Genomic DNA, 131886 nt, shown 5'->3' with positions numbered 1-131886 from the left:
TACAGGGTTGCGCAGGGTTCTCTAACCCGAGCATCTGTGCCAATTAGGGCCAACATGGTTCGGCTTAACAAGTAGGTCAAAAGTCTCATAATCTCTGAATAGAGTATAATTACTATTAGAAACAGTACAGTTCCTAATTGGCATAATAATAATTACCAAAGAGAGTGTAATAGTTTTTAGGGTCTCCTAGTATTCACACTTTTGGAGAATACCTAACATTGTAAGTTATAGTTAAAGAGGTACATAATTCATATGAAAGATAAATGTAGTCTGTGAACACTGAAACGTGAAATATAAATGTTGAAGTACCTCTAAAGCTTATAGACATCATGAAGTAATGGAGAAGAGACCTTAACATTATAGTATTGTCTTTATAATTCAATTCTACTTTATCATAGTCATAGTCATAAATGAAACAAGTAACCTTCTCAGACTTCCTAGATAAATCTCCATCTACAAAATGAATCTCGATTGGCCTAGATGATTCTATGTTTATACAGATTGTCTTCACCTAAGACAGTGTCTCAAGGATAACTGTTTTCAATTTTCATGTTAATCGATCAATGCTAGATCTATTATAACTGGATTTATTGACTTTATATTTGTATATTAAACATTGTAATAGGGGCTCCCTGTGGGAAGATGGATCCCAAGGTTACGACAGTACTGAAATCAATTCTTCTACAAAAGTAAACAAATATAATAAATGTCAAAAGTCTCAACAGTAGAGTTTGAAGAAACAAAGCGGTAAAGCTTAATATCGTTAAGCCACAGCTTTACTCAATTAAGTCATAATCTCGAGAGGTAGTTGATTGCCAGAGTAGTGGAGAACTCACATATACTTAAGTAGATTTCATATACTACCAGTTACTCTCCATCACTACTCTGTATTCATAAGCACCCAACTTCCTTAGGCTGCCTAGCTAACCTCTACAGGTCAGACCAAAGATCCCCCATAGCGAACTAGACTACTCTTGTGGTTTGCTAATATCTACCCAATAGAAGTATTTTAACTGCTGCATTTGCAATGCAACCGCAGGAGTAAAAATCTTTCATACCATGGACATGTCAGTGGCGAACTGCCATGCTCGAGTAGATGCAATACCAACTATGGAACTCTCTACCCCTATACACTTAGTTTTCTACAAGCATCCGCAGCTCTTAAACATCTATCCGGTTCTACTCTATTCTATATCATTCCAGATAATGGCTACATAGCTTCCCCGATAGACCCCTTCGAATATTGACTTCCAATAGGCACTACCCACGGTCAATCCTCCTAGAAACAGGTCTTATCATGATCTTAGACTAGTGTCTCAGAGTCCCTAAAGATTCTTAAATACTATTACACTTTCGAGGCAACGGACTTTGGCTACCTCGCCTACCAGCCTTCAATAAATTCACATACTATCTTAGACTTCAAAGTAGTATTATTCTGTCAGTTCTAGTCTGTTTTACACAAAACTACCTGGAGACCATTCTCCAGGTTCAACTCTACCCCCTCATATATCCTGTAGACAGCCTCTGGGTGGACGGACGGTGGGAACGTATACGGTGTTACAGGAGTATCTCCATATCAAGACATTTACTAGGCTTACAGCAACTCTCCAGGCTGTAGCCCATAATGCTAGAGACTTATAATGGGGCCGGAGGGGGGCGTTAGCCATCCCACCTCCATGTTACAGCTTGTTCGTAGCTCAACAGGTTGTGTGGGAGTAATCCGTACAACCTGAGATTTGAATACCCTATATAGTTTTGTATGACAAATAATCTAGTTACTTCCCCTGAAGTCCTGCATAACAAGTTACTTTCAAGATAGGGTAACTTGGCTGCATAGCAGGGTAACTCATAGCTCAGGGCAGGGGAACTTTAGTCCGAAGGTAGGGTAACTCTACCCGGACTCACCGTCAAGCAATTCAGGGTAACTCCTAAATCGACTCCTTAGGTTATCCTACTGAGTAGGGTAACTACAGCTCCTTGCTTGTACCAGTATACTCCTTAGTATAGTCTAGCATGCCCAACCGAGGTACCTAACCAACAGTACCTCTAGCCAGTAGACTCTAGTCTACCACCATTCCTACCACGATAGTCTCTTGATACCGGTATGGGTATAGGTTTGGTTAACTGTAAGAATACTCCATGAAGTCTCATTACATCACTTCCTTCTTCTATAAGGCTCAACCCAAGCCAGTCTAATGATATTTCTTATTTCCACTACTGAGTATATCTACAACCCTATGGTCTCTAGGTTTTGATAGATACCTTTTATGAAAATCACTTAAGGCCTGTATGCCAGTTCCTTTTAACATCTTAATCAGCTCCCAGGAGTTTTCTTCAGGTCTATAGCCTTGCCACAATATAAGATACTGGACAAACTGCTATGGAAATCTCTGCTTGTTTCCACCATCCCACCAGCTGTCCAACACTTCCGAGATAACATAGCTGTACTGATCCTCCACGATGTCAGGGATAGGGACATTCTTTACTCTTCTCCTGATCTGATCCTCATGGTATGGCTCTAACAGTCCTACATTGAATACTGGGTGGATTGACCAATGGGCAGGAAGCTGGAGTTCATATACCCTTGTACCCACACATTTCTTGACCACAAACAGGCTAAATATTTGGTGGTCTAGTTTTTCCATAGGCTTTTTAGTACAGATATTTTTGCGATTTAGCATCACCTGATCTGCCTTAATAGCTCTGTCTTGTTCAACATCTTCTAGGGTAGCATACTCCAGAGATAGTAGTCTTTTCTTATCATGCCATTTCCATTGCCTTTCCTGCGTCCTCTGTAATGTTTCTCGTATATTTTGCCATGTATTTTCACAATCCTTGACTAACAGTTCAGTACTCGGATATATCCCTTTGTTATCAGGAACAATTCCAGACCAGTTTGTCCTCGGAGTAAATCCATAGTTAATCTCAAACAGTGATACTCTAGTAGACTCGGAGGTGGATGTATTATAGGCATACTCCGCTAAGGATAGTAATGATTTCTAATCATCCTGCTGATAGGTACAATAGCTTCTCAGATATTGTTCTAAGGTCTGATTGACCCTCTCCCTCTGACCATCAGTTTCTGGATGGAATGCAGTTGAGATATTGAGTTTTACCTCAAGCAGTCCCATTAAGCTAACCTAAAACTTTGATGTCAACCGACTATCTCGGTCGGAGATAATTGATTCTGGGAGTCCATGCAATCTCCAGATCTCTTTGAGAAATATGAGAGCAAGTTTCTTAATTGGAATCTCTGTAGTGAGGGGGACAAAATGTGCCATTTTTGAAAATCTATTGACAATGACCTAAATCTTCGTAAAGCCCTCGGATTCTGGTAATGCCACAATGAGGTCCATTGATATTGGGTTTCATGGTCTCATAGAAACGTTTATTAGTTGTAGGAGCCTAAACCTCTTATGTCTGATGGTTTTTACCCTTTAACAGATATAGCAAGACTGAACATAGTCTTCAATATAGGTCTCTATCCTTGGCTAATAGAAGTTGGCTTTAACCTTGCCAATAGTCTTATAAGCCCTGAAGTGTCCAGCTTGGCGGGAGTCATGTTCCACTTATATGATCCATTTCTTTAGCTCTTGATCCTCTGATATATATCAATGCTTCTTGTACAAGAGGAAGTTCTTCTCTATTGAGATATTAGAGTCCACCTTTTTGTCTCCTTGAGTAACAGATTCGTAAAGATTTTGATAAGTATTGTCTTTAGCACTAGCAAGCTTCAACTCATCCAGTATTCCCAATCTTAACTGGAAGCCTTGGCACAGTTGCAACAACTGTAGTCACTAGATGTCTTACTCCAGACTATCCAAATACTATCCAGGATAGAAAAATGTCTGTTCTTGACCCAATTTCGCAGAATCACTCCCCCCTTCAGGGCCGTACTCCGAATACCTTAATAATGCATCAGCCTTCTCATTCAGGCATCCTTCACAGTAGACAACCTTGAAATTGAATGGTTGAAGGAATTCTGCCCATCGATGCTGCCTGCGATTCAGTATCTTAGTACTATTAAAGTACTCTAAATTCGCATGATCAGTATAAATAGTTATCTGATCAGATACTGAATGTAAAAGATAGTCTCATTCTTTGAATGCTGCAACGATTGTAGACATCTCTTTAACAAGCACATCAAAATTTATCTCTACTGGGGAGCATTTCTGGATGTGATAGGCTATTGGATACTATCTATTATCTTCACACAACTGTGACAGTATGGCTCCCAATGCAAAATTGCTACCGTCAGTTTCCAATTTGGTTAACCGATCAGGATCAAAATGGGCTAGAATGGCGCTTGCCATAAACGTTACTTTAAGGTGACTAAAAGCTTTATCCTGTCTTGGACCTCATTCCCATTTGGCATTTTTCTTTATTAAGTTGGTCAATGGCTTTGTTATCTTGCTAAAGCCTTCAATGAACCGACAATAGAAGTTTGCAAAACCCAGAAAGCTTTGTACATCAACAACTGTTTTTGGAGGAGTCCAAACTTCAATGGACTTTACCTTCTCCACGGTCATCATGATACTACGGTCAGATATACGATATCCTAGAAATTCTACTTCCCTTTGATAGAATGCAGACTCCCCAATACTCACGTAATGCCTAGCTTTTTGTAGTCTTTCCATAACCCTTTGAACAAAAGAGACATATTTTGCTATTGTCTCTGAGTATATTAGAATATCATCTATATAGGCGATAACTCCTTCAACTAGCAAGTCTCGAAAGACATTGTTTATCATATTCTAGAATGTAGATGGAGTATTACATAAGCTAAATGGCATTACGGTATACTCATACAGTCTATATCGACTACAAAATGCTATCTTCTACTCTTCTCCTTCTGCCATCCAAAGAAGATAGTAGCCATTCTTCAAATCCAACTTGGTAAACACAGTAGCCTTTCCAAGTCAATTGCGTAGCACATTCATCAATGGTAAAGAATATTCACTCTTTACCGTAATCTTATTCAGCATCCTATAATCATATATAACCCCAATAAACAATCAGGTTTGTGTACAAAGAGGATTGGGACTGTGGCAGGAGAATTAGATCTTCTTATCTTTCCTGTTGCATGCATCTCATTGAGATACTCTCTGAAGACCTTGAGCTCATTCTCAGATAAGAGGTATATAGGGCCAAAAGGAGAAGATGTTCCAGGCATCAAATCAATCTTGTGATTGTACTCTGAGTACTCGGGTAATGCATCGATCCTTTACTGGCTAAAGATATCGCCATAGACCTTATACTCTGGAAGAAGACTAGGAGCGATATCTTTACCGTCCTCTCTGATGAACTGAGCGTATCTAAGAAGAAATACGTGAGCTTGGCCCTCTGCCATTAGCTCTTCTTTGGTTATGAATTCTAATTGTTTCTATCCCACTAGGCACTTGGCCTTACACAGAATCGATCTCCAAGTAAAGCTCCTAGACTCGCAGTCTATATCAGGATTATATTCATGGAGTCTTGACATAAGAAGATAGCCATCAATCTTCTTATCGGACATATCTGCTATATCAAATCGCATGTCATTGACATGATCAGCAATATGGATCTTCAGGGTCTTAGTATAGTGAAGCTCTGAGTTGGGAATATCATTCCTGCTAGCATCCTTAATAGGAGCCATAACCTTCCTCCAGACACAAGGGACTTGTGTCTCCTTTGCCCATTGAGTGCTTAGCACAGCACCCATAGCACTACTATCTAATAACAACACAGCCTCCACTGTACTATCCTTTACACCACAGTGCCATTCTAATCTAACATGAACTCAGATAGACTTAATATGTTTCAGAGGGCCTGAAAGCCTCGTCTTCTTCTTTAAATTTTCTTTTGTAAACATAGTAATGGGAGTCTCTTACTTTTCGACACAAGAGTGGCCACAACAGGTCAAAGATGTTTAGAGTTTCAAATTACTGTATATCAATAGCTAGGGTACTTACTATCATACGAGCATGATTTCAGGTACTTAACTCTCCTCAGGTAAACTTGATAACAAAATTCCATTGCTCTAATCAAGACCAGCCTGATGTGAAAATAAACTAAATTAAGAAAACAATCCGCTTCCACTACTAAGGAAATTTTCTATCCAAGTAAGGAACCAGATATTCCCACATCAATAATCAAGAAGACAAAGGAGAAATAAACCAAGACAATGCCAAATGAGAATTACCACTTCTTCCTTAAATCCTCCACTTGCCCTTGTTCCTTCGCGGACTGCTGCAGCCCAGAACATCTAAAAGGCCTTGTCAGTCGATATTGACTGCAGGATTTCTTGGGTTATCCTTACTCTTGGAGTCTTCCAAATAACTTCCTAAAGTTATATCAGTGTCTTGTTATTTCACTTACAGGAAAGAGACTTACCTATTCCTCAGTATCCATATCGACTTCCATAATCTCGAGAGATGATTTGCAGACTTCTAACAACTTGTTTGAAGGTGGTACTTTGATATGACACATTTTGTTGTTTGATGCTTCGTTAACTTCCGCATCTTCAGCCTTTCGCTTCTTGGTTATTGACTTAACTGCTTTGGCTGAACTAACAACTGCATTGGCAGAGAAATATTTCCACCAAAAATGACCCAGCTTTCCATATCATGTGCATCACGACTACCTCTTTCGCTTATTGATAAGTGTAGATGGGATATTCTTATGAGCAGTAGCTTGCTCAGAATTCCCTTGCTTCTGTGGTATACCAGCAGAAGATAAGGAGCACTTAGGATTGGTCTTACCAGAACCCTTTTCTTTCTTCTTTGGTTGTTTCCTTGAGATTGACAACTTCTCCTCACTCTTGCCCTGATTTTCACTTCGGTTCTTGAAAACTGTCTCCCCAAAAGTGATATTATCTTGTAGGTTATAGACTGTTTGGCATAAAAGGTCCATATATTCGGACACATAGGTACAATGGAGTGTCTTCTGGGCTCAGACATTACACAATTAGGATATCATTGTCATCCGGATCTTGTTCTTGATCATCGTTGGGTCCGTATAACCCAGTTGCACGATGAGATCCATTACCAAGTCTAAGTACAGGTCTACTTGCCCAGCCTTCATCTGCAGTTTAGTCCATTTACTTAGAGCGCGGTCCCGATCGACATGAGTACTGAAACTTGCCATTAACCGTTTCTTAAATCCTTACCATGTGTGAAACTCATAGTTGTAATCAAAAGGCATACCCACTCAGTGAGTACCATCTTCACAGATATACCAGTAGAGGCCCATGTACCAGGTTTTGGTAGTGCTTTGTAGAAGAGGGATAACCAAGCTAATTTTGTCTATATCTTTGATGACTGATTCCCGGAAGTACTCAAACTTGATTTCCACATCACTAATGAACCACTGAGTGTTGGTTGTATCTCCCTTGAAAGGAGTTACATTACCTAATTTCTCGGGCTTTTTAGGCTTATTCTTTAGAGAGCCTCTATCACTACTAGACCTAACAGCTCCAGGTGCCCCACTCAGTGATAGTAAAGCCCACAGTAACCTGTGGACCTGTCGGTCATAGCTTCTCTTCTTCTTTTCAGACTAGGTTGTCTTTCGCCTTCCTAGGAATTCTGAAAAATCACGTATGGAGTCGGCATCTCCATCATCACTGCTACTGGAGGAACTGGAATTACCCAGGTCTCCACCAGCACCAATGTTTCTGCCCAGTGGGAGTTGATTTCTACCACTACCAGTGTTTCCACTGTGGCCTCCAAAGGGTCTGTCATACCCATTAAAGGAATGCTCTCTTTCCTGTTGTCCTTCCCCTTAGAGAACCACCCCTGGGCGAGACAAAGGTATTGGAGGTGGATCAGGTAAAGGAGCAGCTGCCAAAGAACTCAGAGTTACTCCATACCGACCCTAAACAAACTGCTAGAATTCCTGACAGCTTTCCAGCAATGCCAGAGGTCCCACTTACAACCGTAAACTCTAATAAGAACATTTGGGCTTTTTCATCTTCGAACCTTCTTCCTCAGTCTTTCGGTACACCTGACTCAAATGACAGTTAGGACAGTTGAGTGCATGTGTAGCCCTTGGGAAGTGAGGCCCCCCCACAACTGTACAACCAGTGTAACGGAAGGCCGTAACCCCTGGCGACAATGGTCTTCGGACCTATTCTTCCCCCAGTGGGTTTACTTCCCTTTCCTGCTGTGTCAGCTGTTCAAAGAATGTATTTGCATCTGTGTATTTCCTGGGTGCACCAGGTATAGTAGGCATAGAAGGAAGAGGGGCAGGTTCAACAATAACAGGGTGATGCCCCGGCCTTGGCAGGGGTGTGTTTACTGCCACTTGGTAAGGGCGGTCAGACACGGGAACATTTGCAGACGGTGTTAGTATATCAGTAACATCTGGCAAGTCTACCTAATTCTTCACTGGTCGTAGAGGTAGAGGAGGAACTTTGGACTTATCCATCCTATGACCACGATCGCCCAGACGAGACCCTGTTACTAGGCTAGGGGTTCGTCTGTTTCTCTGTTGAGATATTAGAGTAAGTGCTTCTTCAAGCTGGGTATGAAAGGGGGAATGATGGGGTAAAACTAGTACATATAGCTGTTGACCCACAATCTGTACACCTAATTCAGTCAAGTATGCCTGATATTGAGTGTTGGTCAACATAGTAGTTAAGGTTTCCACAAAGTTGACTTGGGGGTTCTTCTCCATCAGAGGTACTACAGTCATGGTCGTATCATTGTCTTGATTGATCTGATGTCCAGTATGGGTAGCCTCTTCCAACACCGATATCCTCTTGGCTAGGGTACGCGTATTACTGATCTGCCATATAAACATTCCCTGTTGTATACACATCTACTCCGTAGCTGCTGATGCCATTTCTACCTTAAACTTAGCCTGCACTTGCTCATTCCAGTATTGCATCTGTTTTAGGGCCTCCTTCATCTGTTGTGTAACTTCAAGAAGAATATAGGGTTCCATGACTTCTCTAGCAAAATCCAGAAGAGTGAAACGTTGCCCTTGCCCTTCGGGCGTTACCGGAAGCTCCAGCTTTTGCTGGGTAAATGATTGGAATAAGACGGCAGGGTCTTGGACTATGATTGCCTCATAATCATCGGATAGGTCGATATTGGTAGTGTTCAGAACAAGTCTAAGAGTTCCCAACCAAGGCCATAGGTATCTGCAAATGCTTCACATCGTAGTCGCTATTGATGGGCTACCCCTGCAGTGGGTTCAAAGTGACAGGCTTGGTTCAACATAGTAATTTGCACCCGATGCTTCTGATGCCAGACCAGTGACTCGTACTCAAACTATGTCAATTCAAGGAGGTTAATACCAACAATTCTCAAGAGTAGGGAGAGTTAAGTGAGGTTTTCGCTTAACAATATACTGTAATAGAGGCTCCCTCTGGGAAGATGGATCCCAAGATTACAACCATACCGAAATCAATTCTTCTGCAAAAGTGAACCAACAGAATAAATGTCAAAAGTCTCAACAGTAGTGTTTGAAGAAATAAAACGGTAAAGCTTAATATCATTAAGCCACAGCTTTTACTCAATTAAGTCCTAATCTCAAGAGGTAGTTGATTGCCAGAGTAGAGGAGAACTCGCATATACTTAAGTAGATTTCATATACTACTAGTTACTCCCTATCACTACTCCGTATTCACGTACACCCAACTCCCTTAGGCTGCCTAGTAAATCTCCACGAGTCAGACCAAAGATCCCCCTAGCAAACTAAGCTACTCTTGTGATTTGCTAACCTCCACCCAATAGAAGTATTTTAGCTGCTTTCTTTGGAATGCAACCATAGGAGTAAAAACCTTTCATATTGTAGACATGTCAGTAGCGAGCTGCCATGTTCAAGTAGATGCAATACTAACAATGGAACTCTCCACCCATATACACTTAGTCTTCTACAAGCATCCACAGCTCCTAAACATCTATCGGGTTCTACTCTATTCCATATCATTCTAAATGATAGCCACGTAGCTCCTCTGATAGACCCCTTGGGATGTTGACTACCAATAGGCGCTTCCCACAGTCAATCCTCCTAGAAACAGGTCTTATCATGACCTTAGACTAGTGTGTCAGAGTTCCTAACAATTCTCAAATACTATTACGCTTTCGAGGCAACGGACTTCAGTTACCTCGCCTACTAGCCTTCGGTAACCTCACATACTACCTTAGACTTCAAAGTAGTATTATTCTGTCAGTTCTAGTCCGTTTTACACAAAACCACCTGGAGACCATTCTCCAGGTTCACCTCTACCCCCTCATATATCTTGGGGACAGCTTCCTGTCAGACAGACAACAGGAGCACATACAGTATTACAGAAGCATCTCTACCGGAAGATATTTACTAGGCTTACATCAACTCTCCAGGCTGTAGCCCATGACACCAGGGACTTATAATGGGATCAGAGGGGAGTTTTAGCCACTATACCTCCAAGTTACAGCTTGTTCAGAGCTCAACTGATTATGCGGGAGTGATTTGCACAACCTGACATTCGAATATCCTAAGTAGCTTCATGTGACAAACAATCTAGTAACTTCCCTGAAGTCCTGTGTAACAATTTACTTTCAAGGTAGGATAACTTGGCTTCAAAACAGTGTAACCCCTAGCTCAAGGCAGGGTAACTTTAGTCTGAAGGTAGGGTAACTCTACCCAGACTCACAATCAAGTAATTCAGAGTAACTCCCAAATTGACTACTTTGGTTATCCTACTGAGTAGGGTAACTACAGCTCCTTACTAGTACCCGTATACTTTTTAGTATGGTAGAGCATGCCCCACTGAGGTACCTAACCAACAGTACCTCTAGCTGGTAGACTCTAGTCTACCACCATTCCTACCACAGCAGTCTCTTGATACTGGTATGGGTATAGATTTGGTTAACTATTGTAGTACTCCATGGAGTCTCGTTACAAACATGTTGATAGAATTATTTATTATAATTCATTAAACAGACAAACATCAATTTTGTGATTAACAATTTATTATGTCTCCTTTACTGGAACCACATGTGTCCAGCCAATTACAGTTCCTATATCAACTGTTGACATAGCTCAATAGGTAGGCTACTAGCACACTTCTATATATCTACTTCTGATATGAAATTTTACCTTGTTTGGTGGATCATGTGATAGAACTAACATTAGCTGACTAACTTTGCTGGCTTTGCTCTAAACATTTCTTATTTTACAAAGTTCCAATCACCACACTACTGATCTTCTATACAAATCTCTATAAGTGTTAGCTCTTCCAACCTTGATTCATACCTAATCATTTCTAAGAGCAGCATTTCAGAAGATTTTTACTTAGGTACAGTAAGCCTCATAAATCTGAAATACATGTGACTCTTGAGAGTTTGGGACCAAGATTTTGATCTGTATAAAGTACTCAAGCAGAAGCAATCCCAGATTTTTAGAGTCAGGAGGTGGCTACCCTTGATCTGCTATAGTATGTCAGATATATTCTAGCATCTTCTTCCTATATCAGAGTACTGAATTTCAAGAATTGTGCAACGTTCAACCAGTGTGTTTGTATCCTTCAAGTAGCTTCTAAAACCTATAGATGTATACTGTGGCTTAAAAAAGTGCACAACTCTGATACAATATTTCTTATTCTCACTATATTATCAGCTTCCAAAAGTGCCTCTAGTATCAGCAGCCTCATCTTTCGGGCATACTGGTAGCCCTATTGTTACAAGATTGGTTGACATATAGTTTCACTTTTGTTTGACCTCTAGTAGTCTTCTTTAACTTGTCTTTTATATACCAGCTTGCAAATCTTAAAATACATTAAAATAAACTTAAAACATTGGACATAGGACTTAAAATGAGTCAGGTAGTATATCTTGATAAAGTTGAAGTAGTTCTTCTGCTGCATAAAATCTGTCCACTAATAAATTCTTTAGAACCCCTCTTTAGTTGCAAGCTGACGACTTTAAGCAGAGGAGATAGTATAAAATTTCCATAATGTGCTCACTTTATAGGAAGATGGATTCTAAAGTTGTAACTGTACTGAAGCATTTTTTCTAAAAGTAATGGTAAAGATAATCAACTCCAGTGTTGAAAAAACAAAATAGCAAAACTTAATATTATTAAACTACAGCTTTACTAAATTAAGTCCTGATCTTAAGAGGTTGTTAAGTGTCATAGTGGAGGAAAACTTGTATATACTTAAGTAGATTTCATATACTGCCAGTTACTCCCTATTACCTTTCATTGACTGTCTCTACTACACTTCTCGTAATTGAAATTTATTTCCTCTTTGGGAAGACCTCAATACTATAGCTTTTCTCATAACCATTTGTGCTTGGTCTCCCTCTTGGAGGGGAATTAAGTAATTACTTTATATTCTCCTATTACTTTGAAACACTTCTTCATTCTTCTCTCTTAAGGTTTGTCCTCTTAAGATCCTCTTTACCTCCTCCCAACATCTCATGATATTGGTTTTTGTTTCTTCCCTGCTTTTACTCTAGCCTCGCTTAGTATCTGTGCTATTGGGTTTTTACTTTTTCCCTTTAATAGACAACTGGGAATACAGTTTACAGTATGCAATTATGATGGATTCCTCCTGTATGTTCCTACTTAGGTCCGAAATGATCCTAATGCTGGTCAAGTGTGAAATGACCCCATCAGGAGTTGTCTTCGTCTCCTCCACAGGCCGCAGTTGATTTCACAACTCTCCTTTTCTTTATCCTCTACAGGTGGTGGTATGTCATCCACTAAGTTATTCTATCACTTCCAAAATAAGAGACTATATAAAAGAGGATGGAATATACCAGAGGGAATTTGGAATTCAAGAAGGCCACTTAATCAGAACATAAATATTTTTCTGATAGTTGTTTCAGCATCTGGGTTTTCTTCTAATCTCTTTTCTCTTCAGTTTAATTAGCTAATACTCTACTACCTCTCTGTTCTCATGTAGCAAGCACCTACTCCCTCATGGTTTAGCTGGTATCATACTACCACCATTTTCCTATTAGAGCGTTCTGGCCCTGCTTTCTTGTCTCCCCTATTCCTGCTTCTGGGTGCTCCAGCCCTAGTCTCCTCCAACAGTCGATATTATACTACTTTAAGCCATTCAGAATCATGCTCTACCTCCTTATGTCTTAGCAGGAGGTCTATAAAATCTGATGCACATGCTTCTTCATGGGCCCGATAATGGGTTAGCTTTTGAGAGTAAAGGTTTTCTCTATTCTTACCTAGCGTTATGATTTTTGGTCTTTCTTTCTTGCCTTCGGGCCGAGATTTCTCATTGATCCTTTCTTGTGACTGCCTGATTGTCTTCAGTTGGGTTTCTCTTGGAACTGAGTTCGCTTATAATGTAAGAATAGGTTTGATTTAGGGCAAAATATGCAGTTGGCTCCATATAGGAGGGGCTTGGGGATCTCTGTTTTTGCTTAGCAGGAGGGATGCGAGTATTTACAATTTTGTTTACGCTAAAGCTCACACTGCATGTGAGTTCTTGTACATTAACAATGAATACATGATATAAAAAAAGAAGAAGAAAACCTCCTTAGTATTACTCTGCATTTGCAAGCATCCAACTCCTGTTGGCTATCTAGCCAACCTCTATATATTAGACTAAAGATCCTCTGTAGTGAATTAGACCACTCTGTTGTTTTCTAATATCTGTTTAATAGAAGTATTTTAGCTAATACATTTTCAATCTAACTGCAGGAGTAAAATCTCTTCATATTGTGGAGATATCAGTAGTGAGCTGTCATGTCTGGCTGGATGCTTTACCAACTATAGAACTTTCTACCTATATATACTTAGCCTTCTAGAAGTATCTGCTGTCCTGGAATATCTATCCAGTTTTACTTTAATTTATATCATTTTGGATGATAGTCATGTAGCTCCCCTGTTAGATTTCTTCAGAGGTTGACTACCCATATGTGCTACCCATAGTCATTCTCCTAGAAGTAAACCTTATTGTGACTTCAGACTAGTATTTTACAGTTCTTAACAATTCTCCTGTACCATGTAATAACCTTTGAGAATTGCAGCTATTACAGAAAGCCAAACTTATATCCATACTAGAGTCAAGAAACTATTGAGATAGGAATGGTAGTAGACTAGTGTCTATTAAAAAATCGTACTAGTAGTTAGTTATCTTAAGCAGACAAGGTTTCAACTTACTGGAAGTACTTAGGTACGTATAAGAGAACGATAATTATCATACTAGGTAGGGTAATCAAAGCAGCTGACCTAGGAGTTACCCTACTCTGTATAGTAACTCAAGATGCTGTTATCCTACTTTAGCACTATAGTTACCCTGCTATGTAGCCAAGTTACTCTACATTAAAAGTAACTAGTTATGTGTCACAAACGTGACTTGGTACAGAAAGGGTTTTCACGTGACTCATGATTATGAGTCATAGGTATATTATTGTTTCACACATATGACTCATTTGGGTGATATGACTTATTATGTTATAATTTGTTATATTTCGCACATGACTCGATTATGAGTCATGGGATGTACACCTGGCGAGTATGCCTTGCGAGTGTGCCTTACGGATATGCCTTGCGCATATGATTTATCTTGTACACATGACCTTATTATGAGGTCATGGGTTTCATGCATATGACTCAGTCGAGTCATATGACTTGTTTATTGTATTATGATTGGTTTATAAGTTTTCACACATGACCTTGCTATGAGGTCATGGGTTTTGAACGTATGACCACTTTGGTCACATGACTTGTTTGTTATGATTTGATTTTATACATGGGACTGCTTTGGGTCACATGATTATAGGTAGGAAGAACACTATATAAGGAGGCTGATGCAGCCAAAGAGGATAGGTTCTTCACACTATGTTCTAAGTATTTTTCCTACTTATTACTTTAACAAATATAAAACACCTTTATGATTTTTATCTTCATTGCAATATTTATCGTCATGCAGAGGAAAGCTCTTTACGGAGAGGAGTTAGAGAAAGCTTACAATAGGTATTCCCGATAGAAGACAGAGGTCTTGTACTATTGGTAACATAGGCAGTGGCCTAGTGCTATTGTAAGACGAAGAAAGATGAAGAAGAAGAGAAGTATCGTTCTCCATCGCCAAGAACTAACCATCCGAGGAGGAATCATTACATTACAAAGCATCACCTAGTGCGATGCTAAACAATATAAGACGGCATCCTTCAATCCAGATAGGGAAGGAGATATTGATATCGACGATCAAAACCTTAACTTAGGAGGATTTAGCGATGACCTAGATCACATTTCAGCAGAGCCCGCAAGGGCAGCAAGCTGAGTAAACCCAGAGAAGGGATAACCGGTCGATAGCTCTCCTGCAGGAAACCCACGACCCAAGAGAATGTCGGGATTAGCAGTACCTGGGCCACTGGCCCCAGCCGCCCTGGCATCAGGCACTTGCATACTTGGAATGACTGAGAATCAGTTTCAGGCATTTCTGGCAGCAACAGGAAACACAGGACAAGGAAATATCCAACAACCGAAAGCAAAAGAACCCGACACATACAAGGAGCTGAGGATAAGCTACGAATATTCCTGGCACAATGTGAAGGGTATTTTGCCATCAAGGGATATGGAGAACACCACAATGAAATCAAGATTTCCTATGGGGAATCTCTACTCAAAGGACTTGTGGGTCAATGGATCAAGCCCTTCCAAGATGGAAGGAAGCAGAGGGAATGGGTCACATACGAGGAATTCAAGGCGACACTCCTTGAACAATTCAGAGATCGCAATGCTAAGGAGACAGCAAGATGGAAGCTGGAGAAACTCTAATAAAAAAAACAGACCTTTTCAGTATATTGGAACGAATGCCGACTAATGGAATACAAGGCAGAGTTTGATGATGCTACCCTCTACATCATTCTTGTAAGGAACTCTAGTGAGAGACTCTGAGAAGCATGGAGAATCTCTGACTTGCACTACACAACAGCTGAAGGATTTGCAAGATGGGCGATTTATAAGAAAAGCAAACTAAACATGATTCAAAATAACTCAGAAAGCACTATAGTACACATGGTGGCCCAATCATCCAGAAACGCGAATGGAACCTTCCAACCACAAGCAACGCAAAGCGAGAGCAGAACCTTACTACAAGGCGAACCAATGGAATTGGTCAGAACAAGATCAGGACTAGCCTTGAACCGATCCAAGGAAGAATAGGCTAGGAGGATGAATAGAAAACTCTGCCTGAGATGCAGGAAAGTAGGACATCAGATAACGGAATGCTAAAGCTGACCAGACAACGGATACCAAAAAACTAAGGCAGCTCGAAACAATCATTTGCAATTCCAGAAGAAAACCAACATCCACGAGATGATGACTGAGGACCTATCGGCGGAAAAAGACGAGGATCCCCAGTAAATAGTAGTCAGAAAGACCCAAGATGTGGACCTGGAAAGCCCATCAAGTTAGCGAACTGCTATACGGCATTAAATACACAAAGAGGAGAAGAAGACGGAGATCATGTGATGATCAAGACGAAGATACACAACAGAAAATACGATGAAACAATGATATATGGAATGCTCAACTCAGGAGCGACCGAAGATTTCATCAACAAAGAAATTTACGACAAATATGGACTCCATGCCTAAAAAGCAAAGAAAGAGAGGCAAGTCTACCTAGCAGATGGAAAGCTAAGTGCAATAGGTCCTATAACCTATATGGCGACAGTATCTGTTGACATTGACAGCCATAGAGAAACTGCAACTTTGCAAGTAACAGATCTCAAGAACCATGAGATAGTTCTAGGGATGCCATGTTTACGAAAACATAACCCAACAATCGATGGAATGAGAACAAGATAACATTCACCAGCGAAATGTGTACGACACAATGTCTCAACAGTTCACTGGTGGTCTACTCAACATCAATACGAGAAGCGGAAGAAGAAGCTTTGCATGCAAGGTTTGCCGAGATGTGACAAGATAAGAGAGTCTGGATACAAAAGCTAGACCAAGGGGTAAAAGTGCCTACCAAGAGTTCCAAAAGAGCAGCAGGACACGACCTGTATGTTAACAAAGAAACCAAGATACCTGCCAACAGGCAGGCAAAGATAGCAACAGGAATAGCCATTAGACTACCAGAAGGCATCTATGGGTGGATAGCACCCTGCAGTGGTCTAACAGTTAAACATCGACTCATGACCATAGCAGGGGTGATTGATACCACCTATACAGGTGAAATCAAAGTGGTCTTGGCCAACCTGGCTCAAGAGGACTAGGAAGTCCAGAAAGGCGATCGAATCGCACAGTTGATGATTGAAACAATCAATAAAGAGGATCTACACGAAGTAGATCAACAGGAAGAAACCACAAGGTAAGACAAGGGATTTAGAAGTAAGGACCAAAACTAGCCTGATACAATGAAAAGAATTGAGATTAAGGAGATCACAGCACAAGCCTTTGGACGGCACTATTGAAGAGGAGATACAACAGGAATTCTCAAATGGACATACAAAGATAAAAAAGCAGTCCTAGGGAAAATCAATATCAGCACGGAACTAGCAATCTAAGACAAGAAATACCAAAGCAAAAAAGGATGAAAAGAATTGATTCTAAAGGAATATCATCAATTCACGAACCTATTCCAAGAAGAAGAAGCTGTGGGGCTACCACCCCAAAGACCAGGAATCGACCACAAAATTCAGCTGGATAAAGACGAGAAAACAGAAAAAACAAAAGAGATTCCCTACAAGCAGTTATACCCACTAGGAGAAGCGGAGCTCAAAGAACTTAGAAAGTACATCAAGTAAAACCTAAAGCAAGGATGAATCAAAGACTCCTTTAGATCAAGAGGATCTCCAATACTATTCATCAAAAAGAAAGATGGAAAAATAAGACTCTGTATAGACTACAGAGTCCTCAATTCGGTTACCAAAAAAGATTGATATCCACTACCCTTAATTGGAGAGGCACTGGATAGACCACGGTCAGCAAAATACTTCACCAAACTCGACATCAAAGATACATACCATAATATATGCATCAAAGTAGGAGATGAATGGAAGACCACATTTGCCTGAAGATACGGGATGTTCGAATACTTGGTTATGCCTTTCGGGCTAACCAATGCACCAGCTTCATTCCAAAGATGGATCAACAAGGTACTCAATAACTACCTCGACATATGTTGCATCGTATACTTACATGATGTACTCATCTACTGGGAAAACATGCAACAACATCAGAAGAATGTCAACAACATTATGGCCACAATACAAGGATCAGGAATGAAGATCAAATCAACAAAATGCGAATTCTATAAAGAGGAAACCGAATACCTTAGATTTATCATCAATCGGAGCGGGATCAAGATCGACCCAGTCAAAACAGCAGTAATATGGGATTGGGCCAAACCAAACACTAAAACAGATGTTCAATGATTTATGGGATTCTGCAACTTTTATCGAAGATTCATAGAAGGATTTACCAGGCTTGCAAAACTACTCTATAACCTGACCAAAAAAGACAAGAAATGGGAATCGAGAGAAACAGAACAAAAAGCATATAATGCCATCCAGACACATCTGATATCAGCACCAATACTGGTACACTTCGACCCAAACCGACGGACAATGATTGAAACGGATGCCTTAAAATATGTGTGTTCAGGCATACTATCGCAACAATAAGAAGAGGGAAAATGGAGGCCAGTGTCTTATCGATCCAAGACAATGACCCCGGCAGAGTGCATCTACGACGTTGCAAATAAAGAACTATTAGCAATAATTCCAGCATTAAAGGAATGGAGGAGATACATTCTGAACAACGACCATCTAGTCCAAGTTCTAACTGACCACAAGAACCTAGTCCAGTTTATGACTTCGAAGGAATTGAACGACCACCAGATAACGTGGACGGAATATCTCAACAAATACAACTTGTAAATTGAATACTGACCAGGCAAAGAGAGCGAGAAGTCAGATACTCTCACAAGGATTGCAAACGACAAACCACAAACAAAAGAAGATGAAAGGATCAAACAAAAAACATGAACGCTATTACCAAAAGCCTACTTCGGGGCAATTGAGGTTATTCAATTCAAATCAAGAATGAAGAAAAGGAAATCGAGAAGGCAAAGGAAGGAGAGAAAACAATTCAAGCAATAAGAGAAGCATTGGAGGAAGGAAAAAAGGAGATGAAAAAGATCACGCTAGGTTTATGCCAATGGGAGAATGGAAACATGGGGTATGACGAAAAACAAAGAATTCCGGAAGAAGAAAAGATAAGAACAGACAGCATACGACAACATCATGATATACAAATGGCAGAATACGGAGGAACAGCAAAAACCACAGAATTCATCACAGGGTCATTCTAATGGCCACGACTGCGTGAAGACGTCAAAGAATATGTTAAGAATTGCGACATATGCCAAAGGACAAAAACAGCTAAACACGCACTATACGGATTACTCAAATCGAACATAGTTCCTGAATGACCATGGGAAACAATTACTATGGATTTCATCATGGACCTACTGTTATCGGAAAAATGTGATAGCATCCTGGTTGTGGTGAATCGTCTGACCAAAATGAGTCATTTCATTCCAGTCAGAAAAGATATGGACATGAGAGAATTTAGACAAACATTCTTCTAAGAAGTCTTACGACTTCACAGCCTCCCGAAGAATATCATTACTGACTAAGGAACATTGTTCACATCAGGACTTTGGAAAAAAGTAACCAGTGAAATGGGGATACAAGACAGGCTGAGCACAGCATTTCACCCACAAACGGATGGACAAATGGAACGGGTAAATGCAATACTCGAAAAATATTTACAATCCTACATCAATTACCAACAAGATAATTGGTACAAACTGCTATCAATGGCCGAATTCACATACAACAATGGTAAACAAGAAACAATTAGCACGACACCCTTCTTGGAGAATTACAGACAACATCCACAAAATCAGGCCACAAATCATATGATTAACAGTATAATACCAGATAAAACAGACATGAGAAAGCTACACAAGACATTACAATACAAGATGAGTCAAGCACAACAATGGCAAAAAGAACAATACGATAAACACTGAAAACCGGATCCAAACATACAACCGGGAGATATAGTATGGCTAATACTATACAATATCCATACAACGTGACTATTAAAGAAATTGGACTACAAGAAAATCGGACCATTCAAAGTACTGAAAAGAGTGGGCAACTGAGCTTCTAAACTCAACCTTCCTCCCTCAATGTGAATCCATAACACATTCCACATCTCACTCCTCGAATTACATAACGACAATAAGTTTCCCTCACAAACAATTATTCCTCCTCCTCCCATTGAACTCCAAGGAGAACCAGAACACAAACTCGACGAGATAGTCGATTCTCGCTTCACCTATGGAAATCTACAATACCGAGCTAAGTGGACCAGTTATTCACCAGAATACAATAAAACTTGGTACTTCATACACAACTTCGAACACGCATAAGATGCCATCTCAACCTTCCACCAGCGATACCCAGGCAAGCCCGACCCAGGTAACGATTACATTCTATCAAGACAATGGCGAGGGAAAGGCTCCCGTGCCTTTGCAACCACATGAGAGCTGGGACAATAGCCCCCGTCAAATCACACCAACCAGCCCCGAATACTCATTCATGGGGCCAACCTATGAAGAACTCAGGGAATGGAAAAAACAAGCACAGCTTAACGCCATGTCATGGACAGTATACTACGATGATAGATGTCCCACATACTATGGGGATAAGAAAGGCTCGGGGTAGCTCCCGAGAGAATACAAAAAGTATGGTCTGCGCCCGCACCGTGCCCTAAAGCACTAGAAACAGTGCTTCCACACCACATACAAGATGTACAGGATGAAGAAAATCACTGTGGGATACTACCTGCAGAAAGATGGAACAAAGAAAGAGTTGGATGAAAAGGATGCCATGATATGGTAGAGGGCTAGGGCCTGATAGGTTGAGGCCTAGGGAAGGGGGAGCCTAAAATTCATCTACAGAAATGGAACCGGATACCAGAAGCCTGCACAGGCAAATCTGAGGACTCCGAGAACAACTGGGCCAAGCCGAGGCCACAATTTTAGCAAACCATAAAACAATCACGGAGCTGAGACAGCTGAACGATACCTAGCAGTGCACAATCAAGATGGCAAACCTCACTTTGGAAATAGTGAGAATAAAATGGCGGGAAGCAGACAACAAACTCAATAGGTTCAGGAGGTCTACGCGTTTGGCGGGATGGGAACTATTGAAACTTGGGGATAAAGCCTAATGGGACTCAGGCTTAGGAAGAGAGGAGCTAATATCACAAACGTGACTTAGTATGGAAAAGGTTTTCACATGACTTATCATTATAAGTCATAGGTATGTTATTGTTTCACGCATATGACTCATTTGAGTCATATGACTTATTACATTATAATTTATTATGTTTCGCACATAACTCAATTATGAGTCATGAGACGTGTGCCTGGCGAGTATGCCTTGCGAGTGTGCCTTGCCGGTATGCCTTGCACATATGATTTATCTTGTGCACATGACCTCATTATGAGGTCATAGGTTTCACCTATATGACTCAGTCGAGTCATATGACTTGTTTATTGCGTTATGATTGGTTTATGAGTTTTCGCATATGACCTTGCTATGAGGTCATGGGTTTTGAGCATATGACCACTTTGGTCATAAGACCAGTTTGTTATGATTTGGTTTTGCACATGTGACCACTTTGGGTCATATGATTATGGGCAGGAAGAACACTATATAAGGTGGCCAATGCGGCCGAGGAGGATAGGTTCTTCACACTTTGTTCTAAGTACTTTTCCTACTTATTAATTTAACAAATATAAAACACCCTTACGATCTTTATCTTTATTGCAATATTTATCATTACGCAGAGGAAAGCTCTTCATGGAGAAGAGTTAGAGAAAGCTTATGATAGGTGTTCCTGATAGAAGACAGAGGTCTTGTACTATTGGTAATGTAGGCAGAGGCCTGGTAGTATCATAAGATGAAAAAAGACGAAGAAGGAGAAGAGAAGTATCATTCCCCATCACCAAGAACTAACCATCTGAGGAGGGATTATTACATTATGTAGAACCTCTGAGGAGATTACTAGATTGTTTGTCTTACCAAACTAGATAGGTTAATCAAATCTCAAGTTGTATGGATTACATTCTTATAAGTAGTTCAGCTCCAAATAAGCTATAACTTAGAAGCGTGGTAGCAAGCACCACTCTATAGTCCTCTTACAAGTTCTGAGTCATGTGCTACATCCTAGGGAGTTGTTATACTTCTAGTTAAAGTCTATAAGTAGAGACACTCCTGTAATACCATATAGGCTCTGGCAATCCAATCGATTAGAAGCTATCCATATAATATTTATAATAAGTATTAGAGTAGTCCAAGCATATGGTCCTCATATCACATCATATATATTAGATTGAAACCACTAGAGCAGTGAATAAAGTCCACTGGAAGTGGTCTGAGGTCTATCAAAGGTGGTTGGATTGACAGAGAAATACCCCCTTGAGATATAGACGGAGGAATGACTCAGGCTTGCATTTATGTAAAGGTATTCTTCATGGCTTACCATCTAACTTCTATTAAGGTAACTGACAATCCATGTCACCATTCTGTTATTATCATTGGAGAGTTATTAAGAACTTAAATTGTATGCACATCTGAATACAGGTGATAGATAATTGTTACGGTTGTCTATAAGCATTGCTTATTGGGACAAACTTACAAGAGAGTTTACTGCAGAAGCTATGTGGATCACTTTTGGAATATAATAGAATTGAGTAGACCTGGATAGATGGTAAATGAGCAGTTTTAAGTGAATAGTAATGAAATACACATGGGCGGGTAAGTTCACTAATTGGTTAGACTTCCTACTGGCATTATAGTTTGCCACTATCAGGCCTACAATCTGAAGAGCTTTTACTTACACTGGGTATATTAGAAATGCAGTGGCTAAAGCAATTCAGCCTGAGGGGGGTGTTAAGACAACATGAGGCAATTTGGTCTGCTATGGATAGTTTTTAAACTGATCATAGAGAAGGCTGGACAAACCTATAGAGATTGGGTACTTGCAAATGAAGGGAAGTGATCAGGACCCTTTTTGTAATTGTAATTTCATATTATGTGTTCATTATTAAGATACAAGCACTCACATGCAGTATGAGCTATAGTGTAAACAAAATCTCAATCTCAAACAAATAAGTAGATAAAATCATTGACTTTAATCCTCTAATCAATATCTGTCAGAGTATCACAAATGGTGACCACTGTAGCAAATAACAAAACAACAACATTCTTAACTAACCAAGGAAAATCATCAAAATGTTAAAGCATGGAAAGACAAAAGGAAGCCTAGTGTTAGGAATACCAAGATCCGATACCCAGGAGTCACCCTAAGTAGGGTAACCACACCCAGAATTGGAATCTCTAGTCTCCAACACCCCCCTTTGGCCCCCTTATGGGGCCCACACATCATCATACATATCAATCTCAGTTGCATCCTGTGACTATAATACTACAGAATTAAAGGTATCAGAATAACACCATATACGTTACCGCCATCCATCCAACAGGATCCTGTTTACAGGATATATGAGAGGGGACTTTCGGCTAGGTCTGAGAAGTGGAACAGAGTAAATCTGTCAGCTACTCAGGACATTACTAGGCTTCAAAGATGTAATACCTTTGGCATGGGCCATAGGTAACAAGACGTTTCCTCATAAAGAGATGATATTGAATGGTAAAGGATCTCAGCAAGAGACCAATATATTCACACCTACTCTACAATGTCTAGAAGAGTCTAGAACTCCGAGAAACACTATTATAGAAGTTATTAGACTTCACAAAGTGTTGCAACTAGGTTTTAGAATACATTGTAGTTACAACGACAACTTCCCATACTACATCATTGATTGAAATCCTGTTACCCAGAGCAACCAAGGGTTGCCCACCGAGGGAATAATTGTGATTCCAGTAGAATAGCTTTCTGCAAATTAGTAGGAAGCCTTCTGGAAGACATTTATCAGTTGGGTAAGGAGTTATAGAGGTTTAAAGTCACGTGACCAAAAAAGAGTTGTGATTACGACTACCTTCGCAGATACAACCCACAGAGGAAACTGATCATTTCATCAATAATGAAGACAATTGGAGCCGACTCAGTTCTACTTGAGAACTAGGCCACAAGTCTAAAGACTCTAAAGATCAGATAACTACTATTGAGAATAGTATAGTTCAGAGTTAGCTATATCATAATTAGCAAAGAGGGTGTGGTGATTTTCAGGGTCTCCAGGTGTTCGCACCTTTCAAGAATACCCAACATTACAAGTTATAATCAGAAAGGTACATAGTAGCAGGATAAATAGATGTAGTCTGCGAATACTCAGATGCGGAATATAAATATCGAAGTACCTCCCAAGCTGTAGACATTATCAAGCAATGGAGAAGAGACTTTAATAATATAATATTGTTTTTACGATTCTATTTTACTTTACTGAATTTACTTCACTCCTAGTAGTCATAAGCGAAAGGAGTGAATCCGAGCCTTCCTACACAATCATCATCTATAGAAACAAATTTCGATTGGCCTAGACAATTCTGAAGTCTATCAGATTATCTCCACCTAACAGATATGTAGTTGACTCCATACCAGAAGGGCTTGGAGCTCTTGGTTTTCACTCAAGATAGAGGAGGGATACATGTTTTATGATTTTGTTTATGCCATAGCTCATGCTATATGCATGTTCTTGTATCTTAATAATGAATACATGATATAAGAAATAAAAAATAAAAAAAAAGCATACACACTATGTAACTTCGTGTTATGCTTAAAACTGTCTTCTGTCTTACATCAGAATATTAATAAGAATTAAGGTTGACCAGACCAAATCAGAAGGTGAAAATTACCACATTCTCACTTAGGAGTAACTCTAAGCATACAGGAGGTAACCTGATAATCAGGATACCCTAAATGTACAGTCGTATCTGAAAAGTCCTCGTACGGTCCATAGCAACCACACTACAGCCAGACACCCTCCTTGATTTTGAGTTTCCCACCCCATAAATTAATAAAAGACAATAATTGCTTGGTTCAAAATTAACCTATAGCTTCTAATGAATAAGTCTATGGAGTTCTTAAACTAAAAATTAACTTGTATATCTTTAATTAGAACTGGTAATATATATATAGGTTTTTAGACTAATAGTAGACTAAAAATATTAAATAATCTTTTAGTTCTAGCAATATTAGTTTTAATTACTAGTGCCTATATATTGAATATATGTTAGATGACATATAGAAGTATTTATTTAATTATAAACTAATTGTAAAGGATATTATACTGTAGTATAACATACTATACTGTATACAGTAAGTAAACAAAAATATAATATATATTACTGAGTACAAACCATATCAATGTATAATTAGAATTGAATCTATAGGTATAATGTCTTGTAGTGAATCGGATCAGACATACAAATATATAGCTTCTAGTTCTCTTGAACCATGATAATCTAATAAGTTCAGCAGGAATTTTGTATCTAAAATACAACTAAGTAAACAAGAAGTTCAAGGTTAAAGAAAAATCCTAAAAATAATATAATATATAGAATAGGAGATAAAGATACATTAAAACATGCTATGAGAGTAAAACATTTTTATAATTCTTCTAACAAATACTAAGTTAAATATCATGAGATTGATTAATTACTTATGATTTTACTATAATTTGAAGTAGAAAACTTGTTTATTTTTTATATGTAGGTTTCTAAAATATTGTAACTATAGTAGTATCTTACTTTTAAAATCAGATTTGAACTCAGGTGCTGTTATAGTTAGGAATAAAATATTTTAATAGTACAAATTTTGTACCAAACTCTCTCTCCCAGAAGTATTAATATAGAAAATCGGCAAATAGAACTACTGGAATGCAGACTTCAGCATATGCTTTACTATCTCTTTAAGCATTTTAAATAGTATATTAAATATGATTTGCATGATCAATTAAAAACAAAAAAATTGTTATAATTAATGTCTAAATCTGATATAGTTATTTCATATTAACTCTTTGTGATTTTCTCCTAACCTTCCTACTTTACAAAGATTTCCAAAAATTGGGTAATAGGGAAATTTCAGAATATTCAACCACCTGCTTTATTATGGTATTATTATCTATAAATTTGTGTTGTCAATTACTTTGAATTGTGGGGTGGTATGGTTGCCAGCAACCGTACGATGACTTATTAGACACGACTGTACAAGATATGGGCAACCGAACATTTATGTCACAATGTACAGTTGATACATCTGAAATAGAGTTGTTGTTTTTTTTGCTGATGTAGTTAGTTATATTCTATTGCTTTAAACCCATCATAAGCCACAAAGTCATGTTGAATTGTAGTCATATTGAACGTCAGGCACTTTGGAGGAGTGCCCAAGGTTGCCAGACAGCGAGTAACCAGGGGTTGTGGCTGCTAGCCACAACCTTGGCGCGAGTATACCACTGCCATCGAGCCTCTGATTACTCCTGCCCACCATCAATAATCTACCTTTGAACTTAAAACAAAGACAGTCCCTACTATGATACCACCAGCGTACCAGAATCGGCAGCATACTGGAATGTTTCTGTTGTGAGCGTCTCCACAACATCAAACCTAACCTCACCCCAAAATCATCGGGTAAAATGGTTGTTGTAGGTCCTGCGGCGCTTTTGCCATGCCCACAAATACGCCGGAAAAGCCAACCCCATCTCTTCCCATACTGGTATCTGGAAAAGTAGTGGGAAGTAAAGTGGCTTGGGAAAGAAAAAAAAAGTCTCCGTCCAAACATTTCCTCCCCCACTTCTCGTTACCCCAACCCAACTAAAAATTCCAGTCCATTCCTTTCCCCTCCTTCCTTCCGATTTTCCTTCCTTTTGGGGGGCTCTTTATCTGATGCCTTGTTACAATTGCACATCCCGTGTGCTGCGAATTTTCCTGCAGGGCTCGATAGCGGCACCCATACCATGCCTACGGCCACGACTTCAGCACTATTACTTCCGGCAACAGCAGCAGAGATTCAGTCCATGCACCCGAGTGCCATTCCACATAAGTCAGAGGTTACAATCCACGCTTGCCAGCGGGTCCGCACTACCCCTGCCCAGCGACGATGACTACATCCCGTTTGGCCCGCCCATCACAACAATGAACGAGCTCGTATTGGCTAGTGATGATGGCAGATTATCTGGACTCCTGCCCCCACCGCCTCCTGTGCCCCTTTCCACCCCTCTACAAGCCTCGCATGGCTACGAGCCCGAGGTTGAGATATTAAAACTGCCCGAACTCGAACCCGAGTCACAGGCGCGGGAGGCCGAGTCAAAGCGCACGATTGAGTTTATTCGCAGGAAGATTGAGGCTTCGTGGGCGCAGAGGAGTTCTCTGCATAGCTCTATGGTAGAGACGGGGTTGCCGGTTGTGGGCTGGGGTGCGGACTTGCTGGAGGATGCGAGGTCGGCGGTGTTGCAGAGGAGAGCGGCGAGAGTAGTGGAGAGTGGTAATGGTGAGGGGGTTGGAGAGGGCTCGCATGAAGTTAAGGGTAGGGGTGATCGGAAACTCCCGACCATGAAGAAGGAGGCCAAGAAGAGGGTAGGAGAGATGAGGCAGTCAAAAGAGACCAGGAAGAAGTTGAAGAAATTGGAAAGGAAAGAGATGGGGAGGTGGGGAGCATTGAAAGTAGCTCTAGGGCACCCGATGGAACACCGATTAGAGCCCGGAGGAGACCGGTTCCCGGAGGCTAAAGAGGGCAAAGATGAGGCCTTGGAGGTTAAAGAGAGGCAGGATAGGGGTGAAGCGAAGGTTCAGGAGACCGTTTTCATCGGGCACTGCCAGATCCCGGTGCCCGTTGTCAAGCAATCACTACCAAAGCCAACAAAGGCCATCGTACCCTCCATTCAAGAATTCATTCGTGACGAGAGGGACCCCTTCGATAGGAAAGCATTTTCTCGGGAAAGAGCCAAAACTAGAAAATCCGCTGGAAAAAAGGAAGAGGTAAAGCAGAGGCAGCAATCCATCCTATACACCCAAGTGAGGGAAGATTCTGTGCGGGAACCGAAGCGCAGGAAAAAAAACTGGGAGCTCCCACCTATCGAGGAAGTCAAGAAGGAATCAAACACCGACAAGTGGGGCGCTAGACAGAAGCTCCAACATTACGTCGCCACTACGCCGAGATCCGAGCTCGAGGATTGGAAGGTCCAGAAGGCTGCGCTTCAAAAGAAGTTTGGCACGGGGTGGGCCCCGCGCAAGAAGCTCTCCCCAAAGGCGCGTGATTGGGTGAAAGAGCTTCACAGCAGCGTCCCCGAGCTCACGACGGAAAAACTAGCGGAAATTTTCAGAATATCGCCCGAGGTTATCCGGAGAATCCTGAAATCGAACTGGACGCCCTCTCCGAAGGAAGCGCGAGAACGGGATCAGAGGTGGCAAAGGCGACGGGAAAGCATCTGGGAACGGTGGATAGACATTGGACGTGTGCAGACGAAGGGCATGAAGGCGGAAGTTCAAAAGCTCAAGCAGGAAAATAGGGAGAAGTGGCACAAGAAAAATGACGAGGCCCTCAAGCAGTATTCTGAGAAAAAGATGAAGGCCCGGAAGGAGAGGAGCGCTGCGCTAAACAGTTTGAGGGGACGAATTTGGAAGCCGTCTGATGAGAAATTATTCCAAGACGAACCAGAGCCCAGTGATGCGGGAGACATGATGGCGAATGAGAAGTATGCCCGAGATCTACGGAAGAAAATGAAAGAGCGGAGCAAGCAAGCCAGAAAGTATAGAGAGGGACTTGAGAAAGCAAAATCGTCGGAGGCCTCAACCACTCCTGAAAGATTTCCCGCGGAAAGTCTTGCTAAACTGTCTTCGAGATTTTTATAATGTGATGCCTCGTATGGGGTTTTGATTTTCCTTTCCTCCCTTCTTTTGTATCAGAGCATCGGGTCCTCCTTTCGCTCTTATTTCTCGTGTCTCTTGGTTGCTCATAAAGGCATGTTTATGAGATGGATCATTTGGAGTTGCGATTAGATAGTTGGTATGATTCTAAAGTGAAGAAAGTCTTTGGATTTGCGCTTAGGCTGAGCGCGATTCCTCTCTGTGTGGTATTGCGCTAGTGTGCAGGTGAAGGATGGAGGGGTAGAATGTGCAAATACCGGTACCAGAGTACGGAGTCCACTCTACTCAAGAATACCGGTGCTCATTCTGAGACTTCATCCCACACACGACCAAACGCTATTGTAGTACGGGTAAACATCTGTAGTGCTAGTAGAACATCGGAAGTACCGCATAAGTTAAGGTTACGTGAGCAGGCAGCTTAAGTTAACTCCCAAATTACGATACTGGTACGGCATACACACACTGCACTGTATAGTGCCTGCAATCTGGTAAGCTTGCGGCCATGAGCTATGATAATCTCACTCACTCAAGCAGAGTGGTTATCGCCCCAATAGCGGCCTTCGTTTCGTAGATTAGAGCCTCACAAGACAGGTGCCTGATCAACGAGAAACCTCTCGAGGACTGGACAAATGAACAAAAGCCCCCTATTGCTAACGCTATCCCATAACACCACCTGTTGCCTGGGCACTCGCATACCATAATTACTTATTCACATCGCTCCGTTCATCGCGTTTCTTCCCCTCCCCTCCCCTCATTTATTGCCCGACCTTGCCTCTCACTTCCTTTCTTAGCAACAACCTTCCTTCATCCCTCCCTGCCCTCTTGCTGCCTTCCTTCATCTTCCTCTCATAACCTCGACCGTGTTTCCCGTCAAACCACTGTTGCCACAACTTACTGTATCTTACCCTACTTTACCCCAGCTTCTTCACCTTGCTCTCATCCCCTAGATTAAAATGAAGCTCTCAACACCTCTCTTATTACTAGCAGGTGCATCAACATGTGTATCGGCCCAATGGACAGACTACCTCAACAAGATACTGAACACCGGGGGGGAGAAGCAAGTCCCTCTGAAAAATATGGAACCGGAGGACCACGTGGAAGATCGTGAGGTACTCATCGCGCGCCGAGTAAGGAGCGTCACTTCGGAGAACTGGTTGAGTCTCGTGCAGCCGAGCAGTGCAATAACGGAGCAGGAGCAGAAAGAAAGTGCCGCTGCTGCTGAGGCTGTGGCCACAACCGCCACCCCGACCGAGTGGTATTATTACTTCACGTCTTCAGTTGTGAATGGGACTAAGAACGTTACGTATTGGGATGGCGTTTTTAATGTGAGTATTCATTTTTCCTATCTGCCTCCTCTCTTGATACTTTCGCGATGCTAACCGTGGCGATTTCTCTCTTTGTCCCAAGGATACTGTCTACACGTTTGCAAAGGATCTGGATGTGAACTTTGGAAAGGTGGATTGCGCGACCGAGGCTTCTAAAGACCTCTGTAGGGATTTTTACATTACATCGCAGATCAAAATCCCACAGTTCTATCACCTCGTTGCATACCCGGACAGGTCTGTTGAGATTCGCGAGCTTCCATGGAACATAACCACTATCGGGGTTAAGGATCAGGTCAACCATTACACGCAGTTCCACTACAACGAGGAGTGGAAGAAGGTTGATGCGTGGACTGGAGTTTTCAACCCCGTCAATGGTACTTTTAAGGATGTCAGGCCCTACGCTGGTATAGCCTTGACATACTACGAATCTATGCCGTAAGCTTGAGCTTGGGTGATTTATCCGGTAATCAAGATACTAACCCTCATGTTTAGACAATGGGTCCCCATGCTTCTTATTAGCGTAGTCGGAAGGACCATTATGTACGATTTCCCTTTCTGCGTATTTTTATTTTATTTTCACCGTTTGTTTTCACTTGCTAACTGTTGAAACAGGACAAGGGTCTCAAGGCGTACCACTGAGCCGACTCGTGCTGGCACACAGCCAATCCCTCAAGCAACTTCATAGACCCTTTTTTCTCTACAATTGTTTATTCGGGAGGTAGAGGATTGGACGAAGAAGAGTTGTTTTCATTCTAGATGTATGATGGATTTCAGAGAGAGATGCTATTGCTATTGCTATTTAATGTACGCTCGTGACGGAAAAGCAGTGTTACGTGGTATCCTTTTTTTGTATTACGGGGCACAGGGGTATTCACTTGGTGGAAAAGTATGTACTTTTCTTTTTCTTTTTCTTTTTTCTTTTTTCTTTTTTATTCTTGATCTTTGATCTCTTCAATTTCAATTTTTTTTTTTTCTCGCCTAATTGTTTTTCCGACAAGTTACTACGGAGAATTCAAGACTCTTTCGCAAGTATCATACAAGCTCTCTAAATCGTGAACAATCCTCGTATCTGTGTCGGAGGCTGCAAACTTCCCGTAGCGAAGGTCACTGAGATCCCCAATAGTGGACCTGAGCTCCTCGAGCATCTTATCACACTCACCATCAAGAGTATTAAACTCAGCATCCAAATCCTCCACGGCAGAATTCATCTGGCTCAGCAATTCCTTCAACGGGAGTTTCGGTTCCATTGGTGCAGCACCGAATAACTATAGCGTTGTGGTTAGAGAAAAGGTCTCTTTCGCAGTGACCAAAAAAAAACAAAGGGCCCGGCTCCAAAAAAAAAAAAAAAAAAAAAGAACGAAGCGAAAAGCCCACCTCAATAGCAGTCATAGTCTCATCGTCCACGCGTTTCAACGCCCTCCGTTCCTTCTCCAGCTCGCTACGCTGCTTGACTCCCAGCGCAGCCTCATGCTTAATGTTCTTCTTAACGCGCTCACACGTTTTGTTCCGGAGAAGCTGGAGTTCTCTATAGAGAAGCTTGACCTGGGGATTCGAACGCTGGTCTTTGGGGAACAACTCGGTGAACTGTCGAAGGGAGATTATGTCCTGGAGCGAAGCCCTAGACAGGAGGAAAGAGGAGAGGATTTGAGTTTCGAGGTCTTTTGTTGTGGACGACATGGGTTGGTTGATCGATTCGGTGGGAGAGAGGAGGGTTTTCTTTTCTCTCGCCCCGTTTCGTGATTTCCTGAAGACCGGTCAAATATAATAAATGCGTCCTAGTACAGTACCGGTACTGGAGCACAAGCTTTTTTTTCTTTTTCGGTCCCAGAGCTTTGAACAAGCGACCCGCGGCATAACAACGAGGACGCCCTTCCCACCTTCCCACCTTCGTATCATACTATCCAACCAATCAAGGCCAACGAGTGATTAACCATGATGGCCGGGTAAATATCTCCATGAGTACATTTTCTCGTGATTTATTGCGGCTTTGCTTTCACTTAAACGCGTCCTCCGTGTTCTGGCCTTTCCCTCGCTTTCGCTTTTTAGGATTTCTCGAAACCACTTTTTTTCACCCCCCCGATCCTAGCAAATATCCTTCTATCTCACACCCCACCCACACCCACCCTGCACATAACACTAACTGGACACTATACCTATCTGTCTACCTCACTTAACTGACTTGCCTACAATTACCTCCTGCTTTCCTACATTACCGATATCTTCCACTTACCCATATCTTTCCGTCCGCCTCCTCCCCTCCCTACTCCACCTTCCCCGCCTCTTACTTTTCCTTTAACCCCCCCCCCTTCCCGAGTACCCCCAACATCTTCTTTCCTTCTACGGCTTTTTTCTTTTTTTTTCTTCTTTTCTCCCTCCTTTCATTTTTTCATTTCCTTTCATTTCCTTTTTTTTTTTTTCCATTTTTCTTTCTTTTTCTTTCCAAGCTCTCTTTCCCCCCCTTCCTACCTTATCTACCTCTTTATATATAAGTTTGAAGTTCCCCCCCTCTTAAGTCGACCCACTTATCAGCCCACCCACTATGCCCCCGGCTGCCTCTCAAAAGGTGCTTACTTACGAAGTCCAGGAGAGGGTACTGTGCTTTCACGGGCCAATGCTTTATGAAGCAAAGGTTTTGGAGGTCAAGAAATCTGAAGATAAGAAGGAATTGCCAGAGTACAAGGTGCATTACAAGGGGTGGAAAAACACGTTCGTCGTCTCCCTTTCCCTTTCTGGTCTTGACGGATTCTGTACCCTTTTCTCTCCCTCCCCCTTCTCACCATATTTAGGGTTTGCGCGGTGCTTTGCGCAATGCGTTCTTGGGGCGTGGCCTTCTTACACATTCCCTCTGCGTCCTATACCCTATCTTTCCCTTCTGTTTCACGTTTCCCCCACCTTGTTATGTGTGTGCGTGCTGTGGTCCACTAGCCCTCCCTCAAAGTCAATTAACACTAACGATTGCCGAAATAAACAGTTGGGACGAATTTGTTCCCGCGGACCGTTTGAGGAAGATGAACGAGGAGAACTTGCGCCTTCAGAAAGAGCTAAACGATAATACTAAGCCTTCTTCCAAGAGAACCAATCCTACCCCGAACGCAAAGGCTGGCATGAAGATGTCGAAAGCTGGGTCTGAAGATCTCCCGGGAGCTTCCGGTACCCTCCCACCCAGGGGACAGAAGCGTGGAAGGGAGCTTGAAATTGAGAAGGTTTGTCTGTAGTGATTCCCTGTGTGGTCTACCCTTGAGGTTTTTTCTTTTTTCTTTCCTTCCCCTTTTGTTTTATTTTTTTCTGGCCGATAATGAGGAGGATGCTTGCTAACACTCGGGTCTGAAGGAAGAGGACTTTATGAAGAGACATGACATCAAAATTACCATTCCGGATAACCTCAAGGCATTACTTGTCGACGATTGGGAGAACGTTACCAAGAATCAGCAGCTCGTCCCTCTCCCCCGTAACCCGTCCGTTACACAGATCTTGCAAAAGTATAGAGAATCCATGCCCAAGAAGCGCGAGGGGTCGGCGGATATGGATATCTTTGAAGAGGTCCTTGCCGGGTTGAAGCTTTACTTTGATAAGAGTCTCGGGACTATCTTGCTGTACAGATTCGAGAGACAGCAGTATATGGAGATTCGCAAAGAGCATCCTGGGAAGGAGCCTAGTGAACTCTATGGAGCGGAGCATCTATTGAGGCTCTTTGGTAATTGCGCTCCTTTCTTTGCATGTTTGTAGAGGGAAGCTGACTAATTGGGGTATTTATAGTTTCTATGCCCGAACTTCTAGCTCACACCAATATGGACCCCCAATCCGTTTCTAAGCTCCGTGAGCACATCGAAGACTTCATCCGCTTTCTGGGGAAGAACCCTGAGCAATACGTCGCAGAGCACTACGAGAGTGGTTAGTTGTCCCCAGTCTTACTCGATACTTTCTGTTACGGATCCTCCCCCATCCCCGCACGAAAAAGAAACGAAGAGTATATCTTGTCCGCCCTTTTTCCACCTGCCCTAAAGACAGACCAAACATACAGGAACTCCCGTCTCCAGTTAGTTGGCTATGGTTGCTTCCCCCTGTACGAAACCCGGCGGGATCGGGGGAGTTGGGATAAAAGAAGATGGGAAGAAAAAAAAGATGAAGGCGACGAACTCACAATTTTTCTTTTCTTCTAGCTTCCCCGCGGTATATCGATCTTTCTAGAGGCCTCTGAGTGAATGCACGGGCACAGAAATGGTTGGGGTGAAGTATAGGGGAGATAGAATTGGCGGAACAGGTGATGGTGGAGCCAGTTGCGATTTTTCTGTCTTTTCTTTTTTCAAACAGACGTGGTTTATCGTGATTAGTTTGATTCTGATTCTGGATCCCTTTTCTACACTAAAATTTTTACTATTATCCTTGAACTATTTTTTTCTAAATAAAAAAAACAGGTAGGTTTGGGGTGCACGGACTGCTTTGTACGATAGGCGATGGATCGATTGGATGGATGGGATTGCCTTTTTCTTCTCTATATCAGGGGCATTGCTATGGTTGTGGGCGTAATACGTTAATTTACGATATTATTACCAAAACTCTGTCGGGCTACACAACTCGTACATTGTGCTGTACAGTACCCGGGCCTGCGGGAGGGGTCATTGGGGATCACTCGGTCGCATTCGTAGTTGCCATGGAACAGACTACATCGTTCAATTGCTGGGTTGTGTACCAGGGCAAGAATGAGAAGGAAAGGAAAGGAGAGAACTCTATTACACTATGGCGCGAAAACAAGGATATAACTATTAGCGTAAATTTGGCAAAATTGATATCCCATCCACTCATCCAGATTCGACACAACCTGGCGCTCATACCACTACTGCACACCACGACCCATCACCTCGACGCCGGGAAATTCTTCCTGCAAACAACAAAAATCAGCACTAAGAGACGAAGCCCCCAAAATGCGGGATAGGAAGACAAACGTATTCAACAAAACCCCCTTAACACTCCTAATTTCCGCCTTAACCTTCGACACAGCGTCATCCTTGCCCTTCGCCCCACCGTAATCGTAGGGCGAGGTAAAAATGCTGGAACTGCTCCAGTCGTAGGTGAGGCTCTCGAGGTAGCTCCTTAGGTCCTCGAGCGCGAATGTGAGCTCGTTGTCCATGCCGTCTGAGTGGCTCTCGACGAGGGCGTGGAGTTGCGTTGATAGGTGTTCCAGTTTCCCGTCCGGGGTTAGGTCCTCGGCTTCATCGGAGGTGTTGAGGTTGTAGTCCGGTAATGGGCTTGTTTGTGTCGTGGCATCGACGTGGAATAGTTCGCTAGGGTCTGAGGTACTGCTGCTATCGTCTTCGTCATCGGAGGAGGAAGAAGAGTGGGGGGAGGAGGGGTAGTAGTGTTTTTTGTTACTGTTGGCGGTGGGGTGCTGGACTCGTGTTGAGGGGACGAGCTCGCGTAGTCGGGTGTTTAGCTCCGTGAGGTTCTTCAGTGCCGCTGAGGAGAGGTCTAGGCGTGCGTCTGTGAGTGCGGAGTACATGGGTGTGAAGATAAATTTGTGCGCGCCGTAGATTGTGCTGCCTATGGCTGAGGCGAAGTATGCGGATTTGAGGATGTTGGAGGTGCTAACTAGGGGCTGTGGGGGTGGAGGTGGTGCAGGGGTTAGGAATTCTGGGTAGGTTATTAGCGGGGGAGAGGCAGCGGCCGTAGTAGCAGTGGTCTCCTTATTCTCCCGGCCGGAGTCTTCGGGGGGGTGTTTCGTTTCATCGTTAGCGTTGGGCTTTGTTACCTCCGTAGAAGGTTGTTCCTGGGGTTATTATCATCACCGTTAACATCGCCACGACAGGCTACTTCCGAAGGAAAAGAAAGAGGTACAAACCCTCTTCTTCCCCTTCCCCCTCTCCAAAACCACCCTAACCTCCTCCTTCGTGACAACCGCCTCCTTCATCTTCTCCTTCTGCACCCTCTCCATCTCTTCCATTAGAGCCTCAATCTCATTCCCCGTCAGCCCCTTCTCCAACAAGAACTCCTTCTTCTGCTCCCATGGCGCATTCTTGACGCTGCTAGTTTCGAGGAATTTAGCGGCTTGCTCGCGGAGCTCCTTGCGTGTCCGGGCCCCGGGAAGCGGCAGCTGCTTTGATGGGTTTGGGGAGGATTCGTGTATGGTCTTCAGGTCCGTCGGGATGTCGGCTGTGGTGGTGGTAGCGGAAGTAGGGGGCTTAGGGGTTTCGGCCGGCATTTTAGTAACGATTGTGGTGATTCCGTAGTAGTTGTTGATGAATGGTGGTGGTGAGCAGGGGATCGGTGAGATCAGAGTTCGTTTTCCAGGAACCCGTGTTGTGGTTTGGTTAGTTGTTGCCTCTAGCAGCCTCGGTAATTCAGCGTTGCTGGGATATTTATTTGGTGTGGCGCAACGAACGTGTCATGCGTTTCCGCATCATAGTTCCTCACTCGCCTAGTTTGTCTTGGCGGCTCTGCTCACCACATTTCTCGTCGTTCCAAGCGCTGCGTCCGTAAATTGGGCCTATCATAAGGGAGTATGATATGTACAGAAAAAGGAAAAACAATACAATACGAGCACAATTCTCCCGTTCCGGGTTAACCCGTTCAGCATTCCCACTCGAGCCCGTGAACGGAAACCAGGGAGTATTCCCCCGTGGGAATTGGCTCGCTGTGGTGTTCTGCACACTTGGGTGTTTTGCACAAACACTTTCCCTTTTATCACACTTGCTCGCCTTCATCCCAACTTTCTAGGGGCGTAGTGTTTTTTTGAGGGCGGTGCGGGTCAGCTCCCGGCGAGCGAGGAAGGAAGGGCAATCGTGGCCTGCTGGCGTTGGGTGTCGTGAAAATCCTTTAGTGGTGTTTCCCACTTCGCTTCCCTCTCCCTTTGGGTTAGGGTGCGAGTGAGGTATGATAGCAGCTATTAGACGATCGGATCGTGCATTAGGGGTAGTATCATATGGTGTGGGTGGAGGCGGCAGAACAACCGGATCCCTCTAGATAACCGCTTTGTGATGCACCTCTAGGGGCCCTGTAGGTTTTTATCATAATTCGTTTCATAATAATATTATTATCATAATGAATGGCGGAAAGGGGGTCTGGCAGAGCATTTACAAGGGTTTGTAGTACAGTACAGTACTTGGAAGGGCATGAGAACTTTACGAACGCTGGTGTGCTATGATAATATTTATAATAGTAATATTATTATTATCATAGTACACCTGGCCATGGGACCCTTGTCCGGTTCCCTGGGAGATTTAATTATGATAACATGAAGTTGCGGGATATATGGCCGGTGTCAATGTTTGGGTGTGTAGCTTTTCGCTCGATTGGGAACGGGTTTGGATGTAGGGTTTTGCGTGATTGAGGAGCGTTGAGGGGAGAGGGATGGGGGGTGGGGAAGTGTATATAAGGGGGCTCGCACCCCTCTTGGGGGAGACCTGCGGGCTGAATATGATACTCTTTTACCGTTACATACTGCTACTTTTATCATACCTCTATTGCGGCTCGATCGGCTCTGCAGAATAAATAATCAGCCTTCTCCACTTTCCTCCATTTCACTCCTCTTGGGACTCCTAAACCACCAGTCAACCAATGTCTGCCTCTGCCACCACCGCTTCTTCCGCCACTCCCAAGACTTGGTTCATTACGGGGTGCTCTAGCGGTTTCGGCTCCGCCCTTGCTCTCACGGTCCTCGCGTCGGGCGATAAAGTTATCTGTACCGCTCGTAACCCCTCAGCCCTCAAACACCTCACCGAGCTCGGGGCGATCCCCTTATCCCTCGACTTGACATCCCCCCCGGCCACCATCCAGGCCACCATAACCAGCAGCATCAGTGACCACGGCCCGATAGACTATCTCGTGAACAACGCGGGAGTTTTCACGATAGGAACCGTGGAAGCCTACACAGCAGCTGAACTCCAGGAACACTTCACGATAAACGTCTTCAGCCACATCACCATCGCTCAGGCCGTCCTCCCGCACATGCGCTCCCGGCGCAGCGGCGTCATCGCCAACGTCGGCTCGATCGCTGGCTGGGGCGGGGGTCCCTGCCTTGGCGCCTACAGCGCCGGAAAGCACGCGCTCGCCGCTTTCAGTCTCAGTCTTCGGCGGGAGGTGGCGAGTTTCGGCATCACCGTTACCTGCGTCGAGTTGGGCTATTTTCGCACGGCGATTTTGGAGGATGGGAGGGCGTTCGAGGCTAAGAGGGCCATTCCTGAATACGAGGATTTGATGCACGCTGCTCGCGGGAGATTGAGAGGGATTAGCTTGAAGCAGCCTGGCGATCCGAAGAAAGGGGCTGAGTTGGTGGTTGAGATGCTTAGCGGGAGGGGGAGGGGTGCTGGGAGGGTTCTACCGGAGAGGTGGGTTGTTGGCAGGGACGCTGTTGCTTTCGTTGAGGCGGCTTTGAAGAGGGGGGAAGACATGCTTGAAGGGTGGAGGGAGGTCGTTAGCACTACTGATTGCGATGATGTCGATCCTAATAAGGATATGTTCACGTAGGTCCTTCTCCGGACTCTTTTGTTCATTAGCCATATAGCTAGCTGTTCGCTCGGTTGGTCGGGTATCATAGATACACCTCACCGAAGCTGCAGAAGTTCAAAAAAGATGCCAAGAATTCCTTTCAATCCTCCCTTCACAGCCCCTCACTCGCTCGCTACTAGATATCCCTTTTTCCCGGACGGGGGAAAACAAGAAGAAAAAACTCAACCACCCTTCCCCCACACACCGAAGCGCCCAGGCCCAAACACGAATACCCCGTGACTATTATCAACCCACTCATGACAATACCATTATGATGACAGTTAAAATTTTCTCCAGTCCTCCTACCCAAGAATCGGTATGATATGACACCCCCGTTTTTTCCCTTCTACAGTACGAGCATATGACAGCCGGGCGCCAGTCATTACACCATGGACACGAAGCGCAATCGCCCTATCTTCCGCAACGCGGGGGGGTTTCGCACACCCTCACTCTTGAGCGAAACAAAGACAAAAAGAAAACAAAAGTGGATAGATATATATAAGTCTAGTAAGCTATGTTTGTGGAAATAAATTGCAATCCTGAATCCGAAAAGGAAAGGAAAGGAATGGAAAGAAAGAAAGAAAGGTAGATTTTCCGGCGCTTGCGGCGTCGTTGGTATTCTCATCTCTTGGGGCTTATTTCGGGAGGGGTGGGAAGGAGTAGGGGGCTCAGTGGTCATGTCGTATCACTCGGTAGAATACTGGAATTCGGTAGCCCTAGGAGATAAGGCATTGATAGCGGCTCGGATGCGTTCGATCAGGTTGTTAGGACTCTCGACAACCCCCGTGGCGCGAAATCAGGACGCTCAATTAAACCGCCTCTAATGGTGAAATTTGAAATGGCTAATCTTGTCAGTGGTCTAGAATTCACCTTCTATGGCTTGGGTCTCGCCGTGGAAGCGCCTTAAGTCTGCTATCGGATTTTGCAACAGTGGGAATCACTGTTCCAAGCTGCAATAGGCTTAGCAAAGGAGGTTATAGATCCCCCGGCATGAACTCGAACATTTGGGTCTGAATTTAGTATGGGCGCTCAGATATGTATAGAAACAATCCTTTTGCCTCTCCCTGCATTTAGGTCCTATACGCTTGGGACTCGTAGCAAAGCGACGAATGCCGGTTGATGAGAAGTGACAAGCTCAGCTTGCCCGAGCTGTACCGCGTCAGGGGAACTCTATTCCTCGCCGGGACGTTCCGTCTCCGGGGACATTCAGGAGGCAATGGATTTAACGAGCTTTCGGTGTAGGCTGCTCGGGCGTTGAGTGCATGTGCATGTGGACGTGCATCAAGAGCGGAATGTAAGTAGTCCCATTACTAGCGAAAAAAAGGCTACAGAGGGGGGAGAGGGGGAGCTTAGACCTGACCCGCACGTCAAGCACTCGCTAGGAGGTTGAAATCCCCCCCTCTTGGCTACGGGAGAGGGAAACATCGCAAACCCCGGCGGCATTAGTTAGAACGAAACAAAGGAATATTCGCGGCGCCTTACTACTCGAGCAGGAGAGGAAACTGCAACGCCCTAATACATTTATCTTCTATTCGAGTTTTTGCGGTACAGTAGATCTATAAACATACCTCTAGCCCTTGTGTCTCCGTCCCATACTTCAGGCCCTGGGCAAAAGTGTGCGCATTAAATACTCGAAACTTCGACCCTCCACCACGATAGACTAGAACAGGGATACCGAGCTCGAGGATCTGATTGCAATTAACTTTTGTGCTGCCACTCTCTTATAGTGTCCATACTTTTTAACGCGAGTCTACACCGGTCGTTGAGGGGAGGGGAAAAAAAAGAAAGGAAGGGATAGGAGACATAAAAAGTGCGCGAGAAGGGGAAGCGAAAACTACAAACAACGATGTTAAATACAAAGGATAGGAGCCTAAGCTATAAACAGGGCCATCCCAATACAATAACACTCTACTCCTTCCCCCGCGAAATCTAGGAATAAATGCTTATAAATACTAACTCGACTGCACTCACAAATACCAGAGGGACTTCAAACAAGCACCTCCTACAATCTCGTAGAGTGTGAAACATTCCGGATAAAAGCAGGTGAATGATGGAAGTTGTTTGAGAGTTGGAGTGTGACGGGGGTGTTTGTACAGGAGAGTAGAGTCTCATGAGGGATTACGGGAGTGTGTGGGAGAATGCGGAAGGGCAGAGGGCATGATCGGATGACTGATGTTTTCCTTCGTTGTGTGATGTTTCTGGTGGGAGCGAAAATAGTAAGGGTGCCGAGGAAGTGCTCGGAGGTGTTGCCCATCCGGGTATATAACCCTCCTATTGTCCTGTTAGCTAGTAGAAGTTAACACATATCATACGTTTACTTGCATACCCAATATTGTTCTCCTACTTATTTTGTTTCCCCCGGCGGTTCAATAAATTAATATAGGACCTCCCCCGACCGATCATAGCAGAAGAAGATTTCCAACGCCAGGCTTGTGAAATGGCCTAGAGGGAGGGACACCGATGTCCACAGGAAAGCTTCGTCGCTCTCAGAGGTGGAAAAAGTCATAAAGGAGGGAGAGAGTGGTGATGACCAGAGTAGTGAGGATACCCATAGGGGCATCGCTGCGGGAACAGATGCCCATGTCCGAAGCGGCAAGAGGGCTTATGTCTCTTCGAATCTAGGTCGTCCGTAGCCGTTTTGGGGCGCCGGATTCTGGAAGTAGTTGTTCATCCACCCTTTCGCGCTTGAGGCTAGTGGCGTGGGGTGGTGGTGTATGGCTGGGCCTGCGTGGTGTATCGGGGGTGGCATCCTGCAGAAGCTTTACTATTCCCTCATGACCACCCCGGAAAGCCCATTCGAGGGGTGTATTACCCACACAATCTACTTGGTGAACATCACAACCATTCCTCTCCATCAACGGAACCACAACGTCAACAATTCCAAAGAAGGATGCACAGTGCAATCCAGTGAATGAGGAAAAGCTCCTGATATCACTAAAGCGATTGGGGCCCAATACCTGCCTCAAGAGAGATTTAGCGGATATGTGGTCACTGTAATCGTCCAATAGCTCCAGCGCGAGCGATTTAGCGCAGTCCGAGAGCTCTCTTTTTGCGTGGGTTCCCCAGTATCTAGAAGAGTATTCGAGGAAGGTTTCCAGCTCGGGGTCAGAGAGGTCACTGGTCGAGAGACCCTTGAACCGTTGGAAATTTAGATAGGTCAAGCAGGTTTCCGCGATTTTCGAGTGAGCTTTATCGAAAAGGCCGGGGCAAGTAGAAAGGTACTCTTGGAGAGTTGAAAAGGCCAAGCGGACAGCAGCCTCCTTATCCACCATAAGAAGTCCTTGGCAGCACTCTAGCAGTGTCTTTATTGAAGGGGCGTTGTCGAGTTTGAGGTCCGTTGATCCCATTTTGACGGCGAGGGCGTGGCAGAGTTCGTCCACACTCAGCGGCCGCTCCGAATGCGAAACCCACATGAGAGCGGCCATCCCAATCTCCTCCTTACTCTTGTCCTGTTCCTTTACCCGGCGCAGCATTCTAGCGTGGACGCCCCCCAAGCTACTCGTCATTTCCTGTAGCCTATCTCGCCTGGTTGAGATCTTCTGTTCCTCTAAAATCGCCTCCACCGTCAGAGACACCAGGAGTCTGGACATATATCGTCAGTGAATTGCTACGGTTGGTTCCCAATGTCTCTACTCTTACGTACATTTCCGAAAACATTGCTGGGATCTCAGCTAGGACCTCTGCCCTTAGACAGTCATTCATCGCGTCTTTATTGGCGTCCTTCTCAAGTTTAGCAAGGATATATCTGACGTTATCTCCTCTGTTGGCCCCTATGTCGATGAAGGTCACCGCTTCAGCAAAACGACACTGAATATCACTCCGGATATTCGATCTTCCAGTCAGGAATAATCGGGTACTCGGCGATCTCTCTAGGATTTCTTGTAACGATTCGAGAACTGTATATCGATCTCTCGCCACACATTCATCCAGGGCGTCGACACAGATGAATATGTGCTGTGAGGTGGGGACGGTTTGGAACATCTCGATAATTTCAGGAAGCAGTGGTCGGGGGCCACCCGAGACCCGTTTACTGTCGAAATATGCCTTGGCTATCTCTCTTGGAATCTCTGCTAATCCAAAAACTATCTGTCTAAGCAGAGCACCTAGCATGTCTCTTGGAGACTGCTTCTTCTGGGAGGCGAAGTAGAAGGAGGCGACAATAGTGTTTTGATCGTTGGCCGGCTCGCCCAACTTGTCGATCACTAAGGAACTAAAATCGCGACCTGTCAGTAATACCAATCTTTGCTTTTCCTCTCAGAAGTCGTCTCTCTTACGTGATATAGGTCTTTCCAGATCCGGGATGGCCATAGTAAAATAGAGTCGCATTGCCGTGTTGATGATCCTGGCGAGAAACATCGGACCAGGTTCGAAATGCCTCCGTTTGTAGGAGCCGGTCACCTACATTGGAGACCCGATCTGCTTGTATAACCTCGTGCTGTATCCGAGGTTCGAGCGGAGATAGCCATGCAAGGATCGGATTCTCCCCTGAGAGGTGAACGCTCAAGTGGTTAAAAGAGCCCACATTGTTGTTCTAGAAAGACATCTTTCCGTTCTTGCTGAGGAATGCTGCAGAGGTCAACTCATCAGTGCCGGAAAGATGGGCCGATGAAGCCATTAACTAGTACCGTACATGTGGGAAAGAAAGTAGAGATGCGGGGCATCTCTCAGCCTCGAGGCTTGTGAAACCAATGCTTGCAGCCACCGTGCCCATCCTTCTTTGAAAGTTGAAGATGTTAGAATATGTGTCTACCGATACCCGACTCAAAAACCGACGACGACCTGCTCAAAATTGCTGGTTCTCATGCTGGCGTTAATTCTCCTTCTCAGGAACGACCCAACTCCAGGAAAAACCATCACGATATTTCCCAGCACCCTAAATCTCCAGAGACCAAACCTACGGGAATCAAGCACTACACATACCCTTCTATGCTTAAACTTGGTCGAGACATCACAGCGGGATATCGAGAAATACACAAGGCCATTGACTAGCTCCTTACTACCCTCCTACAAATGCGCCGCATCATTCCATTCAAGTGCCCACCATCCTGAAGCTAGCTTCAGCGTTCGTCAGATCGCTTGGCTAACCTGGGTAAATAAAATGTTTTGGCGATTGCGCCTATTTACACCAAAACCCGTCATTTTGGATGGTTTTAAACTAGACTCCTATAATTTAATGAATCTGGGTAGAAAGCTTTCCAAAAGTTGACCACTGGCAAGTGGTTATATGTATGCATGTAAAGATATCCTCTAACCTTTGCAGAGTCCTCAGACCCTTCCCATCACGTTATCATACAACTACCCGTTTAAAAACTCCTGTGAATCCACCCACTATCCCAGCCAGGCAGTCACCCCATGATGGGTTTAGCTTGACAAGTTAACAGAATTGCGAATTCCAGTTAAGATATCCAACAACCCGTCGAGGGCTGATCCTATACTATATCAGGAAAACCAAAAGCCTTCTTGGGGGCTTTTTTTTTTTCGCTCAGAATCCGGAGATTAACCCACAAGGCTGAAGGAGATAGTGGACTCCACGAGATTTTGCGGTACCGGTACTGGAACTGTACCGGTATGATACTTATACAAGTTCTCTTTCGATTCACAGCCAAGTTGAGCATAGCGAAACACATATGGGAAAAACGCTGGACCCACACAAAATTGGTAAGGAAGTATACTACTCCAGTGTGCTGTACTGTATATACCTTAAATTATAGACCAAACCACGGAATTGGTCGAAAGGGGATGCCGTTTGTTAACTGCGATACGAGTTTCGCTACCCCCAACTTGGCCCTGAAGTGAACCGGGGCTTGAGTACTAGTACTTGTAGGTACAGTACTCGTACCGGTACTTGTACCAGAATTAGTATGATTCCAGACATAGTGTGCACCAAATATTTCGTAACGGGGGACCGCTTGGCATAAAAACTTCCTGCCAAAAAACCAAGTCTGTGCTCAAATCGGGATTCCAGCAGTTATTGCTTTCATACTTGTTTTTTTCTTGCTAGGTTTAAAGGCTACATGAGAGAAGCCTAAACGAAAAGGTAAAGAAAAGAAAGTATGATATGCAAGGCTCTCTGTAACTCATAATAATTAAAAAAAAAAGTGACATGAATGCCACTTTTCTAGCCCGGGGTTCTGTGCCAGGTGGTCGTCACTCGTCACAAAATATTTGGTGCACAATATAGACGTCTGAAGCCATATTGGAATTTCGGTACTCTATACTCGAGTATATACGCTCGACCCAACTGTGAACTCGGCGATAACTCGTGCCGTGCTGAACCGGTCAGGGGCAAGAGAAGCCTCTGCCCTCCCCACCCCTTCCGACCAGATAATGCTGGTATCATACTATACAGTAAGTTGCTCGAGTAAATTATTCCAATGGTAACCTGCCCACCGTATCGCCAAAGAATACAATACAGCCGATGTCGTCGGTAGCCACCTGAAGGAATCAGAGTGCCGCCAATGCCCAGTCGCCGTTGAGCAAGAATACCGGTATGGTTTAAACATGCGGGGTTTGAAGAGAAAGAAACTCGGAATGCCCCCCCCCCAATCATAAGGCATTGACCTCAGGGTTTATAGATGGACTGATTACGTAAGCAGTAAAAATGTAGGGTTTTCCAACGTTAGCCAATTGGTCAGGTGCATTTGAGGTGTTTGGACAGATATGATAGTATCTTTTTGCGGGTGCAGATACCAGAAATAGGATAGGGTGCCGAGAATTACTCGTTACTCGTACTCGAGTAGAGAGCATTGATGGGTTTAGTTTGATACGGTAGGGTAGGTTAATACTTGTAGAATCGCAAATGCATAGTTAATGAGATCCAACACAGCCCGCATGCCCCAACCTTTAACCGTGTAGAGGAAAACACAAATACTTCATGAGGGTTTTTTTGTTTCTGAACACGGAGATTCAAGGGGAGCAGGCCGAGATAATTTGGTGGATAACACGAGTTCTCTTACCGTGGTAGGTTCTTGTATCGTGCGAAATGCTAGTGAAGCGCCAACATCGATGCTGGCAGCCTAATTTACTCATCTGAGTGAGCCCTTTCACTTCAGGGCGAAGTTGAGTACAGCCAAGTTCACGTTCTGCAAACACTTGGAATCATATGTATTAATAATAATCACCGATCGCGTTCAAAGATCGCTGCCGGTAGAAAGCGCTTTTCCTCGGATCACATCCACAGCATCGTATCGGGGTAACCGACCCCCTACCGTATGTATTGGCCCCAGCACCAGTTATATCGGGGATTTCTACCCTCGCATTCTTATCCAAAATATTTAACGTACAATATACCCATCATCAAGAAGATAGGAGAATCGGCCCTGAGCAACAACCTTGTATAATGAAAACTAAAAAACGGCGATGGCACCGTGTCGCATGACCTCAGAGGGAAAGCAAAACTTACTGGATTTGTGTGAGATGAGATTGTTGCAGCAATGGCAGGTACTCATGTTCTAAAACGACAACGGAGCCTGTCTCTTGAGCCCTAGGTGGCGGTGGGGGTGAGGCTCTGTATCGTATGATATGATAGAAATAATATCACAGCGCCAACCTTGCGCGCTTGCGGCTCGTGGCGTAGGGTGGCGGTGGCGTACGGCTGGATCTGTCAGGTATGTCGGGGGAGACATCTTTTCGCTTCAGTGGTAGATTAGGTACCCGCTCATCCCCTGTCTTGGCAGTGCCCGGTGATGGTGTCTGGCCCTCCGTGTCTGGCCTGTCAGAGTCGACATTTTCCTGGGCCATTAACAGCTTCACTACTCCCTCGTAGCCATTCCGAGCGGCCCATGATAGTGGCGTCCGGCCCTCAGTGTCTGACTTGTTGGGGTCGACATCGCCCCGGCCCAGTAGCAACTTCACTGCTCCCTCGTGGCCGTTCCGAGCAGCCCCTAAAAGCGGTGTTCGGCCATCATAGGCCTGCCGGTCAGGGTTAACACCTTTCCGCTCTAGCAGGAGCTTCACCACCTCCTCATGCCCCTTCTCAGCAGCCCGCAAGAGGGGTGTATGGCCAAGTACTGCGTCTGGCCGGTCGGGCTCGACATCGCTTCTTTCCAGCAGTAGCTTTACAACTCCCTCATGCCCATTCTCAGCTGCCGAGGAGAGTGGCGTTTGGCCAAATATTGTGTCCGGCCGGTCGGGGTTGACATCACTCCTTTCCAGAAGTAGCTTTACTACCCCCTCCTGTCCATTCTTTACAGCCCACGAGAGTGGCGCCAAGCCCTCGTAGTCCGGCAGGTCGGGATTAACATCGCACTGTTCTAGAAGCAGCCTCACCACACCCTCACGTCCCCACCCAGCGGCCCACGAAAGTGGTGCCCGACCGTCAAAACCCGGTCGGTCAGGGTCGACGTCTTTCCGTATCAATAGAAGCCTCACCAACCCGTCATGCCCATTCTTAGCAGCCCACAAGAGGGGCGTTTGGCCCCAGTCGTCTGGCCTGTTAGGGTCGACATTACCCTGTCTTAAGAGAAGGTTCGCCGCTTCCTCATGCCCACTCTCAGCAGCCCGCGATAGCGGTGTTCGTCCATACTCGTCCGGCCTATCAGGTTTGGTATCTTCCCGTTTTAGCAGTAGTTCTACTACTCCCTCATGTCCGCCAGCAGCAGCCCATATAAGTGGCGTATTGCCCACACAATCTATTCGGTTGATATCACAACCATTCTCCCTCACCAATGCAGCCACAACGTCGACAATTCCAAAGAAGGATGCGCAGTGCAGCCCAGTGAACGAGGAAAAGCTCCTGATATCACTAAAGTGATTGGGACCCAATACCTTCCTCAAGAGCAACTTAACAGATATATGGTCAGCGTAATCGTCATACAGCTTTAGCGCAAGCGATTTAGCGCAGTCCGAGAGCTCTCTTTTTGCGTGGGTTCCCCAGTATATAGAAGAGTATCCGAGGAAGGCTGTCCGCACGGGGTCAGAGAGGTCACTGATCGGGAGGCCCTTGAACCGCTGAAAATTTAGATAGGTCAAGCAGGTTTCCGCGATTGTCGAGTGAGCTCTATAGAAAAAGTCGGGGTGGGAGGCAAGATACTCTTGGAGGGTTAGATGGATTAAGCGGACAGTCGATGCCGCCCCATCTACTGCGAGAAGTCCCAGACAGCAATGTGACAATGTGCCTATTGAAGGGACATTTTTGGGATCGAGATCCCCTGATCCTATTTCGACCGCTACGGCGTGGCAGAGTTCATCCACTCCGAGCAGCCGCTCTGAATGAGAGATCCACATCAGAGCAGCCATCCCGAGTTTCGCTTTCACCCCACCCTGCGCCCTTACCCGCTCTACCGTTGCACCGTATACATCTCTTAAACCTAATCCATCTGTCATCGCGTTGAGCTTTTGCCGCCTGCGATGAATTGTTGATTCTTGTAAGATTGCCCCAATATTTAGGGAAACCAGTAAAAACCTAGATACATGTTAGTAGATGATTTAAAGGGGGGTTCGTAGCTTGGTTGCTTCCACGTACATTTCGGGAGCACTTTTGGGAATGAACTTTATAATTTCTGCCTCCAAGCAACTATCCATCGCATCTGGGGTTGCGTCCTTGCCAAGTCTAGCGCGTAGATACTCGGCGATGTCCAACCCGCTAGGACCTATGCATGCAATTGCTACTCTCCCATAAAAACACCTCTCAACCGTATCCCTGATGTGCGCTCTCCCAGTTAGGAATAATCGAGTACTTGGAGACCCCTCAAGAACCCTCCGCAGTGAATTGAGAACATCCGGCTGATACTCCTCAGTACATTCATCCAGGGCGTCAACACATATGAATGTGCATTGGGAGGAGGAGACTGTTTGGAGCATCTTTACAAGTTCAGGAAGCCGTGGTCCCCGGCCACCAACGAGCCCTTTCTGGCGGTGATATACCTTAACTACCTCTTCTGGAACCACTTTTAACCCACCAACTACCTGCTTAAGTAGGGCACCCAGCACATTTGCCGGAGATTGCTCCTCCCGAGCAAAAAAGTCGAAGTAGAAGCAGGCAGCAGCAATATTTCCCTCGCTAGCCTGGTCGCCCAAGGTGTCTATTACCAGGGAACTAGCATCGCGACCTGTCAGCAACACTTCTTTGTTTCGCCTCTCAGATGTCTCTCTCACGTGACGTAGGTCTTTCCCACTCCCGGATCACCGTAGTAAAATAAAGCGGATTTGTCCGGGCGAGAAGCACCGGACCAGGTCTGAAATACCTCCGTTTGCAGGAGCCAGTCCCCGACATTGGGGACCCGGTTTGTTCGAATGGCCTGGTGCCGTAGCCGCGGCTCGAGTGGAGATAACCATGCCAGGATTCCAGATCTCTCATCGGCCACGGTGAAGGGATTCCACACTTTGGCAAAAGAGTTGGTACTATCAAAACAAGCAGACATTTCCTCTTACCTCCCAACGTGAATGGTTTGTAGAGAATGGTTTATTGAGTTGGATTTCAAGTGTTGGGGGGGCGAGAGGAGTGGAGGCATACCACATCAAGCAATACCCCCATAGTACTCTTATAAGGCAGAAAGTGAAAGTGTCACACCACAGATACCCCAAAAGTTAACCGTACTCGCGCCCGAAGGAAGGAAGCGCCCCGACCAGAAACAGGGGGGTATGTTTTGTATGGGGGGGTTCAGGCAAGTTCTCCATACAGCCAGCTTTCTAAAGCATAACCTACGAGTACAACCAGCCCACCTTAACAGGGATAATAAATTATCGGAACCTTCCCAAGAACATTATGATATGCATACCGACATTCCACCACCATCCAACCCCCGGCCTGCGTTTCCAATTATGCATTATTGAAGCCTACCGATACTCTACTTAAGGGCGATAGGAACAGAAGCTCTCCCCGTGGTGTGATAGATAGGTATGGGATCATTTGTCAAGTTTTCCGATCTCCAAGCCAGGGCGAAAGCATCACAACCGTTCACCACCAGCGCTCGAGTATCATACTGCATTTTCATCCCTGCTCAAGCTGTCGTCGGCATCGTGTTAGGTTAACGATGCGGCTGAGGGTATATTCCTTGAGACCAAACCCTGTGTCTAAAGAATCCCGGATACCATGTGGTTTCCCTCGAACCTCTCGCAAATGATGCCCCCGAGTGACCAGTCATAAGCTGGTTGTATTCCGGGGGCATGCAGGCAAAATGTCGGGTACGTTCCCAAAAAGCGTACCAAAAATACCCCTTAACCACGAAAACTCTCGTGGGGGCCTGGTAGCGCATCCCGGGGGTCGATGGTGAAGCAGCCGCAAATACCGTAACCCAGGCAGGAGGGTTAACAATCGCAAGGAACAAGGCGTCAGACTGCTGTAAAGTACGATACAGTATCGCAGTGAGTCGTGAGACATGCAGATTCACCGCCTTCCTAATCTGTATGTGGCCAAGTGACATGCAAGAAACCACCGGTACTCCCCGAACCCCAAAGTCCGCGTCCACCCGAAATATCGAAAACCCCCGGGACAAGCACCCATCTTACTGAATATCATTTTTTTCCCTCTCACCTTCCCCATCACACGCTCATGACCCCATGGTAGGTTGGAATGCATGTTTTTGCGGTGTTCCAAAACTTCCCCATAAAGGAAGATGACTGCCCCTGTTCTGTAGTCTACCGCCGTCGCCTGTGCCCTCCGAGGCGGCTTGACCACGTACTAGTACGAGTACGAAGTAATCGGATAATGCGGGGCCTCCACCAGTGAGCCTGAATGGAGTTGTTGCGTGCCTTGCAGGTGCTCAGTACGAGCATGTTACGGTACTCGCGCTGCCAAGTCGAACTTAGACAACTCATAACTTTGCGGTTCAGTGGTACAAGTATCACATCATACCGTACTCGAGTACTGATCGCCTGACTAATACAGTAACGAGCGCATGCAATGCAACACAATTAATAATGACACACGACCTGACAAGCCTTGCGTAGATATCCATATTCTGGAGTACCGGTATCGGTAAATTGACCAATCTGGCCATTGAAGTTCCTCATGGAATCCTCGAGACCTTTGATGAATCCCAACCCGAGCAAGAACTTGGCAAGTCCTTGCAATTGTCTTTTTGGCAATATATGACGGCATATTTTCTAGGGCATCATATATAGAATTACATCACTCGGCTTGGCGCTTTGGAGACGTGGATTTACCGGTATTGGCCTAGCGATCACTACTCACGACTATGGTATGAGGATGTCCGGCTTCAACTTGGCCGCGCAGTGTATGGACAGCACAAATCAAACAGGTCTACGAGTACTCCACAACCAAACCTTCCAAGCCCTTCGACAAACATCACCGCACACCACCCTTTTTACTTATTCCTCCTGGATAGTGATCCTGAATCATATAGGGGACGTGTCCAAGAGCAGATTTCATTCTAGAGGGAGTGGTTCCCGCTGCGCTCGAGATAACAGCTCTTAAATTTGAGGAAAAATCTGGGTGGAGTCGTGGGTTGGCACTTAGCTGAGTAATACACAAACATATTGCCTAAAGCGGTAAGATAACATACCACATTACTTGTAATAGGACTAGCGTACGAGTAGTGACCCTGGGAGATGAAGCAAGGCGCCAACAGCACATTTTTTTTTTGTTTCAATTCCCTTTTTACAGGTACGGGATGGCGGGGGTACCTGCCAAGGGAAATGTCACTTTTCCCATGGAACCGTACTGTACTCGTACTCGTACATTTCCCGCGCAATGGCACTCGCGTTGTCGCCAAGAACATGAACCCAGGTGATAGGCGTTAGTTAGTAAATTTAATGAGACGGACAAAGGGGGCACGGACGGCCCTGTGAGCATATCTGTGCGTGGCACTGATTTACAGCTTCCCAAGGCCGTGCACAGATACTCGAGTACTGTACTAGGGGGTAGGCAAAAGTCGCGCCCACCACCACTGTATCTGTATGTGGGCTAAACCAGATCTGGAAGTTCGAGTGATAGCTGGTGAGTTTTTTTGGTGACAGCAAAAGTCGTGTGCACCTCTTAATATAGGTGCAGGAATTAAATATATACTAAGACAATTTAGTTATAGCGAGTGATATCTAGTGATTACCATTATGAATAAGAGAAATTGAATCTGGTATCATACTATATACAGAACGCTGATCTAGTATTTTGTAGCCCCCCCCCTCCACGTCAAGAACAGCTTGCAGTCGTTCCGGCATACTCCTAATAAGGCTTTCAAGTCTTTCCTTTAGGATAGCATTCCAGACAGCCGTTAAAGCAGCTTCAAGAGTTGCAATATCACCTATCCTTCCCCATGTTTCTCTAAGCTCATTTTCCATATCTAACCATAAGTTTTCAATAATGTTTAGGTCTGGTGATTGAGCAGGCCAACGAGTTGTTTCCATCTCGTTAAGGTTACGATATTGGATAGAGTAACCTTTATGTCCAGGTGCTCCATCCTCAACTACTGTAATCCAACCGTATTCTTCACAGCAGCGGTACCAAAAAGGGACCAGGTAGGGATGCATTATTTTTGTTACATAAAAGGCAGAGTCTGCCTTTGCCTTACATGGAACAAAAACAAGCTTAGACTTTAAAGTCCCACAGAACCTCCCCCAAACCATCTTGGTTTGGCGTCCGGACTCGAAGGTTTCGTCAACACAGTCGACATGGTATTCTTCTGTGGCCTTTCTTGTTATCCATGGCCGATTACCAAACCCTGCAGTTGAAAATGTGGACTCATCGGTCCACAGAATGCGGGACCAATCCTCATATATCCAGTCGAGACGTTCACGACACCAAGCAATACGGAGTGGTTTGTTTGCTAGCCGGATTGCAAATTTGTGCCGAAGCACACGACGGTGATAGCCTAAGGACTCCATAACACACTTTACAGTATCGGGACTGCAAGCGTAATCCATCTCCTCACATATCCCCTCCCAGCTAATGCGTCGTGTTCTAGCATTTTGTGTCACAAATACCACTAATCGCTACTTCTTAGCATCATTGAAAATGGGAGTCCGGCCAGAACGTCGACGGTTCGAAGGTGTGTTATCCTCCTTAGCACGTTTATATATCTTTATATCTAATATTAACAAACTTGAACTACTGGTGCCTTTAATTAAAAATAGAAATCTCACTTACTCGATAGCAGGTTCTTCGGTCAATGTTTAATTCTCGCCCAATTCTCGACCAATTCCACCCTGCATGATCACGGAGAGTAATGACCTTGTTGCACTCATCACGTGTTGTTTCATGGTGTCGAACTCCTTGTGGATTTTGCTCATGAGTGCCGGTTTGCTTCATGGTGTTGCAGGATACCTTATTGGAGTTGTGGAACTTCAGTGGAATGGGACGTGTTGTTTATCACAGTTTACTTTTCACTGACCAAGCATAGCAATAGGGGTATTGTGACCGGGGGGGGGGAGGGGGGTTGCCGAACATGGCATAGTATTAGAATTGAGAGCTTGTATTACTGCACCCGAAATACCCCTGTACCCGTGTACAGTACTCGGGGGTAGGCATTAGTCGGACACGCTTCCTAAATAAGCATGGCACATATATATGAACTAAAACAGAACTGGAAGGGCAAGTGATATCTAGTGATAAAAATATATGAGCTGCAAAAGTCAGGCGCACTTTTATAACTTCTATTCTATATACAAACTAATAGGGTGTAGGTGCTCCCTCTGCATCAATGACCACCCGTAATCATTGCAGCATACTATGAATCAAGTTCTCTAACGGTTCCACAGGAATTGCATGCCATACCCTATTTAATACAATTTCTAGGGTAGGAATATCATCAATTATCTCCCACGTTTGGCCCAGTTCTACTTCCTGTAACGATTCCTCCTTTGATAGTTAGTTCTTGGCGATGGAAAACGATACTTCTCTTCTTCTTCTGTTTCTTTCCTTCGTCTTACGATAGCACTAGGCCTCTGCCTACATTACTGATAGTATAAGACCTTTGTCTTCTATCGGGAACGTCTATTGTAAGCTTTCTCTAACTCTTCTTCATGAAGAACTTTCCTTGGCGTAACAATAAGGTTGCAATAAAGATAAAGATCGTAAAGGTGTTTTATATTTGTTAAAGTAATAAGTAGGAAAAGTACTTAGAACAAAGTATGAAGAACCTATCCTCTTCGGCTGTATCAGCCTCCTTATATAGTATCCTTCTCACCCATAGTCATGTGACCCAAAGTAGTCACATGTGCAAAACCAAATCATAACAAACTAGTCATGTGACCAAAGTGGTCACATGCTCAAAACCTATGACCTCATAGCAAGGTCATGTGTGAAAACTCATAGACCAATCATAATACAATAAACAAGTCATATGACTAGACTGAGTCATATGCGTGAAACCCATGACCTCATAGTGAGGTCATGTGCAAAATATAAATCATATACACAAGGCATACCTACGAGGTACACTCGCAAGGCATACTTGCCAGGCACACATTCTATGACTCATAATCGATCATGTACGAAATAAAATAAATCATAATATAATAAATCATATGACCCAAATGAGTCATATGTGTGAAACAATAACATACCTATGACTCATAATCATGAGTCACGTGAAAACCTTTTCTGTGCCAAGCCACGTTCATGACATTAGCTCCTCTTTCCCTAAGACTGAGTCCCATCAGGCTGTATCCCCAAGATTCAATAGTTCCCGTCCCGCTGAATGCATGGATCTCTGGAACCTATTGAGCTTGTCGTCTGCTTCCTGCCATCTTACCCTCACTATTTCAAGGTGAGGTTTAACATCTCGATCGTGTACCGCTGGGCATTGTTCAGCTGTCTTAGCTCCACGATCGTTTTATCGTGTGCCGAAATTGTGGCCTTGGCTTTGTCCTGTTATTCTTGGAGTTTTCGGATTTGCCTTTGCAGGCTTCTGGTATCTGGTTCCATTTCTTTAGATGAATTTTGGGCTCCTCCCTCCCTGGGCCTCATCCTCGAGGCCCTAGCCCTCTGCCACATCGTGGTATCCTTTCCATCCAACTCTTTCTTTGTTCCATCCTTCTGCATGTAGTATTCTTCAGTGATTTTCTTCATCCTGTGCATCTTGTACGTGATGTTGAAATAGTCTTTCCAGTGCTTTAGGACATAGTCTGGGCGCGAACCATACGTTTTTTATTCTCTCGAGAACCATCCCGAGCCATCCTAGTCCCCATAGTGTGCGGGACATCCATCGTTGTAGCATACCGTCCATGACATGGCATTATACTGTGCTTGTTTTTCCCTTTCCTTCAGTTCTTTGTTGGTTGGCTCCATGAATGAGGATTTGGGGCTGGTTGGTGTGGTTTAGCATGGGCTATCGCCCCAGCCCTCATGTGGTTGCAGTGTTGCGGGAGCCTTTCCTTTGCCTTTGTCTTGGTTGAATGTGATTGTCACTTGGGTCGGGCTTGCCTGGGTATCGCTGGTAGAAGGTTGAGAGGGCATGTAACCGGTACGGGTACTCGGTTATTGGTTTTGTTTTATGTTTTGTTTTAAGTATTGTTTGATACTTGGTTTGTTTTAAGTATCGTTTGATACTTGGTTTTCTTTTATGTTTTGTTTTAAGTATCGTTTGATACTTGGTTTGTTTTAAGTATCGTTTGATACTTGGTTTTGTTTTATGTTTTGTTTTAAGTATCGTTTGATACTTAGTTTGTTTTAAGTATCGTTTGATACTTGGTTTTGTTTTATGTTTTGTTTTAAGTATCGTTTGATACTTGGTTTGTTTTAAGTATCGTTTGATACATGGTTTTGTTTTATGTTTTGTTTTAAGTATCGTTTGATACTTGGTTTGTTTTAAGTATCGTTTGATACATGGTTTTGTTTTATGTTTTGTTTTAAGTATTGTTTGATACTTGGTTTGTTTTAAGTATCGTTTGATACTTGGTTTTGTTTTATGTTTTGTTTTAAGTATTGTTTGATACTTGGTTTGTTTTAAGTATCGTAAGATACTTGGTTTTGTTTTATGTTTTGTTTTAAGTATCGCTTTGATACTTAAAGAGTTTTACCAAAGTGTATCGATTGATACCTTTGATTAGTTTCGTTCATGCTAGACATGAACAGATTTGTGTATTTAAAAGACCACCTGTTTCTACGATGTAAAAGGCAGACTTCGACAGACAGTATTTCAATATACTTGGTTGAACGGTTACTTCTTTGTTCCCCAGTACACCCTCGAATCCTCCCTTAGTTCTCAGCTCTCGCCTCCTCTCTGGAAGAGCAGGCCACCTGCCAACTATCGTATCTATTACCGATAACGTGATTAGCACCTTGCGAACACGTTACATTTTTTTAACCTCAGCAAGTGGTTAAGAACCTGTCCGCGGATTTAGGCCTGATCAACCTATCGATATCCACCTCAGAACGCTAGCGGAGAGAAGCGGCAGAATTTCAGTACATTCGGCTTCATCTCAAACCCAAGATAGAGTCTTTGACGACCAGGAGTGGGAAGCAAATCCCACGGCAAGACCTTACAAGGAAGAAACAACCCCGGCGCTCTGCTAAAGAGCCCGGTGATCCTGCAAACACGGAAGATACACAACCTCCAGGAGAATGCCCTTCTACTCCAGCAAAGAAGCCTTCCTTTGAACCTCCAAACGACCCCGAATCTAGTAGTGAATCAGATATGGCTAGCACAGGAGGAGGGCCTTCTGGAGGAGGGAAATCTCGGGCAAGGCCTGAAGAAGAGGAGGTACCCGCAGCATTTGAACCCCCTAAGTTTAAACTTCACCTCCCAGCGAAGTTCACAGGCGAAGGGAAAGACCTCAAACCTGAAGCCTTTGAACAATGGGCCACAGAACTCTCACACTTCCTACTCTTACAAGGAAAAGATGTGGAAGACCCTACAACCGGACTTATCATTGGATCATTCTGTGAAGGAAAGGCAACCGACGCATACCACCAATGCTATAAGGACTTCGGCGGGAATGTAAGATTAAGAGGATCTACAGTTCTCGATTACTTGAAAGGACGATTCCAATCCTCTATAACCAACGACCTCTTATACAACAAATTCAACCAGCTCCAGCAAGTTAACGGAACACATGTCAAGCGAATCACCGATGTGGCTATGAACCTAATAATGTATAAGGACCGAATGGAGAGAGGAAGTATCTCCAAATACATCCTGAAGCGACGATTCTACGACACTATGCACCCTACCCTCCGGCGAGAAGTAGAACCACTCGAGGAAGACGGCGATGATATTGCAATAATAATTGCTAGAGCAGAACGAAAGGACGCCATTCTCCATGAGACCAAGGCCTACAAAGCACAGACATCCTCTAATAGGAACAGCCAGCCACGACACAAAGCCTCCAGCATCTCTGAAGATGATACCTCACGGGTTTTCAAGAAGAAAACAAAATTCTCCAAAGAATCGAGATGGCAAAAGGGAGAATACTTTGAATGTGGAAAAACAGGGCACATGGCAAAGAACTGTCCTACGAAGAAAGGAAAAGGAAAGACTATAAAAAAAGAGGCGTCGGCCAACAATATTGAAAGCGATTACGCTCCATCCAGTGAATATGAAGAGATCCACATTAGATACATCAATGTGGAATGCAACAGTGTTCGACCTCCAGCTACATTCAAAAAACACACTGCTCTAGAAGGCACTATCCTGATCAATGGCAAAAGGGCTCGAGTCCTATTCGACACTGGTGCAATCGGAAGAGATATGATCAGTAATACCTTTGTCTCTGTCCATGGACTCCCTACCCGAGACCTTAACCAACCCATACCAGTCAATATGGCGGCAAAAGGATCACGATCCACAAGCCAGAAAACCTGTAGTACGACCATTCGACTTGGTTCTGCAATCCTACCCCCCCAGGAAATGCTGGTTGGAAATCTAGCCAAATACAATGCCCTAATAGGCATGCCATTCCTGAATCGCCACAAAGCTATAATCAGGTGTGGGGAATCAACTATCGATTTCCCAGATCAGAAGGTCAGAGTCTCATGCAAGCCAACAAGCGGAGAATACCGAGCCGCAGTCTGTGAAACAACTGCCATACGACTATTGGATGAGTATTCTGATGTTTTCCCTGATCAAATACCCGAAGAACTACCATCTATGAGAGAGGTGAATCACCACATCCACCTCCGAGACCCCTCTAACCTCAAGAACCAACCCACCTACTCTATTCCTGACGCTTACAAAAGCCCACTTTGTGATTGGATCAACCAACAACAAAGAAGAGGAGTCATCTACCGGGCAGAAGCCCCTGGTTCCGCTCCTATGTTTGTTCAACCCAAAGCAGATGGGAAAAGAATCCGCCCCTTGGTTGATCTCAAACTACGGAATGAAAACACGGTTATGGACAGCTCCGCTATCCCAAACCAAACCCAGATCCTAAATGCAGTTGAACAGGCTAGATTCCCAAGTAAGATTGACCTAAGTGATGCCTACTTCCAAACAAGGTTAGACCCAGAAAGCGAATACTACAACAGTTTCAAAACACCCTTCGGAAGTTTCATTAGCCGAGTTATGTGACAAGGTGATATGAATGCGCCCGCCACCTTTATGCGAATTATGGAAAACCTGCTAAGTGAATACCTCCACCATTTTGTTTGGGTCTACATTGATGATATTCTCATCTTCTCGAACACTGTAACAGAACACGCCTACCATATAGGTTTGGTTTGTACCAAACTTAGGGAAGCTAAATTTTACGCTAGCAGAAACAAATCAATCCTGTTTGCCGATAAACTCGATATCCTAGGACATGTTATAGATGATGAAGGAATACATGCAGCCCCAGGAAAAATAGCCTGTTTAACGGAACGGTCAACACCCCAGAATCAAAAGGAACTCATGCGATTCCTAGGACTAGTCAACTACATTTCCCAGTTCCGCCCACACCACGCCACTGTGACAGCACCGCTCACAGACCTTACCGGCAATGCAGAATTTGCCTCGACCCTCACTCATGACCAAGCCTTTACCAAAATCAAGGATTTGATTAAAAACGCCAATGTTATTCAACCTATCGACTATAGTAAACCAGAACCGATATGGTTGATTACTGATGCATCGGATGTTGGAGTTGGAGCATGGGTTGGACAAGGGGCCTCCCATGAAATGGCAAGGCCGGCGGCATTACACAGCAGGAAGTTCAATAACTCACAGATGAACTATGGAACAACAGACAAGGAAGCCCTTGCTGTGATTGATGCTCTCACCGCTTTCAATCACATCCTTATGGGCAATACCTTCACTATTGTTACCGACCACCAACCCCTCACTAATCTTAAAACAGAAAAAATACCGGGAAGAAGAAGAACAAGATGGATAGGTGAGATCAGCAAATACGATGCAAAAATCATCTATACCCCTGGAAGAACGAACTATTTAGCTGATGCTCTCTCCCGCCTATATGAGAATCAAGACTTCGCAAACCCTCCCCTTGTTCACGACCATACAAGACAAGGCGAGGACAGCCCTGACGACACCGCTTATGAACAAGAACCATCAATGGCTACCGCCAGCTCTGCCACTCCCTCCAATCCTTTTTCTTACACCATGTACAGTGCTGCCGGAACAGAACGAGGAAAGGACATTAATGAAGAATGGAAAGACAATTGCTCGCTCCGCAGCACACCTCCTCACCAACTTGAACAAAGCAGACTCCACTGGTCTCACAGTTATCATGACACCTGCCCTTTTCACCAGACTGAGATCAAGTTCGGCAACAGATACCAGCGATCGTACTATATGCCTACTGACGATTCCAAAGACACCAGTTTCGACACCATAGAAGGAGCAGAAGGGATGATCAATGAAGATGAATCAACCCAACCTCCTCATACCCTTAATCCTGTTCCAACACGATACCAAGGTCTTGAAGAACTCGAACAAGCAGCAGCCTATGTGGAAGCAATATCCTATTTACACCCCCCACAGTCAGCCCCGCCATCCTCTCCTCCCATAACCGATTCACGACCACTTTATAGTGGACCCTTACGAATATACAACAATGAAACCATTGTCTTGGTCATACCCCCTACTATTCCCGAGCATCGGCGTCAACTCTACGAAACCTTTGAGGAAGAGGAAGCCCCTATCGAACCAACAAGAGGATCCCTAATTGAGGATGAACGAGATGTTAGATCAATCACGGAAGAATTAACCTCCTCTTTCCGAAGCCAAATGATAGCAGGATATCGCCATGACCCAATTTACTTCAAAGCCATGGATAGCTCCAGGCATGGAGATCTTGCTCCCTACAACATATCAAACAGAATGGTATATACCAGCACCCGTTATGGTGAACACTGCCTATACATACCAAAGGGCCACATGTTCAATGGAATGACTATTAGAGAATATGTCATATCCGAGATTCACAACAAAGGACACCACAGTGCGGATCGCAACCTCCAATACGCCTCAGAATATGTTTATTGGCCTGAAATGCGAAAGGACTTCCGCGATTTTGTCAGGCAGTGCAAACTCTGTCAGGCAAATAAGGAGCGAACTCAACTTATTGAAGGGAAAGCTCAGACACCTTGAAAGGCGAACAGCCGGAGTCCTTTCAGGCACTCCAGATACCGAGTGAAATATTCGAATCCTATGCCATCGATTTCGCAGGACCATTCAACAAGTCCGCTGGATATGACACCATCCTGGTAGCTGTGGATCGATTCTCTGGATACACCTGGTTAATACCAATCAAGATTACCGACTTCTCCAAAGACACCTGGAATAACCTACAACGATACTTGTTTACCCCCCACGGGTACCCCTTATCTTTTGTCAGTGATGCTGATCCCCGCTTTACCGCCAGATTCTGGAAGCAAACCTTGACCTCTCTCAGAATAAACCACCTCATGGCTGCCCCTGGACATCATGAGACGAATGGCCAAGCAGAGAGAAAGATTCGCGAAGTTAAGACCGGAATTAGGAATATGATCAATGAACGACAAACTAATTGGGAACCAGCCCTTGTTGAGCTCGCTGCATATATCAACGCCGGATTTTCAGATACCTTGGGGATGTCACCATACAAGGCTGTTTTTGGCCGCCAATATCCTCTCTTACCTACAACTCTATTCAAGAACTCCTCAGTCCCTGCCTCTGATGACCATCTAAACCGCCACCAAGCAATTCGGAACGATGCCTTCCAAGCTGTTAAGGCTGCCCAATTCCGAAGCACCACTACTGCCCAGAAACGACGACACAAACATGTTCCCATCTCACCAGGAGACATGCTCATGGTACATGGTAACATGTTCATTACCAATGTCGGACACAGCAAGAAACTACAACCCCGATGGTGCGGACCCTTCAAAGTCATATCCTTTGATGAGCATACGGAGATTTACACTGTCCAGATGGATGGACGCATGTACCGCCGCAATACTGCAGTCTTCCATGCCTCAGCCGTGAAGCGATTCCATCCAAATGACGACTCCAAGTTTCCTGGAAGGACCCACTCTCGGCCTGTACCTATCATCATCGATAAGAAGGATGAATGGGAAGTTGAAGAAATCCGAGACCACCGCCTTTGGCATGGAAATGATCAGTTCCTAGTCAAATGGAAAGGATATCCGACAAGCGAAAAGAGTTGGGAACCACGGGAAGGACTTGAGCACGCTATGGATATGGTGAACGAATGGTGGAAAGACAACATGCCAAAAGAATCCCTCCCCCCAACAATCAATTATATCACCATGTGTTGGACACCTACAATGCCAGAAACTGAGCGATGGCACGCAGAACTCGAAGCTAGAGATGGGTTTTGGGCACCATACTGTGAGTCGGAGTTCGAAAGTAGCGATGAGGAAAACCAAGCTATGGAGCAGGCCCTCGACAACCTTATCTAGTCACCAATCACCATCCGAATACCATAACGATGTCAAACTATGTGGAGCTCAATGTGAGGCAGCGACAACAGGTTGTTGGACTGTTGTTGAACTGCGATGCTATCCAACTTGAAGACTACTTCGAAATCCTCTGGATTGACTACTGTCCTGATTGTGATCATGCTTGGGTTGATGTACAGCACGAATCTGGTATTCGTGACTACTGTGATTTAGATTTCTTCGAGTTTAAGTGTTTTCTTAGGATTTCAACTTGTCCCTGGTGTGACACTTATGATGAAGAGTTTTTAGCGGAAACTGAAGCCTTTAGTTTCTCAGAATCCGCTTTTGATGACTATTAGGTTTTGTTGGTTTGAACAGTTGTTTTGTTTTGGGGAATGTAACCGGTGCAGGTACTCGGTTATTGGTTTTGTTTTATGTTTTGTTTTAAGTATTGTTTGATACTTGGTTTGTTTTAAGTATCGTTTGATACTTGGTTTTGTTTTATGTTTTGTTTTAAGTATCGTTTGATACTTGGTTTGTTTTAAGTATCATTTGATACTTGGTTTTGTTTTATGTTTTGTTTTTAAGTATCGTTTGATACTTGGTTTGTTTTAAGTATCGTTTGATACTTGGTTTTGTTTTATGTTTTGTTTTAAGTATCGTTTGATACTTGGTTTGTTTTAAGTATCGTTTGATACTTGGTTTTGTTTTATGTTTTGTTTTAAGTATCGTGTGATACTTGGTTTGTTTTAAGTATCGTTTGATACTTGGTTTTGTTTTATGTTTTGTTTTAAGTATCGTTTGATACTTGGTTTGTTTTAAGTATCGTTTGATACTTGGTTTTGTTTTATGTTTTATTTTAAGTATCGTTTGATACTTGGTTTGTTTTAAGTATCGTTTGATACTTGGTTTTGTTTTATGTTTTGTTTTAAGTATTGTTTGATACTTGGTTTTGTTTTATGTTTTGTTTTAAGTATTGTTTGATACTTGGTTTGTTTTAAGTATCGTAAGATACTTGGTTTTGTTTTATGTTTTGTTTTAAGTATCGCTTTGATACTTAAAGAGTTTTACCAAAGTGTATCGATTGATCCCTTTGATTAGTTTCGTTCATGCTAGACATGAACAGATTTGTGTATTTAAAAGACCGCCTGTTTCTACGATGGAAAAGGCAGACTTCGACAGACAGTATTTCAATATACTTGGTTGAACTGTTACTTCTTTGTTCCCCAGTACACCCTCGAAGCCTCCTTTAGTTCTCAGCTCTCGCCTTCTCTCTAGAAGAGCAGGCCACCTGCCAACTATCGTATCTATTACCGATAACGTGATTAGCACCTTGCGAACACGTTACAGGGCATCTTGTACATGTTTCATGTTTTGTACGTAGTACTAAGTTTTATCGTATTCGGGTGAAGATCCTGTCCACTTGGCTCGGTATTGGAGGTGACCGTAGAAGAACTACCAATTGACTATTTCGTCGAGTCCGTATTGTAATTCTCTGTCTAGTTCGATCAGAGGAGGAGGAATAATTGTTTGTAAGGGAAACTTGTTATCATTGTGTATTTCGAGGAGTGAGATGTGGAATGTGTTTTGTATTCACATTGAGGGGGGAAGGTCAAGTTTACAAGCTCGGTTGTCCACTCTTTCTAGTATCTTGAATGGCCCAATTTTCTTGTAGTCCAATTTCTTTGATGGTGGTGTTGTATGGATATTGCGTGGTATTAGCGATACCATATCTCCTGCTTGTATGTTTGGATCTGGCCTTCGGTGTTTATCGTATTGTTCTTTTTGATGTTGCTGTGCTGGACTCATTTCGTATTGTAATGTCTCGTATAATTATCCCATATTTGTTTGATCTGGTATCACACCCTTAATTGTATCATATATAGCCAGACTTTGTGGATGTTATCCGTAATGTGCGAAGAAGGGTGTCGTCCCAATTGTCTCTTGTTTTCCATTATTGTATGTGAATTCGGCTATTGATAGCAGTTTGTACTAATCATCTTGTTGGTAGTTAACATAGGCCCATAAACATTGTTTGAGTGTTGCGTTTATCTGTTCTGTCTGTCCATCCATTTGTGGGTAAAATGCTGTGCTTAGTCTGTTTTGTATTCCCATTGCTCCTATTACTTTTTTCCACAGTCCTGATCTGAATAACGTGGCTTAATCGGTGATAATATTCTGGAAGGCTGTGAAGCCGGAAGACTTCTCTGAAGAATATTTGTATAAAATCCTTCGTGTCCATATATTTTGTGACTGGAATGAAATGACTCATTTTGGTCAGACAATCCACCATGACCAGGATATTATCGCATTTTTCTGATAACGGTAGGTCCGTGATGAAATCCATAGTAATTGTTTCCTATAGTTGTTCGGGAACTTCATTCGATTTCTGTAATCCATATAGTACGTGTTTAGCTGTTTTTGTCCTTTGGCATATTTTGCAATTCTTGGTATATCTTTTGACATCTTCGCATAGTCCTGGTGAATCGAATGACCTCGTGATGAATTCTGTAGTTTTCGCAGTTCCTCCGGGTCCTGCTATTCAGATATCCTGGTGTTGTTGTATGATGTCAGTTCTTATCTTCTCTTCTTCCGGAATCTATTATTTTCCTTCATACAATATGTTTCCATTCTTCCATTGGCATAAATCCCGAGTGATTCCTTTCATCTCCTTTTTTCCTTCCTCCAATACTTTTCCTATTGCCTGAATTGTCTTGTCTCCTTCATTTGACTTCTCAATTTCCTTTTCTTCTGTTGATATGAATTGGATTGCCATTGCCTCGGAGTAGGTTCTTGGTAATAACGTTCGTGTTTTTTGTTTGATCCTTTCATCTTCTTTTGTTTGTAGCTTGTCGCTTGCAATCCTTGTGAGAGCATCTGGCTTCCCACTTTCGTTGCTTGGTGGGTATTCAATTTTGAAGTTGTATTTGCTGAGATGTTCCATGCACCTTATCTGGCGGTCGTTCATTTCCTTCGTAGTGATGAATGGGACCAGATTCTTGTGGTGGGTTAGAACTCGGACTGGATGGTCATTGTTTAGAATGTATTTTCTCCATTCCTTTAATGCTGGAACTATTGCCAATAGTTCTTTGTAATGTCATAGTTGCACTCTGCAGGGGTTATTATCTTGGATCGATAAGACACTGACCTCCATTTTCCATCTTTGAATTATTGCGATAATATGCCTAAACACACATATTTTGAGGCATCCATTTCAATCATTGTCCTTCAGTTTGGGTCGCAGTGTACCAGTATTGGTGCTGATGTCAGATGTGTCCAGATGGCCTCGTATCCTTTTTGTTCTGTTTTTCTCTTTTCCCATTTCTTGTCATTCTTGGTTAGGTTATAGAGTGGTTTTGCAAGTCTGCTAAACCCTTCTATGAACCTTCGATAAAAGTTACAGAATCCTATAAAGCATTGAACATCTGTTTTATTGTTTGGTTTGGCCCAATCCCATATTGCTGCTGTTTTGACTCAGTTGACCTTGACCCCACTTCGATTGATGATAAATCCGAGGTCTTTGGTTTCTTCTTTATGGAATTCGCATTTTGTTGGTTTGATCTTCATTTGTAACGTGTTCGCAAGGTGCTAATCACATTATTGGTAAAGGATACGATAGTTTGGCAGGTGGCCTACTCTTCTGGAGAGGAGGTGAGAGCTGAAAACTAAAGGAAACTTTGAGGGTGTACTGAGGAACAAAGAAGTAACTGTTCAACCAAGTATATTAAAATATTATCTGTCAAAGTCTGCCTTTTCTGTCGTAGAAACAGGCGGTCTTTAAATACACAAATCTGTTCATGTTTAGCATGAACGAAACTAATCAAAGGTATCAATCGATACACTTTGGTGCAACTAATTAAGTATCAAAGCGATACTTATAACAAAACATAAAACAAAACCAAGTATCAAAGCGATACTTAAAACAAAACATAAAACAAAACCAAGTATCAAATGATAATTAAAACAAACCAAGTATCAAAGCGATACTTAAAACAAAACATAAAACAAAACCAATAACCAAGTACCCATACCGGTTACATCATTCCTGATCCTTGTATTGCGGACATAATATTGCTGACATTCTTCTGATGTGGTTACAGGTTTTCCGAGTAGATGAGAACATCATCTAAGTATACGATACAACATATGTTGAGGTACTTATTGAGTACTATGTTAATCCATCTTTGAATGAAGCTGGTGGATTGGTTAGCCTGAAAGGTATAACCAAGTATTCGAACATCCCTTATCTTGAGGTGAATGTAGTCTTCCATTCGTCTACTGCTTTGATGCGTTTATTGTGGTATGCATCCTTGATGTCGAGTATGGTGAAGTATTTTGCTGACTGTAGTCTATCCAGTGACTCTCTGATTATGGGTAGTGGATATCAATCTTTTGTGGTAACCGAATTGAGGGCTCTGTAGTCTACACAGAGTCTCATTTTTCCATCATTCTTTTTGACGAATAGTATTGGAGATCCTCCTGATACAAAGGAGTCTCTGATCCATCCTCGCTTTAGGTTTTACTCGATGTACTTTCTAAGTTCTATGAGCTCCGCTTCTCCTAGTGGGTATAACATCTGGTAGGAAATCTCTTTTGTTTTTCCCGATTTCTCATCTTTCTCCAGCTGAATTTTGTGGTCGATTCCGGGTCTTCAGGGTGGTAGCCCCGTAGCTTCCTCTTTATGGAATAGATTCGTGAACTGATGATATTCTTTTGAAATCAATTCTTTCCATTCTTTTTTGCTTTGGTATTTCTTGCCTTGGATTGCTATTTCCATGCTGATGTTAAGTTTTGCTAGGACCGCTTTTTCGTCTTCATATCTCCATTTTAGAATTCCGGTTGTATCTCCTCTTCCATTGTACCCTCTGAAGGCTTGTGCCGTGATCTCCTTGATCTCAATTCCTTTTGTTGTGTCACTCTGGTTTTCGTCTTTGCATCCAAATCCCTCGTCTCCCCTGGTGGTTTCTTCCAGTTGATCTATTTTTTATGGATCCTCTTTGTTGATTTTTTTGATAATCAACTGTGCGATTCGATCGCCTTTCTGGACTTAGTAGTCCTCTTGAGCCAGGTTGGCTAAAACCACTTTGATTTCACCTGTATAGTCGGCGTAGATTACACCCGCCATGGTCATTAGTTGATGTTTGACTGTTAGACCACTTCGGTATACAATCCGACCATAGGTGCCTTCTGGTAGTCCGATGGCTATTCCTGTTACTATCATTACCTGTCCGTTAGCAGGTATCTTGACTCCTTCATTGGCATACAAGTCACGTCCTGCTGCTCCTTTGGAACCCTTGGTAGGCACTTTTGCCCCTTGGTCCAGTTTTTATATCCGGACTCTCTTATCTTGCCGCATCTCTGCGAACTTTGCATACAAAGTTTTATCTTCCACTTCTCATACCAGTGTCGAATAGACCACAGGCGAACTATTGAGACATTGTGTCGTACATAGTTCGCTGTGAAGGTTATCTTATTCTCATTCTAGTCCATTGTTGGGTTTTGTCTTCATAATCATGGCATCCCTAGAACTATCTCATAGTTTTTGAGATTTACTTCCAGGAAGGTTGCCATTTCTCTATGGTTGTCAATGTCTGTAGGTACTTCTACCGTATGGGTTATAGGGAATAGGGTACTTGGCTTTCCATCTGCTAGGTAGACTAGTCTCACTTTCTTCGCTTTCTTGGTGTGGAGGCCGTATTTGTTGCAGATTTCCTTGCCGATGAAATCTTCAGTCGCTCCTGAGTTGAGCATTGCATATATCATTGCTTCTTCGCATTTTTTGTTGTATATCTTCATTTTGATCATCACATAATCTCCGTCTTCTTCACCTCTTTGCATGTGTAGTGCTGCATAGTAGTTCACTAATTTAATGGGTTTTCCAGGTCCACATCTTGTGTCTTCCAGACTAGCGTTTACTGGGGACCCTTATTGTCTTTTACCTGTTCATCTTTGGTGATCATTTCGCAAATATTGCTCCTCTTTTAGGTTCTGAAGTGATTGTTTCCAACAGCCCTTGTCTCTTGGTATCCAATGTCAGGTTGGCTTCTGCATTCTCGTATTAGATGTTCTGCTTTTCCGTACCTGAAGTAGAGTTTCCGATTCATTCTTCTAGTGTATTCTTCCTTCGACAGGTTCAGAGCAGGTCCTGCCCTTGATTTGTCCAACTCCATTGGCTCTCCTGATGGTAATGCTCTGCTTTCACCTCGAGCTGCCTGTGGTTTGACTGTTCCATTCACGTTTCTGGATGATTGGGCCACCCTGTGTGCTATGGTATTTTCTCAGTTGTTTCGAATCTGATTTAGTTTGCTCTCCTTATTGGTCACACATCTTACAAATCATTCTGCTGTGATGTAGTGTGTGACTGAGATTCCCGATGCTTCTCAGAATCTCTCACTGCAGTTTCTTAGGCAGATGATGTAGAGAGTAGCATCATCAAACACTGCCTTGTATTCCAATCGTCTGCATTCGTTCCAGTTTGCCAAGATGGTCAGTTTTCCTTGTTGGAGTTTCTCCAGCTTTCGTCGTGCTGTCTCCTTAGTGTTGGGATCCCTGAATTGTTCGAAGAGTGTCACCTTGAATTCCTCGTATGTGACCTACTTCCTCTGCTTTTTTCCATCATGGAAGGGCATGATCCATTATCCCGTGAGTCCCCTTTGTAGAGATTCCGGTTAGGGAATCTTGATCTCATCTTGGTGTTCTCCATATCCCTTGATGGCAAAATACCCTTCACATTGTGCCGGGAATATTCGTAGCTTATCTTCGGCTCCTTGGTATGTGTTCAGTTCTTTTGATTTCGGTCAGTAGATATTTCCTTGTCCTGTGTTTCGTGTTGCTGGCAGAAATGCCTGAAACTGATTCTCAGTCTTTCCAAGTATACTAGTGCCTAGTTCTGGAGTGGCCGGGGCCTGTGGCCCAGGTACTGCTGATCTCAACATTCTCTCGGGTCGTAGGTTTCGTGCAGGAGAGCTATCGACTGGTGATCCCTTCTCTGGGGTTACTGGGCTTGTTGCCCTTGAGCGTACTGCTGAAACATGATCTAGGGTGTTGCTAAATCCTCCTAAGTTAAGGTTTTGATCGTCGATGTCGATATCTCCTTCCCTATTTAGGTTGAAGCATGCTGTCTTGAATCGTTTAGTATCATACTAGGTGACGCTTTGTAATGTAACGATCCCACCTAGGATAGTTAGTTCTTGGCAATGGGAAATGATACTTCTCTTCTTCTTCTGTTTCTTTCCTTCATCTTACGATAGCACTAGGCCTCTGCCTACATTACTGATAGTACATGACCTTTGTGTTCTATTGGTAACACCTATTGTAAGCTTTCTCTAACTCTTCTTCATGAAGAACTTTCCTTGGCGTAACAATAACGTTGCAATAAAGATAATGATTGTAAAGTTGTTTTATATTTGTTAAAGAAATAAGTAGAAAAAGTGCTTAGAATTCAATCTAATTTTATTTTAAACTCATACTGCTAATACTGGCATCTGACGAGCCCCAGGGCCGGGCTCCCATATTGTCGCGTCCTGGATACCACTAACTACAAACTAACTAAACCTCCAACCCTGTACCTCAAACATGCCCACACTATGCCCCAACATAAACACTAAATACAAAGCCATGATTGGTAAAGAAAAGTTCACCTCAGCCTAGCCTACCTGCCTGCCAAGCTACCTGTAGAAAACACAAAAATTCCACTACCATCACCTGAATGTGACCCCATAAAAAACCTTCTCCACAGTAGAAGCTGACCCGAGCGTCCCCACTTAATGATCCCGGGACACCCCGCCGACTGTCCCAGCACCCGTCCCCATTCCCAAATAAAAGAAACACCCAAAAGTCCAAGTATGTAGACCCCTGGGAAAGCCAACTTACAGGACAAATGCTTCCTAGCCAAGCAGGTACGAACGGGTATAGAGAATCTGGAGTGTACTACACTAGCAGTGCAGCCTAAAAACCTCAATGGAAGCTGCCAGATCGAGACAGTCCCCAAGCAGCCGGCACTTGACTGAACATACCCAAGTATTCAGCTCATCCTCCAACTCCTCAGCTCGCTCCGCAGGTGGCGAACCAGCAAAGGCAATGACCCTTCCGAGTTGGGGACAAGTGGCACAGGTGAGGTCTGGTCTTGTTTGACTTGGCGCTTCTTGTTTTTCTTCCCCTTCCCACCCCCATGTGTAGGTCTAGTAACAGGAGTGACTGGTCTACTCTCATCACTACACACTGCTACAGGAGGGATGCCACTAGAGGTATTACTCTGACCAGCCACAAGCTTAGCCACAGAGGACTCAGGCACCTGCCCCGCCAAAGGGGGTAATACCACCACAGCTGGTGGTACCATACTAGGACCCACCCTATTCAAACCATGAGCAAGCATCTCAACCAGCCCTAATGAATTAGGAACAAGTCTACCTACACCACCATCTACAATCAAAGCTGCAGGAGGGGCAGGGATAACTGGCAGTGCAACATTCCCCCAAGGGAGCTCCTCTGCTAGACCCTGAGATGTCTTAGGGTCTAACCCACTCCCACTCAACTGAGACCACTGTAGTAACCGAAGTGGCCGAGGGGACAGGCGAAGAGAGGATAACCATAGGAGTTTCAGCCGCCAACATTGTGAGATAATTGTGATTAATAGGATGTTCATTCTCGAGGGCAGCCAATAAGGCAGATATCTCCTTCCCAGTGTGATGAAGTCGCCTTGAAAGGAGGCAGATGTGATGCCGAAGGTGAGAGACTTCGGCCTCTGGGGTGAAGTTCTTCTCAACGGTATGAGACAGAACCAGTGATGAATGGAGAGCGGACGTGGCAGACGGGTCGGAGGCTCGCTTAGCTACTGTGACAGTAAGGTAGTGACTATAGTGAACAACCGAAAGGATAGGTAGAAGGAAGAAAAGACTTTCAGCAAACGTAGTAGGAGGTATAACAACGAAGCCCTCGAAAGGTGTTCAAAGTTAAAGACTTGAAGCCTATCGTGAGATAGAAATCAAGGACTCTGATTGGATTGACACCGAACCTTCACATCCGACATGGGGTGAAAGAAGGAGGAAAAGTACTTAAAATTCAATCTAATTTTATTTATACTAGTACTACCAACACTGGCATACGACTAGTCTCCCCCACGCCCCATGAAACAAACTATCTAAAATACACTACCGCAGACTATTCCACCTCGCAGCCACTCCTCCCAAACAAAAATCCACAAATCACTACCTAAGTGGGCTCATGGGGGCTCGTAGCGACTAGTGCTGTCCCGGATTAACGTGTCTTCCCACCTTGCCACCCAACCACTGTTACATACCCTTACCCCTATCCGCCCCCATCACAATTTGATCCACATACTCAACAAAGGAAACCTACAGTCTGTCCCAACATCCCTCCATCCTCTTGTAATGCAACCCAAGGTCCAAATATCCTTCCACCAACACCAAACCACAAAAGAGGCAGCAGGGTTCCTTCAGCATCCCGTTCACCTTAGCCTACCTCAAAACCACCGACGTCCACATCACCAGGTTCAGCTCGTCCCACTGCAGATGCTGAGAATGCCAAAATGGATCATGACATATCTGCTAGCACCGGGGCTGCGAAGGTGGCGTGTTTCTTGGTAGTTGTAGTGGAAATAGTAGTACCATAACAGGGACACTCGCATTGTCATTGGTCAGGTAAAAAGAACCACTTCTTTGGCAGTGTCACTTCGCCTGGCAAAATGCAGCCACTACCGTTGTGTCTCTTCTCGCACCGGGTACAGGTTGTAGGATCTCCTACCAACACTGTCCCCCCATTTCTCTCCACCATTAATGTGCTGTCAAAGGGATTACCTGCTACCACCAATTTTCCATCTACTAATCCAACATGGTGAGGGATTCCCAGACCCAGCCACTAATGACCTGTCCACCAACGCTTCCACCTCAGGACTGTCGAATCCTGATACAAGTCTTCATTAGCAGGACATCCCTGAGCATAGCGGGGGCACTCAGTCCAGTGGTGTCTGCCTTCCTTCCCTTCACAATTGTCATGGCCAACCATGCCCGTCCCACTGCGGATCCTTAACAAAACATGGGAATCCATTGGGGTCAGGCCTCGAAGGTGCCGGGGTGCTTTCAGTTCCTGGACATAGTACTCGTGCCCTTCCCTAACGTGCCAGATCCCCCATTCTTCCTTACGCAGTTCCCTAGCCAGGGCCACATGACCAATCCCAAAGCTAACCCCTTCCCAAAGCAGGAGGCTCAAGGGGTGTCTGACACAGGCTTTAGCTTTCACGTCAACTATCTTATTGCCATTAATGCCCATGTGACCGGGGACCCAACCAAAGCTGACTTGTGAGAATGCATTCAATAGGGGTATAATTACCTCCTACAGCTCAGCCAAGTCACCATCCGAAAACATATTGTCAACTATGATGAGGGCCGGCACACAATATAAGAACACATGTACTAGTCGTCTCTTGGCTACATCCTGTGCTTGCCACAGGGCACATACAACAGCAAACAACTTACATTCCACAATGCTCCAGGATGGAGGAACCGAGCACCCATCAACATGGGTCAAGGCCCCTCTCTCAAACACCGCCCAGGCTACACCAGCCTCTTTAGAGCACTTGGATCCATCCGTGTATATAAACACATCTGAAGATGTACAGAGGGCCGAGTTCAACACTTGGTAGTGTGCAGCCATTACCGCCTTGCCTTTCCCAATTGAGACTGTCAGACGACAGGTGGGCTTCTTGTTCGAAGTCTGCCGATGCGCCACCATGCCCTCCTCCTTCCATTGTAGTTGTATTTCCCCATACCATGGATGCTGGTCACAGTACCGGTAATTGATGAACCGACTATAACACCTTCGTTGCAGGTATCTTCCTTGAACAGCAATAGGCGGCGTTCCGAACTCGGCTAGCAGTATGTTGTTTGCCAACCTGATAGGTGTTTGAAATACTGATTGGAGGCAGTCGTTAATGTGGACCTGAATCTGCTTTACATACGATACGTGGTCGGTTCCAAACTCAAGTCCGTAGTAGACAGTCAGATGGTAGGCTGCCTGCACTAAGCGGTAAGTCTCCCACGCCCCTAGCCCACCAACACTCCCAAACCTTCTCTCCAACGCCAAAATCCTTCTCCTAACACCCAACCCCCTTTCCAACCAATACTTTACATGAGAGGAAAAATTAAGAAATACATTAAACCTATACCCAAGAACCTGTAAGTCCTCCGAAGGCAACTCCATTTCTCCTAACAATTCCATTCCTTTCCATGTCTTATCTCCAAACCCAATCCATTGAGTATTGAGGGCACTGAACTCCATTCTCCTGGCTCTGACTATGCAGTCACCGTCTGCAAATATCTCTCCCGCATGGTATCGGGTGGCCTTACTTGACTCCGCCGCTACCATAATGACTCCGTCATCGAAGTACGAAACTACCAACTGACTTATAGCGGGAGAGTATCACATGTGTGGCCTGAATATATCTGCCACATATCCTCTGAAAAGGAATAGGGAAAGGGGTGAGCCCTGAGGTACGCCTTTACTGATATGGTAAGGGCAAGAGATGCATCCGTTGAAGTGAAAGCGTACTGACGGACACGAGGCCCACTGCCGGATCCATTGGCAAAGGTATACAGGTCACCCCCTAGCTACCAGAAAGTCTGACAAGAGATCGATATCAATATTATCAAATTCCCCTTCCACGTCCATTGACAAGATCAGTCTTTTGTACCCCTCGTTATGGCGTAGGAACTCAAAGACTACTGCCACGGTATCATGAATGCCTCGCTTCTGTCGAGATCCGAACTGTGTTTCCCCCAGATCAAGGCAGGCGGCCAGTCTTAACAGGACATCCTGTTCTGCAACTTTCGCCAGTGTCAGCAGGAGGTGTATCATTCTCTAGGATTTCACGACGTCGTACCTGGGTTTGTCCAGTTTAGGTATAAGTACTACTTCAGCCTTGTGCCAGTCTGGAATATTGTGCCGCAGCCCGTAGTCCACTAGGCGCCTCAATGTTGTCATATCTCATTGTTTCCAAAACTATACAAAGGGATAGCCAATATCATCCTCACCTGGGCCTGTATTTGTAGGGGACCTGGAAAGGGCAACTTTCATCTCTTGAGTACTGTCCATATCGATCTTGGAATCCTCCCAAGAGGTGGGGTTGACAGGGGACAACTGCTGTGCAATCAGGTTACGAATTTCTGAATGTGTAGTAGCATAGGCCCCATTTGGTCATGCTATGGAGGGAAGGGTTCGCTTAGCTTCCACCTTCCGTGCAAACCTAAAAATATCTGGGTCTTGGCTCTCAGCTATCTTTTCCCCGATATGTTCGAATCTAGCCCTTAGCAGGCATGCTCGGTATACACATCGGGCCAATTTGTAGTCCTCCGTCCGCTCCGCCTTGAGTTTGGAGTATCAACGTAGCCTGGCCATATCAAGCCTCATCCTGTCCACCTTGGGTGTCTACCACTCGCACTGACCTCTGCCAATGGAGGCCCGTGGGAGTGTATCCACCACTTGTCTCACCCCTTCTCACCCCTTCCCATCTTCCACCTCTTGCAGGATGTCCAACTGTTTCCCAACTTTTTCTCAGACTGCCTTCTTCAAGGCTGGCCTCCTATGCATGATATTATCAGGGGGGTCGATTGCCAATTTCAGGGCTTGAGCACTATGCTCACAGCCAGCAGTATCGAGGTATCGATGTCTGACGTCTGGTGCCTGGTGTAGACAAAGGTCAATTCTGGAAACATCCCTAAATGTTTGTACTGTTGGGGGAACCATGTTCATATTGTGCATTGAGGCCATGAACCACTGTTTTAGCTACCATCCACCCGTATTGTTGTGGTCCACGTTGGGGTCCCAATCCTGGTGTCTGGCATTGAAGTCACCAAACACGATGTCTGATTCCCCGAGTTCGTCCAACCAGCCAACAAATTGGTCCTTGGAATAACTGGGCAGCAAGTAAACTCCTGTAAGTACCTTCTTCAACCTCTTCTCCCAATAGCCAACACTGGCACTACTCTCTCCATACCTCACCATCTCAAACATCCCATAAATATGGGATCTAACAAACACCTCAACACCCGACTTCTAACAAAGGAAAACAAATCCCACCCATTAACATCTATGGGTACATGTATCCCCTCCAGGTCCACCGGTAGTTCAATAATAAAAAACAAATCAACAAAGGAAAACAAATCAAGTGCCAGTACCTGATTATGACTACTCCTCCCTACGTTTAATGCCATTGTCGTAATAAGCATTAAGAGAGGGCTTCAACTGATCCACTCGGGCCACAAGGGCCAGAGGCATAAGAAGCACCACTATCCTGGTCCCAGGCAGTCCAAAAAGTATCTTCCCGGTAGGGTTTGAATGTGGCTGTAGTTATCAAAATCCCACACGCTGGTAAGGGTGAGGGGCATTCAGGTTCCTTACCCTTAGTCTTATCTGACCTTGGACAGGGCTCTTCATCTTCCTCATTGCTACTGATCTCGACCAGTCGTGGTATTGGGAACTTTCCACGACTGCGGCGTCATCTCTTGGCCCTCCTCGTCTGACTTCCCTGTTGTTCTGATACCTTAGCAGTTTCCATTTGTAGGGCCACTCCTTGATTAGGACTCCAGGACGATAGAGCAGGGGGCGACGACCTGACTCCTGGGCACTGCCCGTATCCAGTAAAATGGTCCATCCAGTCACAAAGCCAACATTGTCTTCTAGTATGTCCACAGGCCTGACCCACACCTCCAGGACATCCAAGCTCGCTGCACATATATTCCCAGAAGAAATGTACTCCAAAACAGAACCGACAACGGGGTGGGTGACCACATGTGGCTTCGAAGTGGCCAGTTTCCAGGCACTTACCACAAACCTTTAAGGGTCTATGTTCTTCAAACACCCAAACATTGCGGGCTCCTCCTCTCAACCATATTTTTCCTTCGGCCTGCCTTTCCCTAAAGGCCTCATTCTTTTCAACCACAAAGCAGATGCCACACTTTATAGCATTGGCCTGTCTCATGGCGTGGATGGACCCTATAATATCTGGTATGGACACCATCACTACACCAGTGTTGGATTGTTCCAGGTCAGTGTAGAGGCCATCGAAAGCTGTGCTTCTAGTTTATCCCTCAACTCTCCATATTGACCCCTGCCTTGTGTCAGCAAGCGGGATTCCAGAAACAAAAATCTTCACCTTCTCCAAATTCCTCTGAAACTTGAACTCCGAGAGCGACAATTCTCTAAGTAGGTTGAGCCTTGCCTTGTTGAGCTGGTTGCCTAATTCCATAACAGGATGCCCTGCCAGGGTCAAAAAGATACAACCAATCTCAGGCTGGATATGCCCGGCACGGATGTGTGGGACACTGCCTCCAATCTTTCATTTGTTTGAGAATGTCATGTTGATCCGATTCTTAATAGCCTCAATGCTCACACCCTCTAGTAGGGCTACCTGCTTGCGAGTGGTAAAGCGCATAGTAATATGCCTCCCGCGGGCATCCAGAGTCAGTGACGACTGTGGCAGCCCTGGTACCGAGTTGAGCGGGTGGGGAGGTCCTTGTGGGACTTGTCTATACTCTTGTCGCATTGGAGCTGCGGTTACCTTGATGCTGGCCATGGCCGCAGGCCCTGATTGAGCTGGCATAGTAGCAGGTATACCAGTAATGGGAGCTGGTTCCTGTCTGTCAGTGTTCCTCATCTGAGTCTTAGCCAGGGTTGCTGTTTCCTTCTCGCTACCAGATCCACTGGCAGGTTTTCTCCTCCTTCTGGCAGTACCGATCAGGCACCTACCACATCTTCTACCCCTTCTTTTTTCTTCTTCCTCCCTATCCTCTTTTTCCCAGTGCACGGACTTGCCTTCTCCCCCATGAGCCATACATAGAGTCACCACTCCCTCACTGGAGGAGCTCCCACTGCTAGACTGGTGCAGGGAGGCTGCTGATTTGGGGCGGGCAGAGGGTGTCTGCTCTTTCCGAGCAGCAGGAGGCTTGGGCACATATGTCATTCTCTTCACTACCTCTGTGAAGGAGGTCTTAGCTGTAGGAGCTGCCGTCGCAGCTTCCTTTCCCTTAACGGTGGCAGGGGGTGGTGTAGCTCCCAATAACGTAGACTGGGTATTGTCGGATATCACTGAAGAGGATTGGCGTCAGGGGGGTAACTTATCTCATAGTATCTCTATCTCTTCCCCTTGCTTGCCAACAATATCCGTCGCTGCCTTTACTGCCCGTTCCAGTAGGTGTACCCAGCTCCAGTAGTTCACCCCGCCCTCTGGTCCTTCATTGCCAAATACAGCGCCATTGTTCATCTAGGTCTGGACATTGTGCACAGCATCATCCTCTATTAACTCAGATTCCGAGGAGAGGAGGGGCTGAGTGTTGCCAGAGCGGATGTCCTCTAGCCCTTCTAACATGGATTCAATTATACTATCCGAGTAGGGCCCCAGAGAGGGAGTCCTACCTGCATCAAGCATCTTGCATACTCCTGCCATAATTAGATCCGCCTGGGCCACAGCAGGATCAGCTTCCTCAGGCTGGGTATCCGGAAGGTGAACCTCTAACGGTGCCTGGACATCGTGTGAGACCTCCGGGGAGATCGAGAGCCATCCTTCCTGCAAACACCACTCTTTATCAGAGACCGGTGGTGAGGACACCATTGCTAGAGAGGGGGTATGGATGCTGTTGCCCAATCCAGTTGCTTCGGAGTTGCGACCCTCTTCCAAATCCATGGAAGTGTCCCTTGACAACACCTCAGAGGTAGGCAGGATGTCTTCGGTTACCAGGGGAGATGGGAAATGCGCTGTAGCCTCAATGGTCGATGGGAGACTCACAGGTAGGGGAATGGCCAGGCGCCCATGATTTACGTTCAGGAGCTGGCTGAGAAGAGCGGGGACAATCTGTTTTCTCCGGCCTTCATTGACATTGATGGCTGGAAAATACTGTGGTCCAAGAGCTGGCACAGCGGATCGTTAGGCGGGAGATGCTGACTGCATACGGCGTCTCATCCCAGCGGTAGGGGAGTTGTAATCCTCATCCTCGAGGTCATCTAATCTGAACTTTGGGGTCTCATAGAGAGCCCTTTCTCCAGATAACATCCTGGCCAGAAAGGAAGGAATGGATGAGCCAGCCTTGCATGCAGGGGTCTGATGGAGGAAGCAGGACATCTTGCTTTGGACGGCTCTAGCGAGGGGAGGGGTAGCGGACCATGAACTTGACTCAACCGTAGTCGCAGTCGAGTCACTTTTGGTTCATAATATAGGGAATTCAGGAACGATGGCCTGAGAGTCTTTGGGGGGGGAGGATGCGGGAGCTGGAGAGTATTCTGAGCTGTGATCGGAGTTGAACAGAATGAAGAGTCCTTTGGTGGTGTCCCTGTTCAAGCCACATGTGGCTGAGCAGCCCCTCCCAATTAGAAAACCTTTCATTAAAACCTCCACTTCTTTCATTGTGGGAACGGTCGCGTCAGCGACCGTTTGCCAAACCAAGTCATCAAACTCCGGGTTCACTGCGTTCTGATACCCATAACAGTGGTAAAACTGTAGGAAATTAAAGTTTCCCTTAGGTGCAATATATGACAGTGTAGTTGTGGGGATAAGGCCACGGGCGGCCTCAGTAGCAGGCACAAGAGACAAGGCTGTACAGGCCGTCTCAAGCAAGGAGGAAGGGTTGGAGTGAAACTGAACAGGGGACGATATCCTCAAAGAAGGGGGAGAATCCGTGGATGAGGAGGCTGTTGAAGATGCCATCCTCGCCTAAACTATACTCAGTGGTTACCGTGACCAGGCCAAAGATATCTCACACCGAAGTATCTTCTAAGTGAGAACAACTACTACTAACCGACTGCCCAAAACGAAAAACACAAACAGGCAAAAGTGGATGAAGTATTTATCGCGAGCGAAATAAGGTAAAGTATTGGTTATGCTCACTTCCAACACGGAGTGCAAGAAGGAGGAAAAGTACTTAGAAGTCAATCTAATTTTATTTAAACTTGTATCGCCAACACTGTCATACGACGAGCCACCGCCAGCACAGGGATACTGCTAACCTGTATACCACTGATCCTAAGCTAACTAAGTCTACGGCCCCGCACCTGCCATCCCTGAGTCATGCCCGCACGAGAACTAATTATAAGACCATCAAACAACCTAGCACCCACTCTGGTCCAAGTCCGTAGCCCCTCTGGTATGAAGCCAACTAGCACTAAGCATGGCTGAAGCTGAGCAAGAGACCGACCTAACCAGATTTCTCATCCAACAAAATATAAAACCAATACCGCCCGGTCTGAACACCGTCCCACAAAACCTCCACCACAATAAAACACCATCAAAAAAAAACCACCAAATAAATACCAAACTACAGGCGACACAATAGCAAAGAGGAGGTGACCAACATGTCCACCTCTCGCATCCACATGCATGGCTGTCGACCCTATGAACCCACTTTGCCAAGTGCCTCTGAAGAGTGTAATGGTGAGGAGGACCTGAACCTGCTGCCTGTCCCCCAAAACAAACACATAAACAAAAGAAATACATAGAGGTGGTGACAGACATAAACAGTCAGTGGGGCCTATCTCCCACCCGTGGTGCCTTGCCCCCGCCAGCTATGCCCATTACCAAACCAAAGAAACCAAAGAAACCCCACAAAAGCCCAGCAAGTAAGACCCAAACAAGTCCAACCAGGTGGTCCCAACCCACTATCCACACAGGTGGCCATCGACCCTCTGAATCATCGAGGAGCTTTGCAGCACTCAGCAGCTTCACCCAACAGTCCCATCAGACCGGAAACACTTAATTAGACATCGCCCAACCTGACGCATGCCCGATCGGTGCTTACAGGCACCTCTCCCCCCCCCAATGAGCCCCCCCCAAGCCCTAGGCACCAGGTGCCATGGAGCCCATCCAGTCCCCTCAGCCCCTCAGACAGATCAACCATCCGCTTGCCACAGGACAGAGTATACCCAGCCCTACCAGGCAGCCATTGGTCTTGGCCACACGAACAGAGCCCCAACCCTCAGCACCGTATAGCCAAGGGGGGCCCACCAGCCACAGCCAGGAGCCATAAAGGAGGCAGCACCAATACCCGAAGGCATCGGCACCAGTCACGCCATCCAACACAGCCGAACCGAAGTCCAACCGAGTCAGGAAAGAGTAAGCAGAGCCAGCCAAAGCTAGCACTACAGGTCCGGCAACAGGCTCGGACCGAATGACGGGCAAGAGGCATCACCAACTGACGCGACAAGAAGGGGGAGGGTGAACGAACAGAAGCAAACAAACAGAAGGTAGGCTCTACTTGGAATGGGTGAAGCTGCCAACTACAAACCACAACCGAACCACCCAGACGCACAGACAACACGAGTGCCTGGCTGCCAATTGTCCCACACTACCCCAGGCAGCAACAATAACCACACCAGGGGGTAAGAGTTTGCAGGGTCAAAGCCATCCCCACAGGTGAGAGGAGGAGACGCCTGACTTAAGCACCATAAATGCCGCAAGGACAAAACCTCCAAGGGAAGGACGATAAACAACATCGTAGGAATCCGACAGTAGAAACGAGAACGTAACGAGGAGGGGCTGGGCGGGTACCACCCTGCCACCAGAGGAGTGATGTGGCCGGTACGATGAGTTCATACTTGGGAAGGTCATCAGTCTAACCCAAGGGCGTTTTGTATCGCGAGAACTAAGGACTCCGTTAAAACCTAACAAAAGACATGAGCTGGTCCAAAGAATGACATCGGTGATCCCCCCAAACATAAGGTTCAATCCCCCCAATTGAACGCGAAACCTGCAAGTAGACAATAGACAGGAAGCCGTAGACGTTTTACCGAAAGGGGCTCATATGCGACCGTGATGAAGAGCTCGAAGTGACAGTATCGTGAGAAACTATCAGGCGACGAAACGAGAAGCAAATAAGTAGTCCGCCACGTAACATCTAACAGACCTCAATACCAAAGACCGCAGGAACTACTGAGCGGACTCAGATATCTCCCTCAGAATCCAAGGCATCAAGGCCCATCATGATGGCGAAAGAAATGCTCGGGGCGAAGCGATGGCAAGGACAAGGAAAAGTACTTAGAACAAAGCGTGAAGAATCTATCCTCCTCGGCTGTATCAGCCTTCTTATATAGTGTCCTTCCTGTTCATAGTCATGTGACCCAAAGTGGTCACATGTGCAAAACCAAATAATAACAAACTAGTCATGTGACTAAAGTGGTCACATGCTCAAAACCTATGACCTCATAGCAAGGTCATGTGCAAAAACTCATAAAGCAATCATAATACAATAAACAAGTCATATGACTCGACTGAGTCATATGCATGAAACCCATGACCTCATAATGAGGTCATGAGCAAAACATAAATCATATGTGCAAGGCATACCCACAAGGTATACTCGCAAGGCATAATTGCCAGGCGCACATTCCATGACTCATAATTGAGTCAGGTGTGAAACATAATAAATCATATGACCCAAATGAGTCATATGCATGAAACAATAACATACCTTTGACTTATAATCATGAGTCATGCGAAAACCTTTTCCATGCCAAGCCATGTTCGTGACACTTTCATATCTATCCAAAGAGCCTCTATAAGATTCAAATGAGGTGACTACTCTGGCCACCTGATTTACTCCACGTCATGAAGTTACCAGTACCAATTAGAGTGATCTTTATAGCCTGGAGCTCCATCCTCTACTACCCTAACCCAGCTGTATTCCTCACAGCACTCTTGCCAAAAACTAACTAAATGTGATTCCATAACTGTCTCCATATAGAGTTCTGAATCCATCATTGCCTTTCCTGAGATAAAGCAGAGATTGGATTTAAGCCTGCCACAAAAAGCCCTCTATATCATTTTTATCTCACGCCCAGATTTGAATGTTGTGTCAATACAATCTTCACGGTACTCTTCCGAGGCATTGCATGTTATCCAAGGCCGAGCACTAAAGCCAGAGGTTGAAAAGGACAACTCATCAGTCCATAAAACTCTTATCCAATGATCAATTATCCGGTTCAAACTCTCTTGATACCAAGTAAGTTAGATTGAGTGATTAACTGGTCAAATCGTAAATTTTCTCTGTGGGACTCGTTACTTATATCTCAAAGAATGCATAACCCGCTTAATAGTATCCAAATTGCATGCATAATTCATCTTGACCCAAATAGCATCCCAGCTAAGACGCCGTGTTTTTGTGTCACATGTTACGAAGGCTTCCAGTGGCCGTTTTTTAGCCTTGTCAAATATTGGGGGCCTGTGTCATGAATGTGGCTTGGTAAGGAAAATGTTTTTACGTGACACATAGTTATGAGTCACAGGTATGTTATTGTTTCACACATATGACTCATTTGAGTCATATGATTTGTTATGTGTGGGATTTGTGATGCTTTTACACATGGCTCAAATATGAGTCATGAGACGTGCGCCTGATGAGTATGCCTTGTGAGTATGCCTTGCGGGTATGCCTTACGCATATGATTTATGTTTCACACATGACATCATTATGAGGTCATGGGTTTCATGCATATGACTCAGTCGAGTCATAAGACTCGTTTATAGTGTTATGATTGGTTTATGAGTTTTTGCACATGACTTCGCTATAAGGTCTTGAGTTTTGAGCATGTAACTACTTTGGTCATATGACTAGTTTATTATGATTTGGTTTCGCACATGTGACCACTTTGGGTCACATGACTATGGGCAGGAAGAATACTATATAAGGAGGCCGATGCGGTAGAGGAGGATAGGTTCTTCACACTTTGTTCTAAGTACTTTTCCTCCTCCTTGCTGTCACTTTACCCCGAGTGATTCTTTCGCACCCATGGTGGGCCTTGATGCCTTGGATTGTGGGACAGAAATCTAAGTTTGCTCAGTAGTTCCAGGGGTCCTTGGTGTTGAGGTCTGTTGGCGTTGCATGGGGGATTACTTGTTTGCCTCTCATTTTATTGCTTGCTGGTTATCTCATGATGCTGGCACTGTGAGCACTTCATCATGGTCGCTTACAAGCCCCTTTTTGTAAAATGTCTTCGGCTTTCTGTCTATCGTCTACTCACAGGTTTTGCGTTGAATTGAGGGGAATGGACCCTTGTATTTGGGGGAATCATCCATGTAGTTCTTTGGGCCAGCTTGTGTTCTTGTTGGGTTTTAATGGAGTCCTTAGTTTTCATGATATAAAATGCCCACAGCTTCGCTTGATGATGGTCCTATGTCATCAACCCGTCGTACCGGCTGCATCACTCCTCAGGTGGCCGGGCAATGCCTGCCCAGCCCCTCCTCATTATATTTTTGTTTCTGCAGTCGGAATCTTACGATGTGGTTTATCACTGTTCCCTTGGAGTTTTTCTCCTTGCGGCATTTACTGTGGTTCAGTCGAGTGTCCCCTTCTCGCCTCAGTGGGGATGTCTTTGACCCTGACAAATCTTACCCTCTGGTGTAGTTTTTATTACGGCCTAGAGTGGTGTGGGACGATTGGCTGTCGGGCATCCGCGTTGTCTGGGTGTTTCAGTTGTTCAGTTGTGGATTGTAGTTGGCGGCTTCACCCATTGCAAGTGGGGCCTACCTTCTCTTTGTCTACTTCTGTTTGTTCGCCCTGCCCCTTCAAGTCACATCGGTTGGAGATGCCTCTTACCTGTCATTGGTCTGGCCTGTTGCCGGACCTAGGGGGCTGGCTTTGGCTGGCTCTACCTACTCTTTCCCAGCTAGGCTGGGCTTCAGTTCCACTGAGTTCGATGGTGTGGCTGGTGCTGGTGCCTTCGGATGTTGGTGCTGCCTCCTTTGTGGCTCCTGGCTCTGGCTGGTGGGCCCCCCTAGGCTATGTGTTGTCAGGGGATGGAGCTCTGTTGGGTGGCCAAGACCAGTGGCTGCCTGATGGGACTACGTACGGGCTGTCCTAGAGCAATCAGACGGTTGATCTGTCTGAGGGGCTGGGGGGCTGGATGGGCTCTGTAGTGACTGAAGTGTGGGGCTTGGAGGGGCTGATTGGGGGGGGGTGAGGTACCTGCGAGCACCGGTCGGGCCTGTATTAGGTTAGGCAAGGTCTAATTCAGTGTTTCCAGTCTGGCTGGGGCTGTTGGACGAAGCTGCTGAGTGCTGTAAAGCTCCCCGACAGACCAGTTGGCTGATGGTCACCTGTGCGGATAGTGGGTTGCTACCACCAGGTTGGACTTATTTGGGCTCCGCAAGCTGGGCTTTGTAGGGTTTGTTTAGTTTCTTTGGTTTGGTTCTGGGTACAGTGGGAGGGGACCAGGCACCACGGGTAGGATATAGGCCCCACTGACCTTCTTGGTCTGTCACCATCTCTATGTATTTCCTTTGTTTATGTTGTTTTGTTTGGGAGACTGGCAGCAGGTACAGGTCCAATTCACTGGTACCCTCTTCGGAGGCAACCGGCAAAGTGAGTTCATAAGGTCGACAGCCTGGCATGTGGGTGCGAGAGGTGGACATCTGGTTGCTTTCTCCCTGCTACTGTGCTGCCTTTAGGTTTAGTTTGTATGTTTGTTGGTTTACTACTGTGGTGGGGGTTTTGTGGGAGGGTGTTTAGACTGAGTGGTAGAGCGTTTATGATTGTTGGACTAGGAACCTGGTCGGGTCAGTCTTTTGCTCAGCTTTGGCTACACTTAGAGCTGGCTGGCTTCATACCAGAGGGGCTATGGACTTGAATTGGGGCAGGCGGTGGGTTGTTTGATGGGCATGTAATTAGTTCTCGTATGGGCATGACACAGGGATAGTAGATGCGGGGCCGTAGACTTAGTTAGCTTGGAATTAGTAGAATACCAGTTAGCAGTATCCCTGTACTGGTGGGAGCTCGGCATATACTAGTATTGGTGGTACGAGTTTAAATAAAATTAGATTGAATTCAAAGTACTTTTCCTACTTATTACTTTAATGAATAAAACACCTTTATGACCATTATTTTTATTACAATATTATCGTTAAGCCAGGGAGAGCTCTTCACAAAGAAGAGTTAGAGAAAGCTTGCAATAGGCATTCCCGATAGAAGACAAAGATCATGTACTATCAGTAACATAGGCAGAGGCCTAGTGCTATTGTAAGACTAAGAAAAGAAACAGAAGAAGAAGAAAAGTATCGTTCTCCGTAGCCAAGAACTAACTATCCAGGAAAGGATTGTTACATTACAAAGCATCACCTAGTGTGATGCCAAATAATACATGATCGCATCCTTCAACCCAGACAGGGAAGGAGATATTGACATCGACTATCAAAACCTTAACTTAGGGGGATTCACCAATGCCTTAGATCATGTTTCAGCAGAACCTGCAAGGGTAGCAAGTCCAGCAACCCCAGAGAAGAGATCCTCAATCGATAGCTCTCCTGCAGGAACCCCACAACCCAAGAGAATATTGTGATCAGCAGTACCTGTACCAAAGGCCCTGGCCGCTCCGGCACTAGGCACTAGCATACTCCGAATGACTGAAAATTACTTTTAGGCATTTCTGGCAGCAACACGAAACACAGGACAAGGGAATATTCAACGACTGAAAGCAAAAGAACTGGACACATACGAAGGAGCTGAAGATAAGCTACAAATATTCCTGGCACAATGCGAAGGGTATTTTGCAATCAAGAGATATGGAGAACACTACGATGTGATCAAGATACTCAATGTGGAATCTCTGCTATGGTGACTCGCAAGACAATTGATCATGCCCTTCCAAGATGGAAGAAAGCAGAGGGAATAGGTCAAGTACGAGGAATTGAAGTGGATACTATTAGAACAATTCGGGGATCCCAACGCTAAGAAGACAAGACGAAAGCTGGAAAAACTCGAACAAGGAAAACAGACCTTTTCGGCATACTGGAACGAATGCAGACTATTGGAATACAAGGCAGAGTTTGATGATGCTACCCTCTATATCATCCTCCTGAGAAACTCCCATGAAAGAATCAGTGAAGCGTGCGGAATCTCCAACTCGCGTTACACCACAGGAGTATGATTTGCAAGATGGGCCATTGATAAGGAAAGCAAGCTAAACCTGGTTCGATACAACTCGGAAAACATTATAGCACACAGGATGGCCCTGTCATCTAGGAACTTGCCAGGAACCTTCAAACCGCAAGCAACTCGAGGTGAAAACCGAGCATTACCGCTAGGTGAGCCAATAAAATTGGACAAATCAAGGGCAGGACCTGCTCTGAACCTGTCTAAGGAAAAATATGGTAGAAGAATGAATGGGAAACTCTGCTTGAGATACAAAAAAGTAGGACATCAGATATGAGAATACAGAAGCTGACCAGCCAGTGGATACCAAGGGATCAGGGCTACTGGAAACAATCGCTTCCAAGCTCAAAAGAAGAGCAACAATCGTGAAATGATCGCAGAAGATTTAGTGGCGGAAAATGATGAGGGTCCCCAGTAAATGGTGGTCTGGGAGAACCAAGATGTGGACTTGGAAAACCCATCAAGGTAGCGAACTACTACACAGCACTACACACGTAAAAGGGAAAAGATGATGGAGATCATGTGACGATCAAGGCGAAGATAAACAACGAGAAACACGAAGAAACAACAATATATGCAATGCTCGACTCTGGGACTACCCCAGATTTTATCGACAAGAAAATCTTCGACAAATACAGCCTCCACACCAAAAAAGCGAAGAACACAAGACAAGTCTACAGAGCAGATGGAAAGCGAAGGGCAATGGGTTCTATAACCCATACAGTGACAGTACCTATAGACATTGACAGCTATAGGAAAATGGCAACCTTTCAGGTAGCAGATCTCAAGAACTGTGAGATAGTCCTCGGGATGCCATGGTTGTGAAACCATAATCTGACAATCGATTGGAACGACAACAAGATGACCTTTACAAGCAAACTATGTGCGACATGAGGTCTCAACAGTTCGCCTGTGGTCTACTCGATATCGGTACAAGAAGTGGAAGAGGAAACTTTGCATACAAAGTTCGCCGAGATGCGGCAAGATAAGAGAGTCAAGATACAAAAACTAGATCAAGAGGTAAAAGTGCCTACCAAGGGTTCCAAAGGAGTAGCAGGACATGACCTGTATGCCAAGGAAGGAATCAAGATACCTGCCAATGGGCAGGCAATGATAGCGACAGGAATAGCCATCGGACTACCAGAAGGCACTAATGGATTGATAGCACACCACAGTGGTCTAGCTGTCAAACATCAACTCATGACTATGGCAGTGGTAATCGACGGTGACTATACAGGTGAAATCAAAGTGGTCCTAATCAACTTAGCTCAAGAGGACTATGAAGTCCGGAAAGGCAATCGAATCGCACAGTTGATTATCGAAAAAATCAACAAAGAGGATCTGCATGAAGTAGATTGACTGGAGGAAAATACAAGTGGAGACAAGGGATTTGGAAGTACAAACCAAAACCAGCCCAATACAATAAAAAGACTTGAGATCAATAAGCTCACAGCTCAAGCCTTTGGACAGTACTATCGAAGAGGAGATATAACAGGAATTCTCAAATTGACATACGAAGACGAAAAAGCGGTCCTAGTGAAAATTAATATCAGCACGGAACTAGCAATCCAAGACAAGAAATACCAAAGCAAAAAAGGATAGAAAGAATTGATTCCAAAGGAATATCATCAATTCACGAACCTATTCCAAGAAGAGGAAGCTATGGGGCTACCATCTCGCAGACCAGGAATTGATCACGAAATTCAGCTGGATAAAGACGAGAAAATGGGATAAACAAAAGAGATTCCCTATAAGAAGTTATACCCACTAGGAGAAGCGGAGCTCATAGAACTTAGGAAGTATATCGAGCAAAACCTAAAGTGAGGATAGATCAGAGACTCCTTTGCATCAGGAGCATTTCCAATACTATTCATGAAAAAGAAAGATGGAAAAATGAGACTGTGTGTAGACTACAGAGCCCTTAATTAGGTTACCAAGAAAGATCGATATCCACTACCCTTAATTGGAGAGGCACTGGATAGACTATGGTCAGCAAAATACTTCACCAAGCTCGACATCAAGGATGCAAACTACAATATACGCATCAAAGCAGGAGACAAATTGAAGACTATATTTGCCTCAAGATACGGAATGTTCGAATACTTGGTTATGACCTTTGGGCTAACCAATGCACCGGCTTCATTCCAAAGATAGATCAACAAGGTACTCAATAAGTAGCTCGACATATATTATATCGTATACTTGGACGACGTACTCTTCTACTCAGAAAACATGCAACAATTCCAGAACGATATCAGCAATATCCTGACCGCAATACAAGGATCAGAAATAAATATCAAAGCTACAAAATGCGAATTCCATAAAAAAGAAAAGGAATACCTTGAATTTATCATCAATCGAAGCGGGGACAAGGTAGACCCAGTCAAAACAGCAGCAATATGGGATTGGGCCAAACCAAACAACAAAACAGATGTTCAATGCTTTATGGGATTCTGCAACTTTTATCGAAGATTCATAGAAGGATTTAGCAGACTTGCAAAACTACACTATAACTTAATAAAGAAAGACAAGAAATGGGGACGTGGAGAAACAGAACAGAGAGTATATGATGCAATATGAATGCATCTAACATCGGCACCTATACTGGTTCATTTTCACGCAAACCGAAGGACAATGATTGAAACGGATGCCTCAAAATATGTGTCCTCAAGCATACTATTACAACAATACGATGACGGAAAATGGAGGCCAGTGTCTTACCGATCCAAGACAATGACCCCTGCAGAGTGCAACTACGATATTGCAAACAAAGAACTATTTGCGATAGTTTAAGCATTAAAGGAATGGAGTAGATATGTTCTCAACAACGACCATCCAGTCGGAGCTCTAACTGACGATAAGAATCTGGTCCCATTCATGACTACGAAAGCACTGAACGACTGTCAGTTAAGGTGGATCGAACACCTCAGCAAATACAACTTCAAAATCAAATACTAATCGTGTAAAGAAGGTGGAAAGCCGGATGCCCTGATCAGGATTGCAAGTGACAAACCACAAACCAAAGAAGAAGAAAGAATCAAACAGAAAAAACGAACGCTATTACCAAAAACCTACTTCGAGGCAATAGAGATTATCCAATTCACATCAATGGAAGACAAAGGAATCGAGAAGGCGAATGAAAAATACAAGACAATTCAGACAATAAGGGAAGCATTGAAAGAAGGGAAAAAGAAGATGAAAGAAATTGCTCTGGATTTATACCAATGGGAAGATAGAAACCTGTAGTACGATGGAAAACAATGGATGCCGGACGAAGAAAAGATAAGGACAGACATCATATGACAACACCACAATATCCGAATGGCAGGACACGGAGGAATGGCTAAAACCACAGAATTATCAGGAGGTCATTCTATTGGCCGGGACTGCACGAAGAGGTCAAACGATATGTCAAAAACTGTAATATATGCAAAAGGACAAAAATGGCTAAACATGCACCATATGGATTACTGAAATCGAAGGAAGTTCCCGAATGACCATGGGAAACAATTACTATAGATTTCATTATGGAACTACTGGCATCAGAAAATTGTGATAGCATCTTGGTCATAGTGGATCATCAGATCAAAATGAGTCATTTCATTCCAGTCAGAAAAGATATCAACACGAGAGATTTTATACAAACATTCTTCCAAGAAGTCTTCTGACTTCACGGTCTCTCAAAGAATATTATTACCGACTGTGGAACACTATTCACATCAGGACTATGGAAGAAAGTAATCCGAGAAATAGGGATAAAAAAAAGGCTGAGCACAGCATTTTACCCACAAATGGATGGACAAATGGAATGGGTAAACGCAATACACGAATAATATTTACAGGCCTACATCAATTACCAATATGATGATTGGTACAAGCTGTTATCAATGGCCAAATTCGCATTCAACAATGGCAAGCAAGAATCGATCGACATGACACCCTTCTTCACAAATTATGGACAACATCCACAAAGTTAGACCACATATCATACAATTAATGGTATAATACCGGACAAAACAGATATTGGAAAACTACACGAGATATTACAATACGAAATGAGTCAAGCACAACAACGGCAAAAAGAACAATATGATAAGCACCAAAGTCCAGATCCGAACATACAACTGGGAGATATGGTATGGCTAATACCACACAATATCCATATAACGCAACCATCAAAGAAATTGGACTACAAGAAAATCAGACACTTTAGGATTCTGGAAAGGGTGGGTAGCCGAGCTTATAAACTCGACCTTCCACCCACGATATGAATACACAGAATATTCCACATCTCACTCCTCGAATTACACAATGACAACAAGTTTCACTCACAAACAATTATTCCTACTTCTCCAATCGAATGCAATGGAGAACCAGAATACAAGCTCAATGAAACAGTCGATTCTCGCTTCTTCCACGGTCACCTCCAATACTGAGCCAAGTGGAAGGGATATTCGCCCAAACACGATAAAACTTTGTACTTCACACACAACTTTAAACACTGATAAGGTGCCATCTCAACCTTCCACTAGCGATACCCAGGCAAGCCCGGCCCAGGTAACAATCACGTTCAACCAAGACAAAGGTGAGAGAATGGCTCCCACGCCACTGCAATAACACGAGGGCTGGGGCGATAGCCCCCGCCAAACAACCCTGACCAGCCCTGAATACTCATTCATGGGGCCAACCAACAAAGAACTCAGGGAAAGTGAAAAACAAGCACAGTATAACGCCATATCATGGACGGTATGCTATGACGATGGATATCCCACATACTACGGGGACATGGAAGGCTCAGGATGGTTCCTGAGAGAACACAAAAGGTTCCGTCCACACCCAGACTATGTCCTAAAATACTGGAAACAGTGCTTCAACGATACATGCAAGATGCACAGGATGAAGAAAATCTCTGCGAGATACTATCCGCAGAAGAATGGGACAAAGAAAGAGTTGAAAGGAAAAGATGCCACAGTATGGCAGAGAGCTAGAACCTCGAGGATGAGGCCCAGGGAGGGGGGAGCCCAAAACTCATCGACAGAAATGGAACCCGACACTAGGAGCCTACATAGTCAAATCCGATGACTCTGGGAACAACTTGGTCAGGGAGAAGCCACAATTTGGGCAAACAACAAAATGATTGCAAAACTACGACAGCTGAACGATGTTCAGAGGCACAGGATCGAGATGGCAAACCTCACATTGGAAACGGTAAGGGTAAGATGGAGGGAAGTGGACAACAAGTTCAATAGGCTTCAGAGGTCCATGCGCTCCGCAGGACGGGAACTATTGAAGCTTGGGGAAAGTGCCTGATGGAACTCAGGCTTAGGGAAAGAGGAGCTAATGTCACGAATGTGGCTTGGTAAGGAAAAGGGTTTCACATGACATATGGTTATGAGTCACAGGTATGTTATTGTTTCACACATATGACTCATTCGAGTTATATAATTTGTTATGTGTGGGATTTGTGATGCTTTCGTACATGGCTCAAATATGAGTCATGAGACGTGCGCCTGATGAGTATGCCTTGTGAGTGTACCTTATGGGTGTGCCTTGCGCATATGATTTATGTTTCGCACATGACCTCATTATGAGGTCATGGGTTTCATGCATATGACTCAGTCGAGTCATAAGACTTGTTTATTGTGTTATGATTGGTTTATGAGTTTTTGCACATGACCTCACTATGAGGTCATGGATTCTGAGCATGCGACCACTTTGGTCACATGACTAGTTTGTTATGATTTGGTTTCGCACATGTGACCACTTTGGGTCACATAACTACAAGCAGGAAGAACACTATATATGTAACCGGTATGAGTACTCAGTTATTAGTTGGTTTTAGGTTTTATTTTAAGTATCATTTTGATACTTGGTTTGCTTTAAGTATTGTTCGATACTTAGTTTATTTTATGTTTTATTTTAAGTATCGTTTTGATACTTGGTTTATTTTAAGTATCGTTCGATACTTAGTTGTTTTATATTCTGTTTTAAGTATTGCTTTGATACTTGGTTTGTTTTAAGTATCACTTGATACTTAGTTTTATTTTATGTATTGTTTTAAGTATCGTTTTGATACTTGGTTTATTTTACCAAAGAGTATCGCTTGATACCTTTGATTAGCTTCGTTTATGCTAGATATGGACAACATTTGTGTATTTAAAGCCCACCTAATCCCACGATGGAAAAGGTAGACTTCGACAGACAGTATTTCAATATACTTAGTTGAACGGTTACTTCTTTGTTTCTCAGTACACCCTCGAAGCCTCCTTTAGTTCTCAGCTCTCACCTCCTCTCTGGAAGAGCAGGCCACCTGCCAACTATCATATCTATTACCGATAACGTGATTAGCACCTTGCGAACACGTTACAATATAAGGAGGCTGATGCAGCCGAGGAGGATAGGTTCTTCACACTTTGTTCTAAGTACTTTTCCTACTTATTACTTTAACAAATAAAACACCTTTACAATCTTTATTTTTATTACAACATTATTGTTATGCCAGGGAGAGCTTTTCACAAAGAAGAGTTAGAGAAAGCTTATGATAGGCGTTCCCAATAGAAGACAAAGGTCTTGTACTATCGGTAACATAGGCAGAGGCCTAGTGCTATCGTAAGACTAAGGAAAGAAACAGAAGAAGATGAGAAATATCATTCCCCATCACCAAGAACTAACTTTCCAGAGAGGGATCATTATAGCCTGCCAGTCCATTTACCATTGGAGAATCTGCCCGTTACTTGTATCCATTAATAGATCTTTACCATATAGTTAGCTATCATCTTATTCTCATGATGATACTTACTCCATTGAAGTTGAACTTCTAAGGTGACAATTTTCATACAAAGTGTTCAACCTTGTGGCTATATACTTACCTTTTGACATGTTCGTTTATCAATTTTTAAATACTTGCCAATCTTTGTCCAGCTCTACCTTACCTCATCACAGAGTGTAATCACTTTAATACACTCATTATAAGTTGTTTTGCAATGTCTGACGACTTGGGGATTCTGTTTGCGTCTATCTTTTTGCTTCATAGTTGTTGTTATAGTCTTGTGATGGTGTTTATGGGTGAGATATTGTGTCCGCAATTTTTTTACTCCTACCGGTAGTTATTACATTCCACTTCTCAGCTTGACAATCAGGGTGTGCATACAGCATAGAGGGGCTTGTACCACTGCACTGTAAATACCCTTACTCCCGAGTACAGTCATGTCTGGAAATTCTTCGCACCCCTGGATCGCAACTACACAACTCCTTATCACTACAACTACCTCTACTATGACCCTACCATATACCCTCAGAGTCAGAAATAACTTGAATAAGCAAATTTATATCCTGTATAAATATACAAATATGGGATATAATAAAATTTCCAAGTCTTTAGGTGTTCCCAAGTCTACTATTCATTATGTGGTTAAAAAAGTAAAATCTAAGCATGAAAATACTCATGATGCAATAAGAGGTCGAAGATCAACCAAGATTACCAATACTAAAAAAAAGATAGTGGAATCAGTTATCAATGCCAAGCCTTATTTAGAATTTTACATCATTACCAAAAATGCGAATATTGGTCTAGGCAAGACCACTATTGATAAGATTATTTCAGAAGCTGGTTTTAAGCTTCTGATACTCAGAAAAATGTATTTTTGGAGAAAAGGACAAAAGGAGAAGAGAAAGGAGTTTGCTAGGAGAAGGAAGAACTAGAAGGGGGCATGGAATTGGGTTGTTTTTGTGGATGAAGCCACAATTGTTTATGATCTAAATCCTACTAGAAGAAAGGTCAGAGTTAGATCTGGTGAAGAGTTGGAAGAAAAAAACTTGAAGCCTAGCTTTAGGTCTAGGAGGACTAGTATTGGAATCTATACTGCAATCATGAAGGGTGACAGGACTGAGTTAATTCTGGTGAGGAAGAGGGGAGAGGAGGAAAGGACCAGTAAAAGAGACAAACTTGGCCTCAATTCCCCTCAATATGCAACTGAAATCCACCAGCCATACCTCATTCCTTTCATAGAAGGTCTGGATAGGCCTTCTGACAACATCTACCTAGCTGCAGACAATGTCTTCTGACATGGTGGTGAGGAAAATTGAAAATTAGAGGCTGACTGTAGTTACAAAAAACTCCCTTGGCCACCCAACTCACCACATCTCAACCCTATTGAGAACACCTGGGCACTACTCAAAAGAGCTCTCATCAAGTGATTCTCCAAACTAGAGAGAAGGCCTCACAGTGCTGCTGAATTGTTTGAGGCAGCAAAGGAGGAGTGGGAATTAATTCCTCAATAGAAGTTGGATGGATGGATAGATAGAATGCCTGAGAGAATGTTGGCTGTACTGGATGCAGATGGAGGCCATACAAAATGGTAATAATGTTTTTCTATCATCTACTAGCTATACTATTATCTTTTCTTTAATTGAATTCTCTACTTTTTTTTTGAATTTTTTGTGGTTGGGTGTCGTGGTAGTGCCATTGCCGGGCGGGGTGCGAAGACTTTCCGGACACGACTGTACTCGTAGGTCTACTCGAGTAGATACGGTCACCTGAGCCCTGTCGGTCCCATCACTAACGTCCTTAGAAAGTTCACCCGGAAGAGGAAAAAGGGACCCCGATTTGTCACAAACAACCCCGCGCCACTTGTATGTAATTCTGGGCGCACACTCATCACCCACAAAATGGTGGATGCCTCCCCTGTTCTGTTGCGGCAACAAACGGGTTAAACCGCAGTTCTAGGCACATCCACTCCATTATTAATATACCGGTACGGTGATTCTGTTCGCATGCTCTCCGCAAACAGGCACTAGGCTGATATAGGTTTTGAAAGCCCAATCACTGACGATGGTATTGCAAAGCTTTATGTCTGTTTCCTCTGCGCTTTGCAGGAAAGGCTTTCAAAATGGCTGTTGAGCCGACCGATACTCTGTGCCTCGTTGTTGTTTCACTGGGGGGGGGTGGTGTGCAAGTGCTTTTGCGTATGACTTGCAGTGTCGTGGAGGGATGGAAATCCATTGGCTGGAAAAGATATCATACCGGTAGGGTGGGGGTGGGGTATCCTAATACCGGCACGGAACTTATTGGCATAACTTATGTAGCACTCTAGATGATATGCTTTACCACCCACTCTGGGGATACGGGTAGGGCTATGATTCCTTTCATAAACCCTTACTCGAGTACCGGTACTCGTATTGTGTCCAGTAAAAACTCTTGGAATTAACTATCTCCCGTGTCGTGAATATCCCTGTAAATCGAGACATCAAACAACCCAAGATAGGTTGAGCTTAGTAGGTTAATGGAATTGAGAAAAAGCCAGTTAATAAGATCCTACACACTCCATGGCTTTGGCTATCCCATGCCAGGCACTAATCCCTCCGAAGGTCCTTTGTCTCTACTAGCGAATTTCAAGAGTTTTTACGGTGCAGTACAAGTATAATTACCGGTATTCTGGGTTTTTAGTTAGTTATGTCTTGTTAGGTTTGGGAAAGTGACGGTTCTGCGGTTTTTTCTTTTCTTTGTGGGAACGAGCACCTTAGAAATGTATCATAATAATATTATTATATTATAAGGGACCTCTCACCCCTCATTTTCTCCTCGAGTAAATGGAGCGAACAGAACGAACATTGCGGACACGCACACGACCAAACACCACGAACATGAACCACACAAGTGATAACACGAGCGAGCAAACTGAGAGTTGGCCACACCGGCGTTAATCGTTTGCTTCCATCTTCTCTTCTCTTTTCCCGTTTGGTTTGTGCGAGCCCCTGCTGTACCCTTACGGATCTTCCTGGCTTTTACGTTCTTTCCCATACCGATCCAATACCGTTCTCTCAATACCCGGTACTCACTAAACCACTCTTCACTCAGGTGGTTTGTCTATATATATATTTATATATATATATATTAATCGAGGAACAGTTGTCACAATACGAATAAATTAAAATAATAATAATAATAATAATAATAATAATCTGTATCGTATGATATGTATGATTCTATGTAAACCTAAACTCGGAACCCAAAGGCCCACCGTCGTGGGCAGCATGGCTACTTTTATCGTCTATGATAGCACCGCTACGGGATTTCGTCTATATCCCCATTGGCAGGACATATAAACATCACTCAGCCTTGCGAGCGTGGAAGGGAGGTTGATTGCTTATACGATATCAGTCACTCTGCCGTACTGTACCGCACAGTACATACCAGTAGCCATAGTGGTTCTTTCAAAGACTTCCTAACTTTTTTTGTCCCATCCCCTCTCCTGCCTTCCTTCCTGCCTGTTCCCAGTCTCTCTGCTGGGGTTCACTTCTTGCACTTTTCTTGCCGCCATCGTGCTCCAGTTGCTACCGGTATGATATCGTATCTTCGCTACGCTGCATTATTCCCACCCTTGACAAACACTGGATTCCCCACCGCTAATTTACTGCCTCCCGTTCTCACAACTCACCGCACTTGATATATGATACCCAGTAGCTTGCCCTAAACCATGCCAGTATCTCCAAAACCACCCATCCTTCAACCCTCTCCCTGTACTATGTATGATATATCAGTGTTGGCGGGGGTTAGCTGCAGATAAGGGTGCGGCACACTCCACCTCACAGCAAACTCAAACTTCCCGTTACGCCGCGATCAACTTCACTTTCGTTGTTCAGCTGTTTGCTCAGTGTGCCTGACCTAGGCTTTTATCATACTGTAAAGTACTTGTTATGCCACAAGTTGTGGTCGGAGTCATTATTTAATTAACTTTGTTTTTTTCTCACTGACGTGTCTGGATATGGTAAGTTGATGCGGGAGACGACGGCGAAGGCTGTGATGCTGTGTTGGTGGTGGTAACTTAAGTCCCGCTTGGCTAAGTTTAGGCTGGCTCGATCAAAACTTGTACGATACAATAATCTCTGTTGTGCGGTACGATACTCTCCTGGGCAGACTACCGTACTGTGGAATTCTGGACGAGTGTGATATTGATGAAAGCGATGATAATAGATACAGTCGGAAGTATGGTGTGTAATACAGTACCGTAGCGCTTTAGTCGTGTGTCTAGCTCGCACCCACGCACCCACTCACGCACCACCATCATATTTACATGAATCTCGTTGTCCGGACCTTCTTCTGCGTCACGGCAGTTGCTGCAAGGGCAAAATCCACAACCGGAAACCCTCCTCTCGTTCTTCATCTCCATCTCCATCTTCCTCCTCGGGCTCCTGGGCCGTCATCAGCTGGCCAGAGTCGGTATCGGAACCCGAATCTTCAAGGACCCAATCATCCCATCATTTCCCATCAGAGCCCAGATCTTCCCCGCCGGTTATGAGCTCTTCAAAGTCAGTGTCGGAACTGGAGTCCTCGAGGGCCCAACCGTCACGTATTTTGCCATCGCTGTCATAGTCACTAGAGACTGCCGTGCCCGCGATTTTTGTTGCTGTTGTTGCAGGTGCTGTCGCGGCTGCAGCCATAGTGGCAGTAGCAGCATTATCGCCGTGCAAAGCTTCCGTAGCCTCGCGGGGCCTCTTATCCTGCTCCTGTTCGGAATTCGTCCTCTCCAAGCCTTGAGCGCCAAGGACCTGCCCCTCTGACGTATAGTAGTCCACTTCCCTCCCAGTGAACATGTGCCCGTGAATGAACCTCATGTGCTCATGCAGATCCCAATCGAACAACGTGGCCCTAACCCTATCGCACACCCAAGCCTTGTTCTTCGTGAGGCTCGTGCCCATAGCCTCGCCCAGAAACCCCTTCCGCAGGCGTAAATTCGTAGCCTTCAAGTGCGCACCACTGGCACTCATGCACCGCACTACCGCATACTTCAGCGGAACAACCATGGTAGGCGGTGTACTGAAGGTCTTGCGTAGCATGAGCGTGTACATGTACTCCGTCTCCAGGTCCTTGTCTATGGGCGTGCTGGAGTGATAGTGCGCGGCGATTTTGGTATTGTAGTACATTCCCGGGCCCAGCATTGGGCGCATAGGGTTGCTCGGCGGGATGTAGTGAAGAAAGTCGCGGGATGGTGCCTTCGGTATGACCTTGTGGACCACAGGCGGTCCGGGTCCAGGCCTCAGGAGCTGCGGGGCTTCGTGGTGGGGCTGATGGGATGTAAAAGAGGTTTTGCTCAGGATACTACTCTTTTTCGGGATCTTTGTGGTTGTGCCTTTGTTAAAGACGCGGGGCTTACGGGGGCGAGATCTGATGCCGGAGAGGTGGGGTGTTGTGGAGATTGGGCGGGTGGCGGGTGGGTAGAGAAAGCGCATTCGAAGTGCTGGAGTGCGCGGAGGCATTGAGATTGAATTGGGGGCGGGGTTGGTGGTGGTGGGGGTACTGAAAGAGTTCGGGAAATTTTCGTGATGGTATAGAGTTCTAGCGTCTGCGTTTGCCAAGACCTAGGCCTGTCTTTACCGTATTCTGACCCTGAATCTATGATGCGGTATTATACTCGAGGAATTTGAGCATACTAATAGTACCCGACCGGGAATAGGCAATTTAAACCATACACCCGCTTGCATCTTCATTGAGACAGCACTCGGGTAAGGTCTGCCCAACAACTAAACCCCGTCTCTCTACTCATGTTGCTGGGCTGAAGTCGCGCTTTTTTTTGGTGGTGGTGATGCACCAAGAGGGACGCGACTTCAATCTGGCGGGATGAGTGCTGTTGTATGATACAAAAACTATAATACATAATTATGATATCAAAAGAGCCAAACTCCGAGAGCCCAAGAGTCTATCATAACCCATCACTCGCGCAATACCTTCCTTCCGGATCCCCATCATCCCTCATAAGCTACCCACCGCTCTCGACTGCTCTCCATTGCCCCTTACCCCCCCCCCTTCCCCCTTTTCATCTGCATCTTCCCGACATCTTATTCCGCGAGTACACAGTATCAGTCACGCACTCAGCTATAATGAGAATATCCGGAGCTCACAATTCCCAAACCAGATCAACAGCAGCGGGATAATCACACCTACAACTCCCGCCAAGATTCCGACGATTTCTCCTCTCCCCAGGCTCATTTTTGTCTTTGTCGGTGATGGCAGTAGCACCGGTATTGTGGTGATTATAGGAGGTGAGGAAAGGAGGCAGGGTGTGGGGAGGTATATGGCGCAAACCGGTATCCTATGGAGGGATTGGCTTTTATACGAGAATCGTTCGCACCGGTGTGATATCGGATTAGAGCGGCCGTGGTTGATAGGGAGCTGAGACATTATGCGCTCGAGCGTCCCCCTGCGTGCCGCACTGCCGTATATTGACAACAACGGGGCCACTACGATCATATTCGCGGACAGCCTCACAAAAAAAATTGCTAAGTTAATCTTAATTCATGGAATTTGCTATTTGTATGGATCGTGAATCATAGCTTTTCTAAAGGTAACTGAAAAAACCAATCGACTCCCACCAAATATCTAAACCCGGAAGAAAAAAAGTGCATGGAATTCTAAGATCAACCCGGAAGATTTACATGTAATTTTTCAACCTTCTCAACTTCTCCTTTGCAGCTTCGAGGACGTCGTCATCTTTACAGACTGCGAACCTGAGGTAGTTTTCTGCTTCCTTTTCGTTGGCTTCGGTGTAGAATTCAGTGGGCGGGATTGCAGCGACCCCGATCTCCTTGATTAGGAACCAGGAGAGTTGAAAGTCTCTCGGTCGAGAAGACACATGAGGTGGAAATTCGTAATCTTCAGGCATTTTTACCTTGCTCATGTTGACCAGGACAAAGTAGCCACCCTCGGGATCGGTGAACTGGTAAGGTCAGTTGATAACATGGAGGCATAGAACACGGGGGCAAATACGGGAAGGCCTAATTCGTCCCAAACTTCATTGAAGCGGTCCATCTTGCCCTTCATTTCGCGCTTGGAGCTCTCCCAGAATCCCTCCTCGTCAGCCTGTTCGAGCCCGATAGCTACTGCTTCTTGAAGAGGAGAGACGGAAGAATAACAGATCTACCACCCATGAGCGAAACACCCCTAGGAAAGGTAAGATACCTACACGAGTATGAGCAGCGGCGGAATATTTGATGAGGTCGGGTCTCCCAATTAACCAGCCAACCTTAATTCAGAATTAATTTCTGGTTGTTCGTAAATAATTCAAGAGCTCCTACCCTCCAACCAGTGCAATAGAAGTTCTTCCCAGCAGACCCAACTGTGATCGTGAGATCTCTAATCTCCGGGGTGAGGGTTGCAGTTCTAGTGAAAGGGACGTAGAATAATCTATCGTAGACTTCATCGCTGAGAATGAGGATGTTATGCTTAACACACAATTCGCCAATTCCCATAAGCTCCTCCTTGCTAAAGATTTTACCGATCGGATTGTGCCTGGTGGTTATCAGCCTCCACCCTGCGAATCACAATCCCAGAGCGGCGGGCATAAACCTACGGATTATTGATGACCTATCCTCGAATTAAATTACCACACAACGAACCACATAATGCGACTCATGGAGAACAAACTCACCACCATCCTAGTCTTCTCAGTGATAGCCCTCTCAAGCTCTGCCAAATCCAAGGTCCAATCGTTGGACGAACAAACCTCCGTGTCCCCCTTCGCGGGTGGATGCAGCGGGACGTAGACAACCTTTCCACCAGCCATCCGAATGTTGGGAACATACTGATCGTAGAACGGCTCCATGACAATCACCTCGTCACCCTTCTCGATGAAGCCCATAAAGGCACTCAAAATGCCCTCATTTGCACCGGTGGTGATAACAATTTCAGTGGCAGGATCGAGCTTACGGCCAAAGAATGGAGAGTAGGCATCCGAGAGAGCCTGGCGCAAGCGGAGGCGGCCCTGAGTGGGAGAGTATTGGTTACAGTCAACCCTATCCAGCGCTTCTTTCGCAGCATTTACGATAAATTGAGGCGGGTTGTAGCCACTGTTATTGTTTTGTTTTTTTCGAAGGTGGGAAAAAAAAATTAGACAAACAAACTTTTATATCATGTGTCTTGTGGGTAGAAGAGGAGGAAGAAGGAGACGACCCACAAGAAGCCTTGGCCAAGATTAATAATTGTGTTTCCTGAAGCCGTGGCTGCCGCAGCTGCTTCGTTGACAATTGACCAAACATCTTTGGCCTGGGTAGCTACTCTCGCAGCAGGTTTTATCATCGTTCGTAACTGCCCGGGAGAGATCCTGGGAACCGAGGGGCGGATGTTGCGAAGTAGAAGTGCTGGGAGGCTCATGCAAGATGTGGCGAGCGGAGCGGTAAAGGGTGAACTAGGGAGGAGGGTGAGGAAGGGAAGGGAGGCAAGCGGGTGAAGGAAGGACACTAGGTGTCCCGCGGTGGGGCGGGATTGAGAAGCGAATTTCCCCCTCCACAGTAGGGCGGCCGCTAAGATCGTCATCTCCTATTCCTGGAAACACTGATTCTTATTCTTGTCAATATTTATTTTATTTTATTTTTCCGAAAAATTTCTCCCCATGATACCACTCAAGCTTCCTTCATCTGCTGGGTCAAAGAAAACAAAAATGGTCCAAGCCCTCTACAAAGCTTTGCTCCGAGTCTCCAACCACGTTGGGAAAACCCAGGATCGCATACTCGTGGTTGAAGGAGTCGTGGGCAAAGATAAGTGGGGGATGATGCGGTTGGCTGTCGGTTCGGCCCCACTGAGCAGGGGAGGGTAGAGGTCCTACTCGAGTACGAGTACTTGGTACAGTACTATACTTGTAGTGTCATTGTGTATTCGGAATTGAGCACTAATAGGAACGCCAGTCCCAGGTGAGAATTCCAAAAAGGTACAAATGGTAGCTACCCACTTTCCTACTTCTAGCTATGAGCTCCACCTCCACCAGAGAGCAACTCAGAATGCTTGCTGAGCTAGCTGCAGAGAAAGGAAAATGAGAACTTTGAACTAACAAGTTGACTATATTCCAAAATGGTTGAAATGATTTTAGAAGGAAACAGAAGTAAAAAAAAAAAAAAGACACTTAGTGCTGGTTCATCCAGATTTTACCCAGCTCTTACTGAGGATTCAATTCTGCCCCTTTACATCCTATTCTAATCCTTCCTTCCTTAAAAATCTTCCTACTATCTTTCCTCTACCTATATCTTTCTCCAGCTAGTTGTCATTTTATTCCTCCTAGTTTCTAGTTTCATGTGAGTATCACAGGTACTGCTTAAAATAGTTAAAAATCATACCTGAACCCAGCCATTGCTTATTACACGCCAAATTCATTCCCATCGCTAGCTTCAATGACAGCAGCGATCCAGCGTGGCATGGAGGCAATCAGTTCATTAATATAGTCTACCAGGAGGCCTCTCCACTCTTGTACCACACAATCTCTCGCATTGCTGGATCCCGATAGTTCCAACCTATTCTTCTCTTGAAAATATCATTAATGTAGCGCCAAACCTCTTTTATTGGGTTCTAATCTGGAGAGCAAGGTAGAAGGGTGATTCTCTCAGAGCCACAGTCTAATGCTTTGGTAACATTATACTTCTTTATATGAGATGGAGCACCATCTTCAATAAAGTAAAGAAGTTTCTGGCATATAGTCATTTGTTGAAAGAAGAATAGAAAGACTTTTAAGCGAAGAACTTACTCTCTGTAAATATACCAATCTACTTCTTCTTTTCTTTTTACACTGCAAGTTTTTTGAACTGGAATAGTATGAGGTTCACCAGGTCCAGTAAAGTAGTGGTAATCATTGGTATCACTCTGAAACTCTTGTTGTAAGCAGATGATTGATTCATGCCATTGGGCTTGAGTCTTAATTGGAGATGGGAAAAAGTGGTAAGGCAGCTGGGAGCCATGGTATCCGGACATGATTACACCCTAAAGCATGGCTGCAGATCTTTTAGGAAACCTTCTATCCAGGTTCTGAGGTAAGTACACTTTTCCAGCCTGCCTTAAAACTCCCTTTGCCCAAGAGGAGCGCAGTGTACTTGCTTCAAAATGTGACTCATGAGTGAATAGAACAATAGTAAAATTGAAGTTCTGATACTTCAAGGCCCACTCCAGTCTTGCAGTGTTGGCCTTGGCACTCAGAAAAGGTTTCTTGGTAAACCGACAGCAGTGGATTCCATCAGTGGTAAGGATATTTGATAAAGTGTTTCTGCAAATAGATAGTCCTGATTCTGTAATAAGCTCTTTGAGAGACTTCCTGCAATGTGTGGCATTCTGCAGTATGAGGGCAATAACTTACTGTTTTTCCTCGACAGTTAGGTCTTCATTGTGACCTTTCTGGAAGGTGGAAGCTGGGCGCAGATTTTCTTCCAAGCAAGGATCAAGAATGTGAGTTTGGGGTATACATAGTATTGAGAGCCGAATAATATCCGAGCAGATTGAGAGAGGCATATTTGTTGATGCTGTAATATCTCGGAGAGGTAATTGCATATTTCCTGGCAAATTTGCAAGAGCTACAATTTGTCCTCGCTTCGATAGAGAGGTTGTAACTGGTACGGGTACTCAGTTATTAGTTTTGTTTTATATTTTACTTTAAGTATTGCTTTGATACTTGGTTTGCTTTAACTATTGTTGGATACTTAGTTTTGTTTTATGTTTTGCTTTAAGTATCGCTTTGATACTTGGTTTATTTTAAGTATTGTTTGATACTTAGTATTGTTTGATACTTAGTATTGTTTGATACTTAGTATTGTTTTATGTTTTGTTTTAAGTATCGCTTCAATACTTAGTTTGTTTTAAGTATAGTTTGATACTTAGTTATGTTTTGTGTTTTGTTTTAAGTATCGTTTTGATACTTGATTTGTTTTACCAAATTGTATTGCTTAATATCTTTGATTAGTTTTGTTCATGCTAGACATGAACAAGATTTATGTATTTACAGACTGCCTGTTTCCATGGTCGAAAAGGCAGACTTCGACAGACATTATTTCAATATACTTGGTTGAACAATTACCTCTCAGTTTCTCAATACACCCTCGAAGCCTCTTTTAGTTCTCAGCTCTCGCCTCTTCTCTGGTAGAGCAGATCACCTGCAAACTATTGTACTATTTAGTGATACACAATTAGCACCTTGCGAACACATTACAGAGGTGGTAGGTCCATGTTGCTGCCCGATGTCTTGGATTTGCCTATTACCACAGTCTCTTAGCACTAATCTTCATAAAACTGTAATGATCCCTCCTTGGATAGTTAGTTCTTGGCAACAGGGAACGATACTTCTCTTCTTCTGTTTCTTTCCTTAGTCTTACGATAGCACTAGGCCTCTGCCTATATTACCAATAGTACAAGAATTTTGTCTTATATTGGGAACACCTATCATAAGCTTTCTCTAACTCTTCATTGTGAAGAGCTTTCCTTGTTATAATGGTAATGTTGCAATAAAGATAAAGATCGTAAAGGTGTTTTATATTTGTTAAAGTAATAAATAGGAAAAGTACTTAGAATTCAATCTAATTTTATTTAAACTCGTACAGCCAACACTGGCATACAAAGAGTCCCCACTGGCACAGGGATACCACTAACCAGTATACCACTAATTCTAAGCTAACTAAGTCTACGGCCCCGCACCTACCATCCCTGAGTTATGCCTGCATAGAAACTAATTACAAGACCATCAAAGAACCCAGCACCCACCCTGGTCCAAGTCTGTAGCCCCTCTGGTCTGAAGCCAACAAGCATTAAGTGTAGCCCAAGCCGAGCAAAAGACCAATCCAACCAGGTTCTTCGTCCAACAAAAATTTTAAAACACTACCGCCCGGTCTAAACACCGTCCTATGAAACCTCCACCACAGTAGAAAATCAACAAAAGCCAAACTAAACCTACAGGCGGCACAATGGCAGGGAGGAGGCAACCGACATGTTCACCTCTTGCACCTGCATGCCAGGCCATCGACACTATGAACCCACTTTGCCAGTTGCCTCCGAAGAGCATACCGGTGAGGAGGACCTGTACCTGCTCCCTGTCCCCTAAACAAAACAACATTTAAGCAAAAGAAATACACAGAGGTGGCGACAGACTGTAAAGGTGAGTGGAGCCTATCTTCCACCCATGGTGCCATGCCTCCTTTAGCCAAACACGTAGCCAAGCTAAAGAAACCAAACATATCTCATGAAACCCAGCATACAAGACCCAAACATGTCCAACCAGGTGGTAGCAACCCACTATCCGCACAGGGGGCCATCTGCCAGCGGGCCCATCTGGGAGCTTTACAGCACTCAGCAGCTTCGCCGAACTGCCCAAGCCAGACTGGAAACACTTAATTAGACCTTGTCCAACCTGACGCAGGCTCGACTGGTACTCGCAGGTGGTTCCCCCTCCCCAATCATCCCCCCGCAAGCCCCACAAACCAGACACCACAGAGTCCATCCAGCCCCCCAACCTCTCGGACAGATCAAATATCCAATAGCTACAGGACAGCCCATACCTAGCCCCATCAGGCAGCCCCTGGTCTTGGCCACACCAACAGAGTCCTAACCCCTAGCACCTTATAGCCGAGGGGGACTCACCAGTCATAGCCAGGAGGTACAAATGAGGCAGCACCAATACCCAAAGGTACCGACACTAGCCATACCATCCAACCTAGTCGAACCAAGATCCAACCAAGCCGTGAAAGAGTAGGCAGAGCTCGCCGAAGCCGACCTCACAGGGCTAGCAACAAGCACAGACCGAACAACGAGCAAGAGGTACTCTCAGCCAATGCAACATGAAGGGGAAGGGTGCGCAAACAGGATCAGACAAACAGAAGGTAGGCCCCACTTGCAATGGGTGAAGCTGCCAACCACAGCCCACAACTGAACCACCTAAGCACACAGACAACGCGAGTGTCTGGCAGCCAATTGTTCTACACTACCCTAGGCAGCAATGAAAAACCACACCAGGGGGTAAGATCTTTTAGGGTCAAAGCCATCCCCACCGAGATGAGGAGGAGACAAGTGACTGAATCACCGTAAATGCTGCAACAAGAAAACCCCAAGGGAACGGCGATAAACAACATTATAGGATTTCGACACTAGAAACGAAAATGTAACGTGGAGGGGCTGGGCGGGTACTACCCTGCCACTTGAGGAATGATGCGGCTAGTACGATGAATTGAACTTGGGAAGGTTATCAGTCTAACCCAAGGGCATTTTGTATCATGAGAACTAAGGACTCTATTAAAACACAACAAGAAACATGAGCTGGCTCAAAGAATGACATGGGTGATCCCCCCAAACACAATGTAAAAATCCCCCCAATTGAACGTGAAACCTATGAGTAGATGATGACAGGAAGCTGAAGATAATTTACCGAAACGGGCTCGTAAGCGACTGTGAAGAGTAGCTTGATATGCCAGTATCATGAGATAATCAGCTGGTAACAAAATGAGAAGCAAACAAGTAATCTGCCACGTAATGCCAACAAACCTCAACACCAAGGACCTCAAGAACTACTGAGTGAACTCAGATATCTCCTCCACAATCCAAGGCATCAAGGCCCATTGTCAGTGTGAAAGAAATACTCGGAGTGAAGCGACGGCAAGGACAAGGAAAAATACTTAAAACAAAGTGTGAAGAACCTATCCTCCTCGGCCGCATCAGCCTCCTTATATAGTATTCTTCCTGCCTGTAGTCATGTGACCCAAAGTGGTCACATGTGCGAAACCAAATCATTACAAACTAATCATGTGACCAAAGTGGTCAAATGCTCAAAACCCATGACCTCATAGCACAGTTATGTGTAAAAACTCATAAAGCAATCATAATACAATAAACAAGTCATATGACTCGAATGAGTCATATGCGCAAAACTCATAACCTCATAACGAGGTCATTTGCAAAACATAAATCATACGTGCAAGGCAGACCCACAAGGCGCACTCGCAGGGCATACTCGCCAGGTGCAAGTCCCATGACTCATAATCAAGTCATGTGTGAAACATAACATAATAAGTTATATGACCTAAATGAGTCATATGTGTAAAACAATAACATACCTATGACTCATAATTATGAGTCATGTGAAAACCTTTTCCTGTGCCAAGCCACATTCATGATATTAGCTCCTCTCCCCCTAAGCCTGAGTCACATCAGGCTTTATCTCCTAGTTTCAACAGTTCCCATCCCACTGAATGCATAGACCTCCGAAGCTTATTGAACTGGTCGTCTGTTTCCCACCATCTTATCCTCACCGTCTTCAAGGTGAGGTTCACCATCTCGATTGTGTGCCATGGACTGTCATTTAGTTGTCTTAATATTGCGATTGTTTTTTTGTTTGCCGAGATTGTGGCCCAGGCCTGGCCAGGTTGTTCTTGCAGTCCCCTGATTTGCTTATGTAGGCTTCTCATATCTAGTTCTGTTTTAGTAGATGAATTTTGGGCTCCCCCCTCCTTGGGCCTCATCCTCAAGGCTCTAGCCTTCTGCTATATCGTTGCATCCTTTCCGTCCAACTCTTTCTTTGTTCTATCCTTCTGCGGGTAGTATTCTGCAGTGACCTTCATTTTGTTCATTGTGAATGTGTTATTGAAGTACTGTTTCTAGTGCTTTAGGGCATGGTCCAGGTGCAGACCATACTATTTGTATTCTCTCGGGAACTACCCCAAGCCTTCCTTGTCCACATAGTGTGTGGGACATCCATCATCGTAGTATACTGTCCATGACATGGCATTATGCTGTGCATGTTTTTCGCTTTCCTTGAGCTCTTCAGCGGTCGGCCCCATGAATCAGTATTCGTGGCTGGTTGGTGTGTTTTGTCGGGGGCTATCGCCGCAGCCTTCATGTAGTTACAATGGTACCAGAGGCTTTCCCTTGCCTGTGTCTTGGTTGAATGAGATGGTTACCTGGGCAGGGCTTCCCTGGCTATTACTGGTGAAAGGTTGAAATGGCATCTTGTACGTGTTCAAAGTTATGTGTGGAGTACCAAGCTTTATCCTGTTCTCGTGAATAACCGGTCCACTTGGCTTGGTATTGTAGATTTCGGTAGAAAAATTGAGAAATGACTATTTTGTTGAGTTTGTATTCTGGTTCTCTATCGAGTTCAATTGGAGGAGGAAGAATGATTGTTTGTGAGGGAAACTTATTGTTGCTGTGTAATTCGAGGAGTAACATGTGGAATGTATTGTGTATTCGCATTGAGGGGGGAAGGTCGAGTTTATAAGCTCGGTTACCCACTCTTTGTAATACCTTGAATGGCCCGATTTTCTTGTAGTATAATTTCTTTGATGGTTGCGTCGTATAGATATTGCATGGTATTAGCCATACTGTCACCAAGGTCTCTTAGCACGGAAAAGGTTTTCACATGACTCATGATTATGAGTCATAGGTATGGTTTCCGTATGACTCATTTAGGTCATATGACTTATTATGTTATGTTTCACACATGATTTGATTATGAGTCATAGGACGTGTGCCTAGCGAGAATCCCTTGCGAGTGTACCTTGCAGGTATGCCTTGCACAAATGATTTATGTTTTGTACATGATCTCGTTATGAGGTCATCGGTTTCATGCATATGGCTCATTCGAGTCATATGATGGGTTTATTGTGTTATGATTGCTTTATGAGTTTTCGCAAATGACCTTGCAATGAGGTCATGGGTTTTGAACGTGTGACCACTTTGATCATATAATTAGTTTGTTATGATTTGGTTTTGCACATGTGACCACTTTGGGTCACATGACTATGGGCAGGAAGAACACTATATAAGGAGGCCGATGCGGCCCAGGAGGATAGGTTCTTCATACTTTGTTCTAAGTACTTTTCCTACAACTTGCACTCCGTGTCGGAAGTGACAATAACCAATACTTTACCTTATTACGCTTGCAATAAATACTTCATCTGCTGTTACTTATTTGTGTTTTTTGTTTCCAGGGGTCAGTTAGAAGTTAGTTGTTCTCGCTTAGAAGGCACTTCAGTGTGAGATATCCATGGCTTGGTCCCGGTAATCACTAAGTGTAGTTTGGGAGAGGATGGCGTCTTCCACACCCTCCCCTTCCATGGATTCTCCCTCTCCTTTGAGGATGTCATCCCCTGTTCGGTTTGACTCTAACCCCTCCTCCTCGCTTGAGATGGTGCTTGCGGCCTTGTCTCTAGCACTTGCTACTGAGGCTCGCTGTGGCCTTATTCCCACAACTACAAGGTCATATATTGCACCCAAAGGAAACTTTAATTTCCTACAGTTTCACCGCTGTCACGTGTATCAGAATGCAGTGAATGCGCAGTTTAATGATTTGGTTCGGCAGACGGTTGATGATGTGACTGTTGCTATGATGAAAGAAGTGGAGGTTTTGGTAAGAGGTTTCCTAATTGCGAGAGGCTGTTCAGCCATATGTGGCTTAAACAAGCACACTACCATAGAGCTCTTTGTTCGGTTCAACTCCGAACATGGCTCAGAATACTCTCCAGCCCCGGCACCCTCCCCCCCCAAAGACTCTCAGGCCATTGTCCCTCAATCCTGTATACTACTAACCGAGAGCGGCTCGGCTATGGCTCCGGTTGAGGCAAGTTCATAGTCTGCCACCCCTCTGCTCGCTAGGGCTGTCCAAAGCAAAACAACCAGTTTCCTTGGCCAGGCCCCTGCACTCAAGGCTGGCTCGTCAACTCTATCCTTTATGGCCCGAATGTCTTCTGGAGAAAGGGCTCTTTACGAGACCCTAAAATTCAAATTAGACGGCCCTGAGAATGAGGATTACAACCCCCCTACTGCTGCGACATGGCGCTGTGCACAGTTGGCGTCCCCCCACTAAATGATCTGCTGCTCCAGTTGTCGGACCGCATTTTTTGAGGGTCATTAATGTTGATGATGGCTGAAAAAAGCAGATCGTTCCCGCTCTTCCTGGTCTGCCTCTTGACATACATCACGGGCACCTGGCCACTCCCCCGCCTGTGAGTCTCCCATCAACTATTGAGGCTATACCACCTCCCCCTTCTCTGCTGGTAACTGCAGACGTCTTGCCTACCCCTGAAGTGTTGGCTCGGGACACTCCCATGGATTCTGAAGAAGGACGTAACTCCCAAGCGACTGGACTGGGTGACAGCATCCATGCCCCCTCTCCAGCAATGGCATCATCACTACTGAACTTTAATAAAGAGTGGACCTCGCCGGAGGTACAGCTATTAAGCTTCTAGGAAGCCTCACACGATGTCCGGATACCATTGGAAGTTCAACTTCCCGATACCCAACCTGAGGAAGCTGATACGACTGTAGCTCAGGCAGACTTAATTATGGTAGGAGTATGTGAGATGCTTGATGCCGGTAGGACTCCCTCTCTGGGGCCCCACTCGGGTAGTATAATTGGATCCATGTTGGAAGCGGTGGAGGACATCCGCTCAGGTAATACTCAGCCCCTCCTCTCCTTGGAGTCCAAGTTGATTGAGGATGACACGGTACATGATGTCCAGGTCTGGATGAACAATGGCGCTGCACTTGGTAAGGAAGGACTAAAGGGCAGGGTAAATTATTGGAGCTGGATACACTTACTGGAATGGGCAGTGAAGGTACTGACAGACATTGTGGGCAAGCAAGGGCAAGAGATAGAGACCTAGTAGGGTAAGTTGTCCCCTCACCATCGATCCCCTTCAGTGGTGTCCAGCAATACCCTGTTTGGTTTGTTGGAAATAACACCACCCCCTGCTCCCTTTAGGGGAAAGGAAACTGCTATGGTATCTCCTACAGCTAAAGCCTCCTTCATGGAAGTAGTGAAACGGATGGTGCACGTGTCCAAGCCTTCCGCTGCTCAGAAAGAACAGGCACCTTCTGCCCGCCACACATCAGCAGCCTCCTCCCACCGGTCTAGCAGTGGGAGCTCCTCCAGCCAAGGGGGGGTGACTCTACATGTAGCTCGTGGGGTAGAAGGCAAATCGGTATACTGGGAAAAAGAGAATAGAGAGGAGGAAGAAAAGAGAAAGGAAAGGAAATGTGGTAGACGCCTGAGCAGTGCCACCAGAAAGAGAAGAAAAGCTGCCAGAAGATGTGGTAGCGATAAGGAGATGGTGACCCCAGCCAAGACTCAGGAAAAGAACGCTGATAGACAAGAACTGACTCCGGTGACAGTGGTGGCTGCTGCTTTGCTAGATCATTCAGAGCCTGTGGCCATGGCCAGCATCAAGGTAACCACAGCCCTGATGCGACAAGAGTACCGATGAGTCCCACTGGGGCCTCCTGACCTGCTCAACGCTGTACTGGCACCACCACAGTCCTCGCTGACCCCGGATGCCCGCTGAAGGCATATTACGATGCTGTTCCCCACCCGCAAACAGGGAGCCCTACCAGAAGGTGCAGGCATTGAGGCAATTTGGAACCGAATTAACACAACCTTCTCAAACTAAGGAAAGATTCGAGGCAGTACCCCATATATCCATGCCGGGCATGTCCGGCCTGAGATTAGTTGTATATTTTTGACCTTAGCGGGATATTCTGTTACCCAACTCGGCAACCAGCTCAACAAGGCAAGGCTTGACCTACTTAGAGAGTTGTCACTCCCCGAGTTTGAGTTTCTGAGAAACTTGGAGAAGGTGAAGATCCTTGTTTCTGGGGTGATGCTCGCTAACACAGGACGAGGATCAATATGGAGGGTTGAGGGATGGACTGCAAGTGTGGCCTTTGATAGCCTCCGCACTGACTTGGAGTAATCCAACACTGGCGTAGTTACAGTGTTTCAACCGGATATTATAGGATCTATCCTCGCTATGAGACAGGCCAATGCTATGACATATGGTATCTGTTTCGTGGTCGAAAGAAACGAGGCCGTCAGGGAAAGACTGGCTGAGGGAAAGATTTAGTTGAGAGGAGGAGCAAGCAACCTCTAGGTATTTGAAGAACATAGACTCCTAAAGGTTTGTTGTAAGTGTCTGGAAACTGGGCACTTTGAGGCCCCATATGGTCACCCACCCCACTGAGGATTCTGTTTTGGAGTACATTTCTCCTGGGAACATATGTGCAGCAAGCTTGGATGCCCAAGAGGTGTGGGCTAGGCCTGTGGACACACTAGGAGACAATGTTAGCTCAGTGACTGGATGGACCATTTCACCAGATAAGAACAGTGCCCAGGAGTCAGGTCATTGCCTCCACCTCCATCGTCCTCGATTCCAAAATGAGAGACGGCTCCAGCGACAGAACCTGCCAAGAAACTGAAACAACAGGGAAGCCAGATGAGGAGGGCTCAGAGACAACGCCGCAGTCGTGAAAGATCTCCAACACCACAACTGGTTGATATCAGTAGCGATGAGGAAGAAGAAGTCCCCCATCAGAAGTCTGACAAGGCCAAGAGTAAGGAACTAGAATGACTCTCCCCCTCCCCCTCCCCAGCGCGTGGGATTTTGAAAACCACTGGTACCTCCAAACCTCACTAGAAAGATACTTTTTGGACTGCCTGGGACCAGCATAGTAGTGTCCCCTTTGCCTCTGGCCCTTGCGGCCCGAGTGGATCAGTTGATGCCCCCTTTTAAATACTTATTACGATAATGGCATTAAATATGGGGAGGAGTAGTCAGAATCGGGGGCTGGCATTTGAGTCGTTTTCCTTTGTTGATATGTTTGTTATTATTGAACCGCCAGTTGACCTGGAGGGACTGCATGTACCAATAGAAGTTGATGGGTGGGATTTGTTTTCTTTTGTTAAGAAGTTGAGTGTTGTGGTATTTGCTAGATCCCATATCTGTGGGATGTTTAAAATGGTGGGGTATGGGGAGAGCAGTGCCAGTGTTGGCTATTGGGAAAAGAGGGTGAAGAAAGTGCTTGCCAGAGTCTACTTCCGACCTGGAAACACTAAGGACCAATTTGTTGGATGGTTGGATGAACTCGGAGAATCAGACATTGTATTTGCAGACTTTAATACCAGATAACAAGATTGGGACCCCAATGCTGACCACAACAATAGGGGTAGACGGTGGCTGAAACAGTGGTTCACGGCCCTGACTCGTGATATGAACATAGTTCCCCCAATAGTATTGACCTTTCGGTACGTTTCCAGAATCGACCTTTGCCTACACCGGGCACTGTACATTAGTCATCGATACCTCCACGCTACTGGCTATAGGCATAGTGCTCAAGCCATTAAGTTAGCAATCGACTTCCCGGATAACATCATGAGTAGGAGGCCAGCCTGGAAGAAGGTAGTATGGGTGAAGGCTGGAAACCATGGATGTCCTGCGAGAAGTTGAAGATGAGAGGTTATGGAGAGGAGTGAGACATGTGGTGGACACACTCCCATGGGCCTCAGTTGGCAGAGGTCAGTGTGAGTAGTAGACACGCGTGTTGGACAGGATGAGGTTGGATGTGGCCCGGCTACGTAGATACTCCAAATGCAGGGTGGAGCAGATGGAGGACTATAAATTGGCCCGATTTGTTTACCGGACATGCTTGCTGAGGGCTAGATTTGAGCATATTAGGGAAGGCATAGCCGAGAGCCAAGACCCAGATATGATTAGGTTGACACGGAAGTTGGAAGCTAAGTAAACGCTTCCATCCATGGCACGACCAGATGGGTCCTATGCTACTACACATTCAGACATTAGTGACCTGATTGCACAGCAGTTGTCTCCAGTCGACCCCACCTCTTGGGAGGATTCCGAGATCGATATGGACAGTGCTCAATAGATGGAAATTGCCCTTGCTAGGTCGCCTATGAACACAGGCCCCGGCAAGGATGATATTAGTTATCCCTTTCGACGGTTTTGGAAACGAAGAGATACAACAACATTGAGGCGCCTGGTGGGCTACAGGTTGCGGCATGATATTCCAGTCTGGCACAAGGCTGAGGTGTTACTCATACCCAAGCTGGACAAACCCAGGTACTGTATTATGAAATTGTAGAGGATGATACACCTCCTGCCAATACCGGCAAAAGTAGCAGAATGCATTGTTCTTGTTAGGCGGAGACAACTTGGTAGACTCCAAAGTTGTCTAGGCCAATCGAGATTCGTTTCTGTAGATGGAGAGTGTCTAGGAAGGCTTGGACTTGGCTCGTTTCATTTATGACTACTAGGAGCGAAGTATAATAGGTAAAGTAGGGTAGAATTGTAAAAACAATATTATATTGTTAAGGTCTCTTCTCCATTGATTGATGATGTTTAAAGCTTTGGAAGGTACTTCGATATTTATATTCTGCATCTGAGTATTCGTGGACTACATCTATTTATTATACAACTATGTACTTCTTGAATCGTAATTCGCGACGTCAAGTTTTCTTCCAAGGTGCAAACACCTGTGGACCATGAAAACCATCACACCCTCTTCAGTAATTACGATATTTCTTCTTAGGAAGCGTGCTGTCCTCAATAGTAATATCCCGATTAGCAGAGTCTATAGACTTATGGCCTAGTTCTTAAGTCGAACTGAGTTGGCTCCAATTGTATTCACCATTGATAAAATGATCAGTTTTATCCATGGCTATATCTGCAAAGGTGGTCGTCATTAAAACCATCATAGGTCGTCTGACTCCGATCCTTTGTAACTCCATACCCAACCAATAGATTTTCTTTGGATGACTTCCTAGTAACTCGCAGTAAGCTATTCCATCAGATTGGTAATTAATCCCTCGGTCGGCAACCCTTGGTTGCTCTCTGGGTAGTAGGTTTCAGTAACTATTGTAGTATTGAGAATCACCCTATGGCTACAATGTGTTCCGAAACCCAGTTGCAACACTCCGTGAAGTTCGTTGGCTTCTTTGGTAGTGTCCTTTGGAGTTCTAGACTCTTCTAGAGGATGTAAATGTATTGCTCTCTAGTAGAGATCCTTTACCATTTGATACCATCATTTTGTGCGAAAGCGTCCCGTTACTTACGGCCCATGCCAAAGGTGTTATGTCTTTGAAGCCTTGTAACTCTCTGAGTAGTTGACGGAATCACTCTGTTCCACTTCTCAGACCTAGCTGAAGGGCCCCTCCCATATATCCTGCGAACAGGATCCGGTCAGACATATGACGGCGACGACGTATATGGTGTTATTCTAACACCTTCAATTATCTGGTAATATAGTCACAGGATGCAACTGAGATTGATATATATGATGACATGCTGGCCCTGTAAGGGAGCCGGAGGGGGGTGTTGGAGACCAGAGATTCTGGTTCCGAGTGGGGTTACCCTACTTAGGGTGCTTCCTAGGTGTCGGGTTCTGGTACTCCTAACATGAGCTCCCTCCTCTTAAGGCTTCGCCCTGAATGCCTTTTTGGTACATAAAAATATAGAATAAAAATTAAACATAAATATAATTTAACCATTAAAATTTTTAAACATTAACTCCTTTCAGACCCGATTAGAGTAGGGTAAAAAACCTTCCAGGTTTGGTTAGCCACAGTAGGAAAACCTCTCTCTCATCGTCTTTCCTCGGCCCGCCTTGGCATTTCCTGATTATCACAGTGAAATTCATCCACCATTTCCTTCGCATTATCCATATCAGCGGCATGTTCCCAGATGTTCTCATCTTCAGAACATCCTTGCCATTTGACAAAGTACCATAGTTCACGTACCTCCTGGTAGCGACCCTGTACTCTTTTTCTGCACAAGTGTAACTCGCTTCTTACAAATTTTTTTATTTCCCATTATAAGTTACCCTCAATATCCTTGGGCTCTCTGGGATGTTGTTGTCGGTCCGCACATACCGACTCTCTCTAGGGTTCTAATAGAGATACGTGGAATACTGAGTGTATGTTCCATCGATCCGAGATATTGAGTTTGCAGGCATGGTTTCCTCCTTTCTCTAAGATCACGAATGGTCCATATAATTTAGGACCAAGTTTCTTTGACTTTCAGTGTGTACAAATGTTTTTTGCATTTAACCTTACTTTATTGCCAATTTTGAAGTCAGGTTGCTACTTGGCCTTCCTAAAATAGTATTTGGCCATAGCTTCTCGTGTCTGTTGGAGTGATTCTCTTGCTTGCTCGTAGATCAATTTTATCCAGTTTGCATATAGTGTAGCTCCTGGATTTTGTGCCTCGTGTTTCTTCATCCATTCAGTTTGTGAATGGAATCTATAGTTTGCGTAAAAGAGTGTCATCCTGTGTGCATTGGTTGCCGAGTTGTTGTAAGCATGTTCGGCTAGAGGTAACAGTTGGTACCAGTCATCCTGATCATAGTTGACAAAACTTCGCAGGTAACCTTCCAGTACTTGGTTGCTTCACTCAGTTTGTCCATCTGTTTGAGGACGGTATGCTGTATACATCCTTCTTTTTATATTAAGTATTTTGCATAGGGATTCCCAGAATTCTTCTGCAAACTTTGAATCCATGTCTGAGACAATTTCTATTGGTAAGCCATGTAGCTTCCATATTTCCTTTATAAAGGCTGTTGCCACATCTTTTGCGGTGGTTGTTCCTTCCAATCTGACGAAGTGAGCCATCTTTGTAAATCAGTCAACTACTAACATAATATAGGTGCATCCTGGACTTTGGGGTAACTGTGTAATAAAGTCCACTGAAATTGATGCCCATGCTGCGTAGGGTATTGACCGTGGTTGTAGTAGACCATACTTCATGTATCATGGAGATTTGTTGTGTTGACAATCATTACACGACCGTACGTAATCGTTTATCCAATCTGCCAGTCCTTTCCAATAAAAATCCCTCATAATTATCTCAAGGGTTTTTTCTTGCCTGAAGTGTCCTGCTATTTGAGCGTCGTGATATCCTTCAGCTATTGTTGTATAAAGGTCCTGATTTTTTGGTACGAATAGTCTTTGCTTATAGTAAAGCAACTCATCGGATAAGGTCCAGTCTTTCGGGAGAGGTTTGCCATGGTCTCGTAAGTTTTTTAACTCATTTCTTCTTTTAAGCTATTCTCTATCCCCTAGGATGGCTTTTAGGACTTGCTCTAGAAATTTAGGGTTGAATTTATTTAGTTCCTTATGGGCAAGTATGGCGCTAGTCCTGAGTGTTCGTTCGCGTACTTCGGTTACATCATACCAATGTGTATTTTGGTTTATTGATGCATATAATTGGGTGACTACCAGCTCTAATTCTCGGATAGTAATAGCCCTTGTTGCGATGTCTGTGCTGCCGAATCCTGATATACCTCTTTCGGTATTCTCTAGGTTGTCTATTTCCATCATCTCTGCAGTATTAATTTTTTCTATCACTAGTTAGGCAATTCGATCGCTGGCCTTGATGTGACAGTCTGCATTTCGATGGTTAAATAGTAGTACTTTGAGTTCGCCGGTATAATCTGCATCGATTACACCAGTACTGGTAGAGATACCGTTTTTGACTGCGAGTCGGCTTCTAGGAGCAATCCTTCCATACATTCTGGTTGGTATACCAATTGCAATATCAGTTCCAACAATTAACTGTCTTCGTGCTGGGATTGTGTTTTCCTGCATTGTGTAGTGATCATAGCCTGCTGTCATTCTTGAGCCTTTAGTTGGTAATCTTGCCCTGGTGTCTAACTGTTTTACTCGAATCACCGAGTCTGAGTCATTCCAGTTAGGAGTTTCCTGTATATCACCCATGTTTGTATCATTTGTTTTACTGCCCGCTATTAAGCATATTTGAATTTCCCCTTTTGTAGTTCTTGTTACTGAACTGATTTGGAAATGTTTGGGTTTCAATATCGCCTGTTCGTGATGTGTAGCCCCCTCCTCAGAATGGTACTCCGGCCGTCAACCGAGTGCGTCAGGTTTTCACCCTCTCGTTCCTGGGTGGTAAACAATTGTGAAGTTGTAATCCACTAACTTCTGTGCCAAACGGATTTGGCGTCCGCTCCAGACCTTTGAGGTGTGGAAATATTGGAGGTTTTGGTGATTGGTGTACACAGTTATAGGTTTTTCGGTTTCAACCAGGTATTGGCGCCATTCTTTAAAAGCTTCCAATATCGCCAATAGCTCTTTGTCCTGGATCTGATAATTTCGCTCTGCGGAATTCAGCTTGCGGGAATGAAAAGCTACAGCATGTAGTCTTTTTTCCACAAACTGGGATAGGATGCAGCCTAAGGTAAAGTCGCTAGGATCCGTTTCCACCACTGTTTCTCTTTCCGGGAAGAAATGGTGGAAAATTGGGGCTGAAGTAAGTCTTCTTTTAAGTTCCTGGAAGGCCTTTTCCTGTTCCGGACCCCACCGGAACTTCTTTGGATCACCTTTCAATGTTTTCATAATAGGAGCGCAAATTTTAGAGAAGTTTTCTATATAGCGTCGGTAGAAGTTAGCAAATCCTTGAAATATCTGGACTTCTTTAACCAACGTAGGTAATTGCCAGTTTAATACTGAATCCAGCTTTCAGGTACTCGTGGATACCCCATCGACAGCTATCATGTAGCCTAAGAACTCCACTTTTTTAACATGGAAGAAAGATTTCTTTATTGAGATCGCGAGCTGGAAATCTGTTAATCATTGTAACACTTTTGTTACTAGTTCGATATGTTCCTTCTCATTTTTGGAGTAAATGAGCATGTCGTCCAAATAACATACGACACCTTGATCTAGATATTCCTGAAGAACCTCTTTCATCATGTCCTGAAATGTAGCTGGAGCGTTGGCTAATCCGAAAGGCATGACCTTATACTCGTAATGTCCATAGTACGATCGGAAAGCCATTTTTCATTCATCCCCTTCCTTAATTCGGATGAGATTGTAGCCATCTTTCAAATCATTTTTGGAAAAGATGCTAGCTCCTGCTACACGATCACGTAACTCCGACATTAATGGTAGTAGGTACTTATTCAAGATGGTTATCTTGTTCAGGTTTCAGTAGTCTACCACTAGTCATAGTCTTCCATCTGCCTTTGGTATAAAGAGAATTGGAGCACCAAAAGGCGATTGGCTCTTTGTGATCTTTCCTTGTTGTAACATATCATCAAGGTATTCTCATAACAACTTAAGTTGTTTATCAGACAGAGGATAAATTAGTCCCCAAGAGGGTTTCGCTCCCTCGACTAATTTAATTTCATGATCGAAGGTTCTTCTAGGGGCTAGCTATGCTGCCCTTTGTGGGAGAAATAATTTCTTGAATTTCCAGTAGTGTTTTGGAACAGAATCGAAGTTGATCTCATTAGGATTTTCTGTAACTTCAATTTTTCCTATTTGGATCGCGTTCTCATCCCAAGCGACAGTTTCATCGTATTTGAACATATCCGCAATTCCTTCATCCTCTTCTTCCACGCAGTTTTTCCATTTAGAGTCCCGAAATTCCTATGTTGTAGGTTCTCTAATATTGGATAGGGGGTGCTCTGAATGCTACCATGTGAAAGGGATTATCATCCCATAATCGCCTGCTGCTGCTATTTCGCACGCAACTTCAGACATGTATTTGTTTCGTCCTATTTCAAGCCAAATAGGGTGTGTGTAGAACTTTCCTCCCGATGGAGTTGATACTCCATCAAAGCCTTGGATGTTGACTGGATTTGGTCTCTCTGTGAATGGGATTTTTAGTTCTTTTACGAGTTCTTGGTTAATTAGGAACACATTGGATCCTGAATCTAATAGCACTCGTATTCTGTAGCGCTGACGATTCGGGTTTATAATGTGAATGTAAGCATGTCCCTCAGGACAATCATATCTTGTAGGCTTTGATGCGCTAAAAGTGTGCTTTTTTGGGTAAGGCGTCAAATCATTGTTTTGTTGTTTCGACATGTCTGAGGTTTGATAACAACTGGGATGTATGTTACCGCACCTGCGCAGTTTCGACCATTTAGGTCTCCTCAGACAAACTTGTTTCCACTTGGTATATCGGGCAGCCCACTACTAGCGGTCTTTACCCCCTGCCGAGGAGTTCCCATACCTTCTACTTTTACTTTCTGTGGAACCAATCCAGAGGGTCTCTGCCATTGTCCAGATATCATGGAAACAAAAGCTGGGTGCGTAGAGCTGGTCAGCTGTCCCTTTGATAACCTTCCTGGCCTTATTCTCCACCCTCGCTTAGCTATAGACAGTGTCCTCACTTTATCGAGTTCTGTTTGGTACCAGCGTAGCCCCTAAGAAGCAGTAATTAAAGGTAAGGTCTAGAGCTCTTGTACCTATTTCTCGTGTAGATCGAAGATGTACTTCACTTATCCTCTAGATCCTTCATCTTAGCCCTACTGTCACTCCCTTCAGAACCCTTGGTGTTGTCTGTTTCCTGTCTAGGCTTTGGTCTTTATTGGAGACCTTTCGGTATCCAGATCACGTACCTGACTACCCTAACGGTTATGTATTAGGTCATTAGGGCGAGCCTGGGTCACTTTCTTGGAAAGCATAGAGGTGCCGCCAATGCGTACATTTCTCTTTATTAATCCCCTTGTCCCTGTGGCAAGAAGGACGTATGTACTCCCACTCAGGCCATAATTGCCAGGTCATTTTCTTCGCTTCGACGTCTCCTTAATTTGCAGTTGATTTTGACTCCTAAAGAGTAAGTCTCTTCTAGACTACCTGAACACTGTAGTTGTTGGTACCAATGAGATGACTTATGTCATCTCTTTGTCATCACCTAGTTCCCAGAGTTTAATACCTCTTGGAACTTGGGTGGCAGAAATCTTTCTGGGACAGTTAACTGTTGCCACACCTCCAGGCCTTAGTATCTTGAATGGGCGGTCATCTGCCCTTGTTCTAGACACAAATAATTTTGTTACCAGCAGGTTTGGTTGTCGTTGTTTTTCTTACCACAACTAGTACAATTGCCATCCCACTTTCTTTCATCGATAGTTGACTGGGGGATTCCTTCAAGAGCAGCTTTGAAGTTTGTATATGTTAACTTTGTAGTTCCAGTAGATTTCTTTACTGGTTTATTGGGTTCTGGTCCCCATTTCCTTTTCTTGGAGGGACCACCTCCCTTTATGAATGATTTCTCCCTTTTTTCCTTTGGTTGAATTTTGTCTATAGGTTTCTTTTCTGAAGATGTCCTTACAGGTTTTGATTTGTCCCGGTCTAGGTAGTCCCGTTCCTGTTGTTCTTCTTCGTCCCTTCCTGCTTCCCGGACTGCCTTTTCCCATTCGGCATCGGTATCATATTTGTTTAAGTAGAGTCGCCACCTAATCTTGGAGGGCAACTTCCTATCAAATGCCATTTGCCAGGCTGGTCCCGGTAATCGGGCGTGGAGATTCAGATTATGCATTTTCCCCATGAAGGTCTGAATATCATTTTTGTACTCCACAGATTCCATATCCCATATGGCCTTTTGTTCTTCTTCGAGAGGGGCGTACCGACTAGTAAACTCATGCTCAAAGTGAGTCCTGGAAGATAGTTCCGGGTCTTGTTCTTCTCCTCGGAGACCATCCATTGTGCGTCAATACCATACGGCTATTGGACTGACCTGATCCCCTTTTGTTCTACCCAGAGGGTAGATGATGCGTTCTCGATCATCATCCCGGATTCTTGGGCTTCGTTTCAAGTAGTCTACACATTGGGTTAACCACTAGTAAATGCATAGACTGTTTTTTGCTTCGAAAAATGGGGGCGGGTCTGCCAGTCATTTAACCGTTTAAGCAAATGCTTCTGCAAGTACATCAGCTATTCCACGCTGTTCAGGGGTTAGTCCCTGTCTGAATCTGGATTGTCCTCCTCTATGTTTTCCTCGATTTCCATCATCATCTCCATCATCACTCCTATTGTCTGGGTCGCCACCCGGTATTAAGGAAATCAGAGGTTCTCCTTCTCTCTGTTTCCCTTTGGCTCGAGTAGGTATTTCCTCAGGTTCCCCCCATTCTCCAGTCTCTTCCCATTCTTCTGGGACTGATTCCAACATAGTGTGCCAACCACCTGGTTGTCCACTATCTAGTGCCTTAAGCTTGTTAAGAACAAGTGATAGGGTATCGGATATGTAGGCCTGATCCTTCTGGATGGTGCGGGTAAAGTCGCTATACCGTTCTGAGTTCCTTTCTTGCCGTGTGGCCAAATTGGATATCAAGGTTCACATTGCGGTATTTTGTTGGTTCTGTTGTGCTCTGAACTCTTAGAAAGCACGTTCCAGGATGAGGTCTTATTCTAGAGCTTCTTGCTGCAGTTGGGTGGTTACCCCTTCTTGATGCTCTTTTCGTCCATCTTGTACTGCCAATATGGCGGCAATCTCCCTATTGATCCTTTCTTGAATCTCTCGGATATTCACTTCTACCATTGTACACTGACGTAACATAATAGCAATGTCATTGTCAAGTATATCTTGTCTTTCCAACAATCGTTGCTGGACTGCTATCAGTCCTCGTGCGTTGGCTTGAGACTTTACTGATAGGGTGTCAAAGGCAATATTGGCGGTATCAATACTGGTCGATATGTCTTATCGGATTTGACCTATGATAATTTGTATCCTGGCGGCAAGTCTTGCGAGATCTGCTGCATGGGTATTTGGATATGGTGTGGTAGATCGTAAAGTGGAAGAAGGGGCTCTTGAGGATGGAGGGACACTGTGAGCCCTACCCTCTTGTCCTCCAATAGGTTTCCGAAGAGCGGGAGGGAGAGAGGAAGAATGACTGAAACTTGTAGCATGATCATCTCCTGAGGTATCCATTAGTTCACCTGAAAGGATCTGTATAGGAGGTTGATCCATCTCTCTTGCTCGCTTGCGAGCTTCTTTTTCTCGTAAGCACGCTATGAAGCCGGCGTTCTGGGAGGTTTCCGTTTAGGTAGAATATGTGGTGGGATACTTGGTGTCCTCACCACGTCGTATGGTAGGAGTGGATGGGTTTTACTGGGAGTTCGGATGAGTTCTGAGTCTTCACGCTAGAGGTATAGTAGCAGAGAACTTGCTGCTAAGAGAGCTTTCCTCACTGGTATCCCAGTCAAGGAAGGGTTTCCAACTGAATTCAGGTCTGTACCAGGTTTCGTATATTCTTTGAAATTGTTCCTCTGTAGGAACTAAGTTGGGATCGGTATACCACGAAAGAGCTTCTTGTAATAGAAATAGTACTTCTGAAAGCTCAAACTGATTAGAAAACACTTGACCAATAAATGGCAAGTGTACCTTAGTCGCTGGTTCAAAAATTGAATTAGTTCGGGATAGTTCTTCAAGGGTATCTAGGCCGACCGTAATATCAATGACTTCACAGAAAGTGTGAATCGAACCCATGCAAGTGGTAACCGATTAGAGAGCCTTGGTAACAAGGGGATCTAACAATACACTGCTAGGCAGAGACAACCTGGCAAACTTCAACGTTGTCTAGGCCAATTGAGATTCGTTTCTGTAGATTGAGATTGTCTAGAAAGGCTCGGACTTGGCTTGTTTCGTTTATGACTACTAGGAGCGAAGTATAATAGATAAAGTAGGGTAGAATTGTGAAAACAATATTATATTGTTAAGGTCTCTTCTCCGTTGCTTGATGATGTCTAAAGCTTTGGGAGGTACTTCAATGTTTATATTCCACGTCTGAGTGTTCGCGGACTACATCTATTTATTATACAACTATGTACTTCTTCAATTGTAATTCGTGACGTCAAGTTTTCTTCCAAGGTGCAAACACCTGTGGACCATGAAAACCATCACACCCTCTTCGGTAATTATGATATTTCTTCTTAGGAAGGGTACTGTCCCCAATAGTAATATCCCAATTAGCAAAGTCTTTAGACTTATGGCCTAGTTCTTAAGTTGAACTGAGTTGGCTCCAATTGTCTTCGCCATTGATAAAATAATCAGTTTTATCCACGGCTATATCTGCAAAGGTGGTCATCATTCCAACCATCGTAGGTTGTCTGACTCCGATCCTTTGTAACTTCATATCCAACCAATAGATTTTCTTTGAATGACTTCCTATTAACTCGCAGTAAGCTATTCTACCAGATTGGTAATTAATTACTCGGTCGGCAACCCTTGGTTGCTCTCTGGGTAGTTCGTTTTAGTAACCATTGTTGTATTGAGAATCACCCCAGGGCTATAATGTGTTCCGAAACCCAGTCGCAACACTCCGTGAAGTTCATTGGCTTCTTTGGTAATGTCCTTTGGAGTTCTAGACTCTTCTGAGGGATGTAAATGTATTAGTCTCTAGTAGAGATCCTTTACAATTTGATACCATTTCTTTGTGCGAAATCGTCCCGTTACCTACGGCCCATGCCAAAGGTGTCATGTCTTTGAAGCCTTGTAACTCTCTGAGTAGTTGACGGAATTACTCTGTTCCACTTCTCAGACCTAGACGAAGGACCCCTCTCATATATCCTGCGAACAGGATCCGGTCGGACGGAGGGCGACGACATATATGGTATTATTCTATCACCTTCAATTCTATGGTAATATAGTCACAGGACGCAACTGAGATTGATATATATAATGACGTGCTGGCCCTGTAAGGGAGCCGGAGGGGGGTGTTGGAAACCAGAGATTCCGGTTCCGAGCGGGGTTACCCTACTTAGGGTGGTTCCTAGGTGTCGGGTTCTGGTACTCCTAACAGTTCTATTGAGACGGGCTGCCTACCTTGAGCTGCGGGAAACACAGTTTGCGTCTCGACGGAAGCGTGGTGTTCATGATGCCTTGGCAGTAATCTTTGAGTTCCAATGGCATAATGAGGGATACAAAAGACTGATCTTGTCAATGGAGGTCGAAGAGGGATTTGATAACATTGATGTCGATCTCCTGTCAGACTTTCTAGTGGCCAGAGGATGCCCCATATACCTTTGCCAATGGATCTGGCGGTGGGCTTCCTGTCAGTCAGTACGGTTTCGCTTCAACAGATGCGTCTCTTGCCCCTATCATGTCAGTAAAGAAGTACCTCAGGGTGCGTCCCTTTTTCTGTTTCTTTTCGGTGGGTATGTAGCAGATATATTTAGTCCACGCATGTGATACTTCCCCGGTGTATGTCAGCTAGTGGTCTCATACGTCGATGACAGGGTTATTATGGTAGCAGCGGAATCAAGTAAGGCCGCCCGCTACCATGCAGAAGAAATATTTGCAGACTGTTACCGCGTAGCCAAAGCAAGTGGAATGGGGTTCAGTACCCTTAAGACTCATTGCATTGGGTTTAGTGATCAGGCATGGGAAGGAATAGAATTATTAGGAGAAAGGGTGTTGCCTTTGGAGGACTTACAGGTTCTCAGGTATAGGTTTAATATATTTCTTAACTTTTCCTCTCATGTAAAGTATTGGTTGGAAAGGGGATTAGGTATTAGAAGAAGGATTTTGGCATTGGGGAGGAGGTTTGGGAGTGTTGGTGGGTTAGGGGCATGGGAGACTTACCGCTTGGTGCAAGCAGTCTACCTTCTGACTGTCTACTATGGACTTGAGTTTGTAACCGACCACGTATTGTATGTGAAGCAGATTCAGCTCCACGTTAACGACTGCCTCTGGTCAGTGTTTCGAATGCATATGAGATTGGCGAACAACATACTGCTAGCCGAGTTCGGAATGCCACCTGTTGCTATTCAGGGAAGGTCCCTACAACGGAGGTGTTATAGCCGTTTCATCAATTACCGGTACTGTGACCAGCATCCATGGTTCTGGGAAATACGGCTACAGTGGAAGAAGGAAGGCACTTTAGTACCTCGACAGACTTCAGATAAGGAGCTTACCTATCAGTCGACAGTCTCAATTGGGAAAGGCAAGGGGGTGATGGCTGCACGTCATTGTGTGCTTTACATGAACCTCTGTACATCCTCGGATGTGGTAATATACACGGATAGATCCAAGTGATCTGAGGAGGCTGGTGTAGCTTGGGCAGTATTTGAAAGAGGGGCCTTGACCCGTGTTGACGGGTGCTCGGTTCCGCTATCGTAGAGTATGGTAGAGTGCGAATTGTTTGCTGTTGTATGTGCCCTCTGACATACTCAGGCAATGGCCAAGAGACACCTGGTCCATGTGTTCTTAGACTGTGTGCCAGCCCTCATCATGATTGACAGCATGTTTTCAGTTAGTGACTTGGCTGAGTTGTGGGAAGTGATGGTACCCATATTAAATGCATTCTCACGAGTCAGTTTTGGTTGGGTCCCTGGTCACGTGGGCATTGATGGCAACGAGATGGTCGACCTAACGGCTAAGGCCTGTGTCGGACACACCACGCGTCTCCTACTTTGGGAAGAGGTTAGCTTTGAGATTGGTCATGTGGCTCTGGCTTGGGAACTCTGTCAGGAGGAATGGGGGACTTGGCATACTAGGGAAGGGCACGAGTATTATGCTCGGGAATCGAAAGCACCCCTACAACTCTGAGGTCGAACCTGAATGGATTCCTACATTTTATTAAGGATCCGCAGTGGAATGGGCATGGTCAGCCATAACAGCTGTCAAGGTTAGGAAGGCAGACACCACTGGACTGAGTGCCCCTGCTATGCTAGAGGACGCCCTGCTGATGAAGATTTATAAAAGGATTCGGCAGTCCTGAGGTGGAGGTGCTGGTGGATGGATCATTGGTGGCTGGGCCTGGGAATCCCTCACCATGTTGGGATCGTAGATGGGGAGCTGGTTGTGGCAGGTAATCCCTTTGATGGTACACTGATAGTGGAAAGGGATGGGGGGACAGTATTGATAGGAGATCCTATAACCTACACCCGGTGCCAGAAGAGACACGATGGTAGTGGCTAGGTCTTGCCAGACGAGGTGACACTGCCAAAGAGGTGGTTCTTCTTGCCTGACCAACAACGGTGTGAGTGTCTCTATTGTGGTACCACCATTTCCGCTACAGCCACAAAGAAACATGCCACCTCTACGGAGCACTTCGAGAAACACCCCCGGAGCTTACGGATATGTCATGATCGGTTTTGATATTCTCAGTATTTGCAGTAGTATGAGCTGAACATAGCGACACAAACATCAGTAGTCTTGAGCTGGGCTAAGGTGAACGAATTGCTGAAAGAACCCAGCTGCCCCTTTTGTGGTTTGGTGTTGATGGAAGGGTATTTGGACCTTGAGTTGTATTACAAGAGGATGGAGGGATGTTGGGACAGGCTGTAGATTTCCTTTGTTGAGTATGTGGGACAAATTGTGTTGGGAGCGGATAGGAGTGAGGGTATGAGATGGTGGCTGGATAGTGAGGTGGGAAGACGCGTTAATCTGGAGCAGTGCTAGTCGCTGTGAGCACCCATGAGCCCGCTTAGGTAGTGATTTTTGGATTTATATTTGGGGGGAGCAGCTGCAAGGTGGAATGGTCCGCAGTAGTGTATTTTAGATAGTTTGATTTATGGAGCATAGGGGAGACTAGTCATATGCAAGTGTTGGAAATACTAGTATAAATAAAATTAGATTGAATTCTAAGTACTTTTCCTACTTATTACTTTAATGAATATAAAACACCTTTACAATCTTTATCTCTATTGCAATAGTTATTGTTACGCAGAGGAAAGCTCTTCATGGAGAAGAGTTAGAGAAAGCTTACAATAGGCATTCCCAATAGAAGACAAAGGTCTTGTACTATCGGTAATGAAGGCAGAGGCCTAGTGCTATCGTAAGACAAAAAAAGAAGAAGGAGAAGAGAAGTATTGTTCCCCGTCGCCAAGAACTAACCATCCAAAGAGGGATCATTACACATACTATATCTCCTGGTTGTATGTTTGGATCCGGTCTTTGGTGTTTATCTTATTGTTCTTTTTGCCGTTGTTGTACTGGACTCATTTTGTATTGTAATGTCTCATGTAGTTTTCCCATGTCTGTTTTATCTGGTATTATACTGTTAATCGTATGATTTGTGGCCTGAATTTGTGGATGTTGTCCGTAATTCGTGAAAAAGGGTGTCATGCCAATTGTTTCTTGTTTTCCATTGTTGTATGCGAATTCGGCCATTGATAGCAGTTTGTACCAATCATCTTGTTGGTAATTGATCTAGGCCTGTAAATATTGTTGAAGTATTGTGTTTACCCATTCCATTTGTCCATCCGTTTGTGGATGAAATGATGTGCTCAGCCTGTTTTATATCCCCATTTCTCCAGTTACTTTTTTCCACAACTCTGATGTGAACAATGTTCCTCAGTCGGTAATGATATTCTTTGAGAGGCATTAAAGTCAGAAGACTTCTAGGAAGAATGTTTGTATAAAATCCCTCGTGTCCATATCTTTTCTGGCGAGAATAAAATAACTCAATTTGGTCAGACGATCCATCACAACCAGGATGCTATCGCATTTCTCAGATAACGGTAGGTCCATGATGAAATACAAACTAAATGATTCCCTGGGTCATTCGGGAACTTCGTTCGATTTCAGTAATCCGTATAGTACGAGTTTAGCCGTTTTTGTCCTTTGACATGTGTCACAATTCTTGACATATCTTTTGACATCTTCACGCAGTCCTGGCCAGTAGAATAACCTCATGATGAATTTAGTAGTTTTTGCTGTTCCTACACGTTCTGCCATTCGGATATCGTGGTGTGGTCGTACGATGTCTGTTCTTATCTTTTCTTCTTCCGGAATCCCTTGTTTTCTCTCGTACTACATGGTTCCATACTCCCATCGACATAAACCCCAAGCGATTCCTTTTATTTTATTTTTTCCTGCCTTCAATGCTTTTCTTATTGCCTGAATTGTCTTGTCTCCTTCATTTGCCTTCTCGATTTCCCTTTCTTCCGTTGATCTGAGTTGGATAACCTCCATTGCCTTGAAGGAGGTCTTTGGTAATAGTGTTCGTGTTTTTTGTTTGATCCTTTCTTCTTCTTTTATTTGTGGTTTGTCGCTTGCAATCCTTGTGAGAGTGTCTAGCTTTCCACTCTCTTTGCCTGGTCAGTATTCAATTTTGAAGTTGTAGTTGCTGAGGTATTCCATCTACCTGATCTGGCGGTTATTTAATTCCTTCGTGGTCATGAACGGGACCTGATTCTTGGGGTCGGTTAGAACTTAAACCGGATAATCGTTGTTTAGAATTTATCTCCTCCATTCCTTCAATACTTGAACTATTGCTAATAGTTCTTCGTTTGCAACATCGTAGTTGCATTCTGCCGGGGTCATTGTCTTGGATCGGTAAGACACTGGCCTCTATTTTCTGTCTTCACATGGTTGTGATAGTTTGCCCGAATATACATACTTTGAGGCATCTGTTTCAATCATTGTCCTTCAGTTTGGGTTGAAGTGTATGGGTATTGGTGCTGATGTCAGATGTATCTGGATGGTCTTGTATGCTTTTTGTTCTGTTTCTCCCCATTCCCATTTCTTGTCTTTCTTGGTCAGGTTATAAAATGGTTTTGCAAGTCTGCTAAACCCTTCTATGAATCTTCGATAAAAGTTGCAGAATCCCATAAAGCATTGAACATCTGTTTTGTTGTTTGGTTTGGCCCAATCCCATATTGCTCTTGTTTGGACTAGGTCGACCTTGACCCCGTTCCGATTGATGAGAAATCTGTGGTATTCAGTTTTTTCTTTATGGAATTCGTATGTTGTTGGTTTGATCTTCATTCCTGATCCTTGTATTGCGGCCATGGTATTGCTGACATCCTTCTGATATTATTGCATGATTTCTGAGTAGATGAGTACACTATCCAAGTATACGATGCAATATATGTGGAGGTACTTATTGAGTACCTTGTTGGTCTATCTTTGGAATGAAGCCGGTGTATTGGATAGCCCAAAAGGCATAACCAAGTATTTGAACATTCCGTATCTTGAGGCGAATGTTGTCTTCCATTCGTCTCCTGCTTTGATGCATATATTGTGGTATACATCCTTGATGTCAAGCTTGGTGAAGTATTTTGCTGACCATAGTCTATCCAATGCTTCTCTAATTAAAAGTAGTGGATATCGATCATTCTTGGTAACCGAATTGAGGGCTCTGTAGTCTCTACAGAGTCTCATTTTTCAATCTTTCTTTTTGATAAATAGTATTGGAGATCCACCTGATGCAAAGGAGTCTCTGATCCATCCTCGCTTTAGGTTTTACTCAATATACTTTCTAAGTTCTTCGAGCTCCGCTTCTCCTAGTAGGTATAACTTCTTGTAGGGAATCTCTTTTATTTTTCCAGTTTTCTTGTCTTTGTCCATCTGAATCTCGTGGTTTATTCCTGGCCTTCGGCGTGGTAGCCCCGCAGCTTCCTCTTCTTGGAATAGATTTGTGAATTGATAATATTCTTTTGGAATCAATTCTTTCCATCCTTTTTTGCTTTGGTATTTCTTGTCTTGGATTGCTAGTTCCATGCTGATGTTGATTTTCGCTAGGACCGCTTTTTGGTCTTCGTATGTCTATTTGAGAATTCCTGTTATATCTTCTCTTTAATAGTAACGTCCAAAGGCTTGCGCTGTGATCTCCTTGATCTCGATTCTTTTTGTTGTATCAGGCTGGTTTTAGTCTGTGCTTTCAAATCCCTTCTCTCTCCTTGTAGTTTCTTCCAGTTAATCCACTTTGTGTAGATCCTCTTTGTTGATTTTTTCGATGATGAACTGTGCAATTCGATTGCCTTTATGGACTTCGTAGTCCTCTGGAACCAGGTTGGCCAAGACCACTTTGATTTCACCTGTATAGTCGGCATCGATTACATGTGCCATGGTCATCGTTTGATGTTTGACTGCTAGACCACTGTGGGGTGCTATCTGTCCATAGGTGCCTTTGGGTAGTCTAATCGTTATTCCTGTCACTATTGTTGCCTGCATGTTGGCAGGTATCTTGATTTCTTTGTTGGCATACAGGTTGTGTCCTGCTGCCCCTTTGGAACCCTTGGTGGACACTTTTACCCCTTGGTCCAGCTTTTGTATCTGGACTCTCTTATCTTGTCACATTTTGGTGAACTTTACATGTAAAGTTTCTTCTTCCGCTTCTCATATCAGTGTCGAGTAGATCACCGGTGAACTGTTGAGACATCGTGTCGCACACAGTTGACTGTTAAAGGTCATCTTATTCTCATTCCAGTTAATTTTTGGGTTATGTTTTTGTAACCATGGCATCCCTAGGACTATCTCATGGTTTTTGAGATCAGCTCCCTGAAAAGTTGCAGTTTCCCTATGGCTGTCAATATTCATAGGTACTGTCACCGTATAGGTTATAGGACCTCTTACACTTAGCTTTCCATCTGCTAGGTAGACTTGTCTCAATTTCTTTGCTTTTTTAGTATAGAGTCCATATTTGTTACAAATTTCTTTGTCGATGAAATCTTCGATTGCTCCCGAGTCGAGCCTTGCATGTATCATTGTTTCTTTGCGCTTTTCGTTGCGCATCTTCATCTTGATTATCACATGATTTCCGTCTTCTTCTCTCCTTTGAGTGTGTAGTACCGTGTAGTAGTTTGCTAACTTGATGGGTTTTCCAGGTCTACACCTTGGGTCTCCCAGACCACAAGTTACTGGGAACCCTCACCCTTTTCCACCAGTAAATCTGCTGTGATCATTTCGCAAATGTTGCTCCTCTTTTGAGCTGGAAAGCAATTGTTTCCAGCACCCCTCATCCCTTAGTATCCACTGTCTGGTCGACTTCTGCATTCTCATATCTGATGTCCAGCTTTTCCACACACCAAGCAGAGTGTACCATTCATTCTTCCAGCATATTCTTCCTTGGACAGGTTCAGAGCAAGTTCTGTTCTTGATTTGTCCAACTCTATTAGTTCTCCTGGTGGTAATGCTCTGCTTTCACCTCGAGCTGCCTGGAGTTTCAAGGTTCCATCCACATTTCTGGATGATTGGGCCACCCTATATGCTATAGTATTTTCAGAGTTATTTTGAACCATATTTAGTTTGCTTTCCTTATCGACCACCCATCTTGCAAATTGTTCTGCTGTTGTGTAGCGTGAGTCAGAGATTCCCCATGCTTCTCAGAGGCACTCACTACAGTTCCTTAGGAGGATGATATAGAGGGTAGTATCATCAAACTCTGCCTGGTATTCCAATAGTTGGCATTCATTCCAATATACTGAAAAGGTCTATTTTCCGTCTTCAAGTTTCTCCAGCTTTTATCTTGCGGTCTCCTTAGCCTTAGGATCTCCAAATTGTTCGAAGAGTGTCGCCTTGAATTCCTCCCATGTGACTTATTCCCTCTGCTTCCTTTCATCTTGAAAGAGCATGATCCATTATCCCATGAGTCCTCTTAGTAGAAATTCTACATAGGGAATCTTGATCTCATCGTAATGTTCTCCATATCCCTTGACAGCAAAATACCCTTTGCATTGTGCCAGGAATATTCGCAGCTTATCTTCAGCTCCTTTATACATGTTGGGTTCTTTTGCTTTTGGTCGTTCAATATTTCCTTATCCTGTGTTTCGTGTTGCTACTATAAATGCCTGAAACTAATTCTCAGTCATTCCAAGTAGGCTAGTACCTGGTGCCAGAGTAGCCAGAGCTAGTGGTACAGGTACTGCTAATCCTGACATTCTCTGTGGTTATGGGGTTCTAGCAGGAGAGCTATCGACTGGTGATCTTTTCTCTGGGATTACTGGACTTGCTGCCCTTGAGGGCTCTGCTAAAATGTAATCTATGGCATCGCTAAATCCCCCTAAGTTAAAATTTTGATTGTCAGTATCGATATCTCCTTCTCTATTTTGGTTGAAGAATGCTATCTTGTATCGTTTGACATTGCACTAAGTAATGCTTTGTAATGTAATGATTCTTCCTCCGATAGTTAGTTCTTGGTGATGGAGAACGATACATCTCTCCTTCTTCTGTTTCTTTCCTTAGTCTTACCCTAGCACTAGGCCTCTACCTATGTTACCGATAGTACAAGACCTTTGTCTTCTATTGGGAACACCTATTGTAAGCTTTCTCTAACTCTTCCTTATGAAGAGCTTTCCTTAGCATAATAGTAACCTTGCAATAAAGATAAAGATTGTAACGGTATTTTATATTTATTAAAGTAATAAATAGGAAAAGTACTTAGAATTCAATCTAATTTTATTTATACTAGTCCTGCCAACACTAGCATACAACTAGTCTTCCCCACGTCCCATAAAAACCAACTATCTAAAATACACTACCGCAGACCATTCCACCTCACAGCCACAAACGGAACTCCATTTGGTGCATGCTCGGCAGCCAGCCGTGCGA

At 44.5% G+C, this 131886-nt stretch overlaps 9 protein-coding genes; 4 read left to right on the top strand and 5 right to left on the bottom strand.

The window, feature by feature from the left end:
* Nucleotides 1–29295: 29295 nt before the first annotated feature.
* Nucleotides 29296–31156, top strand: GSTUM_00008202001 (uncharacterized protein). XM_002839901.2 has 4 exons: nt 29296–30177; nt 30260–30612; nt 30670–30717; nt 30790–31156. The coding sequence occupies exons 1-4, from the start codon at nt 29806–29808 to the stop codon at nt 30860–30862; spliced, it is 846 nt and encodes a 281-aa protein (XP_002839947.1). The 5' UTR covers nt 29296–29805; the 3' UTR covers nt 30863–31156.
* A 22-nt stretch (nt 31157–31178) lies between these two features.
* GSTUM_00008201001 (uncharacterized protein) lies at nt 31179–31902 on the bottom strand (the record flags this gene model as incomplete). XM_002839900.2 has 2 exons in its annotated part: nt 31552–31902; nt 31179–31442 (listed from the first exon to the last, which is right to left on the bottom strand). The coding sequence occupies exons 1-2, from the start codon at nt 31852–31854 to the stop codon at nt 31179–31181; spliced, it is 567 nt and encodes a 188-aa protein (XP_002839946.1). The 5' UTR covers nt 31855–31902.
* Nucleotides 31903–32132: 230 nt separating this feature from the next.
* GSTUM_00008200001 (uncharacterized protein) lies at nt 32133–32505 on the top strand (the record flags this gene model as incomplete). XM_002839899.2 has 1 exon in its annotated part: nt 32133–32505. One exon carries the CDS (start codon nt 32133–32135, stop codon nt 32349–32351), a length of 219 nt encoding a protein of 72 aa, XP_002839945.1. The 3' UTR covers nt 32352–32505.
* A 211-nt stretch (nt 32506–32716) lies between these two features.
* GSTUM_00008199001 (uncharacterized protein) lies at nt 32717–34604 on the top strand (the record flags this gene model as incomplete). XM_002839898.2 has 4 exons in its annotated part: nt 32717–32883; nt 33149–33380; nt 33508–33871; nt 33934–34604. The coding sequence occupies 4 exons, from the start codon at nt 32717–32719 to the stop codon at nt 34071–34073; spliced, it is 903 nt and encodes a 300-aa protein (XP_002839944.1). The 3' UTR covers nt 34074–34604.
* Nucleotides 34605–34882: 278 nt separating this feature from the next.
* On the bottom strand, nt 34883–36486 carry GSTUM_00008198001 (uncharacterized protein). XM_002839897.2 has 3 exons: nt 36014–36486; nt 35121–35941; nt 34883–35056 (listed from the first exon to the last, which is right to left on the bottom strand). The coding sequence occupies exons 1-3, from the start codon at nt 36371–36373 to the stop codon at nt 35032–35034; spliced, it is 1206 nt and encodes a 401-aa protein (XP_002839943.1). The 5' UTR covers nt 36374–36486; the 3' UTR covers nt 34883–35031.
* Nucleotides 36487–37728: 1242 nt separating this feature from the next.
* Nucleotides 37729–38637, top strand: GSTUM_00008197001 (uncharacterized protein; the record flags this gene model as incomplete). Its single annotated transcript, XM_002839896.1, has 1 exon — nt 37729–38637. One exon carries the CDS (start codon nt 37729–37731, stop codon nt 38635–38637), a length of 909 nt encoding a protein of 302 aa, XP_002839942.1.
* A 19053-nt stretch (nt 38638–57690) lies between these two features.
* On the bottom strand, nt 57691–65501 carry GSTUM_00008193001 (uncharacterized protein; the record flags this gene model as incomplete). The annotated part of the gene is made up of 3 exons (XM_002839895.1): nt 57691–57711; nt 64950–64963; nt 65441–65501. 3 exons carry the CDS (start codon nt 65499–65501, stop codon nt 57691–57693), a joined length of 96 nt encoding a protein of 31 aa, XP_002839941.1.
* Nucleotides 65502–95668: 30167 nt separating this feature from the next.
* Nucleotides 95669–97551, bottom strand: GSTUM_00008191001 (uncharacterized protein; the record flags this gene model as incomplete). XM_002839894.2 has 1 exon in its annotated part: nt 95669–97551. One exon carries the CDS (start codon nt 97549–97551, stop codon nt 96553–96555), a length of 999 nt encoding a protein of 332 aa, XP_002839940.1. The 3' UTR covers nt 95669–96552.
* A 1013-nt stretch (nt 97552–98564) lies between these two features.
* Nucleotides 98565–100817, bottom strand: GSTUM_00008190001 (uncharacterized protein). XM_002839893.2 has 7 exons: nt 100245–100817; nt 99720–100137; nt 99642–99655; nt 99367–99580; nt 99255–99314; nt 99059–99208; nt 98565–99008 (listed from the first exon to the last, which is right to left on the bottom strand). The coding sequence occupies exons 1-7, from the start codon at nt 100364–100366 to the stop codon at nt 98724–98726; spliced, it is 1263 nt and encodes a 420-aa protein (XP_002839939.1). The 5' UTR covers nt 100367–100817; the 3' UTR covers nt 98565–98723.
* Between the last annotated feature and the right edge of the window lie 31069 nt (nt 100818–131886).

This window comes from Tuber melanosporum, assembly GCF_000151645.1.
Source record: "Tuber melanosporum whole genome shotgun sequence assembly, scaffold_43, strain Mel28".
In the NCBI taxonomy this organism is placed as follows: Eukaryota; Fungi; Ascomycota; class Pezizomycetes; order Pezizales; family Tuberaceae; genus Tuber; species Tuber melanosporum.
The sequence above is the reverse complement of the archived record's forward strand: the minus strand, read 5'-3'. Positions and strand labels throughout refer to the sequence as shown.

Excerpts from the sequence above, each read along its gene's own strand:
- GSTUM_00008202001 (XM_002839901.2), top strand. The coding sequence starts at position 29,806 with ATGAAGCTCTCAACACCTCTCTTATTACTAGCAGGTGCATCAACATGT. Across the intron at positions 30,178-30,259 it reads ATTGGGATGGCGTTTTTAAT|GATACTGTCTACACGTTTGC; the intron begins GTGAGTATTCAT and ends CTTTGTCCCAAG. Across the intron at positions 30,613-30,669 it reads ACATACTACGAATCTATGCC|ACAATGGGTCCCCATGCTTC; the intron begins GTAAGCTTGAGC and ends CCTCATGTTTAG.
- GSTUM_00008190001 (XM_002839893.2), bottom strand. The coding sequence starts at position 100,366 with ATGATAAAACCTGCTGCGAGAGTAGCTACCCAGGCCAAAGATGTTTGG. Across the intron at positions 99,209-99,254 it reads CCGCCGCTGCTCATACTCGT|ATCTGTTATTCTTCCGTCTC; the intron begins GTAGGTATCTTA and ends CATGGGTGGTAG. Across the intron at positions 99,009-99,058 it reads GGGACGAATTAGGCCTTCCC|TTCACCGATCCCGAGGGTGG; the intron begins GTATTTGCCCCC and ends TGACCTTACCAG.
- GSTUM_00008198001 (XM_002839897.2), bottom strand. The coding sequence starts at position 36,373 with ATGCCGGCCGAAACCCCTAAGCCCCCTACTTCCGCTACCACCACCACA. Across the intron at positions 35,942-36,013 it reads GGGGGAAGGGGAAGAAGAGG|GAACAACCTTCTACGGAGGT; the intron begins GTTTGTACCTCT and ends TAATAACCCCAG. Across the intron at positions 35,057-35,120 it reads AAGGGGGTTTTGTTGAATAC|GAAGAATTTCCCGGCGTCGA; the intron begins GTTTGTCTTCCT and ends TGTTGTTTGCAG.